The sequence below is a fragment of the Ursus maritimus genome, unplaced genomic scaffold (genome assembly GCF_017311325.1).
Source record: "Ursus maritimus isolate PB19 unplaced genomic scaffold, ASM1731132v1 scaffold_2, whole genome shotgun sequence".
Classification (NCBI taxonomy): Eukaryota; Metazoa; Chordata; class Mammalia; order Carnivora; family Ursidae; genus Ursus; species Ursus maritimus.
In genome coordinates, this window is record NW_024424452.1 from 16,809,528 (window position 1) to 16,931,876 (window position 122,349).

Genomic DNA, 122,349 nt, shown 5'->3' on the forward strand with positions numbered 1-122,349 from the left:
GCTATAGCCTCTGTGCGCAAGAGTGAGGCCTCTCTGTGCCTGAGACTGGCATCCCCTTGCGAGGACCAGCGGCCACAGAACTGTGCAGGACGAGCTCGCAACAGTGACACCATGAGGCAGAGAGATGCAACTGCAACTGGACTGACGGGGTGCCTTTGCTCTGCGCTTGGCCTCTGAAGAAGTCTTGAGGTGAATCAACCTTGGAGTTCTGGACAATTCTAGAGGAGGAAGCCTCAAGGAGGAACTGCTGGTTCCCCTACTAATGAGGCAGGCTGCTATAAAATGGACCCAGGATTTAATTTATGGGGAAGGCAGAGAGAGGTCTCTGGGTAGGCAAGCTTGAGCAAGCTCAGGATGGGATGGTTTGAATAATGCTGGCTGGCGCTGGCCTACAAGGGTGATCCTTAGCTAACTAGGGACTTAGGTCGGGGTGAGGGGAATACTGGCTGGGTGTGTGAAAGTTAGGTAAAGGAGGTGGGTGGGGATATGGGTTCAGGGTGGGCTGGTTGGCATGTGGATGGCCTGCTCACAGGCCCCTTGTTCACTATCTGCAGGAATTAGCCAGCCCGGGGAGGGGCGGTGTCTCTGGGATTCGCGAGGCCTCAAGATGTCCAAGCATCATAAGATGCAGAGAACAAAAACATTATGACTACACGGCAGAGGGGTTGTTAAGGGAAAAATTAAGAATGTTATAGCCATATTTAAACTCTGAGTTTGTCCATGCTGGTTGCTTAACCGCTTTCATGATTGTTTTGAAAGTTGGTCTGAGTGACCCTGGCCCCTCAGACCAAACGAATGCAGCAGAAAAGAAAAGTACTCACCCAAATACCCTGCTCTCGCTTCTGGTGTGAGCGGTTCATTCCCAACGAATCTATCATCCTGCAGGTCGGCCTTCAGGTCCAGAAAGCCCCCAGCCCAGTCCTTGGCTCCGACCGCCCCCACGATGCCACGGCCCTGCCCAGGGAGGAGATGAGCAGGCTTAGCCACGTGCCCATGCCATCCCCTCCCGTAGCCCCCTCCCCTGCTTCAGGCCCGCCACTCACACGGCTGAGGTCAGCGCTGATCCCACTGGACGACAGCTCCATGTTGAAGGATGTCAGGTCCTGTTTGCTTGTGCCTGAGGGGCCAGGTAAAGAGAAAGGGTGGACACTCGAGAAAGGACCGAGAAAGAAGCATGGCACCGGCCTTCGGGCCAGGTAGAAAGAGCCCACCCGACAGTCAGACTGGGCAGTGACTTGGGCTGAGTCTGACGTGAAGCTGGCCAAGATGCAGCTCTGTGGTTCTGCTCCCACTCAGGCTTCCCCCCCGCGTCACCAAATCGGGATGGTTCTATGTTCGAGATGCATCTGTCCCTTCCTCTGAAGAGTGTGTGTGCTACCGCAGGGGCCCGGCCATCCTCCTCTCTCGCCTGACAGCTGCACTCGCTTACTCATTTGGTCCCTGACTTCATTCTTCCTTTTGTGTCTTTTTTTCCACAGAGCAAGCTGGAGTAATCTTTTTTAAAAGCTGTCTATCAGACCACACATTTCCCTTCATCCCTTGCCATTGCTCTTTAGATTAAAACCCCAGCTGCTTATGAGGAACTGGAAGGCCCCTGCCTATCTCTCCCACGTTGTCTCCCTTGCTCACCACACTCCTGTCACGATGACCTTTTTTCTGTTCCTCCAGCTTGCCCGCCCTTCCCCGCCTCCGGGCCCCGCCGCTGGCTCTTCTCTGACTACGACGCTCTTTGCCCACATTCCTCACGTGGCTGTTTGATTCTCATCTTTCGTGTCTCAGCTCAAATGTCATCTCAGAGTGAATTCTACCTCCATTAAAAAATAAAGCCTCTAGAAAGGCCTTCCTTGAAAAGCCTAGCTGAAGTGGCTTCCCCCAGTGAAATGTTTCTATCCAGTTCATTCATTTTCTTTAAAGCACCTGTCATAATCTCTAATTATCCTGTTCGTTCGTTTTCTGTCTTTCTTTATCCAACCTGAATATAAGCTCCACGTTGACAATATCCCTGAGTGCCTTATTCCCAGTACCTGGTACCTGGGTAGTGCAAAGCTGAATTAATAAAATGAACATCATCCCACCAGCCTTGCAAAGCTCCTGAGAGGAATGAATTAAATGATATAGAAAAAAATGCCCGTTAAACCTGCAAGCGTTCAAGAAACACGGCAATTACTGTGCAGATTTTGTTCGTTCACTGCATAAACATTTGGAGCAATTAGACATTTGGTGCCAGGGATACAATGGTGAAAAAGCAGACACAATGCTTGTCTCGACAGACCTCCCCCCACCCCCCCTGTGGTGTAGGAGCCCCCAGATAATTTAACACAATGTAAGGCTCGGGGGCTCTGATAGGGAACATACAGCCGTTTCAGCGGCACCCGGAAAGAACCCCCCAACCTACATTTGGGTTGGCGGGAACTTGTCAGAGGAAGTGACATCTAAGATATGATCTGAAGCATGAGTAAGAGCAGGTCAGGATAGACGATCAGAGCTAGAGATAACCAGCTCTGCGATTTACAGAGGGCCTACGAGGTACCACGCACTCTGCTAAGCAGGGGTTAGGGCTTGAATTGTGTTCTCTAAAAAAAGGATTATTTTCACGACCTAAGCCCTAGACCTTGAGAATATGACCTTGTTTGGAAACAGGGTCTTTACAGTGTAATCGAGTTAGAATGAGGTCACTGGGGGGCACCTGGGTGGCTCAGTCGGTTAAGCATCTGCCAGGGTCCTGGGATCAAGCCCGGCGTTGGGCTCTCTGATCAGTGGGGAGTCTGCTTCTCTCTCTCTCTCAAATAAATAAATAAATAAATAAATAAATAAATAAATAAATAAAAATCTTTTTAAAAAAATGAGGTCACTGGGGTGGGCCTTGATCCAATACGATCCAATATTTTATAGTGTCCTTATGAAAGAGGGAAATGTGGACCCAGAGAGTCAGACATGCACAGAGGGCAGAGGACGTGAGGTCAGACATGCAGGGAGAAGACGGACAGATGACAGAAGTGATGCAGTCACAAGCCAGGGAACAGCAGGGACTGCTGCGGACCCCAGAAGTTGGAAGAGGCCAGGAAGCGTTCTCTCCTAGACCCGTGAGAAAGAGCACGCCCGGGGCCGCCCCTTGATCTCTGACTCCAGGCCTCCCAAGACAATGCATTTCTGTTGCTTTAAGCTGCTCGGTGTGTGGTACTTTGTTACAACGGCCCTAGGAAAGGAATACAACAGTCAAACCTCCCAAGGGGGTAAGATTGGTATTATTAGCCTATCAGTCCTATTAGATACACCACTTCCTTCTTCGGCTGAACCGCAGACCAAGCCCAAGTCCTAGCAGAGGGGCCTTCCCAGAGGGAATCACGTAGCTTTCCGCAGACCGGGATTCCCGGGAAAAATACCCTCCCATAGCAAGTCCTGCATTCCGACACTGCAGTCCAAAGCTTCTCTTATTCCAGGCCAAGAGGGCCTGTGGGCTCCCCGCCCACGTGTCCACCTTGTATAAGCTGAGACAAGGGAAAATGAGGGAGCTGAGTGGGGAGGTGGGGGGGAAATTCTGCTCCTTCCACAGGCCTTGGTTGACACCAGCAAGCTAGAGGTCAGTTCTGGGCCCCAGCCTGGACCCAGCTGAGCTTTATTTCAGAGGGAAACAGGGTGCTCCTCAAGCGCCTTCCCCCAAATTCCCCCAAATTCCCACCTGAGGCCCTTTTCCAGGAGAGCTCTTCGCACAGTGTCGGATACTCTGGAAGTGCCTGTTATTAGCACGCAGCGTGTCTCTAGTCTGACTGCCCAGGTGAGCTTCTGGGAACAACTTGCTGAACTCTCTCTCCCCGGGTCCGCCACTCACCCTCAATGACATAGATCTTCTTCTGCAGTTCAGTGAACAGATCTTTAAGCTTCTCGAACGTGTCCAGAATCTTTACGAAATCCTTCGCGGGTTTTGAGGCAAATTCGTGGAGCCTTTCCTGACTTTCCTTGGTCGCAAAATGCTTTCCAATCTGTGAAGGAGTAGAGAGTGGAGCGTTGGCATCCCCAGAATCGCAGGTAAGGCCCTGGCCCCAAGGAGAAAGGGGAGTAGGGCTCAGGAACGGGAGAGGGAAGGTGGGACTTGGGAAGCAGCCTGGACCCGGGGCCCATACCCCAATGATGTAGCGGATGATATCTTTGGCTGAGTCAATGTTGACATGGTCAGTGGCTTCCCCGTCAGTGATGATGATAAGCACCTTGGTGGCATCTGGCCGGGCCCCCAGGTCTTGCCGGAACACCTTTGTCCTGTGTCCAGGAAGGGGTGTGTGTGAAAGCCTCCCCCAGATCATGAGGTCTCCCCCCACTCACCCAGCTCATTAAGTCACTGTCCTGCTGATTATGCAAAAGTCCTTCTCTCATCCCCCAGGCAGGTATTCCCAGCTTTCCAAGTTCTCTTCTGAACCTCCTACCTCACCCCTGCTGCCACACCTCTCCTTCCAGACCCATGGTCTTGGATGGAATTCTGGGTGGCCAGGAGGTTGTCCCAGAGCCCAGGGGCAGTGACGGGGAAGCTTTGTGAGGAGAGACCCTGGGCTTCCTACTCTCTAGTTCAACCACATGACAGCTACCCTTTTATCAGTTAGACATGCTGGGGATCCAGGTGAGATATCAATACAGAAAATGGGCTCCACGGGTGGAGAAAATTGGGAAGTCACGCTTCCAGACCAAGCTCATCTGGCAACCGCCCCCCCCGCCACCCCCATCGCTGGGCTGCCTGTAGATCTCTGCCTACAGCAAGTCTCCTAGGGAACTGAAGTCACTGTTTCCCCGTTTCAGTTTTCCCCAAACCGTGAGTTCCTCAAGGAAGGAACATGTCTGATTTGCTGCTGTGTCTCCAGCCCCAGACGCAGAGTAGGTTCTCAGCACACGCGACATAAAGGGAAGAAGGGAGTCCCGAACACTGGACAGGCCAACGCTCCAAAGTCCCGCCTGCCCGCAGCCTCCCTCTGGAGCAAGACAGTGTGCCCCCAGCTTCTGTTGGGACAGCAGCTCTGTTTGCACCATCTGACCCTTCCCTCCCTACCCAACAGCTAACCAGAAAGGGACAATGAATCCGGAGCAGCCAGTCTACAACCCCTGACTTAAGACATGACCTGCCTTGGCAGGGGAAGCTGAAAGTCACACGGGGGGGGGCACAGCAGCAGGTGGAGGAGAAATGCGGAGAGGGGGGTCGCGGGGAAGAGGAGCTCTGATGCGGGCAGGGCCTCTGTTCCATCTTGGATGCAAATGGTTTCCCCAGCCTCTCATGGCTCCTGTTCATGGATTTCCATCCTGGTTTCAACCACAATCACCTCTCCTCTGGATTTTTCAATAGCTCCTACCTGGCCTGCCTGCTCCCGCCCTTGTCCCCTCCACGGCCTAATAGCTCCACAGCCAGAGGGATCTTTTTGTTTTGTTTTGTTTTGTTTTGTTTTTTAAGATTTTATTTATTTATTTGAGAGAGAGAGAAAGAGAGAGAGCATGAGCCGGGGGGAGGGGGGCGCGGGCAGAGGGAGAAGCAGACTCCCCACTGAGCAGGGAGCCCGACACAGGCTCGATCCCAGGACCCTGGGATTGTGACCTGAGCCGAAGGAAACGCTTCACCGACTGAGCCACCCAGACGCCCCAGAGGGATCCTTTTAAAAACAGAAATCAGAGGATCCCTCCTCTGCTCAAAACCTCCAGTGACTTCTCATCTCAGTCTGAGGAAAAGCCAAAGTCCTCACTATGGCCTCCAAGGCCCTAAGTGCTTCAGACTCCCCTGGTCTCTCTGACTTCATCTCCTACTACTTTTGCCCTTCCTTACTTCTCTCCAGTCACACTGGTGTCCTGGTTCTTCTTGGAACACCCCAAGCACGTTCTCATCTCGGGGCCTTTGCGATTCCCTCTGCCTGGAATGGCTCCTTCCTCATCTCCAACGAGTCTTTGCTCAAATGTACCCTTCCCTCATCTTCCTATGGAATGCTGCTTTTTTTTCTTTATAAAATTTACATCTTCTACTCTATTATCTAATTTACAAACTGGTCCTGTCTATTGAGTCTCTCTCCCCTGATATAATGATTAATCTCCCCTGATTAAACCTCAAGAGGGTAGAGATTTTTGTTTCATTCACTGCTATATTCCCAGAACCTAGAACATGGCAAACAGCACCCCACAGGCCAAAGCTGGCCCACAGCTTGCTTCTGTATGGTCTGTGAGCTGAAAATGGTTTTTATATTTTTGTTTTTAAATAGTTATAAAAAGACACAAAGAAAAATGCAAGAGATACAGTATGTGGCCAGAAAAGCCTAAACTTTATCATCTGACCCTTTACAGAAAAAATTAGCCCACTCCTGACCTGGACTACTGCCTAGCACACAGGTGGCCAAGAAGCATTTATAAAATATATTTTTTTTTTTGAAGATTTTATTTAATTATTTGACAGAGACAGCCAGCGAGAGAGGGAACACAAGCAGGGGGAGTGGGAGAGGAAGAAGCAGGCTCCCAGCAGAAGAGCCTGATGTGGGGCTCGATCCCAGAACGCTGGGATCACGCCCTGAGCCAAAGGCAGACGCTTAACGACTGCGCCACGCGGGCACCCCTATAAAATATATTTCTATGACTGCTCCTTTTTGCTCCCACAGTTGACACCTTTCGGGGTATCCTCCCATCCTATCGTGACCCCTTTCTCTAAGAAACTGCCCTCTTCCCACAGAGGTGGGACCCCAGAATCCATGTTTGTCCCATGTGACTTGATGCCATAAAGCAGAGCCGGGTGGACACGTGGACACCTACCCCAGGCTCAGCCAATCAGATTTCCTCTCCCGGAAGCTGGAATTCAGGTTGTTCCCCTGAAATGAGGAGCCGAGGCTGCCATTTTTTTTTCAGTGGACATGGCTTGCCACGTACCCACCAAAGCTGTCTACAGAGAGAGAGAAGAATGAACTAGACATGACAGGTCAAGTGAGCCTCAGAAGAAAAGAGCTGGGAACACTTGGGTGGAGTCTTGAGGAGATGCATTACATGCGTGTTTAACTTATGCAAATCCAGCTATACACGCTTGGCAAAGAATGAAATGAAAATGAGAAAAATCAGTGTCATAGCCCAGGAGATCCTTCCTGCTCTTTCACTCAATTTGAGTGGATGCCCACGGGGAGCATGAGATGGAAGATATAATTCTCTTATTCCCCAAGTCGTTTCCAGTTTCCATGGCCACTTTAATGTCTAAAGATAGGTGTTTTTATTTTTAAAATTGTTTTATTCTATTATTATTATTTTTTAATAATAACGTGGCACTTGAACTCATGACCTTGAGATCGAGACCTGAGCTGAGATCAAGAGTCAGACGCTTAATTGACTGAGCCACCCAGGTGCCCCATGGGTATTTTTAAAATATACAATATGGGCTCCTGGGAGTTGTAGTTCGGTCGCCTGGCAGTGGCACTGCTGAGGCTGGGCGTCGCCTTTGTCTGTCTGTGCGCACGCGCCACTGTGATGCTCAATAGCAGCCCCTGGGAGAATCCTATGAGGAGGTGGGGACTGAGCAGGCGTGGACATGACTGGATGTCCAACAGCTACCCTGCTGGACCGTCATGGAGGATAGGCCCAGAATGTAGCATTTTTCAGTGACTGTGACGACAGAAGCCCACCACAGATATGAACCCTCGGAGGCCACAGGATCCGCAGGCTGGGATTTCCAGAATTCTTTCAGAAGGGAGAAACTGGAACAAAAATCCCCAGATTCTAGGACACTACCAGAAGGTTCACCTGGAGTGAGACAGAGGGCCTATGCGTGTCAGGAATATGGAAAATCCTTCGGGCCAAAAATGTGGTCTCACTTTGCATGAGAGAATCCACCCTAGTCCGAAGCCCTTTGAGTGTACTCATTGGGGAAAAAGCTTTGGGGCCAAAGGCATTCTTCTTACACGTCAGCGAATACCCACAGGAGAGAAGCCCTATCGGGGCAAGGAGTGTGGGAAAAGCTTCAGTCAAGGAGGTAGTCTGGCCGTGCTTGAAAGACCCCATACTGGACAGAAACCCTACGAGTGTGCTCTTGGCCAAAGAAGCTTCAGGAATCAAAGCAACCTTGCTGTTCGTAGAAGAGTTCCTAGTGGTGAAAGCCCTGTAGATACGATCAGTGCAGACAAGCCTTCAGTCAGAAAGGGAGCTGCGTCAATCACGTCAGCGTCCACACAGGCCTGAAACGCTATGCCTGGAGGCAGTGCAGGGAGAGTTTTCACACCAGGGGGGAGCTGAATCCTGCAAGGCCAAGTCCACACAGGAGAGACACCCTATCTGTGTGGCCTGTGCGGGGAAAGCTTCACTCAGAGAGGGAGTCTGGCTGTGCACCAGCAAAGCTGCTCACAGACACTCACCCTTTGATCACTCTCTTCAAAGCAAGTTCTCTTTATGAAAGACAAGTACAAAATCCTCAGATCAAGCAACCTATCCAATTCTATGGACTGGATGGAGACTCTTTCAGAAAGAGCATCGTCGAGTAAGGCAAACTGATTTTTCTTCTTCCCCCCCAAATAAGTATGAAAAGTGAATGTCTTGTTTATAATCATTAACAAAAAAAAATCAAATCAAATATACAGTGTGGCCTTTCAACACAATCTAACGGCATCCATCTAGGTTTCAATTTAAACACGGCCACCTCGTTCAACTCCGGGGGAAAAACCTTCTGTAGTAGATTTAGGAAATCAGGATATGCTAGCTTCCACTGTGGGACTGGAGCATATTGAATTTGATGAACAATTCAAGGAATTCTTCAAGGAGAATTTTGACTAGTAAAGATTTTTGTTCACATGCTGACTTCAAAACCTGATCCCCATCTCATATGTGACTCGATCCTGGCTGCCATGTTCACGATCACTTTCCGAGTCTTGGCTCTAGTTCCCCATGAGGTCTGGCAATATTCCCTGTCCCAAAGGCTCATGAGCTATCCCTGCATCCTCCCAAGAATTGCCCTTGGTGATTTAGTTAGTATAAAGTAGATTTCTGTTGCTTACAATTGAAAGAACCTGGACTAGGGGCGCCTGGGTGGCTCAGTCCGTGAAGCATCTGCCTTTGGCTCTGGTCATGATCCCAGGGTCCTGGGATCGAGTCCTGCATTGGGTTCCCTGCTCAGCAGGGAGTCTGCTTCACCCTCTCCCTCTGCCCCTCCCCTTGCTCATGCTGTCTCTCTTTCTCAAATAAATAAATAAAATATTTTTAAAAAAATAAAAGAAAATTGCTGGGGCGCCTGGGTGGCACAGCAGTTAAGCGTCTGCCTTCGGCTCAGAGCGTGATCCCGGCGTTCTGGGATCAAGCCCCACGTCAGGCTCCTCCGCTGGGAGCCTGCTTCTTCCTCTCCCACTCCCCCTGCTTGTGTTCCCTCTCTCGCTGGCTGTCTCTATCTCTGTCGAATAAATAAATAAAATCTTCAAAAAAATAAAAAAAGAAAAGAAAATTGCTCCACTTGAATTCCTACAATAACCTGCCCCTTGCTGAGCCCACCTGTTGAGTTCCTATACCCTGCAGCCTGAAGAAGCCAGTGCAACTGACGGGTGGGCTGTGTCTTACAAAAGGGGACTCACGCAACATAGTTGATGGCACCAAAGGTGTTGGTCAACTGGCGCATGTGTTTTACTTTGCCCAGCAGAACATCAGGGTCCTTCGCTTGAAGATAATCCAAGAAATTAAATTCTGTTTTGCTGTCTGTGGAAAACTGAACAGCAGCAAACTAGAAAAAGAAGCAAGAAATGAAACGTCATTACATATCCCTTCCTACTTGTCTGCTCCAATCTATTTTTTTTAAGACTTTATTTTTAAGTAATCTCTATACCCAACATGGGGCTCGAACTCACAGCCCCAAGATCAAGAGTTGCGTGCTCTTCAACTGAGCCAGCCAGGCACCCCTTCCAGCCTTTTTCTTATCCGGGAGCTGGGTAACCCAGCTGCACACACCTGCCTCAAAGCATTCTTTTGAAAATGAGGTGATATATGCACAAACACAGACATAAAATTAAATAAACCTCTGATCCCTTACGTAGAGCTGTCTGCTGAGCTCCTGTCCTCTGGGTCGGCCTGCCTTCCCAGGGGGGGATGGTTCTGCTGAGTGACCCTGCTAAGCTGGATACAGCTGGTTGGGCCATAAAGGGCCACTCGGCTGAGGCTAGCCCAGTCAGAATCTGTTCTCCAAGGATTTGGAATTTGCAGAGGGAGGGGTTGGTGGAGAGGACAAAAAACCCTCCTGAAAGTTTAATAACATGTGGACTTCGGAGCTTTCCACCCACCCATGTGATCCAAAGAGGCTGAGGGAGTCAGGGTGTGGAGAGAGAAGAGGGAAGCAAAAGCCAAAAAGAAACAGAAATGAGAACTGAAGAGAATCCCAGACACTTTCTACTTCCTAGTTTTTGTCTCTTCCAGAGGTCCAGAACCTTGAGGGTCTGGAGACCCCCATACTAAATTTTTCATTCATGCCTTAAGCTAGCTCCGGTAGGCATCTATTGCCTGCAAACAGGAAAACTAATTAATATTTACCTGGTAGGAAGAGTTGCTGAGTTTCTTCATCACATCCTTCATGAAGTCCAGAATTTTCTGAAATTCATCTGGCTGCAAACTCATTGAACCATCAAACAGAAACACCAAGTCCACGTTGCCCTTTATACATTCTACCGAGGCCAGACACAAAGGGACTTGGTAAAGTGTCTCCATGGGTTGGCCTGCCCATGCTGCTTCCTTTGTATGGGCAGCTACCTGGGAGAGATTTCTACCCACTGGATCCCCAGCTCCTTACCCTGATAACCAGGGCGCCCTTGCAGCACAGGACCCCTCAGATTCTGGTGGAAAAGGTAACACAGGCCACTTAGGTAGACATTCTGGTCACACGTCCGAGACAGCCCAGGATCACATGCCTGAAGGAAGCAAAGGTTGTAAAAAGGGGTTTGGGGCTTCTTCCTGTGTGTCTTCTGGGCGTCATTAGCCAAGAACAAGAACCTTCAGAGTCACCATCCCCTGACCTCACTCCCTGCATCCAACTGGTGACCAAGACAAGGTAATTCCGCCTCCGGGTCTTATCGCCACCTCTCCATCCCTACCACCAAGGCTGCGTGCCAGGGGATACTCACTGCCTATAGGATAGAGTCTAAGCTCCTGAGTTTGGCATTCATACTGTTCGCAGTTGGACAGTCTCCGACATTTCCAGGCCTATCCCCTGCCATTCCCAATCACACCTCCTGTGTTGAAGGGTTTAAGGCAATTCACTCACTATTCCCAGAATATACAATGTTGTTTCTTTCATTAATGACCATCTTTCCGGCCAGACTGCAATTTCTTGAAAGTCGGGGCTCATGTCATCTTTGTATCTCATTCTTCTGACCCCATCGGAGCCTAGCACGTGGGCTGTCACGTAATAGTAGCTAAGTAGATGAGCTCCCAGTAAACGCTGGCTAAAGATTTCACTCAGCCAGCCTTCTATCTCTCGTATACCTGTGTCAGAAGATGCTGCTGGGATGAATGGTAAAGATCAAGGGGCTTAGAATCAAATGGGAATTTGATTCAAATCCTGGGTCTACCTCTTTAAAACCATGGGACCTTGGTCAAGCCTCTGAACCCCTTGGGTCTTGTTTCCTCGTGTGTAAAATGTGTATACTGATCCTTGTCTCCCCTGAGTGTCTTGAAGGTTAAAAGAGAGAAAGCAGTGTTTCCCAAATGTTAGGCACTTGTGTACCACTTCCCAATTTCTGCCATGTGGGCACATCATGCAGACTTTTTATTTATTTATTTATTTATTTATTTATTTATTTATTTATTTAATATTTTACTCACTTTAAATTTACTCCCAAGCAATTTGATCCAAGAAATCATGAATTTGATGTGTTGTATTTTTCCTTATAAACCATTAAATAAAAATATAACTATAAAACATTAAAAGTGTGTGTACCCCCAAATATCATCTCTGTATATCAATGGCCACATTTCATATCTGGAAAAAAACTGACATAAATAAGGTCTCACAAATAGCTGGCTCATACTCGGTTCTTAATAAACCCTGATTGAGTCTGAATCTCTCTGATGCCTGTAATCCTCTATAGGATCTTTCCGCCACTGATCCTTCCTTCTTTTCAATCTGTCTTTCTTCGCATTGACTGATATTACACTACACAAGATTCTTACCAAAAGCTTCCCGCTTGTGGAGTCTGTTGCCAAGGTCATTCCCAAGTACTTGGAGGTATCGTTGGAACCTGCAGGCACCAGGAGATTGGTCTGAAGGAACTTAGGTAACCCAGGTATGGTGGGCCCAGCCTCGACTTCCCTGGGACACCGTTCCTCCCAGGCCCCTCACCAGTTACTCACCACTCAGGCTGATAGGTAGGCAGTGGCCAGTGTTTGGCTGGCACTGATAGAGGTTTCCTGTGCTGTTCCCCTCACCTGGAGCGCCCACGACAACCCTGATGAGAAATCTCACCTGTGAGATGGAGTTGTCCCGTCTGTACCCACCCATTCCTACCCATTAGAGGGGTTCAGATCCACAAGTATCTCAAAACAGTGAAGCCAGTCCCTTTCAGGGAGGCTCTTCAGCCCCTCCCTCTTCCCTATGGAATACATCAAACTTCTAGAAAGTTAAGGATCTTTTCTATTTATAGTCTAGAAAAACTGAGATGCAGAGAATGATGTGCCAGAATGACTTATTGTGAGTTCATTCAATCAGTCATCGATTCAAAAATCATTTATGGGGGCACCTGGATGGCTCAGTCCGTTAAGCAGTTAAGCCTCTGCCTTCAGCTCAGGTCATGGTCCCGGGGTCCTCAGATTGAGTCCGGTGTTGGGCTCCCTGCTCAGTGGGGAGTCTGCTTTTCCCTCTCCCTCTGCACCTCCTCCCTGCCCGTGCTCTCACCGTCTCTCTCAAATAAATAAATAAATTAATTAATAAATAAAATATCTTTTAAAAGTCATTTATGGCCTATCTACTATGTGCTAGGCTGGGGCATGTACTAGGGATGAGGGGGGAAAAGAGAGAAACAAAATCCCTGCCATCAAGGCGCTCAGTGTCTAGTCAGCACCAGTGGGGAATCTAGAAGTGTTGCAACGCCTTTTAGGGGCTGGGATATTTCCCCTTTTATCAGGCACTCATGCGGAGATTTAACGATGGACTGTCCTCGTCCTACTCTCCGAGGGCCTCGCTCCTGTTTCCGGGAAATCCCACCACGACTCCTGCAGACAGGAAGACCCCAGGGCCCGGCGGTTCCCCGGATCTGCCCCCCACCCCCGGGGCTCGTGTCCCGGTCGCCTGTCCTGGCTCTGCGGGGCAGGGAGGGTCCGGGGTGGCAGCTCTCACCCGTCTCCAACCTGCAGGACTCGGTACCCAAAATGCCTCCCGGCGTGTGGGAAGGAGAAGTTTTGCACGTGCCGCACTTCCAAGTTGTAGCCTGAGGCCGGGGCTGGAGGAGACCAGGGGGTGAGGTCAGCCACTTCCGGCTGGCCAATCCTGGCACGTGCCCCCAGAGGCGCGAGCGCTGATTGGCCGCCGCCCACGTGCCCCAGAGGGCGGCCCACCCACAAAGACCTGGCTCCTTCCTCCTGCAGGCCGCCAGCACCCCGGAGCCCCAGGGGGACCTTCCCCCTTGGGCTTCCCCTTTCAGGGCCTTGACTCCGGGGAAATCTGGAAGCCGCGGAGCCTTACTACCCAGAGCCCGCTTGACCTCCCAGCAAGGGAAGGAAGGATGAGAAGGCGGAGGTCCGTGAGATAGAGGCAGATGGAAGGGGCCCCTCGGGCGATGCGGTTGCCCCATGGCAGGGTGCCTCCGCCTACACACCCACTTCTCCCTTGGGCCTGAGACCCAAGATAATTAGCCTCCGGCTTCTGTCCACAGACTCATGGCTTCAGGATCCCCTGCTCTCTGGGAAGCTGCTTCTCATCTAACGCTCCCTTACTGTCCACCCCACCGTGCACCGGGCTCTTCATTAGCTCTCAGGTTTCCCCGTGTCATCCCCCACCTCAAGCAGCCTCCGCATCCGCTGCCGAGTCCCTAACTGTCCTTTCTGGCTCTGCTTTCCTTCCAGGCATCAGGCTTCTTTCCGCCGCGTCCTAGGATGGCCGAGAAGCTGCCCGGCCATTTGTTGGCAGGAATGGACTGAGGCCCAGAAAGAGGAAAGGGCTGAGATGGTGGTACACGGTCGTGCCACGAAGAGGACCACACCCCAGCGACAGCTCCAGGTACCCATTAGCCATCCCACTCCGCTTCTCTGTTGCCACCTGTCTCTCGCTTCTCCGTTTTTCCCTCCAGACCTTGCCTCGACTTTGGACTCTGACTTTCTTTCTTTGCTCTCCGCCTTCTCCCTCCGAGATTCCCGAGCCTCACTTATCCTAACTTATCACCTATGGCCACCCTCCAGCAGCGGCTCGTTTACTCCAGTCCCACAAAGCCCTGCCGTTTCCCTGGCCACAGACACACGGCCCTTCCCTCCCGTCCCCTTTTCCCTTGCCTACCAAAGAGAAAAGGCCCAGATAGCAGTAGCCTCATTACGATGACGCAGGAGTTCATCTTTCCAGCGGCAGGAGGGACCTAATCCAACACTCTAGTCTCAGAGAGCGCTGGGGATTTGCTGGCAACCCAGACCGGGTGAGAGAAGGAAATGATAATGCCCCAGGGCCTCTTGCACTGGGACTTTCTCACAGAGGCACCAGGCTGGTGACACTGGGTGGGGGTGAGCCTATAGGGGTTGTGAAACCGCATGGGTTGGGAGGAAGTATAAGCAGGTTAGAGACACTTCCTGTGCCCGCTTGCATTTTCACATCATCCAGGAGCAGACAACACAGGAGGTAGATGGCTGCCTCGCCTGCCCAAGAGCTGCTCATTCCTTGTCTTTCACCAACACACGAACTGAAGACTCTGTACAGCTCAGCAGAAGACTGGTCAAACAAACTGTGGTACAGTCATAATGGAATGCCACCAAAAAAAAAAAAAAAAAAAAAAGAGCGAGAGGAAGGAAAAAAATAAGGTAGGGAAAAGAAAAGAATGCCAGAGTTTTCTCTTGACATTGGAAGATGCCCATAATACACTGAAGAAAAAGAGCAAGTTACAGACAGTATATTTAGTAACTTATTTCTCTTAGAAAAAACAGAAAAGGAATATCCACAGAATGGGAGAAAATACTTGGAAATTATGTATCTGATATGGGCTTTGTATCCAGAATATACAAAGAACTCTTGTAACTCAACAGTGAAAAGACAAATGGGCCACCTTTTCAAATGGGCAAAGAATTTAAATAAACATTTCTCCGAAGATGATCTAGAAGATTTTATTTTAGTTCTTAGAGTATGCGCACGCGCACAGGCTCGCAAGTTGGGGGAGGGGCTGAGGGACAAGCCGGACTTTCGCTGCCTGCAGAGCCTGACACAGGGCTCAACACGGACTTCATCCCAGGACACCGAGATCATGACCTGAGCCAAAACCAAGAGTCAGATACTTAACTGACTGAGCCACCCAGGCGCCCCTGAGGATGACATAAGACCAACCACTAATATAGAAAAGATGCTCAGTGTCATTAGTCCTTAGGGAAATGCAAATCAAAACCAAAATAAGGTACCACTTCACCCTCGCGGGGATGGCTAGCATAAGAAAGAAAGAAAAGAACACGTATTGAGGGTGTGGAGACATTGGAGCCCTTGTACGTTGCCAGTGGCGATGTGAAAGGGTGCTGCTGTGGGAAAGTTTGAACAGTTTCTCAAAAAAAAGTTAAACACAGCGTTACCATACGACCTAGCAATTCTAAAAGAACGGAAAATGTCGATTCATACAAAAATGTATCCATGAATACTCATAACAGCGTTATTCATATTAGCCCCAAACTGGAAACAATGCAAGTGTCTATCGACTGTTGAATAATAGATGAACAAAACATGGTCCGTCCCCACGATGGAATATTATTCAGCTGGAAAAAGGAGTGAAGCCCTGATCCATGCCACAAAGTGGATGAACCTTGAAGACATGATGCTAAGGGAAAGCAGCCAGGTGCTAAGGGACACGTACGGTGTGATTCCGTTTAAGTGAACCGTCCAGAGTAAGTAGATCTGTAGAGACAGAAAATAGATTAATGGTTGCCAGGATGGGTGGGGGGAGTGCGGAATGAGGAGTGACCGCTAATGGGTGTAGGGTTTCTTTTTGGGGTGATGAAATGTTCTGGAATTAGTGGTGATGATTGTGCAACTTTATGAATATATTAAAAACCACTGAATAGGGGGTGCCTGGCTGGCTCAGTAAGAAGAGCATGTGACTCTTGATCTTGGGGTTGTGATTTTGAGCCCCACGTGGGGTGTAGAGATTACTTAAATAAATTTTTAAAAAATCTTTAAAAACCACTGAATTGTATACTTCTTTAAAATGGCGGAGTTCGGGGCGCCTGGGTGGCTCGGTCAGTTGAGCCACTGCCTTTGGCATGATCCAGGGGTCCTGGGATCAAGCCCTGCATGGGGCTGTCTGCTCAGTGGCGAGTCTGCGTCTCCCCCTCCCTCTGTGATCTCTGTCGCTTTCGCTCTCTCTCAAACAAATAAATAAATAAATACGATCTTAATAAAAAATAAAAAATGAAGGGGCACCTGGGTGGCTCAGTCCCTTAAGTATCTGACTCTTGGTCTCGGCTCAGGTCTTGATCTCAAGGTTGTGAGTTCAAGCCCCACGCTGGGTGCGGAACCTACTTAAAAAGAGAAAAGAAAAGAAAAAAAAGGAAAAAAGGTGTTGAAGTGTGTGTGTGTGTGTGTGTGTGTGTGTGTGTGTGTGTATAAAATCCGAAAGGACACACAACCAAACTCCAAACAGTGGTTATTTCTGAAAGAATAAGGTTTTCATATTACAGTATTGTCTGAATTTTTTTTTACAGTGAGGATGTATAACTTACGTAATTTTAGAAAAATAAAAATAATTAAAAATGCAACACAGTAGAGGAACTTGTACTTGCTTCTGTGAAAGTAGGAAGGACCTTCAGATTCTCCCTGTGTTGTGAGGATCCGCGGCTCAGCCTGCCAGGCCACTGCCAGGGTCGCGGCCCCTGGAGAAGGCTTTTGCACACACAATTATCTATCACCTGGGGCTAGGCAGCTGCAACCTGACAAGTTGCCTCCTGGTACTTAGATAATATCAGATAGTCTTTTTCAAATTCAGTTAAAATCAGATAATTCAGACGGACTCCTTTGATCCTCTATGCAGCAGTTACAATTTACATCTAATCAAATTCTTCTGTTTTATTCTGAAATTACAAAAAAAATACACATTTAAAAATTCAAACATTACAGAAGCATGTAAAGTAAAAGGATAAACCCTCTCTTTTAATATCCACCCCCCCCCACATTTCTAAATCTCAAAAATAACCATTGGTAACAATTGAGAGCAGTACATTCTTCGTGACAAAAATAAATAAGTAAAATTGTTAGTTCTAGTAATTAACCGAACAGGTTGGACCTGTTTGGAAAAATTGTAATTATCTCACTACAGAATATCTAATCCAGATTTAATAGTCAAATCGGCCCTTTCTAGAGTGAAGGTTTTCCTTTAGACCGTCTTCAAAATTTAAATTCTTAAATTAGGGCTGAAGTTCATAGAAATTTCAAGTGTATCAGTCATAACACCTAGAATGGAAGGAATTCAGGAAATGATCTCAGAGTCTCCACGGCTTGGATCGTAGGTTGGGTGCATGCTTCAGTAGGCAAGCGTACTCATTTACATATTTATCAGATTCTGGGTTTCAGTTTAAAAGAAGAAAAGGATATTTTTTCCCCTTCTCTTTGAGGACTGTAAGGCTGAGGAAGCTACAAAAGTACAAGGAAGCCCCAAGGACTCTAGGGTGTCAGGCCCTCCATGTTGGAGAGAGCACGTGACTCCCCTGAAGAGCTGGGTTGCAGAGATCTCAGGCTGGGACCACGTGAGGAAGTCCTGAGGCAGGATTTTCCTTAACACACACACACACACACACACACACACACACACACACATACACACACATACACACTTCGTTAGTCACGGGCCTCCATCATATCTCAGATTGTCAGTTCTCTGAGGGCCTAATTGGGTCTCTCAATTCCATTCCATTTGTTCAAATCCCCATCAGTTCCCATGGGAACAATTTACAACCATTACAGCTCTTTCTTCTTCACTCCCCTGCCTCTAGAGAAGGTTCTACCTCATGGGGAATTCCAGCGTAACCTCGAGAAACCTGAGCATGTCTCTCTTAGGCTTTAAAACCTCGGATGATGCCCCTTTTGCATACACGAGATCACGTCTAAGTTTGTTGGCATGGCTTTCAAGGGCCTCACCGTGCCTCCATACTCCGTGGTCCAAATTTGCTAGCCAATGACTCATCAGGGTTTAAATAGACGAAGCATCTAGACAGGAGTCTATGAAACTCAGAGCATCCGCCATACTGTCACCCTTCCTGAGGAAATTAGCTTCAGAGGGTGCTTTCTGCTTGATGTTATCTCGGCTGCATCAGATGAATGGTACGAAACCGATCGTGCTGGGGCGTCCGGCTGGCTCAGTCGGTGGAGTGTGTGCAACTTTTGATCTCGGGGTTGTGAGTTTGAGCCCCATGTTGGGTGTAGAGATTATTTAAAAATAAAATCTTAGGGGCGCCTGGGTAGCGCAGTCGTTGGGCGTCTGCCTTCGGCTCAGGGCGTGATCCCGGCGTTGCTGGATCGAGCCCCACATCGGGCTCCTCGGCTGGGAGCCTGCTTCTTCCTCTCCCTCTCCCCTGCTGTGTTCCCTCTCTCGCTGGCTGTCTCTCTGTCACATACATAAATAAAATCTTTTAAAAAAATAATAAAATAAAATCTTTAAAAAAAAAAAAGAAAAGAAAAGAAGCTGATGGTGTTGGCACGGCGACAGCTGGCCGTACCCAAGATCAATGCCCAGGGCTGAGGTCGCCTCGGATAGACTCAACCCAACAGACACCAGTTCTCCTCAGGATGGCTTGGTTGTTCCACTTCCCAACTGTTCCATCGTTCCATGGAAATGGACTCAAGCACATCATCTCACAGGGGAGTGACAAATGAGAACCCCGACTGGGAAGTTCTGGGGTACCCAGAATCTCTGCATCTAAGACACACTCAGTGGCCTGGAAGGCTCAGGTCTTCTGTGTCCTTTGTAAGGTAAGATGATTCCAATTATGCCTTATTTTTCTAGGGGTTCATCTGAAAACAATGAGAGAATTTTCTCTTGCTCCACTCGAGAGAGTGAACAAGACTTTGTGTCCAGCCATTTCTCATCTTGATCACTGCTCATTACCTGGTCTGAGCCACCATTACCTCATCCCTTGACTTTGTGGCTGTCCCCTCACTGGTCTCCCTGCTTCCAACCTTGCCCCTGCTATAGTCTGTTCTCCACACAACAGCCAGAGAGATCCTTTGATAATAGAGATCAGATCATGTTACTTTCTTGCTCAAAACCCTCCAGTGGTTCTCCATTTCACTCAAAATACAAGCCAGAGTTCTCCTTGTAGCCTAGAAAGCCTTAACCTATCAGATATTTCACTCTCTCTGAAACCCAGTCCCCTTCTTGCTCACTCCTTTTCAACTATACTGCCGTCCGGCTCTTCGCTCATTCCATCACACCTCTGCCTCAGGGCCTTTGCACTTGCTGTTCTCTTGCTTGGCTTTCCCAAAAAAGCCTCACAGCTCCTTCTTGGATCATCTCCTTTGAACTTTGCTCCTTAACACTTGTAGACTTCCGCTTATGCTATCTAATTTACTTATCCCTCTGGTTTATTGTCCATCTTCACTATTACAATATAAACTCCCCCGGGACAGCATTATTATTTGTTGTTGCTATCCACTGCTATATCTCCAGTACCTAAAACAGCCTGGAGCATAGTAGGCAAATGTGTAGTCAGAAAATATTTACTGATGAGTGAATGCGTGGGGCTCCTCTTGCCCCTAAGGATAATGAAGAGGCTTTTGCTTCCCAGGGTCTAGACTCTTAGGAGCAAAAAGCTGTATTATCCAAGAAAGAGAGGTTGGGAGAGTTGACAGTGGAGGCCCAAATTAAATTATATATTTAATTTAATATGTAAAATTAAATAATAAGCTGGTGGCGGGTTAGCAATCAGTTGGATCCCTTCAAACAGAAACTGGGGGACACAGAGGGGACCAGCCAGTTCACAAGTGAGGGGAGAATGATGCAGACACAGAGAGAAATAGATGTCATGAGAGATAATTGTGAGGTCTACGCACAAGGCGTGGTGACAGCTTGGAGGGCTACCTCCGTTCCCGATGGCTTCCCTAGTTCCAGTCCACAGTCTGGCCATGCTGAACACTTTCTCTTGTGCTGCTTCCTTGAATAAAATGTTGAATAAGCAAGGGTGTGGCAGCAGGGAGCCTCCGGGCATGTTTGAGCCCCTGGCTGCTGGAGAGGGCGGCAGGAAAAGCAAGCTGGGGCCTCCCCACCCCCCACCCCCAGTCCACCAGGCCCAACTGCCTACAAACCCAGGACAAACCAGGGCAAAGTTCTCTTTTCAGATTCACACCAAAGATTTGCTGGTGCAAAGGCTGCTGGTTGCCATCAGCTGCTCCCTCCTAGCCTGGGCTCCCCACACACCACTTCCTCCTGGCTACAGTAACATAGGCCACTTTGGTCAGGATGGTTCTAACAGAAATATCTGGCTCACCACAGTGCTCTTTCCCCTTCTTCCCACCTGCCAGGAGGTTTAGAGCGAGAAACTGCCTGGGAAAGGAGGCTGGGAGGGCAGGTCATTGAGGCCCAGAGGGGCGTGGAGTTGGGGGAGGGCTCAGAAGCCACCACCCTATTCCAAGGCCCTTATGATCTCATGGCTAGGTGCACCAGGGCATTCTAACGTTCTAGAAACTCTACCTGGGATTTTCTGAGGGAGGGCTGAGCTGAATGCAGCACAGGCAGGGATTTTCTACAGATGGCATTCTTGAGTATTCGCATGCAGTCCACGGGCCCTGTTGTCACTGGGTGACCTCACTCCAGGGGCTCCACTTCCAGCCTCTCGGCATATGGTCGATTGTGTCCAAAAGAGCATATCGTTCAGGGCCAGAAGCCTGGGAACCAGTTCCAAGCAGTACTGTCTTGCTATGTCGTGCTAATACCCTCCTTCACCTCTCTGGACCTCGGTTCCCTCCTCCCTACACAGCTCGGGCTTCTGCAGGGCTCACCAGTCTGTGAGTTCAAATGGTAATTCTCCCATGTTGTTGGCTTATTACCCCCACCTGCTAGGACAAGATCTCCAGCTTCCTGCAAATTCTCTGCTATCTCAGCAAGTCTTCAGACATATTTCACTTGGGCTCCACTCCCTTGTATGCGAGCCGCTCCAGGCTTCCCATCTTGGCTGTTCTATAACCAAAACCGTAGATATAACAATTCTTGGCTATTCACCCCAAGCCCCGAAAACAACAAAGCTGTACTGGAGTCAGGAAGAGCCTCGCTGTCCGCTTGGAGTTACCCCAAGCTCCACCTGCTTGGGCTCCAGTGTGTACAAGCTGGTAAAACAACTCTTTCAACTTTTACTTATGACTCTCTGTCTCTCTGTCTCTCTGTCTCAGTCTGTCTCTGTCTCTGTCCCAATCTTTCTCTCTCTCTCACTGATTGATGTTCAGGGAGCTGAGCCAGACTGACCCGCGTAAGAGCTATATGTACAGGAAGGACCACTATCCCCCTCTGACAACCAAAATTTCACTCCTGGGTCAAGCTCATTCTAGTCTGAGCCCCCCCACCCTCAGGGCACGCCTACGCTCCCTCTTGAATAGGTCTTCTACTGGGTCACCCCATTAGTTCTCCAGACACCCCAGTTGTTCTTGTACTCCCCAAATGACCAAAACTCACATCTGGCCAACAGTGGGGATATAGGTAACCCCAGCCTATCTTATTTGTTAACACCAAGGAAAGTGAACTCCCTGCCATCGCTCCACTTCTGTGGGAAAAAGGAAAACCTTTCCTGTCTTCTGACTAGGTAGCTTGAGTCCATTTAGAAAACAAGTCAAATAGAACCCAGAAGACTTGTCATTGCATGACGTGTTTGCACTGTTCAATGAGGTGGAGTGTTTGGGGGAAGCAGTGGCTTTGTTGATTATCTGAGTGATGAGGAAGGCCTCCTCCCTGGTCTCACCACCTATCAGACTCTTCTCAACCCCTTCTGCCACTGGTCCTCCAGCTGAATGTTCCTGAAGCTCCTTCAGAAGCTGTGGACGACTCCCTTCAAAGCCTTGGGTGACTCTCTCTTGATTTAGAGGGTCTTGGCCAAATGTCATGTCGTGGCAAGTCAGAGGAACCCATCTGAGCTGATGGAAAGCAGACAAATACATCTGTCTGAAGGATATCACAAAGCCCTTAGAAGAACCCAAATACAATCAGGTCTTCCAGGTGGCTGGAAGAGGGCACCCTTCTCCACCCCTTCCACAAAGCTTGAAGAAGGTTGCCCTTCGGTGCCGACCTCAGCCCAACTTTCCATATACTCTGAATGTCCACACTCTTAGGAAAGAAAATCTGGCCCAGCTGGGTTGAAATGTTCAACCTACAGTAATCGGCTATTGCCAAGGAAACAGGGTCCTAAACACAAACCAGCATCTGGCCACCTTACCCTCCACCTCTGAAGTTCTTAATTACCTGGGGTAAAGCTCCATATTACGCCATAACTTTCTTTAGCTTCGTGCCCTCCTTTTCCCCCTTAATCTCTCACCAACCTATCCCCTTTGCCTCATCAAAACCTTCCCAGCCCTGAGGCATCGCGCCAACTTCTTTGGGCATCCTTTATGATACCTTCGGTTAGAAGTGTCGTAACAGGGTGCCTGGGTGGCCCAGTTGGTTAAGCGTCTGACTCTTGGTTTCAGCTCGGGTCATGATCTTGAAGTCATGATCTTGCTGTCATGAGATCGAGCCCTGTGTCAGGCTCCACGCTCAGCAGGGAGTGTGCTTGGGAATCTCTCTCTCTCCTGCTCCCTCTGCCCCTCCCTCCCTCCTCTCTCTCTCAATCTCTCAAGTAAGTAAGTAAATAAATAAATAAATAAATATCTTTTTTTTAAGTGTAGTGACAAAATTTCGATTTGAAAGGACTCTCAGATATCACCTAATTCAACTTTGGCCTACTGCACAAAAGTCCCTTAAATATTACTTCCTCTTAAATCTTCAACCAGGTTCTCCTTCCACACCTCCAGAGACAGGACGCTCATGACTTCCCAAGGAGATCCACTCCGTCTCCTGAAGCTCTGCTTGTAGGAACCTGCTGTCTTGTATTACATGCTAGTGACTTCCATGCTTTAGACCTGGTTCTGCCCAGCTGAAGTGCCTGGGACAAATCTGTTCTCTTTCCCATCTGGAAGCCCCTTCAGAAATGTAGACAAGGCCTACGGGTCTCTCTTCCAGGCTGAACATCCTCAATTATATTGAATATTCAATATATATGAATATATTGAATATTCATAAGACAAAGTCTCAAGTCCTCTGACCACCCCAGGAGGAACACCCGTTTCAACAATCCTCCTAAAATCTGGTGCCTTGAAATAAATACAATGAGGACATTCAAGGAAATACTTCAATTAAAAAAGGAGAAAATAAATTGATTAACAATAATAGGAAGTTGGTTATACCAGTGAAATAAGTCCATTTTATGAAATACTATCCAGCCTTTTACAAAATATGGTAGATTTACCTGTGCTAGCGTAGAAAGATTGTCATTATATGTAAGGAGAAGAAAAGCAAATTATTAGTGCGTGTTACATCTTTTTTTATTAAGATTTTATTTATTTGAGAGAGAGAGAGAGCACAGAGGGAGAGGGAAAGCAGACTCCCCACTGAGCAGAGAGCCCGATGGGGGGCTCGGACCCTGAGATCATGACCTGAGCCAAAGGCAGACGCTTAACCGACTGAGCCACCCAGGCACCCCACTACTGTGTGTTACATCTTAAACACTTCATTTTTTGGTGTATACATGAAAAAAAATTGGTGGGGAAAGAGAGCTGCCTGGTTGGCTCAGTTGGAAGAGCACATGACTCTTAATCTCTGGGTTGTGAGTTCAAGCCCCACATTGGGTGAAGAGATTACTTAAATAAGCTTAAAAAAATGGGGGGGGGAGGGTATTTACTGGACTCTATGTAGGTATTTCTAGATTCTAGAGATGTCTTGAATTATTTCTAGAGTATAAAGGATGAGGTTTTAGAGATCTTTCATTATATATATGTAGTTTTTTCTTATAAAGAGCACATTACTTTAATAATCAGAAAATAATAATAATAAAGGATTTGCAGTGCTTTGATGAACCCCAAATAACAGGATGTCAACCTCTCACCTCATTCACATTCTTTCCATTTATTCATTCAACAAATGTTCTCTAAGGCCTTCACTGCTCCAGAGCCCATGCTGGGCCTTGGGCTCCTGGAATCCAGTGAGGCATGGTTCCAGCTGTGAGGAGCTCACAGATGTTAGAGAAAATCTAGCATGATAATTGCTAAAACTAGGAAATCACAGGGTTATGGGATCACAGGCGAGGGACCTCCCGAAGTCTTGAAGATAAGAGTGTTTGTTGGGCATGAAGGGTTGTTGGGCAAGAGTGGCCAGTGCAAAGGCCCTGAGGCAGAAAGAACTATGCTATGCTCTGTTCATGCCATACCCTACTATACCCTAGTGCAAGTCACCACCATCCTCTGCCGCATCATTCCCCTCCTGTCTGTTCTTGATCTAGCAGCCAGAGTGATCTTTCAAAATCACAAATACAGCCATGCCACCTCCCTGCTTAAAACCAGTCCTGTGACTTCCTCTTTCTCTTAGGACAAAAAGTCCAAAATTCCTTCACATGGCCCATCAGATATTTTTTTTAAAAGATTTTACTTATGTATCTGAGAGAAAGAGAGAGAGTGCATGCGAGAGAGAGAGAGTGCGCGCACAAGCAGGGGAGAGGGGCAGAGGAGAGGGAGAAGCAGGCTTCCCACTGAGCAGGGAGCCCGATGTGGGGTTTGATCCCAGGACCCCGGGATCATGACCTGAGCTAAAGGCAGATGCTTAACCGACTAAGACACCCAGGCGCCCCAACCTATCAGATCTTGCATCTAATCTATCAGGAGACCTGTTGGTTCTGCTTTCAAAAAATATCCAGGATATGAGCACCTGTCATTATCTCCGATGTAACCAAGTCATCATCGTCTCTCCCCTGGGTTTTTGTAGGAGCCTCCTCACTGTCTCTGTGTATCCACTTTGCCAACTCTGTCCACCCTCACCTCAACCGGAGTGACCATGTCACTCTTCTGGTCTAAACCGTCCCGTGGCTCCTGTCTTACCCAGAGCCAAAAACAAAGGCCATCCCCTAGTCTAGGGGCCCTGCACATCCGGCCCTTCATTGCCTCTCTGGCATCACCTCCTCCTTCTCTCTCCCTCGCTCACTTGTCACCAGCCACACTGGCCTCCATCCAACACATGAGGCTTGCTTGTCTTGGGGCCTTTGCCATGGGTGCTTTTCTGCCAGGAATGCTGTTCTGGCAAGTTATCCCATGAATCCCTCCCTCAGCACATTCCCAATCACCTCCTTGCTCTTTATCTCCATCTCCAAACTTCCATTCTCTGAGTTCTGCCATCACTGAGTCTCTTTCTGTCCTATGTCTCTCAGATTCTTATGGTAAGAGGTAACTCAGTATGGCTTCTCACATTTACCCCAGATGCAAAGATGAAACTTCCTGCCCCAGAAGGTGATGGAAGATGGTTAACAGTGTGAGGGGCTGTGAACATGGGTGTCAGTTCTCAAGTTTCCCAAGGTTAGAGCCCATTGCTGGAAGCCCCACGGGGCAAACCCAGGGGAGGTGGGGACTGGGAACTGAGGCTGTGCCTGGCCTGGGTCAGGCTTGGGTTCAGGGGCCAGGGATGGGGACACTGACCTGGATGTTGGACCAGGGTGGTGGGGGCTCGGACCAATGGGGAATGTTTTGACCTTTAGGGTTTGAATGCAGAGTAAAAGCTATAGCAAAGTCAGATTACGTCAGTCCTACACTGACCTTGAAGGCCCTGTGTCCTGTGCCCTCTCCACCAACCTTGTGACGCAGCTATCTGACCTCATTTCCTTCAGCTCTCTCCACTTAATGTGCACCAGTCATCCTGGCAGCCGTGTTGCACCTAGAACGCCCCAGGTACACTCCTGCCTCAGGGCCTTTGCACTTGCCATTCTCCACCTGAAACACTCTTTCCCGGATATCTGGGAAATGCATGCTATTCTTCTCTTGACTCAGGCCTGTACTTCAAAGTCACCTTCTCAGTGAGGCCTTCCCTGGCGACAATTACACAAAGCACATCCACATACCAGACTTCCTACCCTCCTTCTCTTCAGACTTCATTTTTCCCTCTTCAATATCTAACTCTAACTAACAAATGATTGATCTTACCTATTGCTATCTCTTTCCATTAGCATGTCAGCTCCATGAGGACAGAGATTTTTGCCTGGCATTCGTTGTTATAGCTTCAGTATCTAGTGCACAAAAGTTTTCAATGAATAGGGGGCACCTGGGTGGCTCAGTTGGTTAAGCATCCAACTCTTGGTTTCCGCTCAGGTCATGATCTCAGGGTTATGGGATCGATCCCCTCCTCTGGCTCTGCACTCAGTGCAGTCGGCTTCAGATTCTTTTTCCCTCCTCCTCTGCCCCTCCCTGCTTGTGCTCTCTCTCAAATAAAAAAATAAATAAATAAATAAATAAATAAATAAATAAATAAATAAATAAATAAATAAAATCTTTGGGGAAAAAAGTTTTCAATAAATATTTATGAATGAACCCAGCAGGAGTGTTGAGCATCTATTACATGCCAGATTATTTTCATCCATTATGTTATTTCTTACTAGAAATACTTGGAATGATCTAGTTTTTGTTTTAAAAAGTTAGAAAGTACGTGCAAATACACAGAGCACACAGCTCCTCTTCGCCTGGAGGGAGTGACAGGGCGCCCCCTGGAGTCCAGTATGAGGTAGTGGCTCTCCTTACACCTTGGAGGAAAATGTCTAAAATTCACTGCTCGGCTGTTGCTAGTACTTCTCTCTGGGAGGAGGGATTTCGAGTTATTTTAACTTTCTTCCTTTTTGCTAAGCTGCATTTTGTGATTTTTCTCCAATGACACGTAATGATCTTGTAATAAGTTTTCTGGCTCAGGCAACGGAGCGTGCTACTCTTGATTTCAGGGTTTTAAGTTCGAGCCCCACCTTGGGTGTAGAGACTACTTAAAAATAAAATCTTTAAAAAATTTAAAAATAGGGGCGCCTGGGTGGCACAGCGGTTGAGCGTCTGCCTTCGGCTCAGGGCGTGATCCCGGCGTTCTGGGATCGAGCCCCACATCAGGCTCCTCCGCTATGAGCCTGCTTCTTCCTCTTCCACTCCGCCTGCTTGTGTTCCCTCTCTCATTGGCTGTCTCTCTCTCTCTGTCGAATAAATAAATAAAATCTTTTTAAAAATTTAAAAATAAAAATAAAATAAAATATTTTTTAAAAAGTGTACTAAACCAAAAAAAAAAAAAAAGTCTACTAAACCTAGGGAAGTATTTTCGGTATACTAGAAATATACCACTGAGTGTATAGTTTACCACAATTTAAAAATTCTTTAAAGTGTGCCGAACCTGGGCCGCCTGGCTGGCTGTCAGTAAAGCATACAGCTCTTGATCTTGGGGTCGTGAGTTTAAGCTCCACATTAGGGATGTAGAGTTTGCTTAAATAAATAAACTTCAAAAAATAAAAATAAAGTGTGCTGAGTCTGGGGTGCCCGGCTGGCTGGAGCGTGTAACTTTTGATCTCAGGGTTGTGGGTTTGAGCCCCACACTGGGTGTGGAGATGACTTAAAACTAAAATCTTGAAAAAATGAAAAATTGAGTGTACTGAATCTTGAAGTGTAGTGTTATAACTGGAAATTATCATAATGAGAAAAAAATACTATAGCACTAGCCCCAGTGCTTCTGTTGTATGTGAAAACCAAACGATGGGCTGGTATTCAGACCTTTTTGTTCTTTAAAACCTCTCTCTTGGGGCGCCTGGGTGGCTCAGTCGCTAAGCATCTGCCTTGGGCTCAGGGTGTGATCCCAGAGTCCTGGGATCGAGCCCCACATCAGGCTCCTCCGCTATGAGCCTGCTTCTTCCTCTCCCACTCCCCCTGCTGTGTTCCCTCTCTCGCTGGCTGTCTCTCTCTCTGTCAAATAAATAAATAAAATCTAAATAAATAAATAAATAAATAAATAAATAAAACCTCTCTCTCCTTTGCCTGCTTTCCCAGCCCCACCTCCAGGTTTTTACTCTTGCAATCTTTGACCCATAGCTTTAACCCAGGCTATAGATACGGTTCAATGGATCTCTCGGTGAAAAACAAGAATGAGATGAAAGGGATGCTTTCAAATGCTACAGTCACAAGGATCCCCCTCGAAGGACCCGTGTGGATCACCTTCACAAAGGCACATGAACTTGTTCGGAGCCGGGTGGGTTGGTCCCCGACCAAGGCAAATTCACGACTTTCTTGGCCTGAATGAACATTGCTTCCAAATAGAAGCAGCAGGGAGCTGTAGGGATGAGCCCTTCCCTCCAAACGGTCCTGCTTCCTCGAGGGGCATGATGGGAGTTGTTAGTACTCTCAAGAGGAGGGGCAAGATGAGGGATAGAGCCCCAGCCTTCAGGTCAAACAGAGCTGGGTTTGTATTCTCCCTAGGTGACCCTGTGCAGGACTCCTGACCTATTAGGGACCTCAGTTTCCTCATCTCTAAAATGGAGCTAATAATGCCAATTCCCTGGGGCTGCTATGAGCTTCAGTGAGGAGATGAGTAAGTGAAAACGCTCAGCACCATGCCTGGCCTAGCAAACCCAGTTGCATAAAATGACGTATTCATTCATCACATGTCATTGCCATGTACAATGCCAGGGGAGCCAGGGTGGACGCAACAGGGTAGCCCCTGCCCTGTGCAGCTTACAGACGAAGGGGGCAGACATTCGTGGCCTAATCACATGAATAAAGAATTACAGGGGCGCCTGGGTGGCCCAATTGGTTAAGCAGCTGCCTTAGGTCATGATCGCAGGGTCCTGGGATCGAGCCCAGCTTTGGGGCTCTCTGCTCAGCGGGGAGTCTGCTTCTCTCTCTCTCCTTCTGCCCCTCCCCTCTACTTGTGCTCTCTCTCACTCTCTCTCAAGTAAATAAAATCTTTATTTTTTAAAAGATTTTATTTATTTGACAGAGAGAGAGCACAAGAAGGGAGAGTGGCAGGCAGAGGGAGAGGGAGAAGCAGGCTCCCCACAGAGCAGGGAGAGCTGACAAATGAATGAAAATCTGACAAAATGAAAATTTTATTTACTTATTTGTCAGAGAGAGAACACAGCCACTCAGACTTCCCGATAAATAAAATCTTAAAAAAAAAAGGAGGGGGGAATGCCTGGGTGGCTCAGTCAGTTAAGCATCTGCCTTCAGCTCGGGTCATGATCTTGGGGTCCTGGGATCGAGCCCCACATGGCATGGGGCTCCCTGCTCAGCAGGGAGTCTGCTTCTCCCTCTCCCCCTGCACCTCCCCCTGCTTGTACTTTCCTTCACTCTCTCTCTCTGTAAAATAAATAAATAAAATCTTAAAAAAAAAAAAAAAACTACAAACTGTCCTAAAAGCTGAGAGGAGAAAGTCCAAAGAACAAAGAGAGCTTATAAACAGGGGCACCTGATCTTGTCACTTTTTAACCCAGGTGAGCTGACTACAGACGTGCTAGGGCGTTTTCATGTTTGCCTTAGTGACAGGAAGATCGTTCACAAGTACAGCACACTGGACATTTTGCAAAGGAACTTTCACAGTTGAGATTTTCATACGATCCTTATACCAGATCCTAAGCAGAGATGATGGCCCTCATTTCACCGAAGTGGAAACTAAGGTGTACAGAGGCGTATCACTTCTTCAAGGGCAGACAGTTCGCGGACCGTGAATCCCAAGGTCAGACAAAATCCAGAGGTCTTTTGCTTCCACATCTCTTGCTTTTTCATTATCTCGTTTTTCCTTTAGTATTTTTCATTCGGGGATTTATTTTTAATCCTTTAGTATTAATTTTAAATTCTGAAATATAGCACATTTTCTTTTCTTTTCTTTTTTTAATGTTGACACACAGCTTACAAAAAGAGAGTGGGAAAATAGATGTGTACGGTTTAAAGAACATCATGTCTCTACAGCCCAGCCCAAGGAACAGAACTTAACGTACGGGTGCCCTAGGCCCTCTTCCCCAGAAGTGATCCCTACGCTAAATTTTGTTCATCATCCACTCTCTTACTTTTAAAAACTTTTTTTTTTGTTTTGCATATCTTATCAATATATTATTGTTTTGCCTGGTGTTGAACTCTATATAAATAGCTGATGTATTCTTCTGTAACTGGCCTCTTGCTCCTAACATTTTGTTTTTGAGATTACCCGTACTGATGATGCCTAGACCTATCATTCACTTTCACAGAGACACAATATTCCATTGTGTAGTTATACCACGATTCATTTATGCATTCCCTGTTAACAGACCCATGGGTTGTTTCCAGGGTTCTGGCATTACAGTCTGCCTTTTCTTTACGAAGACAAATGGACTTGTTTTTATTTTTTTTATTTTTTATTTTTTTAAAGATTTTATTTATTTATTTGACAGAGAGAGAGACAGCCAGCGAGAGAGGGAACACAGCAGGGGGAGTGGGAGAGGAAGAAGCAGGCTCATAGCGGAGGAGCCTGATGTGGGGCTCGATCCCATAACGCCGGGACCACGCCCTGAGCCAAAGGCAGACGCCCAACCGCTGTGCCACCCAGGCGCCCTGGACTTGTTTTTATTTTTAAAAATTCCAAGATGTTCTAAGTGTTGTGAATTTAAATTCCAGCCCCTACATCCACGTTAACAGTAGTGTAGAATGCTAGGTTCTATCATTTATGTGAAGCTTACCATCAGCCAGGACCTGTGTTAGGAGCTTCACACACATTTTAAAATTTAATTCTCAGAAAAAACTCCATCTGGTGTCTATCATTACCTTCAGGTGAAAGGACTACTTTTTAGGGAGTGAGACTGGGGTTCCTAGAGGCTAGATAATTTGCCCAAGGTCATTAGGAGAGCCAAGACTGCAGCTCAGTCTAATTTTAACGTTCGAGTTTCTTCTAATTTACTCCTTAATACTTAATACTTATTGCAGAATAATAAACACCAAATGTAATGACTTGCTGTAAGAGCTATAGGTACTCCTATGTTTTTATATTTTTAATTGTGGTAAAATTTTTGATTGTGGTAACATGAAATTTACCATCTTACCTTTTTTTAGGTGGATAGTTCAGTAGTGTTAAGTACCTTCACATCGCTGTGTAATCAGTCTCCAGAGCTCCTACATTCTTGCATGTGTTTCCTGGGGCACCTTTGCAAGAGTTTCTCCAGGGCATGTTTTATTTATTTATTTTTAAGATTTTATTTATTTATTAGAGAGAGAGGCAGCGAGAGAGGGAACACAAGCAAGGGGAGTGGGAGAGGGAGAAGCAGGCTTCCCGATGCAAGGCTCGATCCCAGAACTCTGGGATGATGACTTGAGCCGAAGGCAGACGTTTAACGACTGAGCCACCCAGGCTAGGGCATGTTTTATGGGTAGAATTGCTGGGGAGTTCCACCTATGGGTGGAATGCATGGGTTTGCACATGCTTGATTCAATCAGTTAAGGCCAAACTCCTTTACAAAATGGTTACACCAATTTACAGTCCCATAGGCAGGTTGTTCTTCTTTTTTTAAAGTATGTAATACACTCAAATATTTTTTAAAAAAATTTAAGTTCCAAATGTTAAAAGAACAAAAAGACAATACAATGAAGAATCTCCCATCCCAACCACTTCATTCCCTCCCCAGAGGCAATCAATTCACCGGTTTCTGGTGATTCTCCTCCCAGAAATATCGCCATTGCATATATTTCCCCCCTTTACAACAAATAATAGTATTATATAAATACTGCTCTGAAGTTTGCTTGTTTCTCTTAACAAACATCATAGGCAATATCGCCTGGTGCTCTTTGGAACAGAATGCTTGGATTCATATCCAGCTCCTTTCTAAACTGGCTATGACCTTGAGTGGGTCATTTTATCTCTCTGTGCTTTATATTCCTTATCTGTAAAATGTGGAAAGAATCCTAATTCAAAGGTTATTGTAAGGGCTAAGTAGTTAATATACTAAAGCATTTAGAACTGTGCCTCTTAGGATTGTAACTATTATCAATATAATTACATCAACGTTTTCTCATTGTTTTAGAGTTGCTTGGGTAGTCTATTATATAAACGTACCATGATTTAGTTTATTTTTTAAAAAGATTTTATTTATTCCACGATTTATTTTAATCACAGTTCATAAACATTAAAGTTGTTTCCAGTAGGTCGATATTACAAACAGCACAGAAAAAAAATTAAAAAATAAAACAACTCTATCATTTCCCACTCACAGCTTGTGAGTACATCTGTAGGATAAAGTCCGAGAATTGGAACTGCTGAGTCAAAGATATTATGTGCAGTTATATGCTTAATAGATATTGGCAAATTGCTCTTAATGGATACATCACAGATTCTCATATATACTCACTTAAAGATATATAGAAACTTTAGAACAGAACAAGATAAGCCACTTTTTTGTCCAGATGAGTCAACTGATGCTGGGAGAGGAAAAGTGACTCACACAGTTAGTGGTGGATTTAAGAGTCTTAAAAGACTTTAAGATCTTATTCTTTAAATGTAATCTCTACCCCCAATGTGAGGCTGGAACTTACGACCGGAGATCAAGAGTCGCATACTCTTCCGACTGAGGCAGGTAGGCCCCCCCTGAGTCTTAAAATTCTTTGAAGCCCATTTTAACATTTCATGATTTGGATGCGAGGATTTGCTAGCTTAATGGTAGTAACTTAATATCTAATTTCTCATCATTCTTTCCGAATTTTTTCCCTGGGCTATTTTCCTATCCTGGATTGGTCACGAGCGCTGTCAAATGACCCTCGGACAATTCTGACCTGCATGAAATCTGCCCAGTGACCGATCTTCCTCATCTTCGAAAATGCTGCCCTTGGTAAACTGCCTCTAGGGGAGCAAAGTTCCGCCAGCCACTCCCAAGAGATCGTTTAAATCACAACTAGGGGAGCGAACCACAACACTCGCCGGTCATCTCGCCGGGACCAATTTCGCAAGCTGCTGGTTGATTTGTAATTTATCTTTTAGACGAAAGGAAGCCCGCCTCTCGGTAGCGAGGTCGTCATTGGATGGCACGGCTGTCAATCACTGGGACTATAAGTATAGGAGACCGGCGGCTCCTCCCTCAGGAAGGCCAGGAGCGCGCGGTGCGGCGGCGTGAGTCCGGTGGCGCGAGTCGTGCCGGGGAGAATCTCTACGGTAATATCTGACTGTGAGTCCGTAGTCACTGGAGTAGAGAAGAGAAGGGAGCTCGCCTCTCCTCTTTTCCCTCCCTGCCCGGCGGGCGCGATGGCGGAAGCCGCGGTGACGGGCGCCGGCGGAGAGGTGGTGGCGGCGGCGGAAGGCTCGGGCTCCGCGGGCTTGTCTCTGGGCCGGGGCTTCTCGAGCTACCGGCCCTTCGAGCCCCAGGCGCTGGGCCTCAGCCCGAGCTGGCGGCTGACGGGCTTCTCCGGCATGAAGGGCTGAGGCTGCAAGGTCCCGCAGGAGACGCTGCTCAAACTCCTGGCGGGACTGACGCGGCCAGACGTGCGGCCCCCGTTGGGCCTGGGCCTGGGCCTGGTCGGAGGCCATGAAGAGGCGGCCCAGGAAGGCGGCCTGCCGGCCGGGGCCGAACCCAACCCCACCTTTCCAGCCCTGGGCATTGGGATGGACTCCTGCGTCATACCCCTGAGACACGGGGGCCTGTCACTGGTGCAGACCACGGATTTCTTTTACCCCTTGGTGGAAGATCCCTACATGATGGGGCGCATAGCGTGTGCCAACGTGCTGAGTGACCTCTACGCCATGGGCATTACTGAATGTGACAACATGTTGATGTTACTCAGCGTCAGCCAGAGTATGACCGAGGAGGAACGAGAAAAGATAACACCACTCATGATCAAAGGCTTTCGCGATGCTGCTGAGGAAGGAGGGACTGCAGTGACTGGTGGACAGACGGTGGTAAACCCTTGGATTATCGTCGGTGGGGTTGCCACTGTGGTATGTCAGCCAAATGAATTCATCATGCCTGACAGTGCAGTTGTTGGCGATGTGCTCGTGTTAACCAAACCCTTAGGAACCCAAGTTGCTGTCAATGCCCACCAATGGCTGGATAATCCTGAGAGATGGAATAAAATAAATATGGTGGTCTCCAGAGAAGAGGTAGAGCTGGCTTATCAGGAAGCCATGTTCAATATGGCTACCCTAAACAGGACTGCTGCTGGATTAATGCACACGTTTAACGCACACGCAGCCACAGATATCACAGGCTTTGGCATTCTAGGACACTCTCAGAACCTTGCGAAACAACAAAGAAATGAGGTGTCCTTTGTGATTCATAATCTGCCAATTATTGCCAAGATGGCTGCCATCAGCAAGGCCAGTGGGCGCTTTGGGCTCCTTCAAGGAACCTCAGCGGAAACTTCTGGGGGGTTACTGATTTGTCTGCCAAGAGAACAAGCAGCTCGCTTTTGTTCTGAAATAAAATCTTCCAAGTATGGAGAGGGTCACCAAGCATGGATCGTCGGTATTGTGGAAAAGGGAAACCGGACAGCCCGGATCATTGACAAGCCTCGAGTTATTGAGGTCCTACCTCGTGGGGCCACTGCTCCTGCTCTCGCTCCTGACAGTTCCAATGCCTCCTCTGAGCCTAGTTCGTGAGATGGAATAGCAGAAGTTGTTTGGACCTTAGAGCCTTTGTACACAATCATGAACGATTCTCAGAACTTTATTTTAAGAAGAAATTTCCAAAGAAGGCTGCCTGCATAGTAGTTCCAGTGGCCCTTTCAAGGTGATTTGAATCAGCCCCTCACAGGCTGCACATTCCAAGGCCAGAAGTAACATTTTGGACTTTAGGGGCAGGTTTGTTCATCTAGTATGTGGAGGAGGAGCAGAAAAACCTCTGTTACTTCTTTCCAAGAGCAAGATGAGGCTATTCTGGTTTGAGGGATTTTTTCTTGGCACTGGGTTGATTCATGTCTGCACAGGGAGTGAGGTTATTTAATAAGAATTACACATAAAAAAAAAGGTAAATTGCAAAATGATTTAGATAAGAAGCAAATAAGTTTGGACCAATACTGTTGATAAATCTAAATTGTTCAGAGAGATCTTACATTGCATTGTCAAATTCTTTATTAGATTTTTCTGAAGTACTGGCTCTTTCCTGCTCTGGACAAGAATTGAGCAGCTTGTCCAATGACTGGGAAAGGAGGACCTGCAACCATCTGATTTGGTCTCTGTTAATGACGTCTCTCCCTCTAAACCCCTTTAAGGACTGGGAGAGGCAGAACAAACCCCAGAGCCCAAACCTTGGTGGTCATTAAGATGTTCGATCTTGTGCTGAAAATTCCTGGAGATTTAATCAATAAAGAGTAATTTCTAGTGAAATAAATAAAAAGGACTTTGTGGAAAAATTCTTCTGGCTAATGTTTGGATTCTTGGAATTCTGAATCTTTTACAGTCTTATAAAATGAATCAGTTGATACATTTTAGAGTCTGGCAGGTAGAGTGTGAGAATGTTTTCCCTGATTCTGGACCAGAGGATTTAACACCTAGATTTAGGTTTGCACCCTCCCTCTGTGTTGATAGCAAAGGACTCAAAACAAGCATAAACCCAAGGACAAGCAGGTGGGAGAGGAAATAGCAAAAGAAAGGGGTTAACACTTGGAAGATTTAAAGTAGGTGGAAGAAGGGTAACTGACTTAGCAGAATAGAGGAAGCCCAAGTAAATGCCTTTAGAATTGGGGAATACTAACAGGAAGCAAGGAGGTGTGCTCTGGAGGTACTAAGGGGTCAAGGGTGGGGATAAAAACAGACACTGTTTGAAAGCTTCTGTACAGGGTAATTACAATTAGATCTTTGAGGTTCACAAACCTCTCCCCCATGTCACATAGCCAGATGACTGCCTCTCACCTCTGTAGGTAAAGGGAGGTTTACGGTCTGGAAAATTTTTAAAACTACTGCAAAGCTGGGGACACCACAGTAAAGGACGGGGGGCCTGACCAAAAACGAGAATAAAGGCTGAAAAACGAGACTGCCCCAGCCCCCTTCCTCACCTTAACTATTAAAAACACTGTCCAGGAAGCTTATACCACCTTTGCTCCTCTGGAGAAAAAGAATACGCCCAGAAAAAAGACCTGTAAACATTTAGGGAGCCCCCAGTGAAAATCCCTGTACCAGGAAGCCTGCCAGTTGAAAAGTTTCACTCAAGCACATTCTTTTCAATGCCTCATTCTTAAATATAAGCAGTCAAGGATCACCAGACATTTGAGGTAAGCCTCTAATGTGAAAAGAAGTCAAAGAAAACAAAAAACTCAGTAAAGAGAAAACGGAGCAGAAGGAAAGAAAAAGCGGTTAAGAAGATAAAGTGTTCATAAAAAGATAATAATAGAACAAAGCATTTAGAATATAAAATATACCTAAGGTTTTTAAAATTCAGTAGAATACTTAGAAGATAAAGTTGAAGAAGTTTATCAGAAAGTAGAACAGTAACAAGATGCACAATAGGGAAAAAAAAGTATGGAAACGAGAGGTAAGCCCAGAGGTTTCACACCTAGGAGGAATTCCAAAAAGAGGTGATAAAGTAAATGGAAGAAAAAACATACATGAAATGATACAAGAAAGTTTTCTAAAATTTAAAAAGTTGTAAATATCACACATCTCTTGACTTCCCAGCATAGCAAATGAAAAACGACCTACACTAATTTTATTAAATTTTAAAATACCAGCGATAAAGTGTTGCATAGATATTAATTCACTTGAACTGCCAACAACCCCATTTTGCAAATGAGGAAGCTGAGGTGCAAAGAGATTAAGAAATTTGTCGAAAGTTGCGCAGGCCAACTGCTAGGCAGTGTGAGTCCAGAGTCCATTTTTTTTTTTTTTTTTTAGGATTTTATTTTTAAGTAATCTCTATACCCCATGTGGGGCTCAAATTTACAATGGCAAGATCAAGAGTTGCATGCTCCCCTGACTGAGCCGGCCAGATGCCCCAGAGTCCATGCTTCTAAATCATTATGCTCTCCCCAAACCTTCTGAGGGAGGGCAAGAGCGTGTAGAAAGGTCTGGCAATAAGAATGGTATCAGACTTCTCAACAGAGAATTGGAAGCTAAAAGACAATGAAGTAACGCCTTCAAATCCTGAGGGTATATGATTTTCTCTGTATAATTCTATACCTAGCCACATTTTACAAACAAGGAGAATAAAGATATTTTTCGACATGCAAAGTATCAAAGTGGATTCATCCCATGCACTCTTTCTCAAGAAACTACTGGAAGATGTGCTCTAGGAAAATAGGGGGGCAAACTGGGAAAGAGAAAAGCATGGGGTTCGGGAACCCAAGCCAGCACAGGAGAAGGTGAAGGGAGGTTTCAAGGTAACAGTTGTACAGCGGGCCTAGAAAGCCAGCAGCCTGGAACAGGCACATCACTCGGGAAGAGGAGCCTGAAGGCTCCCAGGAAAAGGAAAATGGACCTGTTTTTGAGTACTGATACATTTGATTTTGTGAAAAATTACATTGGAAGGTTAATGGAAGGTGTAAAGAGAATTAGTGATAATTATATCGAAAACTAGCAAATAAAAAAAATGAGGCAGTTATCAACTCCCACAAAAAATAAAACCTTGTGTGACAAATGCAATGTAATCATACAGTATTCAGCAATGAGTATTTACATAGTTGTAATGTACATACTATCTAACTATAACAATGAATCGATTTTAAAAATTCAACCAGCTTTACTCCTACTCAAAGCTTTTAAATCATTTTCCGTACAACCCCTGCTTAGCTATCTCCGACCTCATTTCATGCCACTCGCCCTCCCTCTCTCGCTGAACTCGAGCCCTTTAGCCTTCCTGTGGTGCTGCAAACAAACCAAGATCCTTCGTACTTGTAGTTCCCTCTATCTGGAGCCTCGCCTCCAGGCTCTCTACCTGGCAGGCTCACCCTCAACCCTGTCTCAGCCCAAATTAAACCTTGTCAAAGCCTTCTCTGACATCAGCCAGCGCCTACGGAATCTCCAACTCGTCACATCATTTATTGGCTTCATAGCTCTAACCCTAATCTGTAATTATCTGGAGAATGTGTTCGTTTACTTTGTAAGTGTCCCTTTCTGCTAGTATGTAAGCTCCAAAATGGCAGGGGATGGTCCGTATCCCCAGGACCTAGAACACTGTCGGGTCCATAGTTAGTGCTCAGAATATACTGAATAAATGAGTGAGTGAGTAGGGTACACACCGGGGACCCTAGCACCCTCAATGTCCACACTTTCCTTGCTCTTGGCGTCTCCTAGTGGTGGAGGCTGGTATCACCAATCTCTTACGACAAGGGTTTGGAGAAGAAATTCAGGCCTTGGTTCTGTTTATTCACATACACAGCTCTCTCACTGGTTGGAGCGGGCGGTACAAAGGGGGAGGGAAATGATGGGATGCGTCCCTGGCCTGTGTCCTCTTAGGTAACCTAGAACGGGTTGGGGGTTGAGAGCAAGATAGGCAACCATTTTTCCTTGGGGAGGAGCTGGGCAGCGAAACAGAGGCAGCAAGCAGGTGGTGGAAGGGCAGGGCCTCGGGTAGAAATCAGAACAGAATCACAGATACAGAGGTAAGGAAGGCGACGGAAGAAAAGAGAAAGAAAAGGAAAAGGAGAGGAAGTTGAAGACAGAGGAAGAGAAAGAAGATGAAGGGATAAGACAGAAGGACAGAAGAAAAGGGAGTCGCAAGGTGACCTCAGCACATATGAAAAATACTGAGCTGCCTCTTTTACTCCCTTGTGGGGGTAGGGAGATTTCTTCCACTTGCTGAGGAGCACTGGGGGCTGCTGGTGAGCTTCAGCATTCACCTTTCTGGGTGATCTCAGATAAGCCTCTGGGCCTCAGTTTCTTCATCTGTAAAATAGGCACAGTCATACCCACCTACCGCAGGGGAGTCATGGAGGGGATCCCATGAGACATGCTCCTATAAATTAGTATTTATTAAATCTATTCAAGTGCTAGGCCCTGGGGAGACAAAAGCCTGACACTGCTTCTGTTCTCCAGGAGACTCAATCCAAAAGGACATCAAGGACAGGGACACCCATCACCCCAAAATCAAGACGAAGAATGGTAAGTGCCATATGGACTAGAGTGGATTAAGTGCTACAGAAGGTCACATTACTTCCTTTTTGGAGGAAGTTTAGGAAGGCTTCCCAGAGGAGGTGGCTTTGAAGCAGGGCTCTGCAGAATGAGTAGAATTTGGGTTTGGATATGCAGAGAAGGGGGAATGGGCATTCCAGATATGAGCAAAATTAGGGAGGAGGAGAGTGGGGATCATCTGGCTGGATTTCAGCATGGGTGTAGGGGAATAAGGCTGGATACATAGATTGGGGAAGGACTTCTTTCTCTCTCTCTCTCTTTTTTAAAAGTAAGCTCTACACCCAGTGTGGGGCTTGAACTCATGACCCTGAGATCAGGAGTCACATGTTCTACTGACTGAGCCAGCCAGGCGCCCTAGGAAGAGTTTCCAAAGGTGTTGGGGACTCCCTGGCCTGAATGGGCTAGTCTAGAGATTTCTCAAAGCCTCTGTCATGACTCCCCCTGAAAAACTTAGTAAGAACAAACACTTTTAATTAGAACAGCATCATTTCCGCCATCCCCCAGTTCAAAACCAACAAGGTCAATGGCTCTGCCTCCAATAAGAACAGCACTGTGATACGAGCAAAATGCACACTGTCCCGGCCCTGCCAGCACACACAGGGAGGGTCCCTGGAAGCCGCCTAGGCCAGAGCCCCATTACATAGAGAGGGAAATCGTGGCTCAGAGAAAAGAAACAATCTTCCCAAGGGCATTGGTGCTTGGGTTCCTAACCACCTGACTCTTCGTTTGTCATCATACTCTATTGCCTCTAGGACCTTAGCAGCCCAGGTTCCCCTACCCCAACACCACCCACCCAGCTCATGGGTCTCTGCTACTTTGTGCTCCAATCACCACCACCTCCTCCACTCCAGGGTTTTCCAAAAGCCGTGCTGGGGCCAGTTGCACATGGTTGGCTCCAGTGGCGACGGCAGCCAAACTCTTGCGTAGCAGAAGGGCTGTGCGTGCACGCTCATGTTTGCTTGTCCCAGCCTGCCCATCTTGTCATTAAACATTTATTAGCTTACACTGGGAAAACACCTTTGGTCCAAAAGACTAGGGCACCCAGTCCCTAAAGGGATAGGCCCATAAAGGCTAATCACGAATGTGAACCAAAAGCCAAGACCAAGCACATTGAGGCCCTGACTAAAGCAGGGAGGTTGGGTTGCTAAGATGTGTCTGAGGAGAATGGAGAAAAGCGAATGGATGTGGGGGTGAGGGTACAGAAAGAGTCTGGATGAAGGGTCCAGCAGGTCTTTCCCCCCCCCCCCCCCCCACCCCGAGGGCCTTCGCCACCCCTCCAACTCTGTGCTGTGCTGGAGCTGGGTTTGCTTGGTCTTCCAAGGACAATGCCATGGAGCAAGGAACTGGGATGCTTGGCAAAAGCCTTGCAAGCTCGGTCAGAAGCTCCTAGGAGGAGGGCAGAGGCAGACCTACAAAGAGTGTCTCCTCCTTCCTGTCAATCACCAAGGACCATCTGACCTGTGAGCTCTAGAAGTCCTGGTCCCTGACTCCTCAAAAATCTGAGATGCAGAGGACTCCTAAGAAAGCTGTATTTTACATTCCAGTAAAAGACTGGATTCTTGTCTGGAGAAACTAAGCAAACATCAGGGTAGGTGCTATGGAAAGTACTTTCAGTTCCCAGATCTGTAGGCAGATCAATGTTCTGAACTTCAGACCTGGATGTCCACCTGCCTACTGGACATCATCTAGATGTTCTAGAACCATCTTAGACTCAACAGGCCCCGAACTGAATTCATTATCTTCCCTTCCACCCCAACTCCTGGGGCTTCTGTGTCCTCATTTCAGCCAATGACAAAATTATCTATCCATTTACTCAAGCCAGAAACCCAGGAGCTACCCGGGACTCCCTCTTTTCTCCCAACTCCCGTATCCAACTTCCATGCTGCCTTATCCAGCAGCAATTTCTGTGCTCTCTTCTCTTCTTACCCTGCAGCTCAGTAGTACCCAAATCAGACGTCCACTCATTTTGGAACACTTTCCTCTCTTAGCCTCTATAACACCACATTCTCGATTTTCCTGTTATCTCCCCTGCCTCTTCTCTTCTGCTCAACTGCTAAATATTGGAGTACCCCAAATCTTAGTCTTGTCTATCTAGATTCTTGTACTAGTCATTCTTCTCCAAGTCCGTGGCTTTAAGTACTGTCTAATGACTGAGATTACCAAATGTGAATCTCTAGCCCCGATCTCTTCTCTAAACCGTAGTCTCATAAATCCACCTGCCAAATTGATATGTAGCTTCAGTTAGCTTTGTTCTAAACCAAACTCCTGATACGATGTGTGTTCAATCCTCATCCCCTGATGAGTCACCACCATCCACCATGTTGCTCAACACTCAAAACCTGTAAGCCATACTTGATTCTATCCTTTCTCCCATACCTCTAATTCAAAATCAGCAAAGCCTATAGCTTACCTCCAGAAATATCTCCCCAATACATCCACTTCTCTCCATCTTCACTCACCATCAACCTGGCCCAGAGTCAGCATCATCCTTTGCTTGGACAACGGCCGTAACTCATCTCCCTGCTTCTACCCTTACCTTCCTCTAATTCATTCTTAACACAGCAGCCAGAGGGCTCATAAATACAAAATATGATCATATAACTCCCCTGCCAAAGCCCTCCAAAGGGTTTCCATAGTACTTAAAATCCAAAATAAAATAAAATAGAAAATAAAATCCACAGTTGATCAATCTGATCTTGCCTCTTGTCCAACCACTCTCCCCTTTGCTCGCTATATTCCAGCCACACTGGAATTCTTTTCGTCTTTAGAACATGCCAAGGCTTTCCTGCTTCAAGCACTGGTGCTCCTTCTACCTAGAGCTCTATTCCCTTTGATTTTTGCTCAGATTAAATGTCACTTTCTCAGAGACAAGTAACAGAAAACCCAACTAAAAGTGGTTTAACCAATAAAGGGATTTATTTTCTTATATAACCAGAGTCTTAAATTAGGACCTTTCTGGAAAATAAGTGTCCCAACAATGTTATCAAGGATCCAGGTCCTTTCTATCTTCCCATCTGCCAATCCCAGTTTGTGGGCTAGCCCTCCACATAAAGATTCCTTCACATACTAACATCTAAAGGTAGAAACATCCTGTGCTTTTTAAACAAAAGAACTGAGAAAAACAAACAACTGAGAACCCTTCCCGGAAGTCTCCAACAGACTTCCTAACTTCGCATTGTCAAGAACTAGGCCATAGGCTCACCAGTAAACCGATCGAGGACGAACACCAGAATAAAATCACGGTCGTGCAAGAATGCAGGAGGGGAAAAGGCGGTTGTGATGGCAACCAAAGGGCTTACCCCTTCTTCTCTGGACCATGCAAGCTAACGTTGCCCCCACTTTTCAAAGTGTTTAAATATTTTTTTTCCCAAGGTACTTATCATCGTTTGAGGCAATATAGTGTAGGGGTTAATAAAACAGACTCCGAAACCAAATTGCCTAGAATTGAAACCTGGCTACCACCTTATTAGCTGTTGAGTTAAACTACTCGATCTCTCCGTTTCCTTACCTGTAAAATGGGGATGACGATGATATTACCTACCTCCTAGGGTTGGTGTGAGGATTAAATATGTAAGATGCTTAGAACGGTTACCCTAGTTTCTATATCCTGGAGACATTCTTGTATCCTTGTAATAAATTTCCCTTTCTTGCTTAAAGCCTCCATTTCTGGGGTTTTCCAGGGAGCATCCCACCCCCTTCCCTGCTTCGTCATTTCTCTTTGGCGCCATCTGGCGCCCACAAACGAGGCGACGCGCCTGCGCCCTCTTCGCCCTCCGTCCATTGTGTCTTCGCGGTCGAATCTGGCCTCTATACCTTTAAGATGCTCGGCCCAGACCGAAGAATCCAAGGCCGGGGGGTAAAGGGCGGGCTGCAGTAAAGTCCACAGAAGTAATTGGTCTTTCCTGCGGCTCCGCCCCGGGAAGCAGTCGTGAACGCCTGTGATTGGTCAGGGGCCCTGGAGGCGGGTTCCGAGCTTCGCGCGGTGTTGTTCAGCGCGTCCCGACTGCTGCTTGGTGGGCGGCATGTCTCGGGCGAATGGGGACGCGCGTGGGGACATGGGGGGAGACGGCACTGCTGCTGCCAGTCCCTTCAGCTTCAGCCCGGAGCCCACGCTCGAGGACATGTAAGCCGTCCCTGCCCAACCTGGGGAGGTCGCCCCCTTACTCTCTCCTATTGGGGAGGGTCCCTCCACGTGGTCTGGAAGAAGGCTAGCAGCTATGCTGGGGTCCCAGCTCGACTGGCTGATCTCGGGCGAGTCATCTAACCTCCTTGTCTGCAAAATGGGCTTAGTGATGCACACCAGAGGCAGGGGAAATGGTGACGCCCGGTGAGTAATATTAGAACCAGCCCTGGGGAAATTGGGCTGCTACTTAAGATGCTGCTTCTGCCCGGCCTCTGCCCTCCGGGAGTGAGTGGCAGGACGGGGGCAAATGCGGTGCTGAGAGGTGGGTGATATTATTTTTGCTGGAGGAAATCAAGGAGGGCTTCTTAGGGGAAGTGTCCCTGGAGCTGCACTTTGTAAAATCGGTAGGATTTCGATATGCAGAGAGAGGAATATTCCAGGTGGAGGAAACTGCAGAAGCAGCAGTAGGAGGTGGAATAATGGAAAAGAGGGTTTTGTTAGTTTTCGATAGAGTTGAGGGTCTGTGTAGGGCGCACCCACTTTGTAGACCAGGAGTCCAAGTCCCAGAGAGAAGAAATGATTTGCTTAAGGCCATCCAAGGAATTCCTTGCAGAACCCCTGATATTTATGCCCCCATTGCATATCACCGAGATGCCCGCCTGGGCTCCGCGTCTTCTCTTGGGTTCTCTAACCCTGGGACCAGGACTTCCACCCCTTTCTTCTCTTCCAGCCGCCGCCTCCATGCTGAGTTTGCTGCTGAACGAGACTGGGGCCAATTCCACCAGCCTAGGAACCTCCTACTGGCCTTGGTGGGGGAAGTGGGGGAGCTGGCAGAGCTCTTGTGAGTAGATGAAGTCTTCTTGGAATAGTCTGTGTGTTATGGGAGCGGGGAACATTTATCTGATCATTAAATATCCTGCTGTACCTGGGGATAGAGATGGCTTTCCTGTCCCTGCCCTCTTGGGGCATCCAGTCTTCTGGGAAAAAGAAAGGTGTGAAAACAGCAGGGCAGGTCCAGGTCATAAGGGATGGTGGCAGCCTCTGGGGTGGACAGGAGGGTGTTCTTTAGAAGATCCCCCAGCGGCATTCCAGACTTGAGAATCATTTGTGAAGGTAGTGAAGTGGGAAAGGGCAAGTTAAATTCGGGGAGATTCTGAGACTCCGTCAGGGTGAGCTTTTCAAGGGAGAGCAAGGATTTTGTATCTGTGTTGTCGTCTGGCCTGTCCCATGTGTCTGGTGCCCCACAGGCAGTAGTGACCTACACAGTGAGTGATGGGGCTGTGGAAGAGAGGGGTGGCAATAGGAACCCAGAGTGACAGAGCTGGAGTTAGGAAGTGATGGAGTTTGGACAGAAGGCCTTTCTGCAGGGGGGATTGGGTCACCAAGAGACTTGGGGCAGGGGAGACCTGTGAGGAGGCTGAAGACCAGGCAAGAGGTGGTAAGGCAGGCCTAAACCAGGGCAGTCACTGTGGGGATGGAGAAATGAGAGCACAGAGATATGGGTGAGGGCAAGCCATTCACTCATTACACGTATATGAGCGTCAGCTGTGTCTAGGGCTTCTAGAAGGAAGCCCTGAACAACATAGACATGGTTCCCGGGGCGCCTCGCTGGCCCAGTCGGTAGAGCGTGCAACTCTTGATCCCAGGGTTGTGAGTTCAAGCCCCACGCTGGGTGTAGAGATGACTTAAAAATAAAAGCTTTGGGAAAAAAACCCCAAAAAACATGGTTCTTGCCTTCACAGTGCAAGGAGACTAACAATAAATAAACCAATTTTTTTTTTAAGATTTATTTATTAGAGAGAGCGAGCAGGGGAAGGGGCAGAAGGAGAGAGAATCTGAAGCAGGCTCCACGCCCAATACAGAGTTTGATGTGGGGCTCGATCTCCCAACCCTGAGATCATGACGCGAGCAGAAATCAGAGTCGACGTTTAATTGACTGAGCCACCCAGGCGCCCCTAAGCTAATTTTAAAAGATCAGGAATTGCAATAAGTTCTGTGAGGAAAATAACACAAGGTGATGAGAAAGAAAGTAACAGAAGGAGAAGGCTTTTCTGAGGAGGGGACGTCTATGCTGAGACCCGAAGAAGAGGAGAGAGCAGCCATGGGAAGGATCTGGGGGGAGCAGAGAGAAGAGCATTTAAAGCAGAGGGAGCAGTTAAGTGTAAAGGCCCTGTGATAGTTTGGCCTGTTTGCCAGACAGAACAAGCCAGAGTGGCTTTAGGCGTGGAGAGAGGGGAAGTGGGGTGGACGATGACTCCGGAAGGGGCAGGAGACAGACAGCTCATGCAGAACCTGAAGGGCATGGTCGGGAGTCTGGATATTATTCCAAGTACAGTTGGGGGATTTTTTTTTTTTTTTTTGAAGATTTTATTTATTTACTTGACAGAGACAGCGAGAGAGGGAACACCAGCAAGGGGAGTGGGAGAGGGAGAAGCAGGCTTCCCGCCAAGCAGGGAGCCGGATGCGGGGCTTGATCCCAGGACCCTGGGATCATGACCTGAGCCGAAGGCAGACACTTAACGGCTGAGCCACCCAGGCGCCCCCAGTTGGGGGAATTTTAGCAGCAGAAGGACAAAACATAATTTGTGGTTTTAAAAGATGGTACTGGGAAAGAGTAGAAGTGAGTTAACAAGCTTTCCCAGTGGTCTAGGTCTGGGGATTAATCTGGAGTCGCAGTGGCTAGGGCTGGAGAGAAGTAGAATTGGGACTTAACAAGTGAAAGGTTCTCTTGGCCAGTCCTCGGCGCATGTTGGGACACAGAGGTCTGTATGAATCATCTGCTGGGGTCTCTTCCCCACCCCGACTCTGCTGAGGGCCCAGGTGGGTTGAGTTGTCCTTGAAGGAACTTCCTAAGAGATAGGAGTGCATTGCTGCAAGGACTGGGGTGCTCCTGAGAGAGGCGGAGCCCATGGTCTATAGCTAGCATCTGTGTTTGTGCCTACCTGTGTGTTCTGCCCCCAGTCAGTGGAAGCCCGATGAAGAGCCTGGCCCCCAAGCCTGGCCCCCCAAGGAACGGGCAGCCCTTCAAGAGGAGCTTAGTGACGTCCTCATCTACCTGGTAGCGCTAGCAGCCCGATGCCGTGTGGATCTGCCCCAAGCGGTGCTCTCCAAGATGGACCTCAACCGCCAGCGCTACCCAGCACATCTGTCCCGAGGCTCTGCCCTCAAGTATACAGACTTGCCCCATGGGGCCACCTCTGAAGACCAAGCTGTGGGGCCTGCAGACCTTGACTGTGAGTCCACAGGCCAGGCCTCAACCTAGAAACATGGGCACAGGACTTGCAACTCAGCATGGCATCTGAGAAGCAAAGAGTGGCCTGGCCATGGAACTTTGTTCTAGTCCTTTCCTAACAGATCAGGGGCCTGGGGGCCCTACTTCCTAAGGTCTGAGGCCCAAGAACCTCCAGAAGACAGCCTCCTGGTATTTTTCCCTCCCAATAAAAGTTTTGGTTAGCAACTTCTAGATTCTTCCTGGAGTGACTAGGGAGGCTCTATCATAGCAGGTACTGGAGAAGGGCACCAGGGATGCCTCTGAGCCCAGCTGCCATGTTTCTCTAGTGCAACTCCCACCGACAGGGCAGGGAGATTGGATTTCTAGCAAGATCCCTGTCTGAGGTCATGCAATTCCCTTAGCCCTGCTGGACCTCTAAAGGGACTGGAGGCTCTATGTAGTGTTGGTTAAGGGCCCAGATTCCGGAGCCAGGCTATCTGGGTTCAAATGCCATCTTTGATACTTACAAGCTGGATGACGTTCATCAAATTACTTCATCTTTCTGCGCCTTGGTTTCCTCATCTAAAATGAAAATAATGGTATCTCCCTTATAGGGTTGTAAGGTTTGAGTTAGTTTAAGTAGAGTGCTTAGGGCAGTGCCTGGCACATAGGAGGGACTTTCTAAGTTTGCAGTTATCTGTTTGCTTTTTCAACTCAAGACTTTCAGGGGCCCAGAGCAGGAAATGTCCACAGTGAAGAGGGGCCTGGGCCTAAAACCCATCCTTGTCCATCAAGACCCCAACGCTGAACCCTGTGAGAGCCTAATGTCCCTCTCCCTTGGGCCCTCATCACAAATCAGGGTCAAGTGTCTGATGTGGAGAACAGAGATTCCTCTCATCTTGGAGAGGGCCTCCTGCCTCCTCCCCTGGCCTCCCAAGGCCTATTTCTACCTATACACCTAAAGACAGTGTCGGGTGTATATGATTTACCCCTCGTGTGAAGATCTCAGGCACATCACTTCCCTTTTGGGGATACCCATGGCCTGCCTCCCTCACAGTGTGGAGTAATGCTGGAAAAAAAGCCTTTGAACTACTTTTGCTGCCCCTAGGAGCCTATTTCCACATCAGTAAAATGAGGCATTTCTCTTTACTGGTCTCATTCCTTTTACTACTGACCTCACTCCCTTTTAACCAGTGACCTCTTACTTCCCACGTAAAACACAATCCGGATTAGAACTACTTCGGGTTTGTATTCCCAAACGCACCTTTCCTCTCCCTACTAGTGACAGCAGGAACCTTATCCTTATTGGTCTCTTACTGTGTATCCTCTCCATGATGAGTTATCTGCTCTCTCCTCTATATAACCAGCTTCTCTTCCTTTCTATCAGCTCTGCCACCAGCATAAAGTATAATCGCGTTTCTTCCCTATCGACAAAACAAACCCAACAAACCCCCAGCCATTCCCCTCTTGCTTTTCACAGCCAAGCCTCTGAAAGTGGGTTGTCTACACCCATCCACTGGGCTTCCTCATTCTCCTATGTTCTCGCCCACTCAAGGATGGCTTTTACCCTCACTCCTCTCACCACTTTCCCTGAGCTACACATATAGCATCTCACAGAGCTGACCACTCCCTCCACAGAACACTTTCGTTTAGATTTCCCGGACAGGAAGCTTCCGTTTTCAGCTTTGGCCGAAACAGCTCTGGCTGTTCTTTCGGACTTTGCTTGGGTACCTCTTCTAGAGGTGGTATCGTGCACTCCAGGCCTGATATCCCCAAGCCAATATTTCCAGTCACCTCTCTGACTCCTCTGCGTTTACCTTACACTCAATGTGTCCAGATTGGGTTGTAACAATTGCCACCACTTCAACTCCTGTCCTGCTCATCCTGTGCCCTCCGGACATCGCCCACAGTCATCCAAGTTAGGAAATGAAGTCAGCCCATCTCTCCTAGAAGGAAGTTCGTGTCTGTTCACCAAACAGTGCAGTGGCTGTTTGGCCAGAATGTGCTGTATTTGTGGACCCTTCCAGACCTGAAGTTACGAGGACTCCCCACACATAAAGCCAGTTCAGGGAACCCCTTTGGGCCTGTAGCCCCACTTGGCTCCATAACTCATTCAAGTTACTTAAGCCTGGGTAAAACGCCAACTTTCCTCCTTTCCCCCCACCTCACTCACAGGCACGGGTGGGGCGAGGATATAATACTTTATTCACTAACACGGGTCAAGGGGTTGTAGTGAGCGGGGAGTGGGCACTGTTTCCAGGGTTCCCAGTTAGGGGATTCTCCCTGCCTCCCAGTTCCAAGGCAGCCAGGCCTGCCATCCCACCCTTTCCCAGCCCCGGGTCGTGAGCCGGGGAGGTCCTGGTTAATGTAGCCCCAGGTGAGGGGTCCCAGCGTGTCCGCCCCCCCAAGCCGGACGCTCGCAGCCCCGCGGCGACAAGAAAGGCGGCTCAGCTGCCCTCGCACTCTGGGCAGCGCTCGGTGGCAGTGGCGGCCGTGGCGCCAGGGGGTAGCTTGAAGTCCCGGCCGCAGCCGGCGCAGATATACAGCCTGCGTCTCATGTGCGCGCGACGGTGGCGGATGAAGTGCGAACTGAGACGGAAGCGCCGGCCGCACTCGGCGCACGGGTAGGGTCGCTCGCCAGTGTGCGTGCGCGCATGCTCCGCCAGGTTGGAGCGGTGGCCGAAGCGGCGACCGCACACGGCGCAGCGGTGCGGCTTCTCGCCCGTGTGCACGCGTCGGTGCTTGGCCAGCGCCGAACTCTGCGCGAAGCGCGTGCCGCAGTCGGCGCATGCGTACGGCCTCTCGCCTGTGTGCGTGCGTCGGTGGCGCGCCAGGCACGAGCTGCCGCCGAAGGCGCGTCCGCAGTCCGGGCACGCGTACGGCTTCTCGCCCGTGTGCACGCGCAGATGCTGTGCGTAGTTGGAGCTCTGCGCGAAGCGCCGGCCGCAGTGCGCGCATGCGTACGGCTTCTCGCCCGTGTGGCGCCGCCGGTGCTGCCGCAGGTTCGAGGCGGCCGAGAAGCGCTTGTCGCACTCGGGGCACTCGTAGGGCCGCTCGCCCGTGTGCGTGCGGCCGTGTTTGGTCAGCGCCGACTTCTGCGAGAAGCGCCGGCCGCACTCGGTGCACGCGAAGGGCCGCTCGCCCGTGTGCGTGCGTGCGTGCTTGGCCAGCGTGGAGCGGCGCGCGAAGGCGCGGCCGCAGTCCGGGCACGCGTGTGGGCGCGCCGGGTCGGCCGACGGCGCTGGCGCCTCGCTCGGGACCTGCGGGGAGAGGGGGAGGGGGGACACGTCAGCCCTGACTGCCGGGCGCAGGAGCCGGGGGCCTGGGTGTCCGCAAGCTGCAGCCTCTCAGTTCCCCGCTGTACAACAGACAACGCGGCGGTGCCCGCCTCAGGGCGGTTGTGCGCTTTAAGTGAGATAGTCTGTTAACGCACGTATCACAAGGCCTAGGCTCATTCTAGCAATTCGTTATTAATTCGACATACATTTATTGAGCGCGTACAATGTGCCGGACTCTGTTTAGGCACTGGGGATTCGACATTAATTTTTTTTTTTTAATGGATAAAGAGTGCTGGTATTGGGGCGGGGATGGGGGTGCTGCACATTTAAATAGGAGTGTTTAGAAACCTTACTTATGTAACGTGAGCAAAGACCTAATGCAGGTGAGAGAGCAGGCTACAGAGGGACCAGCAAGGCCCTGCGGGGAGTTTGCCTGTTGCGTTCCAGGAATGGCCTGGAAAAGTGCCTAAGGCAGAATGCTTGAGGGGGAGAGTGATGGATGGGGTGGTCTTGCAGGGGATCTCTTGGCTTAGGGGCAAGTAATATGAACGAGATGGGGAGCCAATAGAGATGGCAGATGGTTTGGAGCAGGGATCTGAACAGATCAGACTCGTTTTAAAAGTCACGCTCAGGTTTCTGAGTTGAGAACAGGGAGGGGAGAGAGCAGAAGCAGAGCCCAGTGAGGAGGCTACTTGTACTGCAGCCATCTCCGAAGAGCAGACAGTGGCTCAGACGCAGGTGACAGGTGGAAAGTGAAGGTGGTCGGCTTCTGGATATATTTTGCAGTTTGAGACAACAGAGTGGATAATAGACTGGATAGGAGGTGTAATGAAAGAGAGGAGTCGAAATGACTCCAAGGATTTTGAGTTTGGCTGCTGCAAAGGTGGAGTGGCCGTCTGCAGAGATGAGGGCAGCGGGAGAAGCAAGGTGGTAGGTGAAATTTGGTTCCGAGCACATATGCAGTTCTCCTGGACACATCTGGAGCTGAAAGAGGCCTATGCTTCGAGATGTTCATTGGGAAGCTGTCGGCCTATTGATGGTTTTTAAAGCGGAGTCCGGAAGAAATCACCCCAGGAATGGGCAGAGAGAACCTGGGGCAGCAAGATGGGCAGCCAGCAAGAAGACTGAGCGGGAGCAGTCAGTGAGGCAGGAGATCCAGGAGGGCATGGTGTCTTAGAAGCCAGGCCGGCACCGAGTCCAGGCTCTTTAATAAACTTTTCAGAGCAAGTACCTATCATTTTTTTTAAAAGATTTTATTTATTTATTTGACAGAGAGAGACAGCCAGCGAGAGAGGGAACACAGCAGGGGGAGTGGGAGAGGAAGAAGCAGGCTCCTAGCGGAGAAGCCTGATGTGGGGCTCGATCCCAGAACGCTGGGATCACGCCCTGAGCCGAAGGCAGACGCTTAACAACTGCGCCACCCAGGCGCCCCAAGTACCTATCATTTTTTAAGTTGTGAAGAAAGCAAGGCCTGAAATGGAAAATTCTGAAAAAGAGCCGGTTTCATGAGGTCTGAGCCTCTAGAGATAAAATAAAAAAAAAAAAGAAAGAAAGAAAAGAAATGCTTTGTAAGAGGGAGGGAAGAGAAAACATTTTGTGCTAACAGCAGAGTGAAGAGGAATGTTGGGGGCACGTTGCCCACTTCTTAGAAAAGAGAACGCTCATCCCAGTAAAACGGATATACTGAGAACCTACCATGAACCAGACAGGCAAATTAATTGAAGACCAAATGAAATACCTTGCACATATTAAGGACAAGAAAGTGTTAGCTTCTCCCCATATTCAATCTCCACAAAGTAGTTACTACTATTCTCATTTTAAAAAGAAACTGTTAAGAGAGGGGAGTGACAAGGAACAGAAGGCTCTTTTCTTTCTGAAGTTGCCAGGAGGGCAACTTCAAGTCCTTCAAGATCCTTTGTAAAAAAGGCAGCTTTTAGGTAACCAACTCAGAAACTGGAAAACAAGACAGTTTGGGAAATTAGTGGCCAGCCATGGGAACTCTGGTTTAAACAGTATATATAACGATAACAGTGATAACATTACAGTGTAAGGCTTTGACAATGCTATTTTATGTACATTATCGTATTAAAGCTTCCTGTCACCCCCCTTGAATCGGGTGTTATCTTTTGATAGCTGAGAAAACAGAGGCTCATTGGGATTAGATTCACAAAGCCGGGCGGAGTTGGGACAGACACGAGAGCACTCACTCCCTACCCAGAAGGCTACACTGCTTCCCCTCACTAGAACAGCCAAGATGTGACAGAGGCTGGACTCCAAGTCCCTGGTGCTCTCCAAGAGGGATTCAAGCTTAAAATACAACTTGATACTTTAAATCAAGAAACTCCCCACAGCAAGTTTGGCACAGTCTGAATTCAAGGTCATACTTTTCGATCTTGCCTTGGTTTTGACACCTACTGGCTTTATTTCAACATGTCAGCCATTGTGGAGAGGATTTTTCTCATTACATTTACATTTTTCTGGCCCATTTTTCCTTGGCACCCTTCTGTAAAAGGGCTTGATGTGCCTGGGGCTTCCTTATATTGGGTTCACTGACTTATGAGAAAGGAATTCTTCATACGAGTAGCCTTAGTATCTCCAGCTTCAAGACAAGGGGCCTTGGATGCCCCAGGAAGAATTTAAAAAAAATTTTTTTTTTAGTAACCTCTGCACTGAACGTGGGGCTCAAACACGTGACCCTCAAACACATGAGATCAAGAGTCGCACGCTCTACCAACTAAGCCAGCCAGGAACCCACCAGGAAGAATCTTGGTAAGACAGGCAGAGTCTAGCTCGTTAAGACCCCAGGCAAGTCACTCTCTTCCTTTGCCTCCGTGTCCCAAGGAAGGCGAGGTAGGCTAGGTGAGATCAAAATTTCCCAACCTGAAGCATGCACACGCAAGATGCAAGAGGACTCTAGGTGTTACGGGGAAAGTCTCTCATTATAATCATCATGTATTTATTTTCACGGACATTAGAAAAACAACAGATCACATGAAATCCACAATCCCATCAATATCACTGTGTAGATGAAGGCGGGTTTAATTAAACAAAGCCATGTGAACCTATCTGAAGAAAAGCAGTAAATAAAAGAGCACAACAGGTGGGCGATATACACGTCACTGAAGCTTGGCAAATACCAGGCTAGGTGATCATCAAAGGCCCTTCTATGTCTTAAATTCTACAGCTAGCAGACTTAAACATTAGAACGGTATTTGCACCATAACAATAGGTACTAGGAGTTTACAATCAATGTAATAGCGTTAATAGGAAAAATCCAAATATTTGAAGTTTGTGATTTTGTCTTCCTGCTTAGTTTTTTTTTTTTAAATCAGAGCAAACATGTCTGTTTCCCCCTGGCCATTACTTTCCTTAAGAACAACAGCTACCATTCATTGAAGACTCACTATGTGCCAGGAACTGTGCTAAGTGCTTTCCACCCATGTTCTCGTGTTAAACTCTCATCACCCTTTGGGTTAGGTACTATCTGCTCCATTTTTGAGCAAGGAAATAAGGGACCCTACAGCTCATCAATGGCAGAGCCAGGGTTGGAACTGAGAGTCTGTCCTTGTCCGAAATACCTATTCTCTTAGCCGTGATACAATTCTCTCTCGTTGACAAGGTGGAGATCGCCTACACAGCTTGTCTTCCTCCCCGAGGCTCTTTTAGCAGTCAGAATCTCCCCTTTTTGGTACAAAGGATAAAATAATGACCCTATTCTCTTGCTCCTAGCTACTGGAATTGTGGTCCACAGACGAGCAATATCAGCATCGCTAGGAACTCGTTAGAAATGCAGAATCTCAAGGCTGACCCCAGACCTGCAGAAGCAAATCTTCATTTTAAGAAGATCACCAGGTGATTTGTTAAAAGTTTGTTTGAAAAGTTAAAAGTCAAGAAACCTGATCTACAAGAGACAAGAGCCTCTCCTGGAGAAAGCAGGTGGAAAAGGTGAAGAGGACTGTACAGGCTGAAAGACCACACGGGCAAAGTCTTAGAGATGAGAAAGGGTCGGGTGTGTTTGAAGTCAGGGCATGGGATGGGTACTGAGTGATTAGAGATAAGCCAGGATGTGAGGTCAGATGATGGGGAGCTTTGAATGCCAGGCTTAGGAGCTGAGACTTTATCCTGAAGGAAACAGGAAGCCATTCAAGGGTTTAAGCAAAGAGAGACAGGACTGGATGTGCATAGACCCTTCTAGAAAATCTTTTCTACTCATTAAAGAGAGACCAGATTTTGATAGGCAGTGAGAGGATACTCCAGCCCCTGAGTGCGGCATAATTAAAGCCTATTCTGGACAACGACTGGCCACAGGAGTGGGTGATAGCAAGAAGTCACAGAATATCAGCATTGGAAAGAGATTTTGAGATCACCATTTTTAGGAGCTGAGGCTCAAGGAGACCACACGGGAAGTTAATGAGCTATGCTGTGGGCACAGTGCTAAATGTTCGTAGGGTGTCTGTGTGCGATCCTCAATTCCAACCTCCTCCCCCAGACCCAGTAACCCAGATGACACTTCTCAGGCTGGCATTCGAGGACCTTAACTTTCATTACCCCTCTTTACAGATGACAAAGCCAAGGCCAGGCTGGTGAATGGTAGAATTAGGATTTGAACCGATGCTTTTCACTGCTACGTGATACCATGTAGAGTCTAGCCCTACATACCTTTGATGATTAGACATGCCCACTCTCCACTTTCTCATCCTTACCTCCACCCAGTCCAATCAGGGTTCCCAAATATCCCCTTCTCTCCATCTTTTCTCCACTGCTGTCACAACCTTAGATCAGGCTATCAGCCCTTCTGGCCTGGTCTCGCCGTAGCAGCCAATGATTCTTCTAAATAGAAAATCCAGTCATGTCCCTCCTCCGATCTGACGCTCTGTCTAAATTCCTATGCTGGCTTCCAACGCCATTTTACTCTCTGGCCTCCTGGCCTCATGTCCTCTGAGCCTCTACGTTTGCTGTTCCACCACCTGGAAGGCCCTTTCTCCTCCTCCATTTGCCAGATCACCACTTGCATCTTCAAGCACCAAGTCAACCCCCACCTCCATGAAGCCTTCACCATCGCCTTGAGTTGTCTGCCCTCAGTCCTCTGTCTAGGCCCCCAGGTTGGTTTCCCTGTTCACTCCCAGCCCCGCAGTTCAGCCCAGAAAGTTCACTGATAAAAAGGAGTTGAAAAATCTCCAGAAGGATGACCTAGTCCAAGGTCCTGAACTGTAGGGAGAAGAACGACTATCAGGAGCAAATATTTACATAGTGTTTATTAGGCACCAGACACAGTTCTATCTCTTCTCCAGCACTAACTCATTTAGTCCTCACAACCTCAAGAAGTAGATGCTGTTATGATTTCCCTTTTACAAAGAGGAAACTGAGCCACAAAGAAGTTAAGAAACTTACCCAAGGTCACACAGCTGGAAGGTGATAGGGTTGGAAGTCCATCTAAGCTCTGGAGTCTGGGTTCTTTTTTTTTTTTTAAGATTTTATTTTTTTAAGTAATCTCTACACTCACCATGGGGCTCAAACCCACAACCCCAAGATCAAGAGTCTCATGCTCTACTGACTGAGCCAGCCAAATGCCCCCAGAGTCTGGGTTCTTAGCTTATAGGACAAAGGTGGAGATCAGAAGATCCACAGAGCCAGGAGAGGCAGGCTGAGCTAGGATGACAGGCCAAGGAGGCCGGAGGAAAACGGAACTAAACAGTTATTTTGACTGGAATCGGTTGCCAAAGCAGCCGGCCCCCTCCCCCTAGGGCCCACCACACCCACTAGGGGGCAGCAGAACTGTCTTTCCCAGAGAACTGGCTCCTTGCAGGAAGAAATCAGAGGGAGCCAGAGCCCAGAAACGCGGCCCAACAGGAGTCCTCCAGACGGACTCAGGGCTCCTTTGACTGGGGGTGAGAGTTCTATAGGGTTCTGGGAAGTGGAAACATTCCTAGTGGCACTTAGGATCTCTCATAGGGAAATTTAACTCATATTCAGATCTCCTTAAAACTCCTCTCTTTAAACCCTCAAAACCCTTAGGGTAAAACCCAGAGGAGAGGTCCCACCCAGCCTGCCAACCACCTTACTCTCATCCATGCTACAACACGACGGTACCACCTGCCTTCACTTCTCCCAGTGCCCCACCCACTTCCCTGAGCAATGAATCGGGCCATTCCTTCTAAACCTCAGATCCCCAGTGGTCTCAGCTAAGCCATCCCTTTCCTAACTTTGAGACCTTGGGCTAGTCACCAAACTGTCCAGTTTCCTGGGCCTCAGTTTCCTCACCTGTAAAATGGAACAAAAACTACCTACATTACAGATCTGCAGTACTTAGAAAGTGCCTGGTGCATAGCAAATGCTACTAAGAGTCAGCTGTTACTGTTGCTGTTGCCTACCTAACCACCCCTCTGCCCAACCCGAAGTGTGCAGTTCCCAGCTCTGGGCTTCCATGCCTCTGGTGCCTGCACCCATCACCCGGGGCTGTAGCTGCATGGTTACTTGTCAGTCCAATCCCGCTAGACATTAAGCTCCATGGGGAACCGAGGCTAGCCAGCACAGTAGGTGTGACATCTGTATGATGGCAGCATGGGCAGTAAGGCAGAAGGATGGGCCACCAAGCCTGAGATGCTATGTCTAAGACTGAGAGGAAAGTAGGGGCTGGATCGCTGGTTTGTCTGAGGAAGGCTGGACCTAACCATATTTAAGGTAACCAAGCCCCCTGGTGTGGGACACGTACCTCCTTGTTGTCCATGGGGATCTTGAGTTTCACCACCTCATACTTCTCCTCACCCTCATCTTCCTCACCCTTCACCAGCAGTACCATCTCCTCTTGCATCTCTTCCTCTTCCTCCTCCTCTGTCTGCTGTTCCCCAGGCATCTTGGTGTCCTAGGGCAAGGCGCTGGGTCAAAAGCTCAGGATTCGCACCCCCTTCCACCCCTCGCCCCCCACCCCATGGCCCTGACCCCAGCAAGGCGATGTAGCCTTGGCTTCTCCCGCCCTGCGGTGCCCTCTTCCCTCCACCCCAGGCCGGCCCCAGGCCCCAGGACCAGCTCCGAAGACACTCGTTCTCCCCACTCATCCCGGCATTCAAGGCCCTGAACAGTTCGAATCTCCAGCCCCAGCAAGTCGCCACCCTCCCCACGCTGAGTCACTCCCCGGCTCCCGGGCCAGCGGTCCAGAGCACTAGGGCACGGGCTGGGGGCGGGATCGGGGCGGAGACCCTGGGGGGTGCGCACTCACCCGCCGCAGATTCGGCGCTCGCACAGCCCCTGGCCAGGGCGCCGGGCGGTTGGGCACTCTGCGAGGCCGCGGCTCCGGGGGCGGGGCGGGGCGGGGCCTCGCGAACTGCCGCTCATTGGTCAGATCACCTAACCCCGCCCCCTAGGGGGAGGGGCCCAGAGGACCCAGGCGTCCGGCCAGAACTGCCCCGGGAGGGTGGCGAGCCCACATCTGGCGCCCTCCGCTGTACCCCAACTCCCAGAGACCCCCGGGCTACCCCATTCCGGCGTCCAAGGTCCTCGCAGACCAGCTGTAACCTACCTTCAAGCCTCGTCTCCTGTGGCCGCCTCGGAGGTCTCCGCTGCGGCCAGGCGCGTCTGCTCCGCCCAAAATAGGCCACGTGCGCTCCCGCCCCGGCCTGGGCCTCTCGCTGGCGCCCCGCCTGGAGGGCGGACCCTGTTGCCTGCTCACCTCTTCCCTTCCCTCTTTTTTCCTCTCCCATTTTTTCTCCTTTCCCAGCGTCGCCTTCGCAGTGTCCTTGTCTCTGGGATGTCTTGCCCCTTTTGAATACGTAGTTTTCAAATCAACAGCCACCCCAGCTACCGCTACCACTTACTGTGTGGTGTGCCTACTACGCGCCAGCATTGTGCTAAGCGTTTTACACACCAGGGTGGGTCCATTTTACAGATGAGCTAATGGAACTTGAGGGAGATAAAAACTGATTTGCCTAAGTTATACAGTAAGGGTTGTCATGGCACCCCGGACAACCAATAGCCTAAGTGGAAAATTAGTAGCCCAAATCCAGTGGCTCAAATCCAGTCCACGAACTATCTTGTTTGGCCCTCAGGGTACTTTTACTTTTAAAAATTAGTTTTAAAAAATAGAGGTCTTTTACACGTTTAAAATTGCCAAATTTAAAAATTGGGCTATTTTGCCTAAAGATCGGTATTTCCCACTTGTCTTGAAAAAGATACCCAATTCTCCCATTTTATGAAAGAGGCACCTCAGATTCAGAAAGGAAAGAGGGGCACCTGGGTAGCGCAGTTGTTAAGCATCTGCCTTCGGCTCAGGTTGTGATCCCAGTGTTCTGGGATCGAGCCCCACATCGAGCCCCACATCGAGCCCCACATCGGGCTCCCCCGCTGGGAGCCTGCTTCTTCCTCTCCCACTCCCCCTGCTTGAGTTCCTTCTCTCACTGGCTGTCTCTATCTCTGTCAAATAAATAAATAAAATCTTTAAAAAAAAAAAAAGAAAGAAAGAAAGGAAAGAGAAATAACATTCAGTAAGTGCTTGCAGTCCTTATGTCTCTTTATAACAGCCCTGTGGGGATCAATAATATTGTCTCTCTCTGACAAATGAACCAACGCTTAGAGAATTGAAGTGATTTGCTCAAAGTCACAAAGCTGGTAAGTAGAAGATTCCAAAGCTCATGCTCTTTCTATTACACCAAACTATCTTTCAGAAATGAAATTACACGAGGAAATTTGTGGCAGAGCCAGTACTCAAACCTGAGTCTCAGCCTTCAGAGGCCAGGACAAAATTTGGATGTTAGGATTACATCAGGTCAAACTTTTGCTCTTCCTCAGAGCAAGGAAAAGGGGGCAAATGCCTGGATACTCACACTCAAGATCTCCGCTTTGGTTGTGTGGGCCCTGATACGTGCCTGGCGCCATTCTAGGCACCGGAGATGCCGTAGTGAACAGAACAGACAAAAATCTTGGCTGCTATAGCACTTTTAAGGGTGTAAAAAATGTAAACAAGTCAACAAGATAACTGCAGATAATGAAATTACTAGGGCAAGATGATGCAATAGAGTGGCCATGGTTGGGGCTTTCTCTTATTTATTTATTTATTTAAGCGGGGGGGGGGGGGGGAAGAGCAGAGGGATAGGGAGAGAGAGAATCCCAAGCAGCCTCCCTGCTGAGCATGGAGCCTGATCGATGCTGGCCTCGATTTCATGACCCTGAGATCACGATCTGAGCTGAAATCAAGAGTCGGACGCTTAACCGAGTCACCCAGGTGCCGTCTGGGGGATTCTTTCACGTGGATAGGGAGGGCATCTCAGGAAATAATACTTGGGATGAATCTTGAATGATGAGAAAGGATTAGCCATTTAAAAATCTGGAGGAAAAGTGTTCTAGACAGAACTGCAAAGGCCTAAGGTGAGAATAACTTTGGCACATTTGAGGAACAGAAAGGTTTGTTTGGCTGGAGCCAAGTGAGTTAGCAAGGGGAAGTGTAATATGAGAGATGGAGGCGAGGTAAGGAGGGGCCAGGTCATGGCTGGAACCCCACTTCTAGCAAAAGGCAAGACCTGCAATCTGTGAGGAGACTCACCTGGCAACAGTGAAAAGTCGCCACTGGAAAGGGCTCCTGCTGTGGAAGGGCTCTGGAACAGATGCTTGCAAGAGGAGGGAAAGGACTTCTGTCCATTTGCTCTACAAACATGTACTCGTATATAGCTGAACTCAGATCTAGTTTCTGTTCTTGAGAATCTCGTAGTCTAGCGAAAAAGATTGTGATAAAAAATAAATATATATAAATATATATGAATAAATATAAATATAAATATAAATAAATATAAATATAAATAAATATATATATATGAAAGGGAAAGCAGTACGTGTATAAGTGTTCTGGCAGGATAGTAAGATGAGTGAATAATAGTAACCCCCTGGGAAGGAAGCAGTTATTGGGTGCAGGCCTCGCTGAGGAGATAAATGTGAAGGACCTTCAAAGATGAGTGGGAGTTTGCAATATTGACAAGGAGGTAGCAGCTTGTGGGCCTGTAAACTCTTGCGAAGAGCACATCATGTTCCAAGGGCACTGCTCACCAAAGTATTTAGTGAGGCCTATTGTGTGCCAGGCTCCTGCTGGGACTGGGAGGTAGAAAGTTGAATTTGGAAAAGTCTTCATCGTACACCTCATTACTCTGCATTTCACTGTTTGCCTTCAGACTCACTAGAACTTTACTTCAGTTCTTCAATGCCCAAGGACTTGGGAACACAGTCTACTCTCTGCCCAGAAGACTCCAGCTCCTATACCAGCCCTCACACCTCCTTTCTCAGCTTACTCCAAGTCAGTCCTTAGGTCTCAACGTAGTTTTCACTTCTTTGGAGAGGCCTTTGAATCAGGTAGGATTCTCTTCTGTAGGCATGCTTCCTGCACAGTGCTTCCTACACTTGTAATTATTTGTCCAACCTCTGTCTTCTGCATAGAAACTGAGGGCGAAGACCTTGTTTTCTTCATCCTCCTGTCCCCCATACCCAGCACACGGTAGGTAATGCTGTTGAGTGACTTGTCATCATCAAGAAGCTCTCCATATTTCAAGTGCTCAGAAGAAGTAGATTCTAACTCAGGCTGGAGGTTCAGGGCAGGCTTCTGGGAGAAAGTAATGCTTGAAGTGTTCTGACTTGGAGAGGTTAACAAGTGGGGGGGGGTGGTCATGAGCATTCCAAGTAAACGAAGCAATATTTAAGAAGCATAGGGCTGAAACCACACAAACGGAAGACCTTGAATGCCAACCTAAATGTCAAAGAGTTACTTTTTACAGAGGCGACATATGGAGCTACGGCAGGGTTTTTAATGGGGAGCGACACAAGCAGATGGAATTTTACAAAGATCATTGCAGGCCGGCTTGGAGGCCGACTGGTAGGGAGGGGAAACACGGAAACCAGCAGGGGCGATCTTCCAAAAGCCCCCAAAGGCCTCCGTTCAGGCCTACGGGTGTGGGTGCACCTAAGGACTGAAGCGGCCAAAAACCCCAGGCCCAAACGCAACATTTCGAGTACATATAAGAACTTGGCAGAGGTGGGAAGATCCGGAGGAAGGGCGCCGCAGCCAGCTTTCGTTGGTTTCTAGGGAAGCCCGGCCGATGGTTAAGATCTCGCGAGAGTCTCCATCCAGGGACCATTCCCCCACCGAGACTAGCAGAGACGCCCAACCCGCGAAGTTGCAAAGTGGTCTTGTACTTCATTTCTTAGATGGGTGAACTGCCCTCGTCTTTTTTATCCCTGGCCAATCAGGTCAGTTCCTCTCTCCCTTCCTCCCTACTGGCGCCCTCCTCGGAAAAAGCTAGGAATTGGAGTCTTGCTCCTAATGACGCATGGGTCGCTGGGAAAATATGGTTGCTTTTTCCGGGGGATAAAAAGGCATCCCCTTTGCCCTCCCAAATGACCTCTCAACAAATAAAAAAAGGGTCTCAGGGAGGTGGGGTTTCCCAGTAGGCAGAGCCTCAGTGTCGGGGACCTCTGCGCCTGTACTAGACAGACGGCCACCTTCCCCCGCCCCCCGCCAACCTGTCGCCATAGCAACGGCGCTCACCGTCCTACGCCCACGCCCTCCCCGGCCCGTGGCGCCCCGTTTTTCCCTTTAGGGGTCGCGCTCGACTTTGTGGCGTAGGTGGCGCCTGTGGGCAGCCAGAACTCAGGTCTGGGCCATCAGCCGACAGACCCGGTGGCCGTTTTTCCAACCAGATGTCACAGCTGGAAAGCGGCTGACTATTCCAACTTCTTTATTTGACGGGCTCGAAAAGGGCAAGGGACCTTCCCAAGTGTACACATGGCTTCACCTGTGGTGAGGCTTTGACACTCCCCCCGCCCCCATCACCCTGCACACATACACAAGCAGAGTCCAAGTTTCAGACAAGAAAGTTTATTGGCGAGGAGATACACGGAGATGTGGCTGTCCTGCCTTGGAGCTTCCCTGGCCTCTCCTCACTCCAGTCCTGCCCTTCTCCCAGCCAGTTTCTCTGCTGACGTCCACCAGGACCTGGGCTTGGCATCGAGTGTATGACTGCTCCTTCTGCTGTCTCTGGTCTAGTCTGTCAGCGTCCAGGTGTCAGGGTGGGTTGGGGTTCTCCAGGGCAGATAGGTCTGGGCTGTCCAACAGCACCCTTCCTGGCTAAGACCATGTCCAGCAATCCACACAGCAGTACTCTTCCCACCAGAAGGTTCAAGATGCCCCTGCCTCTATACCACCCAAAACTGAAGTCTCACTGTCGCGGCTCATAAGGTCAAATAAACCCTGTTTGGTGCTGGCCAGGGTGCTGGTCTCCTAGGGGCAAGGTTGGGTGGGATCAATTCTTAACAGATTAAGAGGCAGCAGAATTTAGAGTTGTTTAAGGGCCCTCAGGCTAAGGCCAGTTTATTCATTAAGTATTGAGTGCCTACACTATTCAGAATACGAGGCAGTGTTCTAGAAGCTGGGGGTATAGACCACACTGTAAAGGTCCTGACTGAGCCCAGCCAGGAGTTTCCTGAGCTTCAAGGTCATTATCTCCAATTTCTATTTCTATCTATTCACTCCTTTCTCCCATTTCTTCCCCTCCTTCTCCCTCCCACCACCTCCCCGGCCCTTTATTCTCTGCTTAAGCAGCAGATACCCTCCCTTTGGTCTCCTGGGCTTCCATTTTCCCTGGACCCCATCATTCCAGTCCTGTTGGTGGCTCCTCCTTAAGGGGCCTTGCCCGACCATTCCCTGTCCCAAAGGGCCTCAGGACTAAGTGCCCACGCTGGTGCTTGATGCGGGCAGAACTGTCACCAAAACCTTTGCCACACTCTGCACACTTATATGGCTTCTCCCCAGTGTGTGTTCGCCTGTGTTTGACCAGATCTGAGCTCCGGGGGAATTCCTTCCCACAGAAGCCACACACATGGGGCTGGCTGGGTCCAGAGGGCTGCGCTCGGACTCGGGGTCGAGGGGCTGTGGGCGCTGGGCCAGGGGGGTTATGTGGCCTCAGAAGAGTGGACGGTGGTGGTGGCCGAGCCCGTTCACCCCGGTGGGTGCGGAGATGCTTGACTCGGGCAGAGCTGTCAGCGAAACCCTTGCCGCATTCAGGGCAGAGGTAGGGTTTTTCCCCTGTGTGCACGCGATGGTGTTTCACCAGGTCCGAGCTTCGGCGGAAGCCCTTGCCACACTCAGGGCACTTGTGGGGCTTGTCACCTGCCAGGGGTGGGGGTGGCTCCCCAGCCTGTGGGCCCCCGGGCTCTGGCTCCAAGCCAGGCAGGCCAAAAGGCCCATCACCCGAGTGTGAAGGGCTTCGAGGTGTCAGTGGGGGGCTCGTGCCAAGAGGAGGTGGGGGTGGGCTTGAGCTGGGGGGTGGGCTGGGGATCAGCGGGGCCAAGGGGTAGCCTGGGAAGCTGAAGTCCTGGGGCTCCATGTGAGTGAGGCGGTGGCGGAGAAGGGTGGAGCTGAGGCTGAAGGTGCGGTCACATTCTGGGCAGGCGTGAGGCCTCTCCCCGCTGTGGGTGCGGAGGTGTTTGACCCGGGCAGAGCTGTCGGCGAAGCCCTTGCCACACTCAGGGCATAGGTAGGGCTTCTCTCCCGTGTGCACCCGCAGGTGCTTCACCAGGTCTGAGCCCCGGGCAAACTCCTTTCCACACACATCACAGCCAAAAGGTTTGGGCCCCAAGTGACTGCGCTGGTGGCTCAGAAGGCTGCAGCTAAGCACGAATCTTTTGCCACAATCGGTGCAGATATATGGCTTGTCCTGGGCCTTGGGGCCCTGCGTGGCTGCCACAGCTGCTCGAGAAGGCTGCCGTCTGGGCACCACGGGCCGGGGAGGCTGCTCCCCTCGGTGTGTCCGCTGGTGCTTTATGCGAGCAGAACTGTCCCCGAAGCCCTTGCCACAGATGCCACACTTGTAGGGCTTCTCACCCGTGTGTGTCCGCTGGTGTTTCACCAGGTCAGAACTCTGCCGGAAGCTCTTGCCGCATTCGCCGCAGATAGTGGGGCGCTCGCCAGCCGGGATCCTGGACCGAGGAATCTTTGGGGGGCCTTGGGCTGGTGGGCGGGCTCTGTAGGGCTTTTCACCACTATGAGTTCGCTGGTGTTTAATACGGGCAGAGCTATCCCCAAAGCCCTTGCCGCAGACCCCACACTTGTAGGGTTTCTCCCCCGTATGGGTCCGCTGGTGTTTCACCAGATCTGACATCTGCCGAAAACTCTTGCCGCACTCACCACACACGGCAGCCCGATCGCTAGCCTGGCCCCAGCGTGGCTCTCCCAGGAGCCGGGGACCTCTGTCCCGAGCCTGAGGTTTTCCTGGGCCCTCTCTCTGGACCCATAAGTCATCCCAGGTCTGGATGCCTCCAGGTTTGAGAGAGGCATTTCCTACTTCATGACCTGGGGCCAAATGTTCCTCTTCCTTGAACCCCAAGTCATCCTCCTGTGGGTTATGTTCAAACTCATCCGGCTGAGAAATCTCCACATTCTCACTCCCTATACCTGGGGAAAGAAAAGGGAGTAGCAGACGCTGCCCTTTGGCTCAGCCCTGTCTTTGATAGCAACTTCCCCGGGAAGGCTTCCTTGACAGTCTGTGGTCACAAGGATGCTCTCCCTCTCTCTGAACTTCTGACACACTTATTATTGCTGACAAGGGTAACTTCCTTATAACAGGCCCTTAATATGTGTCAGTCACTGAACTAGGCATCACTGAATCCTTGCAAACAATGCTATGAGATAACTGCTATTATTACTCCCATTTTATACACATAAGGACTCAAAGAATTTAAGTCACTTGCTCAAGGTTATAAAGGTTAGAAAGTAGCAAAGCCACGTTTCTAACTCAGATCTGTCTGATTCCCAAGCCTGTGTTAACCACATTATACTGTCTCTATTTGGAAAACCTAGTATTTGCTATGTCTATTATATCTTCTTATATTAGCCCATTCTGTAATTTATTACTTCAGTCATCTTGCGTGTACCTGAGAGGACCCAGACGCACACCTGTCCCTTAAAATGCATAGGAGAGAGAAGATCAAGCACAAATAATTGTAACTGTGGGCTTAGAATAACTGCTGTCGCAAGACAGAAAAGAAATAAGGAGATAGGGCCAAGCTTTCACAGCAAAAGAGAAGAGTAAACCATGGAGAGGAATGGAAGGTAACGCTGGAGAGGGATGCTGGAACTAGATTAAGCATGTAAGGCCTAGATGGAACACTAGGCTTTTGATTAGTAGGCAGAAGGGAGCTAGGGAAGGTTTTTGAGAAGAGAAACAGGATTAAACCTGGACTTGGATCAGTGTGGCTGCTGAGTGCATCACTGAAGAGAAAAGGGATGAGGGGAGGCTGTTGCAATTGTCAGGATGAGATAAAACGAGGCCTGAAGTAGGGCAGAGGCAGTGAGGCCGGTGATGACTGTCGAGGAGCCGGGAGAGTCCTTGAGATGACGCGCCTCACGGCCTGACGCACAGTAGGTGCTCAGAAACGTTCGCTCCTTAACCTCGGTTTTTGCTCCCCTCCCCCCTTCCCCTGGAAGCACAGTTCACGTCCGATTTTTCTGGGTCTCGGCCAGACAGAGCCCAGCACCAGAGTCCCCACCCGGCCTTTACCTGCCCCTGGCGGCGCACCGCCCCGGCCCTCACCTGTGCGGGCGCCTCTCAGCTGCTCCCTCTCCTCTGCGCCCTGGAGATCCGGGCCCCAGGGCTCCACCGCGCGCTCCATCGCCCGCACGCCGCCCTGAGCAAGGGGACAGACACAATCCCACGGTCACACAGCCATGTGCGGCCCGCGGCGCCCTGCCGCTGCCCTCTGCCGGCCAGCGCAGGCACCGGGCAGCGGCCGGGTCCGAGGTGCGGGGCGCGGCTCCCGGTGACCCCCGCCCGCGCCGCCGCTCGCCCCTGCACCTGCTGCTCCTTCCGGCCCGCAGCGCCCCCTTCTCCTCCTGGCCGCCTCCGGCTATGTCACCCCGGCGCCCTCGCGAGCTCCTCGGCGGGGCTCCGCTACCCGAGCCGCCGGCGGCCCCGGGATGCGGGCTCCGCGCCAAATGGGGAGGGGGCTCGGACCCAGGCGTCCCGGGGGCGGCCGCCGGGGGCGGGGACGGGAAGCGGAAGCGCTGGTCCTCACCGAGCCGCTCTAGGACCTGGGAGGAGCTGCAAGCCTGTGGGGCCACCCGCGTCCTCCGGAGCTCGGTGGCCGGCGGGAGGCCGCGTGCCGCGGACAGGGCTACTCTAAGCCGAGGACAGTTGCCCGAACTCGGTGGTATTAACCGTGTACCTCCTGGGCTGGAGTAGGGTGATGAGGGCCGAAGACTCTTCTCAATTGTCGCTGTGTCGGGCCACCCGCGCCGACCTCCGGGGCTGGCCGACTGCGCCAGCCACCCCGGCCCGGAGACACAAAGAGAGATCCGAGGACTGACCCAGGGAAAGGGGTGGGGGAGAGACCCAGGCAAACAAAGGGCGGCGGAGGGCGGCGGAGACCCCAGACGGGGCGGGGGCGGGGCGCCGAGACACAGGAAACAAAGCGGGGCCGGTCCGAGAGGCCTAGGGCCGGGGGTGGGGTGGGGAGGGGGGCTGGGCTGGGGGAGACCGAGGCCGGGGCAGCAGCTAGAGGACAGAGGCAGACTCCAGAGAAATGATGGGGAGAGGCGGCCAGTTGAAATCAGGCCCGAGGCGCGGAGCGGAGACCCTGAGCCAGAGACTCACAAAGTCGTAACCTAAGAGCCCCGACTCAGAGAGGACACAAAGGCAGAGAGAGAGAGACCGAGAGACTGCGGCGGCCCAAAAATGCAGGAGCAAGAGATTGGCTGCCAGAGACAAGAGATGTAGAAACATAAGAGATAGTTAGGAAGTCATTGAAGCACACGGAGGAGCTGTAAGAAAAGGAAGGGAATCTGGAGAGAAGCAGGCCCCGAAGCAGAGGAACAAAGGACAGTGAAACAGGCCGAGACAAAGAGATAGAGACACAAAGAAAGAGCCCATGAGGAGACTAGCGGACAGGTCGACAGACCTACAAAGGCCAGACCCAGGGAGAACCTTAAACGTTAAACCCTGATTCCCAGCTCGGTACCACCATGGCTGGGTCTGTGTTCCAGTGGACCGGGGGCATGACCCCCAGGTATCTGTTCTCTGAGCAAGATTGCCTTTGGGGAAGAAGGGAGTGCCTGGAAGTGTGCCTTGATGATCTGATGATAGGGAGGGGTGACTGAGGTTTGTATATTAATTCACACTTAGTTAGCACCTTAATACTGAGCCAAGAGTTTGGGATAGAGATGAAACACATGTAAGATTTGTCCTTGAATGCTACCAGTGTACAGGGGCAAGCACACAAATCATGAAAAAGAGAGAATTGGGAGGGCATGAGAGAGTTCCACGTACCACTACAAGATAGTGTGGGAGAGCAAGAAGAATTCTAAGCTGTGGGAAGGAGTCTGCATGGTTCTGGGTGCCTGGTATGCAGGGATGTTAGACAAGGACAGAAACCAGGACCACAAAGCAATCAGCACATACGTAGGAATCACCAACCAATATCTAGACACTGTCTGGGCCCTGAAAATACAAAGGAACCCAGGGAGCTCTTGGTCCAGTAGAATATGAAGATGTGCGGGTGATGAGACGGATTCTATACCAACCTGATGAACAAGATACGATAGGAGTGTAGTGCGGAGAGAGATCCGTTGAGTTTAGTGGCTGTGGACTGTCTTCAAGGCCATTGCTGCAGTCTGATTCCTGACCTTGTCATGTACTATTGTTTGACCCCGGGGAAATGACTTCTGTTTCCTAAACTGTAAAATGGGGATGATAATAGCTAATTTGAATGGTTGCGAATTCATATGTGTTATATGGGTAAAGTGCTTAGCCAAAAGCACTTTACTCTTTTGGCTGGAGCAACCAAGAAGGAAAGTGGCATTTTTGAGCTAATCCTTTCAGAGCAGCTAAGGTTTCTGCAAAACCCAGAGCGGGCTGAAGTGGGGGCTGAATGAAGAATTCCAGGCAGAAAGAATGAAATGAACAGCTGCCTACACGCTAACTGAAAACCTACTATGTCCTAGAAGTTTGAGATCCAAAGATGGTTAAGACCTAACCTGAAAGAGGAAAACAGAATGGTTGTGTGTGTGTGTTTTAAGATTTTATTTATTCATTTGAGACAGAGAGATACAGAAAGAGAGCATGAGCTGGGGGAGAGGCTGAGGGAGAGGGAGAAGCAGACTCCCTGCTGAGCGGGGCTTGATCCCAGGACCTGGAGATCATGACCTGAGCTGAAGGCAGACACCCAACCATCTGAGCCACCCAGGCGCCTCAAAATAGTTGTGTTTTGTTGTGTCATGAGTTTACATAATAGGAAAGCAGTGGAAGCTGAAGATAGAATGGTACGTTTATTCATTTGTTCCACAAACGTTTCCTGGGGACCCACATGTGCCAGGCACTTGTGCTGGAAAACAGAGAGGTAAGAGGGTACCAAATGGCAGAGAGCTAGCCCTTCTTGGAGGAACCTTCCCCTGAAAGGTGGCCAGCCTGCACCCCCTACTCATTCACGGAGCTAACTTTGACTTTGGGAAGAGAAAGCCTGGCGTTATTAGGTCTGCAACTGAATTCAGGCCTAAAGATAGAGAAGCCCCTCCAGGGATGCCTGCTGGGGCCATAGGTAGCTATGCAGGTTTGATGGCAAGATGAAAAAGAACTACTATACACTGCCCCATAGGAATCTCAAGGTAGGATCTCCCTTTCTCTGAACAGGCCCCAAATCTTATTGCATGAATGATTAGACATAATTTGTTGGAGTAATAAGCATGTAAATGAAATATTGTGTCACCAGAAATTCATGTCATCTCTACAAGCCAAGAGCCTTTTCTGTAGGGCAACTCGTTAATATGCAAAATGCCTTAAGATGTGACTTCCTTTGACTCAGTAATTCCCCTTATAGAAGAGCCTAAGGAAATGGTTGGACAAATACACAATGATAGCGCCATAAGCATGTCCATCCCAGCTCAGCATTGGTCATCACTGAGAAAAATGGAAATCAATCTGACTACTAAACATCTATAAAAATCACAGTACAGACGGCCAACAGATACGTGAAAAGATGCTCAACATCACCAATCATCAGGGAAATGCAAATCAAAACTATAATGAGATTTCACCTCACACCTGTCAGAATGGCCAAAGTCAACTGTACAAGAAACAGGTGTCGACAAGGATGTAGAGAAGAAGGAACCCTCATGCACTGTTGGTGGGAACGCAGACTGGGGCTGCCACTGTGGAAAACAGTATTGAGTTTCCTCAAAAGGTTAAAAATAGAACCACCCTACAATCCAGCAATCGCACTACTGGGTAATTACCCAAAGAATACAAAAACATTCGTTCAAAGGAATACATGCACCCCGATGTTCATAGCATTATCTACAGTAATAGCCAAATTATGGAAGCAGCCCGTGTCCACTGATAAATGAATGGATAAAGAAGATGTAGTGTGTATATACAATGGGATATTATTCAGCCATAAAAAATGAAATCTTGCCGTTAGCAACCACATGGATGGAGCCAGAGTAGAATGCTAAGGGAATACGTCAATCAGGGAAGGACAAATACCATATGATTTCACTCATGGAGTTTAAGAAACAAAATCAAGCAAAGGGGGAAAAAAGAGACTAAGCCAAGAGACAGATTCTTGATTATAGAACAAACTGATGGTTGGGGGGGGTGACTAAATAGGTGATGGGGATTAAGGAGGGCACCTGTATTCAGCACCGGTGCTGTATAGAATTGTTGGATCATACTGTACACAATATAACACTGTAAACTGGAATTAAAATACAACTTTAATTTTTTTTAAAGATTTTATTTATTTATTTGACAGAGAGAGACAGCCAGTGAGAGAGGGAACACAAGCAGGGGAAGTGGGAGAGGGAGAAGCAGGATCCCAGAGAAGGAGGGAGCCCGATGCGGGGCTCGATCCCAGGACTCTGGGATCATGACCTGAGCCGAGGGCAGACGCCCAACGACTGAGCCACCCAGGTGCCCCTAAAATACAACTTTAAGAAAAGAAAAAGCACTCATCAAATTGTTAAATGTCATTCTCATAAAAATAAGTGAACATGTGTTAAAAATTATAATATAGATGTGTATTTATTGTAGAAAGTTGTATAGAACACATGAAGTGACAAAAATAGGATTCCAAAGTTATAGTATGATCCTAGTTTTGTAAATATGTGTATTCATATTAGTAGGGATGGGAGAAAATCTAGAAGGATAAAAATCAAAATGGGGTTATATCATGGTAGTGATATTAGATGCATATATCTCTAATCCATTTGCATTTTCTGTTTTTTTCTGTGGGAATATGTTGATTTTGCAGCAGCTAAATGATTATACATGTTCTTTTCCTAAAGGCTGTTGAATAACTCAGGGAAGACCTCATCAGTCTGAAGCCAGGACAGGTGCAAGGGGGTAGGGGGTATAGAGAGAAGGGGACCAATTTTTCTGATAGGAAGGTCTTGGAAACCAGTTGGATACACAGTTGACTCTTGAACAATGCAGGGGTTAGGGGTGCCAACCCTCACTGCAGTCAGAAATTCACGTATAACTTTTGACTGCCCAGAAACTTGACTACTAGACTAGAAGCCTCAACAACAACATACACAGTTGATTAACCCATATTTTGTATCTTACATGTATTACATACTGTGTTCTTAGAACAAAGTAATCTGGAGAAAAGAAAATGTTGTTAAGAAAATCATGAGAGATGGGGCGCCTGGGTGGCTCAGTCGTTAAGCGTCTGCCTTCGGCTCAGGGCGTGATCCCGGCGTTCTGGGATCGAGCCCCACATCAGGCTCCTCCGCTGGGCGCCTGCTTCTTCCTCTCCCACTCCCCCTGCTTGTGTTACCTCTCTCGCTGGCTGTCTCTATCTCTGTCGAATGAATAAATAAAATCTTAAAAAAAAAAAAGAAAAAAAAAAGAAAATCATGAGAGAGGGGCGCCTGGGTGGCGCAGTTGTTAAGCGTCTGCCTTCGGCTCAGGGCGTGATCCCAGGGTCCTGGGATCGAGCCCCGCATCAGGCTCCTCCGCTGGGCGCCTGCTTCTTCTTCTCCCACTCCTCCTGCTTGTGTTCCCTCTCTCACTGGCTCTCTGTCAAATAAATAAATAAAATCTTTAAAAAAAAAAAAAAAGAAAAAGGAAATGATGAGAGAGGGTTGCCTGGGTGGCTTAGCTAGTTAAGCATCTGACTTTGGCTCAGGTCATGATCTTGGGATCCTGGGATCCAATCCTGGGTTCTGCGCCCCCATCAGCCCAGAGTCGGCTTGCCCGGTTCCCTCTGCCCCTCCCCCTGCTCATTTTCTCTCTCTCTCTCTCAAATGAATAAATAAAATCTTAAAAAAAAAAAAGAAAAAGGAAATGATGAGAGAGGGTTGCCTGGGTGGCTTAGCTAGTTAAGCATCTGACTTTGGCTCAGGTCATGATCTTGGGATCCTGGGATCCAATCCTGGGTTCTGCGCCCCCATCAGCCCAGAGTCGGCTTGCCCGGTTCCCTCTGCCCCTCCCCCGCTCGTGCTCTTCTGCTCTCTCCCTCTCAAATAAATAATAAATGAAATCTTTTAAAGAATAAACAAAATTTTTAAAATAATAAATAAGTAATTAAAGAAAGAAAATCATAAGAGAAAATACCTTTATAGTACTGTATTTATTGAAAAAAATCTCCATATAAGTGTCCCCCCACCCTAACACCCCCCCTCCCTGCACAATTTAAACCCCTGTTGGTCATGGGTCAAACCTACTTGGACAGCGCAAGGGGGGAGGAGCTCAGAGTTTTAATTAAGACCTTAGGCCTGCTCAGCTTGATAAGAAATGTAGGAGGAAGGGCTGCGGTGGAGTGAGGAGGGGTATAATTATCCCTTCCCTCGGCGTCTTGAAGTCCTCTGTTTATCTCCTTGCTGCACGACATTTTTAGCACCAGTGCTCTCTGGCACACTTAACTGGTGGCTGTCTCTGTGTCCCCAGAGCGCCAAAACCCTGACTGATTCACCGTCTGGGTCCTCAGCAAGGAGCCGTCACTAGGTTTGCGAAGGTGGCACTGTCACGGCTCTCCGCTCAAGGGACTCGAGCAACAACTGGAGTTCTGTGGGAGCTCATCTCATACGCTAGATACTGAACGAAGCGCTTTATGTGTATTAGACCATGTTATCCCCATTGTGACCCTGAGAGATAGAATTAATTTAACATTTAACAGATAAAGAAATGAAGTCACAGAGAAGTAAAAGATGCCCCCCCCAAGATCACACATCTCTTAATCACGATGTCTCTATAATCCTCTGACTCTTGCCCAACTTCGGAGTCTCAGGTGGCAGGAGATTCCAATGCCATTTGATAGATAAAGAAAGTAAAGCCCAGAGAGGTCCTGGACTTCAGGTCCAAGGTTACGTGAAGGGGACAGTTATAGAAATGAGTTTGAGTAATGACAAGATATACACGGGGCCACATAGAGGGATCTTAAAACGAGTGCTGAACGGGGCGCCCAGCAGGCTCAGTCAGAGGAGCGTGCCGCACTTGATTTCACAGTCATGGGTTCGAGCCCCACGTTGGGGGTATAGATTATTTTTTTTTAAGCTTTTTATAAGTTTTTTAAATTTAAATTTAAATTTTTTAAAGATTTTATTTATTTATTTGTGTGTGAGAGAGAGAGAGTGCACAAGCAGGGGGAGCGGCAGACAGAGGGAGAAGCAGACTCTGCTGAGCCTGGAGCCGGATACAGGACCCCATCCCAGGACCCGGGGGTCATGACCTGAGCTGAAGACGGATGCTTAACCGCTTAACCGACTGAGCCCCCAGGGCGTTCCCAAAAAAGTTTTTAAGAAACAGAAGCTGGATGAAAAAGTTAACAAATATATGTTCAAATATATATAACCATTTGTTTAAACATGCCCTGTATGCTACACATTTTCCAAAATGTGTACAAACCAAAAAATTACATACAAAGCACATTACGGTGGTCGCCTGAGGGGTGGGGGATGGGAGTGAGCTACGAGGCTGTACTAGTCTGCTCCGGCTGCAGTAACAAAATTCCACAGGCTGGGGGCGCCTGGGTGGCACAGCGGTTAAGCGTCTGCCTTCGGCTCAGGGCGTGATCCCGGCGTTGTGGGATCGAGCCCCACATCAGGCTGTTCCGCTATGAGCCTGCTTCTTCCTCTCCCACTCCCCCTGCTTGTGTTCCCTCTCTCGCTGGCTGTCTCTCTCTCTGTCAAATAAATAAATAAAATCTTTAAAAAAAAAAACTTCCACAGGCTGGGAGTCTTGAACAATAGACATTGATTTTCTCATAGTTCTGGAGACTGGAAGTCCAAGCTCACGGTGCCAGCAGGGTTGGTTTCCAGACTCCTTGGGTCGCAGACAGCCACCTTCTCGCTGTGTCCTCATGGGATCACATGGCCTTTCCTCTGGGCCTGTGCAGAGATCACAGGTGTCCCTTCACACCAGACTATTGGATCAGAGTTCCACCCTTATGACTTCCTTTCACCTCAGTTACCTTCTTAAGGGCCCTATTTCCAAATACAGTCACATGGACGGTTAGAGCTCCAGTGCATGAATTTTGGCGGGGAGGCGGGGGGAATACAGTTGAGTCCACAACAGGGGCTAACAGGGCAATAATAAATAGAACCACAAGGAGTGGAGAAAGAAAACGAGGATGGAGTGATTCAGTTCATACAGGCTAAAGCCAGGGTTTGTGTATACGGCTGCTTGACTGCAAAGGTCATTTCATCTGAAACGACTCGGAGTCCTGATAATCAAGTGGAAATGTGTGTATTTCATTTTACCATGAGGAAAGTGGAGTTTAGAGAGGTCAAATGACTCGCCCAAGGTCCCGTAGTAAGTGGGAGAACTGAGGTTTGCAGAGCTTTCTGCTTTTTTTTTTTTAAGATTTTATTTATTTATTGGACAGAGAGACAGACAGCCAGCGAGAGAGGGAACACAGCAGGGGGAGTGGGAGAGGAAGAAGCAGGCTCCCAGCAGAGGAGCCTGATGTGGGGCTCGATCCCAGAACGCCAGGATCACGCCCTGAGCCGAAGGCAGACGCCCAACCACTGTGCCACCCAGGCGCCCCAGCTTTCTGCTTTAAAGCAAGGCTCCTTTCACGTGTTCTGCTAGCCTTGGGCCCTGACCAACTTCATTCACTCATCACGTCATGCTCACATTCATCTAGCATATTATTGATTGGCCCCTGCTTTGTGGCAGGCCCTGGGCAAGACGCTGAGGATATAGAAATGAAGAGGACGTGGTCCATGACCTCAGATCAGCCAGTAGAAAAGATGGACAGATAGACAAATGCAAACATTGGGGAGAGATCTGTGGAAGGTGTTAGAGAGTTTGGAGGAGGGAAAATGACGGTGCCTGGGGTCGTTGGGCAAGATTTCCTAGAGGAGAAAGAAGAGATCTTTGAATCAAACCCTTGAAGGATCTGGAAGAACAGAAGGAAAAGCTCAATGTGGGCAGAGTGAAGGATGTGGGCACTCTCCAAGGATGAGTGAGGGATGGGTGATGAGGCCAGATGTGGAAGGCTCTGGCTGCCAGGCCAGAACTCAGACTTAATTCTGAAGTTACTGGGAAGCCCCTGAAGGGGCTAGAGCAGGGGACTGCCTTGGTCAGGATTCTTTTTTTTTTTTTTAAAGATTTTATTTATTTATTTGACAGAGAGATAGCCAGCGAGAGAGGGAACACAAGCAGGGGAAGTGGGAGAGGAAGAAGTAGGCTCCCAGCAGGACAGGGAGCCCGATGTGGGACTCGATCCCAGAACTCCAGGATCACGCCCTGAGCTGAAGGCAGATGCTTAACGACTGAGCCACCCAGGTGCCCTCTGGTCAGGATTCTAAAGGAAGTTCTCACTGACAGTGGTGTCCAAAGACTTGAAGTCCTTTTAAGAATCAATTGCATGTAGGGACGTCTGGGTGGCTCAGTTGTTTAAGCATCTACCTACAGCTCAGGTCATGATCTTTGGGTCCTGGGATCGAGCCCCAAGGTGGGCTCCCTGATCAGCTGGGAGTCTGCTTCTCTCTCTCCCTCTACCCCTCCATTTCCCCCCTCCTCCCCTACTCATGTGCTGAGCGAATGTGCTCACTCTCTCTCCCAAATGAACAAATAAAATCCTAAAAAAAAAAAAGAATTAATTGCATGACAAAAAGAAAAAGAATCAGTTGCATGAGCTGGTAAGGAAAATTGATGGCCCTTTCCACCCCTAATCCTATTATGACTTGTGGTCCACTTAGACCCTGGGAACTTTTTTTTTTTTTAAACCATCCCAGTCAAAGCCTTCATTTCACTTGCAAGAGACACCAATCTGCTTCCTTTCTCTCTGCCTACACCCCATCTCCCACCAGGGTGATGGGGCTACAGTGGGGGCTTGGAATAAAGGTGTGCAGAGGGGCGCCTGGGTCACGCAGTTGTTAAGCGTCTGCCTTCGGCTCAGGGCGTGATCCTAGCGTTCCGGGATCAAGTCCCACATCAGGCTCCTCCGCTGGGAGCCTCCTTCTTCCTCTCCCACTCCCCTGCTGTGTTCCCTCTCTCGCTGGCTGTCTCTCTGTCACATAAATAAATAAAATCTTAAAAAAAAAAAAAAGGTGTGCAGAGAACTGAGGTGTTGAAGCTTCCCATGGGGGGGATAGCCAAAGGGATCCAGGAAGTGAGAACTCCAGGTATTCTTGGTCTTGGTTTTCCCCACCAGTTCGAGCATCTCAGCTTCCTACATTGCCCGCCCCCTTATTTGCCACACTCAACTTCCTGTCCCACCAGAGGAAGTGGGTAGAGACAGCAGGTGCAGCGACAGCTAGCAGGGCCATGGTGAGTTCTTCTGCCCCAGAACACAGGCGTCTCTGTCCTCAGCCCCCAACCCCCAGAGTAGCCAGGCCCAGGTCGACCCACAGTAGGCTGACTTCCCCTCGCCCACACGGTCAGGTTATCTTGGGGGCCCTGCCTCCTGCTCCCAGCGGCCTCATACTGTCTGCCCCCCACCAACAGGACAAGGAGTATGTGGGTTTCGCCGCCCTCCCCAACCAGCTGCACCGCAAGTCCGTCAAGAAGGGCTTTGACTTCACACTCATGGTCGCAGGTCTGATGGGTTTTGGACAGGGGACTGGTTGGAGGGGGAGGCTTCCTCCAGAGACCCTGGCTGTCTCCTCACCTGACCAGGTGGGGTGGGTCTGTCCTGTCTACAGGGGAGTCAGGCCTGGGAAAATCTACCCTCATCAACAGCCTGTTCCTCACCAATCTCTATGAGGACCGGCAACTGCCAGAGGCCAGTGGTGAGACCCTCCTGTCCTCTCCAGGGACTCTGTCTCTCCCATCCCCACACTGCACTCTTTTCTTTTCATCTGGGTCTCTCCTGACTTTCTGGGGGACTTTCTGGGCAGCTCACTGTTTTCCTCTGAGACTCCCCTGAAAAATGGGTGGGGGCAACTGTGATTCTGAGAAGCAAATAGTCCTGGCTCAGACCCCTACTCAGCTCCCTGACCTCTCCCCGTCCCCACAGCTCGCTTGACACAAACGCTGACCATTGAGCGCCGGGGCGTGGAGATCGAGGAGGGGGGCATTAAGGTGAAGCTGACCCTGGTGGACACACCTGGCTTTGGGGACTCCGTGGATTGCTCGGACTGGTGAGGAGCAGGGGAAGGAGCGGGGACTAAGCTTCCCGATGTGGCTACTCTGTGAAGACTGAGGGGTCAGCTCCAGGGCTGGTCTTCTCTGCCCCTGCCCTGCCCAGAAGGTGGGACCCATTTCTGGTGGCCATGTGGCCCAGCGTGCCCCGTGCTTTCCAACACCTGACCAACACCCTGCCAATCGCCTTTGATGACTTTGGTGGGAGCCCCAGAAACTAGTTCCCATGCCCACAGTCCTGGTTAGCCTTGGCCCCTCCCCCGCCCTGTGGCCCCTCATCTCTGACCCTACTCTCTTGCCCCGCGCCCCAGCTGGCTGCCCGTGGTGCGTTTCATTGAGGAGCAATTTGAGCAGTATCTCAGGGATGAGAGTGGCCTGAACCGGAAGAACATTCAGGATTCCCGTGTCCACTGCTGCCTCTACTTCATCTCCCCCTTCGGCCGAGGGTCTGGGGGACTCCCTGGGGGGTGGGGGTCTTTGAGGAGGGGTGGGGAGGGTTTCTGTGGCCTCAGGCTGAGCCCTGACCTAGCACTCCGTGCAGGCTCCGGCCCCTAGATGTGGCCTTCCTCCGGGCAGTGCACGAAAAAGTCAACATCATCCCAGTCATTGGCAAAGCAGACGCCCTGATGCCTAAGGAAACCCAGGCCCTCAAGCAGAAGGTATGTCTGGTGACCTCTGATCTTTGGTCCTACATGAAGCCAGAAGTCGGTATCAAACCTGAACTCAGCTTTGACTTCTTTGATCCTGGGATCGCCTTTCGGAAGCATAATGTGTCAAGCTACACTGTGGGAGAAAGTTTCCGAGGAAGGTGGGCAGTAAGCTGGCCGAAGGAGCCATGTCCCCGGAGGCTCGGAATAAAATCCCTGGACTGGATGCTTGGCTAAGGCCTGTCTGAGGGTGGTGGCAAAGACATGATGACTCTTGATATCCCTGCAGCCCCAGGATAATGACCCGTCTGGTAACCTCAGAGGCTTCTCCTACTGTTTCTGCTTAGGTTTTCCTCTCCTGGGCCTTTGGTTTCTGCCTCATCTTACTATCTTTCCAGGCCTTGGCCGTCCCTGTTAGGGTGTCTTTGTCTCTTTTTTACCATCTATATCTCTCTCATTGTCAGAGATATTTTTAAGAAGATTTTATTTTTATTTATTTATTTTTAATTTCTATTTATTTTTTTAAAGATTTCATTTATTTATTTGACAGAGAGAGAGACAGCAAGAGAGGGAACACAAGCGGGGGAGTGGGAGGGAGAAGCAGGCTCCCCGCTGAGCAGGGAGCTGGATGTGGGACTCGATCCCAGGACCCTGGGATCATGACCTGAGCCAAAGGCAGACGCTTACCAACTGAGCCACCCAAGTGCCCCAAATTTTTATTTATTTTTTAAGTAGGCTCCACACCCAGCTCGGAGTCCAACAAGGGGCTTGAACTCATGATCCTGAAATCAAGATGTGAGCTGAAATCAAGTTGAATGCTAAATCCACTGAGCCACCCAGGTGCCCCAGGGTTTTAAGTAATCTTACACCCAATGTGGGGCTCAAACTCACAACCCCCAGATCAAGAGTCACATGCTCTACTGATTGAGCCAGCCAGGCGCCCCTCTGAGATTTTGGTTTGGGGCCTCCTGTATGTTACCATCTCTGTCTTTCACCTCTTCCTTTTTGTCTCTGGCCACCTGGAACCTGCATCTCACTGTGTCCAGCCACGCGATGTCTGCTACTCACAGCCTCTGTGTTTCTCTCCCTCTGTGCATGTCTGTTCCCAGATCCGCGAGCAGTTGAAAGAGGAGGAAATCAACATCTACCAGTTCCCCGACTGTGACTCTGATGAAGATGAAGACTTCAAGAGGCAGGATGCGGAGATGAAGGTGCAGAGGCGAAGGAGGAAGGGGCAAAGAAGCAGGGGAGGCGGATGTGGAGGGGGAGGCTGAGGAGGAGGTTTCTGCCAAGGGGGGTCCAATGGTGATCCCTGACTCCTGTCCTCCAGGAAAGCATCCCTTTCGCAGTCGTTGGTTCCTGCGAGGTCGTGAGGGATGGCGGGACCCGTCCCGTGAGGGGACGCCGCTACTCCTGGGGTACCGTGGAGGGTGAGTAAGTTGGGCACGCGTTCTGAGGCCAACAGGGAGCCCAGAACGCCTCTGAGTCAACCGCACCCAATATATGAAATCAGGGCGATCTCTGGTCCCGGGGGTCCTAAGGGCCAAAAGAGGGGTCCTTGGACTGCAGACCCTCACCTAAAGCGGGGGCAGGACTCCGGGCAGACCCGAGCTGGCCGGTAGGGCTGGACCCAAAGCTCCCTGACGCTCGCCGGTACGCCCCTCAGTGGAGAACCCACATCACTGCGACTTCCTGAACCTGCGACGGATGCTGGTGCAGACACACCTGCAGGACCTGAAGGAGGTGACCCACGATCTGCTCTACGAGGGCTACCGGGCGCGCTGCCTACAGAGCCTGGCCCGCCCTGGGGCTCGTGATCGAGCCAGCCGCAGGTGAGAGCCCGACCTGAGTCCCAGGGGCTCCCAAGGCCGGACCCTCACTGTCCCGACCCGGCCTTCACTATCCAGACCACTCTCCCAGAATCTTTCCCCATCCACTTTGCTTATGGCATTGAAAGGACATGGCCCTGCCTGCTAGACCCCAGCCTCGCCCCACGCCCTGCTCCGCTTCTGCGACCCACAACCGAGGGTCCCGCCCTTGATTCCTGTCCCTCTTCCCCCGCCTCCTAGTAAGCTCTCCCGCCAGAGCGCCACAGAGATCCCGCTGCCCATGCTGCCTCTGGCCGAGACCGAGAAGTTGATCCGCGAGAAAGATGAAGAGGTGAGCCACTGCCTCGCTCCTCGTCCTCCCCACAAAGCCCCAAGTCCTCTTCGAAGTCCCTCTCTGGCCTCCCCGATCCCACGCCTACAATCTTGTCCCTTACAGCTGCGCCGCATGCAAGAGATGCTGGAGAAGATGCAGGCCCAGATGCAGCAGAGCCAGACTCAGGGAGAGCAGTCGGAAGCTCTCTGAGGACCCCGCCTCGCCCTGCTTTACTTCGGCTCCGCCTTCAGTCGGTCTCCTGTCCAATCCTGGAGCCCCAGCCTGAGAGGTCCGCCCCGCAAGGGCTCAGGGGCTCACAGGTTCTCCCAGTCCCCAGTCTGTAGCCCCGCCTTCGGCCCCGCCCCACCCCGGCCCCGCCCCAGCCTCCAGCCCCGCCCCCTGCCCCCACCCCGCCGCTCTTCACCCAAGTTGTGACTTCAATAAAAACAGTTCCAGAGCTCCTAGGTGGCTCAGTCGGTTACAGTGTGGGACTCTTGATTTCGGCGCAGGTCACGATCTCAGGGTTTGGGATCTAGCGGCCTTGGGCTGCCTGCTCAGCGGGGAGTCCGCTAGAGATTTTCTCTCTCCCCCTCCCTCTGTCCCTCTCCTTGCTCGCGCGCTCTCTCAAATAAATAAATGGGTAAATCTTTAATAATAATAATAATAATAATAATAATAATAATAATAAACAGTTTTCCTGAGGGCACGCGAGTCTTCCTTTCCCAGCGGGAATAAGTGGGGGGTGTAGCGGGTGGAACGGAACCGCCCCACCCAGACCTTCGGTCATTAATTACTCACTCATTTGTTGGGCGCTGGCTTCCTGCCAGCCAGCGCTTCGGCCCCGCGTCCCACCTAAGTACCCCTCCCACAAACGCACTGAAGGTGCCACCGCTAAGAAACAAAGACCAGTTTAATTTTATTAGAGTCGGGGTGGGGGTCGGACTGGCAGCAAGGCGTTGGCCAGCAGAGGCCTAAGAGGGTCCCTTACTCCTGGTCCTTGGCGTCGCCATGCGTGATGACGTAGCAGATGTTCTTGTAGTCTACGTTGCCTCCCACGTCAGGGGGGAAGGCTGCCCACATGTTCCTGATCTGGGGAAAGATTCAGGGGCGTCTCCTACAGGTTCACTATGCTCCCCTGCCCCCTCCCTCTGCTTCTCCCAGACCTTCCCCCGCTCACCTCTTCCTGGGAGAAGCGGTCACACTGCGTGGTAAGCAGCTCCTCCAGGCTGGAGAGAGGTGACATATGGGGAGTTGAGATTGGGCTTCGTGGTTCCTTTCCACTCCCTCCCACCTCATCCTGGTTGCCATTCCTAGTATCAACTTGAAAACCGAAGTCACTCTAGATCCCTCACTGGTCGCCCAAACAGTCTGGCCTCCCCGCTTTTGCTCTTCCCCTCCCATATGTGCTGTGAAAATGTAATCCTATCGCCCATTTCCACAGTCCCAATTTTTCCCTTATCCCCTCCCTTATACCTAAGCTTTGGTAAGAATTTAAGGAGGCTTGGGGACCAGGGTTAAGTCGGTTAATCAGCCGCCTTCGGCCCAAGTCATGATCCCGGGGTCCTGGGATTGAGCCCCGCATCGGGCTCCCTGTTCAGTGGGGAGGCTGCTTCTCCCTTTCCCTCTGTCCGCCCCCAAAATAAAATCTTAAAAAAAAAAACACAAAACTTAAAAAAAGAAGAATTTAAGGAGGCTTTCTGCATGTGAGCAGCTGGAGAGGGTCACTTACAACTGCTTCTTGATGGTGCCCTTCCCCTCAGGGTCCAGGACCTTGAAGGCTCCAGTGATCACGTCCTCAGGGTCGGCACCTGGAAGATCAGAAGGCCGGTGAAGCTGAAGGATCCCTGAAGGGTCTGTCCCTGAAAGGTCTGGGGAAGGGCAGCTGGGGGCTTAGACCCAGGACACTTCATTCACCTTTGAGCTTCTCTCCAAACATGGTCAGGAAGACGGTGAAGTTGATGGGACCGCTGGCTTCCTTCATCATGGCATCTAGCTCCTCATTCTTCACATTGAGACGCCCTAGAGTAGGGTGGGGGAAGCTGGAGTGGGGTCCTGTGGCCAAGGGTGGATCCTTCCCATAAATTCAGATCCTCCCACCCATTTGTTGTCGGGGCGGACTGAGGCCCAGGGTGGAGCCAACAGGGCTGAAACCCAAGGCTTCTGAATTCCCAGTACTCTGCAGCCTTGAATCTTTATGGGTGGGATAAGGGGCTCACCCATGGCTGCGAAGGTGTCCCGCAGATCTTCCTTGTCGATAATGCCATCACGGTTCTGGTCAATGACGGTGAAGGCCTGTGGAAGGCAGGGGCAGGGAGGGGTTGGGTCCCCCATGGCCAGGCTTCATCATCCCTACCCCAGCAGATCAGATTCTGGCCCCCAGCCAGCTGTTCTCTTGCATGCCAAATGGGGAGGGGAGCAAGGAGTTCTAAGCCCTTCCCCTCCCCCCAAACAGGTGCACATTCCAGGGAGGGGGTGTTGGGGGGAAGGGCGGCAGGGGGGTGCCTTTGGTCAGTCTTCAGTCTCCCTTCTCCCCTTACTCACCTCCTTGAACTCCTGGATCTGAGTCTGGTCAAACATGGAGAAGACATTGGAGCTTCCGCCCTCTGCCACTGCCCTTCTCTTGGCCTTCTTGGGTGCCTGGGGGGAGGGAGGAGGAGGGATGGGCAAAGGGGTCCATGGGCCAATCCCTCCTCCACTCTGGAGGCAATTGATTAGATTCAGGGTCTTTTGAGTCATTTTTCTAAAGCAACTCTTCTGGTTCTAGGCTTTTCCCTCCTTATAACCTCTTTGCTGGGGGGCCTTGCTTTGGTTGCATCCCCAAATTTCTATCCTCCATCCTTCCCAACAAGTGGGACTCCTCAACAAGTCCCTTTCTCAGTGCCCAGAGCTTGCCTCTTCTGAGTCCCAGACTTGCAGTGGGACCCTGATCTACTCATTCACCCTATCTGAACCTCTGCTTTCTTGTTTATAAAATGGGAGTTGGAATCCTTGCCTGACTGGTCCCAGAGGGTTTTAGGAAGAGGGAGTGCAGGAAGGTATGGAGCATGCTTTGAGAGGGATGGGTCTCCTGCGAGTGGAGAGTCTGGGCAGATGATCCTTGGTTGGGTCATTTAGGCCATCGTTCTGTACGCTCCTCATTAGCAATGCCATGAAAAGGAGGATTCATCTGTTTACTCTTACTGGACTGGGAATCAGCTACTTTCTTTTAAAAAGTGAGTCTGCTTTGAGGTCTGAGGGATCTGGGTAGGGGCTGGGGGATTCCCACTCACCATGTCTTCAGTCTCCTGGGGGCAAGCAGTGGCTCTGGCTGGAAAGGAGCAGAGTCAGCCTGTGGCGGTCCCTCTGGGGTTATATAGTCCTGCCCCAGGGAGCCCTCAACATACCAGGGTAACCTTAGCCCTGTGGGGGCCCACCCCAGATACCAAAATAGCCCGGCTCAGGGCCTCTCCTTTCTTGGAGGGCCAGCAGCAGCTGGAGCCCAGGGAGGGAGGAGGGAGTGGGTCTTGGGATGCATGTCTCACTAGGACCTGGGCAGGAAGGGATGTTCTCTTTCCCGAAAGGGGGTTCGAATGTGCCAGAGTTCAGAGAGGACCCAAACAGAGGCATAGTACTGGGAAAAAAATTAACCAGGCCCCTGTACCCCTAAGTGGGGTGGGTCCAGATTTAGTTATTTATATAAAACACATCCCTTATTATTTTTTTTTTATTATTTATCTATTCGACAGAGACAGAGACAGCCAGCGAGAGAGGGAACACAAACAGGGGGAGTGGGAGAGGAAGAAGCAGGCTCATAGCGGAGGAGCCTGATGTGGGGCTCGATCCCACAACGCCGGGATCACGCCCTGAGCCGAAGGCAGACGCTTAACCGCTGTGCCACCCAGGCGCCCCTAAAACACATCCCTTATTTTGAAATTAACATTTTTATGTTTCTATTTATTTGTATTTTTTTAAAAAGATTTTTTTATTTTTAAGTAATCTCTACACCCAACGTGGGGCTCAAACTTACAACCCAGAAATCAAGAACTGCAGGCTCTACCAACTAAGCCAGCCAGGCGCCCCTCCAGATTTAAAGCCAGTAAAATGACTGAGCACTTAAGTATGCCAGGCACTGGGCTATGCTTCATGGGTGTCCCTTGGCAAGCACAGTCCCCCACTCCTATTGTGAAGTTCACAGTCAAGTGTATGTATGCGTGTGGGGTGGTGGCAGAGTTGAAAGGGAGACAGACAGCTGTCTAGGGAAGCCGAAGAATCAAGAAGGTCTTCTCCATCCCCTTTGGTGGGGGCAGGGAGGAGGTTTCAAGAAAAGATGCCAAGGATGGAATGACCAGGTAGAAAGAGGCTAGACAGCCTGGAGCAGATCTTGGGCTGTGTGCTTCAACTCCCTGGGACTTGTTTTCCCCATCCCACAAAACTTGTGGATATGAACACTATTTGGAAACAGTTTAGTGAAATATAATCACTACAATTAATATTTATGCCTTGCCTTGGTGGACTTACAGCTTAGCTGTGGAGACAAGATAAAGGCAGGAAATGACATAACAGCTGATCAAGAGCGCAAAAGTAGAGGGGCGCCTGGGTAGCGCAGTCGTTAGGCGGCTGCCTTCGGCTCAGGGCCTGATCCTGGCGTTCCAGGATCGAGTCCCACATCGGGCTCCTCCGCTGGGAGCCTGCTTCTTCCTCTCCCACACCCCCTGCTTGTGTTCCCTCTCTCGCTGGCTGTCTCTCTCTGTCAAAATAAATAAATAAAATCTTTAAAAAAAAAAAAAGAGCGCAAAAGTAGAGGGCATAGCAGCCCCGTGTGGGGGTATGGAGATGACTTTATGAAGGCCAGGAGAAGTGAGTCTGGTGAAAGTGGAGGGGCAGGCATGCTGTTCAGAGAGCACAGATGGACAAAGTCCTGGAGAAGTAAAAAATCGGGTTGCCAGAATGGTGATGGGGCTGGAGCAGAGGGTGCAGGCCGGAGACCAGAGATTGGAGGGTCTTGCAATCTTGGTATCAAAGCACCAAGGGGGACGCTAGTGGGTCACCTCCTCCCAGGTGGATGAGATGGTGCCAGTGGCCCCTTTTTCCATTCTGGGCAAGAACCAGCTTGGCTGACTGTGTGATTTTGAGGTACCCTCTCCTGGGGAAATAGTGGCTGAGGAAGCCCCAGGAGGCCAAGGTTGGCAAGGACACCCATCTCCTCCTTCTCTTGCTCCCTCTAGGACCCGGTGTCCTGAGGAAGGTGCCTCCTCCTTTTGCCCTCCTCCAGCCTCATGCCAAAGCCTCTAAGACATTTTCTTTTCTGGGCACTGGGGCCCAGCCACCTGTTGTCTCTAAGAAGAGAGAAGGAGCCACCCTAAACTTAGCAGCTGCCCTTGGCCTCCTACACTGGCCCCTCCCTGCCTCAATCGACAGCTGTCTCACCTTATACGGTTACCATGGGGGTCTAGGCCCAGGGAGGAGCCCACTTAATCCTGGGTTCTGGGAGGGGAGAAAAACTCCAAAGAGGGGAAGGGGGAAAGTGCTCAGATAGCTTGGGTCAAATGGAAAGTGGGGAAATCGAGGAGAAGGAGCTGTAGCTGTAACTCGGACACAGGATCTGGGTCTGAGCTGGGAGCCAGTAGCCTAAGAGAACTCAGAAACCAAGGAGGACCTGGGACATTGGGAGCTAGGCCTGACTGAAACTTCAGGATGGTGGACTCTGTATGGAAGTTGGGGGGCCTCTAACCCTGAGGCCCAAAGGGACGGGGGTCAGAGAGAGGAGGGACTCCTAAAATCAGGATTTTGTGTTTGTGATCTGTGGTAGCCTGGGGGCTCATGAGATTGGGGTCTGCTTTCTTAGCAGAAAATGAGGAGTACAGAGAGGTGTGGCTGTGATGGGAGAGGAGTTGATGGGACAGGTCCCGGGTCCCCCAAAGAATAAGAACACAGATATGGGAGTTTGTGCTACTGGGAATTCATGGTTTGGGGTCTAGGATACCCACTAGAATGGGGGAGGCACTCAGGGGATGAGAATTAGATCCTGGATTCTGGGGAGGAGCTGGGATATATAGAGGGGAGAGGGGCTGAGGAAAGGGACTTAGGGCTTGGGATTCCCATCGGAAATGGAAGATCCAGGGAGATGGGTCCCTTAGATGATTTGGGGGCTCTGGTTATAGTCGTCTGGGCTTTGAGTGTTGAGGTTGGTTGCAAGCTGAGATGAAAATTAGAGACAGAGTGGAGGTTGAGAGTACTTGATCAGGGCACTGGATCTGTGATGGGGTCCCACAGACCATCAGAGTGAGGCGGCTCTGGATGGAGAATGGGAGACCAGGGGGCGCTTCGCTGGTTTAGTCGGTAGGGCATGCGGCTCTCCATCTCAGGGTCGTGAGTTCAAGCCCCACCTTGGCTGTGGAGCCTACTTAAGGTGGGGGAGAGAGAGAGAATGGCAGCCCAAAAAGGACTCAAGCAAAGCAGCGCGGCGCTCTTATTGGCTAAGGGCTGCTTTAATGTCCCTGGCCCCCGCCCCCTCTCGGCGCTGTCCCCAACTGTCACCCCCTCCTGCGCTTGTCTCCGGTTGTCACCGATATCCCTGGGCTGGCACCGCCTACTGGCAGNNNCCAGCCAGCTGTCATTCCTTCTTGACCTTCTTGGGAGACCTAAAGAATTCCTCAGCTCTTCCTATTGACTGCGGATGCTGTCTGTCACTGCCCAAAGAGACACCGCTGTCTGTCAACTTGACCTCCGCCTACTCCCCCTTTTCATTGGCTCCCTTTTTACTGTTTCCATTGGCCAGGCTCGCCTCTTCTCGCGCAGAACCCGCCTCCTTCCGTGGTCATTCACTCTCCAGCCATTTTTATTGGCCAGGAGGTTCAGCTTCCCGCTTTTCTATTAGTTATCTCTTTCGTTCCACCTCCTCCTGCCTTCACTCGCCCTCTCATTGGGGCGCCTCCGCCTTCTCCATTTCCTCTTTCCAAATTACCCAGCCCCTTCCCACCTCCAACTCCACCCACCCTTCCAACGATTGGCAGAAACCCAGTTCCCTCTCTCCTATTATTCGTCCAAACACTCTGACGAGGCGGGAGAAAAAAGGAGCGCGATGGGACTGCCCGCGCGCAGGCGTGAAACGCCGAAACGCTGGCCGCTTAGCCGGCGCTGGGGCATGTGCGCAGGCGCGAGGTCGGCCGCTCGCCTGAAGCAGGAGGGAGGGGGCGGCGGCGAGAGAGCGCCAGGGGTGAGAGGGCGCAAGGGGGACCCCCGCTCCTGGCGCCCCGGGATTCCTGCCACGCCTCCGCGCGCCGGGCAGCTGCCCGCGCGCCGCCCCCGTCCCCGACGCGCGCCAGGCCGCGCCCTTAGCCTTCTCCCCTTCCTTGGCGGGCGGCGCGGAGCGGCCTGAGGGGCGGCGCCTTCTGCGGCCGCCCCGGCGGGGGGATGTGAGGGGAGGCCCGCGGCCATGGAGACGGGCCCGGCGCCCCTGGTGGCCCCGCCGCGCCGTCATGGCGCCCCCGCGGCCCCCTCGCCGCCGCCCCGCGGCTCCAGGGCCGGACCCGTCGTGGTGGTGGCTCCGGGGCCGCCAGTGACCACGGCCACATCGGCCCCGGTCACCCTGGTGGCCCCCGGGGAGGCGCTGCCCGCCTGGGTACCGGGGCTCGCCCAGACCTCGGCCCCGGCCGCGGCCCCAGCCTCGACCGTCACGAGCAGCACAGTGGTGGTGCTGACGCTGGAGGCCTCACCCGAAGCCGCGAGGGCGCAGGTCTCTCCTGGCTCAGAACCCCCGGTGCCCGGGGCAGTGGCAGGAGCCGAGATGTCCATGGCTTTGGGCCCCGGGGCAGACTCTCCGAAGACGGAGGAGGCTAGAACCTCCCCCGCTCCTGGACCAGGTACCCCCACCGGGACCCCCACCAGGACCCCTTCCAGAACAGCTCCTGGGGCTCTGACCGCCAAACCCCCGCTTGCCCCCAAGCCGGGAACCACAGTTGCCTCAGGAGTGACTGCGCGGGTTGCAGCAGTGACAGCAGGACAGGTGACAAGTGGACATGGAGCTGCAGCGGCAACATCAGCATCAACTGCACAGGCTCCCGAGGACCCCTCAGGGCCTGGCCCGGGCCCTTCAGGGACATGTGAGGCTCTGGTAGCTGTCGTGACGGTCACCCCAGCTCCGGAGCCTGCTGAAAACTCTCAGGACCTAGGCTCCACGTCTAGCCTGGGACCGGGCATCTCTGGGCCTCGAGGGCAGGCCCCGGACACTCTGAGCTACTTGGACTCCGTAAGCCTCATGTCTGGGACCTTGGAGTCCTTGGCAGATGATGTGAGCTCCATGGGCTCAGACTCAGAGATAAATGGGCTGGCCCTGCGCAAGACGGACAAGTATGGCTTCCTTGGGGGCAGCCAGTATTCGGGCAGTCTGTGAGTACCCAGTGGGCACCCAGTGGCACTGCTTCAGGGAAGCAGAGGTTGGGGAGGAGGAAATGATACACCTTGCCCAGACTCCGGCAGCCCAGCCTCCTCTGAGGCTCCAGGGGAGTGGCTCCAGCAGGAGTGAGATTCTTGGTGATCCCTGTGGTGCTTAGAGCATCCTGAGGTTTTGATGGCACTTTCATGTTAGAGTTTCAGACCAGGTGTCAGGAGTTGTGGGTCTGAGCTTTGCTTTTAGTGTGTTGTGTGCCCTTGAGCTTTCTTCCCTATTTCCGTGCCTCAGTTTCCTTCTCTATAAAGTGAAAGTTTGAATGACATGATACCTAAGGTCGTCCCAGGTCCTTGATGTGAAACTCCAGCTATGGGCCAGATATTCTGGAGACCTGGCGGGGCAGGCATTCTGGTAGAGTTCATTGGTCCCTGAAGTGGAAGGAGTCTGGGAGGGATGGAGGCGTCTCCCCTCCCCCGTAGCCCTAGGTCTGATGGGGCGGTGAGAGGGGGAAGTCTGGTTGATGGAGGGGAGACCCTGAAGCCAAGGCTCCTCTGCAAAACAGAGAAGGGCAGTCTTGTGTTCTTACTGAAGGAAAGGGGTTGGGGGAGGCCTCTTCCCCATTTCCTCATCTCCCCAGCCCGGCTTACTCTTTCCTAGTTCCCTCCAGGGGCCTGAGTCACTCCTGATGTAGGAGTGCGATTGCCTCTGACTTCTTCCTTCCCTCTCTCTGGATCCTGCGCAATATTCCTGTACCCTTTTAACCTGCTGGTCAGTTCAACCTACAGCATCACCTGAGCACCCAGGTGCCAGACCTTGCCCTGGGTACTAGGGATAAAATAGTTGTTTCAAGGCGCCCATCATCTAGAGGGAGAAACAAATACTTTAAGAGTTGGTTTCGATATATGTAAGGTTTAGCCTTGAGATCATCACAGGATTTTGTGAGCACCTAGGAAAGGTGTCTTTTGCCCACTCCGAAGTCAGCTGAGGCTGGTCCGAATGCTGAAGAATGGGTAGGATTTAATTGTGTATGTGTGTGTTGGGTGGGGGGCACCTGCCTGGGGTTGGGGGGGACACTTGGGAGGATGTTCTAAGCATGTTTTATAATCTAACAAAAAAAACAGAGAACCTTTGATTAAGCACCAACATTCATGGTCTTAGGAAGGCATCTGAAGTTTGACCTTGGTATTTTCCCATGCACGGAGGAGGCATTGTCGTACCCAATTTATAGGTGAAGAAACAGGATTGAGGCAGTTGAGCGAATTGCCCCACTCACATCTGGATCTGTGTGACCAACTTTCTCCTCAGTACCACACCGCCCTAAGGAACTTGGATTGAGTTGGATTTTAGTGAGCCCCTCTTGTGTGCCAGGCACCGTGCTGGTTGCTACTTCTATGCTTTGTAATTTTGTCCCTCTAAAATCTATCTTCTGTGTTGGATACTTCTGAGGCAAGACTAACTGAGGCACATGTTACGTTAAAAGCTTGTAGTGGCTCCCCACTGGCCACAGGATAAAGTCTCAAATGCTTTATTCTGCAGATAGGCTCCTTAGTATCTGGCTTTGCCAGTCTTTCTGGTCTTCTGTCTCACCACTCCTCGCCGTGCACTTAGTACTGTGGTCCTGTTGAACGGATTGTAGTCTTTCCCCCTTTATACTCCCACCTGCCAGGAATGCCTTTCTCCCCCTTCTTGTCTCAGTGTGTTCTGTTCAGTCCTTCATGGCTTATAACTCAGATGTCTCCTCCTCCAGGAAGCCTTTTCTGATATCCACTGCCCCTACTCCAGTCAGTGCCTCTTCTGTGCATTTTTATCATTGCATTTCCCATACCACATTGCAATTATCTCCCCTGCAAGCTTGTGACCTTCTTGAGGGCAGGAAAGATATTATCTTATTCTTCCTGATCCTTAGTAGAGTTTGGAACTGACTTATGCTAGAAATTAATGAGAGGTGTTTAAGGGGCTTCTAAGACAAAAGAAACTAGTATTTAATGAGACCTTCCATTTACCAGTCCTTATGTGGTTTCTCAATAGCCCTCTCATAACTTTGTGATGTAGGTGGTGACATCCCTTTTTTATAGAAAAGGAAGAGAGTCAGGTTATCACTTGCCAAGATCCCCCAGCTTCTAATGGGTGGAACTGGGATTTGAGCTCAGGTCTGTCTGGAAACTCAAGCTCTTTCTTCCATTCCACTCACCTCCTGGTACTAGCTCCTACAAGTAACTGTTTAAAGACTCATGGGGCATCTTGAGTGTGAGGCTGTGACAGAACAATGGGCAAACAGTGCAAGGAAGACTTCATTTGCTTGGGAATCTAGGGTGATTTCAGGGAGAAGGAGGTGGAGGGGATTGCAGATGGCCTGGGAGATCTCAAGAGTCTGATAGGAGGAAACTCCGTTCCTTCTAGGGAGGCAGAGAGATATATTGGTTCTGTGTTTCATTTTATGGGTAATACTTGCCATTACTGAGCACTTGCCATTTGTTATCTCCTGTAACTTCTCCGTCTTACGAATGCGGAAATTGAGGCTAGAGGAATTCAGTGACTTGCCCAAGGTCACACAATGAATAAGTGGTAAAGCTAGAACTTGGACCCAGGTCTAATGCGAAGTGGGGTTTTTAAATATTCTGTACCCTCTCCCCAAACTTGTATGTGCCATAAGCAGGATTTGAACACACCCAACATGTATAGAGATCCAACATGAGAACACCAGAGATTCCTTCCAAAGAGAAGTCCTTTCAGTGTGATGAGCTAGGCACTTGGATGGCTAAGTGGCCAGATGTCCTGATATTTGGTAGCTCACAAAATGCTTTTACGTCCAGTCTCTCATTTTGAAACGGGGGGGGGGTGGCCTGCTTCAGTTCCACCAGCAATCCATGTTGTACACTACCGCTACTGACCCCTTCCATACTCCCTTCATCCTGCAGAGAGAGCTCCATTCCTGTAGATGTGGCTCGGCAGCGGGAGCTCAAATGGCTGGAGATGTTCAGTAACTGGGATAAGTGGCTGTCACGGCGTTTCCAGAAGGTTTGGAAGGCTGAGTGGTGGGCAGGGCGATGGACAGGTTGGGAAGGGGGCAGGGAGGGCTCATGTGCTCCAGGGAAGCCATGTTAGTATTTGCTCTCTAGACCACATTGGGGGCAGGCGGTACTTGGGCCTAGGGGGAGGAGTAGCTTTAAAGATAGAAGGCCAGGCCAGGTCCAGTGGAGTCAAGCCAATGGGATGTGTGAGGGGTGTGCCAGGAAGCCTGAGGACTGCTGGGGAAAGCCTGGAGGCTCTGCCAGCCCCTGAAGCTGCTGGCCTGCCTGCCATTCTGTCTTAGGTGAAGCTGCGCTGCCGGAAGGGGATCCCCTCTTCCCTCAGAGCCAAGGCCTGGCAGTACCTGTCCAATAGCAAGGAACTCCTGGAGCAGAACCCTGGCAAGTTTGAGGTATGTCCAGGGTATGGGGTTGTGACATGGTGTGAAGGGTATCATCAGTCCCCCCAGATCCTGAGATAATCCCTGCTGTCCCGCTGCAGGAGCTGGAACGGGCGCCTGGGGACCCCAAGTGGCTGGATGTGATTGAGAAGGACCTGCACCGCCAGTTCCCTTTCCATGAGATGTTTGCTGCTCGAGGGGGGCATGGGTAAGATGGCCTGACCACATGGGTCAGGCAGCAAACATTGGTAGAAGGCTCCAAGTGGATACAGGGCTGGGTTGAAAGCAGTTCTTGCTCTCCAGGGCTTCTAGGAGAGTGGTCTTTAATGGATTGAGTGTCAAGCCATATTGAAGGAAGCGTCCTGGGAGGGAGATTCTGACTTGGGGCTGGGGGGCTGCTGCAGGGGGGATGGGAGGCCCTACGACTTATTGAAGAGGTCGCATTTGAACTGGGTTTTGAAGGATAGACGGGAGCAGAGCAGGAGGCAGGTTTTTCCTGGCCAGTGTTATGTAAGTTCTGTCTGGGATGTGCGGTTGGGTAGAGCTGAGGCTGGAAAAGCAGTTTAGGGCCAGGTCACCAAGGTCCTTTAAAAACTGTTCCAAGGCATTTGTACTTTTGTTCTATATACCCGGCTTCCCTGAGATGTGTATCTGTCAGTCCTTAGTAGTATGCAAGATGGTATTAGGTGGCTCTCAGGTGGACTTTTTTTCATCAGTTGGTTCATCTTTTCAGCAAATACTTAATACCTGCTATCTGCCAGGCACTGGTCTAGCCAAAGATGACAGCAGTTAACAAGAGACAAAAATTCCTGCCCTTATGGGGCTTATTACATTTTAGTGGGGATAGACAATACATAAATAAGACAAAGAAGGAAAAGTATGTTGCCTGTGAAATGGTGGTAAGTATGAAAGAGGAGTTTAAAGCAAGAAAGGGGAGTAGAGAGTGAGAATGGAGATGGGGCTACAAGTGATCTGATCTGATTTGTGTTTTAAAAGGGTCATTCTGGCTGCTGTGCTGAGAATAGACTATAAGGAGACAAGGACAGAAGCAGAGAGACCTGTGAGGAGACCATTTCCATAATCTAGGAGAGAGACCATGATAGATAAACCAGAATGGTAGCCGTGGAACTATGGGGAGAAGTGGTTGGGTTCTGGGTATTTCTGAAGGTAGAGTCAAAAGGATTTGCCAACGGATTAGATGTGGAGTGTGTGAGAGAGAGGGAGAAGGAGTGAGCGAGAGTAAGAGTGCAATTAAGGCTGACTCTTAAGGTTTTGGGCCTGAGAAACTAGAAAAATGGAATTGTTATGTACTGATGTGGATGGGGAAAATGGGAAAAAGGAAGTTAGAGGGGTACATCAGGAGCTCAGTTTTGGAATGTGAGGTTTGAAATACTAATTAGATGTCCAGATGAAGATGTCAGATAAGTTGGATGTATGCTATATGCAAGTCTGGAATTTGGGGAGAAGTTTAAAGTGAAGGTAAGCTGGAGATTGAGCATTGTCAGCCTCTAGGTGGGACTAAATCTCACCCATGGGACTGGGTGAGGTCATCAAAGCAGCAAGGTCAAAGATTGAGCAGCTCCAGCGTTTCAAGAATGGAAAGATGAGAACGAACCTGCAAGGGAGACTAGAAGCAGAAGCTGGAGAGGTAGAAGGGAAACCAGGGCAGTGTGATTTCTGGAAGCAAATTGAAGAGGGGTTTCAGGACCAGCTGTATGAAATAACTGCTGGTGGGTCAAGTAAAGTCAAGTCTGCAGATTGACCTCGGGACTCAGCGCAGTGGAGGTCATTGGTGACCTTGATGAGGGCAGTTTTGCACGGGGCAGTGGGTTAAAGCCTGACTGCAGAATGGAAGAGCTTGATGACAGCGAGCCTGTACCCTGAAGTTTTGCTGAGTAGGTAAGGAGAGAAATGGTGTGGTGTTTGGAGGGGGAAGGGTGGTGGTCAAGAGACTATTTTTTTAAGCAAGAGGAAAGAACAGATGTTGGTATGCCAATGGGAATGATCTAGTAGGGAGAGAAAAACTGATGATGCAGGAGAGGTGGGAGGCTTGCTGGGGTGATGGCCCGTGAGGTGAGAGTGGATGGGGTGCCGTGCCCAAGTGGAAAGGTTGTGTTTGGCAAGGACCACAGACATTTCACCCACAGCAACGGGGGAGGAAGCAGGGACACATGCATGTAGGTAGGTGAATGAAGCATGGGAGCTTGTGGGAATTACCTGTCTACTTTAATACGTATTGGGTAAAATAACTAGTGCATCCAACCTGACAGTTCATGGATGCTGTTGCAAAGTGGAGAAAAAATACTAAGTGAAAAAAAGCGGGGAGGTATGCAGATAAAGCACAAGTGCAGATCACACTTCAGTGACTGCATTTTCAGATAGAGGGGGTCATTTTTTACTTTTTTCTGGGTAAGAAATGAAGGTCTGAGCTACGGAATGGCTGTGGAGGCAGAGAAAAGGAACAGGCCTGAATGAAATTCAAGAGGTAGTGTTGAGAAGATGTGGTGATTAGCCATGGGGAGTGATGAAGAGCTCTCTTTTCCAATGTGGGGCTGACTGAATGGAATTCCCAGACATGGGGCAGCCTCCAGAAAGAGGTGCAGTTCTAGGGCAGAGCTTTTATTCTTTTGGATGCAGAGACAGAAAGGTTTGAGGCACAGCTGGCTTCCCCAGCCTTCACCAAGAACCAGGGCCCACCAAGAACCAGGGCCCAGGACATGGTGGCGGGGACCTGATTCAATCCAGTGAGGCAGATGAGGCGGGCCCTGCCCCGGGAGAGCCCCTGCTCCGGGGCGCTAAAAGCATTCAGACAGTGCGACAGGAGGGCTGTTGCTGCGGGCAGTGAAAGCTTCCGGAAGAAGGTGACCTTGAAGGATATGGCATGGTGGCAGATGAAGGAGGGAGAGAGAACACAGCCGGTGTGGGGGAACGGGTAGGAAGCATGTGGAGTGTGCAGGCAAGGGTGGAAGGCTGAGCCTGGAATGCTTTGGCTATGGTTGGAGTCTGTCGCTTCACCCTGATGGGCAGCACCAGGAACTTCAGTGGAGGTGTGTGGTGGTGAAGCTCTGAGGTTAATCTGGAACTGGATCTAGGAGGGGTCTGGAAGGGGGTTGGTTAGGGGGAGCAGGCTTAGTTTGGGGCAGAGAGCCCTCAGCTCCTGTGATTGCCCTCATGATCTTGTCCAATACCCACAGGCAACAGGACCTGTACCGAATCCTGAAGGCCTACACGATCTACCGGCCTGATGAGGGCTACTGCCAGGCCCAGGCCCCAGTGGCTGCCGTGCTGCTCATGCACATGCCTGCTGAGGTCCGCATACCCCGGTCCTGGTTGGGGAGGGCCTGGGAGGACCTTGGCCTGCCGTGGTGATGGGGGAGCGCTCTGCTCCCTGTTTCTCAGGTCCCATCCCTCCCCCGTTGTTCTTGCCCTCCTCAGCAAGCTTTTTGGTGCCTGGTGCAGATCTGCGACAAGTACCTCCCCGGTTACTACAGTGCAGGGCTGGTGAGTGTCTGAAGGCTGGGTGCACCCAAGGCTGCAGGGAGGTCCTTGTCCTGTCCCACCTGCTGCCCTTTTGTCCCTGTGCTCTGGGCCTCTCCCACCGAGGTGAGGATCCCCTCCTAGGGACAGTGCTACCCCAAGGGGGTCACCAAAGGCCTCTTCTCACTGCTTCTCCCACCTGCAGGAGGCCATTCAGTTGGACGGAGAAATCTTCTTCGCGCTCTTGCGCCGGGCCTCCCCACTGGCACACCGGCACCTGCGGCGGCAGCGCATTGACCCCGTGCTCTACATGACCGAGTGGTTCATGTGCATCTTCGCCCGCACCCTGCCCTGGGCGTCAGTGCTGCGTGTCTGGGATATGTTCTTCTGTGAAGGTACTTCTGGAGCCATTCAGGCCATGAGGGGTCTGGGGTTTCCACGGTGGCTGCCACAGAGGGGGCTGCTGCCAGAAGGTACGTCTGGGGCCTAGGCTTCCCTGTATGCAGTCCGGGGGCTGGAGAAACTGGGGCCTGGTCTTGGCTCTGCCATCAACCTGGCGCCTACGCTCCCTCCCAGGAACCTGAAACCCATGGCAGCTCATCTCCGTGGGGCCTCCGTTTCCTCATCTGTGAGGATGGCAGTAAGACAGGGATAGGGCCTGTGAGGCCCTTCTACATGGGACGGGCTGCGATCCCAGCCCTGATCGCCCATGCTGTCATTTCTCTGCCCTTGCAGGCGTCAAGATCATCTTCCGGGTGGCGCTGGTGCTGCTGCGGCACACGCTGGGCTCGGTGGAGAAGCTGCGCTCCTGCCAGGGCATGTACGAGACCATGGAGCAGCTGCGCAACCTGCCCCAGCAGTGCATGCAGGAGGACTTCCTGGTGCATGAGGTAGGCCGCGGCCGGAGTCCACCCGCACCTGCTTCAGCCCGTCCCACCCTGCCCTTCACCCTCCCCTTCATTCTGCTACCCATTCCTTCTTGGTCTAGGTGACCACCCTCCCGGTGACAGAAGCACTGATTGAGCGAGAGAACGCGGCCCAGCTCAAGAAGTGGCGGGAAACCCGGGGGGAGCTGCAGAGGAGCGGCGGCGGCAGCAGCCACCCCTGGGCCCCTCCTCCAGCCTTCTTAGCCTCCCTGGCCTCAAGAGCCGAGGTTCCCGGGCAGCTGGGGGGGCCCCCTCTCCACCCCCTCCTGCCCGCAGGGCCAGTGCTGGGCCTGCCCCAGGGCCTGTGGTCACCGCTGAGGGACTGCATCCATCCCTTCCTTCGCCTACTGGCAACAGCACCCCGCTGGGTTCCAGCAAGGAGACTCGAAGGCAGGAGAAGGAGCGGCAGAAACAGGAAAAGGAACGTGAGAAGGAGCGGCAGAAACAGGAGAAAGAACGGGAAAAGCAAGAGAAGGAGCGGCAGAAGTGGGAAAAAGAGCAGGAGAAGGAGCAACAGAAGCAGGAGAAGGAACGACAGAAGCAGGAAAAGAAGGCCCAAGGCAGGAAGCTCTCGCTGCGTCGAAAGGCCGATGGGCCCCCAGCCCCCCAGGATGGTGGGGACAGGTCCTCGGCATCTGAGGCCCGGCAGGATGCTTACTTCTGACCTCTGTCTCGGGGCTGGACTGCATGGCCTCCCTCTTTTTTCCTCAGTCAAGAGCAGGCCTGGCCTGGGGTGCTGCCCCAAGCTTCTTGGGCAGGCTGTCACTCTTTCTGGGGAAAGCGGTTTGGCTCCCCAACTCCTTGCCAGCTGCTGATCCCTACACAGCTGGGACAGTGAGTGCACGGGGCAGCTGCCTTTCCTCGGGGCAGCCGTGAACAAGTCTGGAGCCCCTCACCTCCAGTTAGGCCCAGCTGGGGTCTCTGTCACTCCTGCCCCAATTCCCTCTGGGGTCCTGCCCAGGTGCAGTCCTGATTGGCCTTTTGTCACCTCAGGGGTGACTTGGCGATGGGAATCAGCAGTTTTCAGATTCTTACACCAGTTGCTCCCCTTATCCATGAGTGGAGCTGGGTTCCTTTTTCCCTTCTTCAGCTCTGCCGGTCTCCCCCTCTTCCTGCCTGGGGGCCAAGGCTCTCCTCGCTCTACTTCTGGACATCTCTGTGTTGTAATTATGTACAGAGGACCTGGTGGGTCCAGGGTGGGGGTGTTCGCTCTATCTTCTTTCCTTTAGTTTTCCTTCCACAATGTTCTTGCACTCTTTTATTTAAGGGGACATGCACTGGAACAGGGAATGTCCCCCCTCTCCCCACCTGCCATCCTCCTTGCTGTCTTTCCTCTTCACCCACCTTCCTGTGTATTCTCAGGCTTCTACTGCTTTGTCTCCACCAGGGTCCCCATCTTTCACCTTGTTTCCCCTCCGGCCCCTATCTGGGGAAGGGGTCTTCCCTTGAGCTCCAGGAGGTGGAACCCAATGTTTACATTCTCTTCTGTCTCTATTCCCACCCTGTGCGGCGCTTTGAAGAATCAGAAAAGAACCTGCTGTTGTACCTGGGCCTGTCTCCTGCTTTGTTATTTGATGATGGGGGTTAGAATAAGGACTGGGCAGGGGGTGGGAAACAATGGAGCAGGCCGGCATCTGGGTGTCTACTGAAGCAGCTGGCTGGTCTTGGCAGGAAGGTACCTCTTGGCCTTTGGTCCGTCTTTCAGTCACTCATCAACAACTGCCGAGCTCCTGCTCCTCCTCTGCCGGGGATCTGCTGCTTCCACTGTCACTGGCCTGGGGCCTTCTACGTACCACCTGCAGCACCCGGATCTCCTTCCCAAAGTGCTCGTGCAACTCCTGGAAGCTGGAGGGGGTACTGAGGGCAGCTAGGAAGCCACCGACCTCTGGGGGCGAGCTGGGCTCTTGGCCAGCTGCCTGGCACAGCTCCCGGTACTGGGCCTCCAGGGGGGGTAGTAGCACCACCAGCCGCCTCCAGCTCGCCCCAGCCAGCGCCCACAGCCAGGCTTCCAGCTCTTCCTGGTTTTCTGCTGCCAGCTTGTAGGCACGCCCACCTGTGCCCTCAACCCTGGAGGTCAGGATGGTAAAGGCATAGGGTTCTGTGGCCCCAAGGCGTGGCTCCACCTGACAGTTTTCCAAGAGAATGATGCCCAGGGGTGTGTGGTCTGCCTGGTTCTCCAGGTAGAAGAGGAGGTTTCCCCGGAGGATGAACCAGCGGCGTTGATAGCTGGTATTTCGGGCTCCCTTCTTTAGCAAGATGCCCTCCCGGTCTGGAGCCTGTGTTCTGCATCCACGGAAGAAACTGAGCACGGATTTTTGGTGCAGTTTCATGGTAGTCCAATCTAGGAGCAAACCCTGGGGGCAGGAGAGAGGAGGGATGGTCCTAGTCCAGTGGGATTTAAGACACTGTCCTCAAGAGGTAGAGGTCTTGCCCCCACAGCACTGGGACCCACACCTCCCACCACCAGCTCTGCCCCTTGTGCCAGTTTACAGACCCAGGGCAGGGACCGCCGGCCTGGGCTCCTATTTGCCTGCGGCTGTGGTTCGAGAGAGGCACTGTTTTCCTTTTCCAGGCCTACCTGATATCAGGGCACAAGAGACTTCTGGCCTGGGTACTGGGCACAGGTATCACCGTCACCTTTCCGGTGATGGCTCTTGCCACCTCAGAAACCAGGAACTAGCCCAGGGGTTAGGCGTGGGGTAGGTGACTTCCCCTGGGTCCTAAAGAGAGCTGGGTTCGGTGAACGCCTCCAGAGCCCTCCGCGGCCTCCAGGCGGGCCATCAGAACCGGGCCTCTCCTCGGAGGGGAAGAGCAAGGCCGCACCTAGAAGTGGACAGAACTGGACCCTGAGTGGAAAGGCAGGATTCCCAAGGAGATGGTGAGGGGCAAAAAGCTCTTGGCCAATCCTGGGGAAGGGTGACTCAACCCTGGAAAGGGAAACAGGCCGAAACCCACTGTCCCACTTTGGTCCTCCATCACGGTCCTGGGCTTCCCTTTAAGTAGACTGCGCTCCACGTTCTCCCCAGAGCCTCTAACTGCTATACGAGGGAGTCGAAACCGCATCCGGCCAACCCTCTCGTCTGATCAGGGTCTAGGTGTTCATACGTCTCCTGTTCTCGCCATTGTCGCCCCACACTGCTCACGTCATTCTGGCAAGGGCGGGGTGGTCTTCCCCGCTCAGTGCGCACTTCCGCCCGTTTCTCCACTTAGTCCTCTAACTCGAGTGAAGCCACTTCCGGCTTTCTCTGGCGCCTTCCGCAGTTCTCTTCCGGGTGATGGCGGCCGGTGCCCCGGACGTAGCCCTGGTGAAAACCTCTCTCTTTTTCTTTCCTCTCCGCCTCCTGTGGATCCTTAGGTGAGCGCGCGCGGGTGGGGCCCCTCGAACCCTCGCGGTTCTGCCGCCCGTCTGATTTGTACACTTAGCCCAAGACAGTTGGGGGTTACCCCGCAGAGTTGGGAGTTCGGCGCGAGGAGGAGAGGGGCGGCCCGGAGGCCAGGTCCTGGGTCCGCCCGGGCCCCGCGGGCTCTGAGGGAGCTGGGGGTGTAGGAGCGGGTGTCAAACCGCGGAGCCCCGTCGCACCCAGGACTGCGGGGGCCAGGAATGGGGGGTGCCTGTGGGGGGAACCTGTCTCCTTTCGTCAAGGGTGGGGGTTGCCCGTGGGAAGCCCCTCCGCGCGTCCGCCTCTCCGGCCGGTCTCCAGCAACTCTTTTGGACCATACCAAGTCCCGGGGGCCTCCTGGCTGCCAACTTTCCTTTCGGCCCCTGATTCTGTGCTCCCTCTCCTCCCAAGCTGGATCTAGTGCGTACCAGGTGATTATTTGTTGTGTTGGGGGCCCTTCGGCGGTGAGTAGCCTCGCCCAGTTCCTTTAACGAGCACCCTTTCACCTCGGCTCAGCTTGGGGAAGGCCCCTCTGTGCAGTCATGCCAAAGAGGAAAGTGACTTTCCAAGGCGTGGGAGATGAGGATGATGAGGATGAAATCAGTGTCCCCAAGAAGAAGGTGAGGGGGTCAGACTCCTGCATTGTGGGGAGGAGTGAGGGGAGGGAAAGGGAACTAGAAGTTAGAAGAGAAAGAAAACTGGTGGGGACAAAGAACGGGTAAAAGGGCTAGCTTTTCCATGTTCTCTGGGAAATGGGTTTGGAGAATTTTCAGTCAGAGAAGGCTTTGAAGAAAAACCTACCTAAGGTACTTTGAGGAATAGATAGTAACCTGTCTCTCTCAACTTGCTGGCTCCTCCTCGCAGCTGGTGGATCCTGTGACTGGGGCAGGGGGTCCTGGGAGCCGCTTCAAAGGCAAACACTCTTTGGACAGCGATGAGGAGGACGATGATGATGAGGGGTCCAGCAAATATGACATCCTGGCCTCAGAGGATGTGGAAGGTGAGCTAAACCCAAGAACTGATGCTGCTGGAGGAACAGATAGAGCTTTGGGGGATGTGGGGCAAGGAAGGCTTTTGTCTCTTTTCGCTTGCTCAGTGTGGGACACCTGTGTCTTTGGTGCAGGTCAGGAAGCAGCCACACTCCCCAGTGAGGGAGGTGTGCGGATCACACCCTTCAACCTGCAGGAGGAGATGGAGGAAGGCCACTTTGATGCCGATGGCAACTACTTCCTGAACCGGGATGCTCAGATCCGAGACAGCTGGCTGGACAACATTGACTGGGTGTGGCCCACGGGTTGACAGGGCCGGGGGCCCGGAGGCAGCAAGTGCTGGGCTTGGGCCCTGTTCACAGTTTGTTGGAGATAACACCCCCCTGTTTTCATATCATAGGTGAAGATCAGGGAGCGGCCACCTGATCAGCGCCCGCCGTCAGACTCAGAGGAAGAGGACAGCCTGGGCCAGACCCCAATGAGTGCCCAAGCTCTCCTGGAGGGCCTTCTGGAGCTGCTGTTGCCAAGAGAGACAGTGGCTGGGGCACTGAGGCGTCTGGGGGCCCGAGGAGGAGGTGGCAAAGGGGGCAGCAAGGGGGCTGGGCGGCCTAGTTCCCCCCAGCGGTTAGATCGGCTCTCCGGGTTGGCTGACCAGATGGTGGCCCGGGGCAACCTTGGTGTATATCAGGAGACAAGGGAACGGTTAGCCATGCGGCTGAAGGGGTTGGGGTCCCGGACCCAGGGACCCCCTGAACCCACGCCCCCACCCTCTCTGGACATGTTTGCTGAGGAAGTGGCAGAGGGGGAGCTGGAGACTCCAACCCCTACCCAGAGGGGAGGTAAGATTGGAAGGCAGAGGAGGGGTGAGGGGGGCAGGGCACTTGAGGCCCAGATGGCTTTGCCTGTTGTTTTAGAAGCAGAGTTGCCGGGAGATGGTCTGGTGGACGTGATGTGGGAGTATAAGTGGGAGAACACGGGGGATGCTGAGCTGTACGGGCCCTTCACCAGCACCCAGATGCAGGTAAGCCCCTTCCTCCTTCCTTCTCCTGTGCCCCCCACCCCCCATATCAGTCCTTTCCCAGCTCTGCTCTCTCTTCTTGCAGACCTGGGTGAACGAAGGCTACTTCGCAGATGGTGTTTATTGCCGGAAGCTGGACCCTCCCGGTGGACAGTTCTACAACTCCAAACGCATTGACTTTGACCTCTACACCTGAGCCTGCCGAGGGCCCAGTTTGGTGTCCCCTTCTTTCTTGGACTCTCTGGAGGAGGCCCCAGCTGCCTCAGGCAGTGAGGATTTTGGGGGCCATTTTTCAGTCAATTTTCCTTTCCCAATAAAAGCCTTTAGTTGTATATCAGGGCCTTGGCTGTGCTGATGGCCAGAAGCCAAGGCCCTTCGGAGCCCCTTTGGACTCGCCTCATGAGTGTTTCCTCATGAAGTTCTTTCTTGGGATTTTCTGATCTCTTGAACCACCTCACCTTCGTGTACCATTCCTGGGGCAGAGCCAGGGCTCCCAGGTGGCCTGTGGCGGCCCCACCTTCACTGTGCGCACCGTGTAAAAAATCCCTTTGCTCACGTGCTGTTCTCCAGTATTCTGGGAGCAGGCTTCCTGTTTTGCTGTTCTTAGGTCTTCGGCTTTTAGAACCCCAGCGTCTATCTTTGCGGCCAGTAAAAGATAGAGCACCAGAAGTGGAGATTTTAGGCCTTGAAGGGCTAGGACGTCTGTCGGGGGTGAGTAGGAAGCCTGGTATCCATTGGCTCCCCAGGGGTCTCAGGCTCCTTAGGGGAAAGGCAAACTCAAGGCCCTTCAAGGCCACCTGAGCCAACCATTGAACGGACACAAAGAGGGGCAGTGCCTCCCTGGAGCTTGCACAGCGAAGCAGAGGGCTGGCCCAGACCCAAGGGGCTTCTTTCCCAGACCTTTCTTGGTACCTTTGAGGCCCTGAAGCTTCCATTTCCTGGGCTCCCCCAGTGTGCCTGGTATGGGGCTAGTACCTTGAAGGAACTGAGTGTTAACTAGGGGGCTGATCCCTTTCCAGGAATTGAGATTCTGGGGAGTGGGGTTGGGAGGGAGACAGGCAGGTATAATTGGACCTAACACCTCCCACCTCTCCCCAGGGCTGCCTTATGCCTCTTCTCTCTTGTACCAAATGAGGTGGAGCCCTCCACTTTTCTACCTCGGCTGGACATTGGAGTCTCGGGGGAGCTGTAAAATGACTCCTCGGATTCTAAATGAATTGGTCTAAGTAGCGGCTTGGTGGCTGGGGCTTCTGAAAGCTCCCAGGTGATTCCAGTGTGCGGACAGGTGGAGAACCACACCGGGCATGACTGCTGTGACTCGGGTGTGCCTGGAACAAGGGGCCACTCCCCGGATGCCGCGGCAGTGGCAGAGCTGAGCCCGTGTGGCCAGGGCTCTGCTGGAGTTTGGTGCGGGCTTGCTGAGCACCAGAGCCCTGGGTGGAAGGAGCCAGGCTGGGAAGCAGGAAGACGAGGACAGGCCAGGGATACTTGGTGCCCCAGTGAGGGCTCCAGCTTCTGTAATAATCGGGTCCGTGCTAGTGCCAGCCCAGACTTGGTGTTCATTGCCTCTTAACAAGTCTTTTCTATGTCCTTAAGAAAGAAACCCTTGCCAATTACATTTACAAGATGTCATTGATTAAAAGGTGCACCCTGATTCCAGAGACGTTCAGAAGTGAGAAGCAACACAGCGGTCCCCTTTAGAGCCCCAGTGACTGATGGGGGAGGTGCTTAGTGTTTGGTGAATAGATGAAGGCCAAGGCCACCTCAGGCTCCACCTATCCAGAGCCGACCCTATCTTCCCCTCACAGCGTCCTCCTGTGTTCACCATTTTGTTTTTGTTTTTTCCAAATTTTTGAGAGAGCTGGGCAGGGAGGGACGAAGGGAGGAGAGAGAATCTTAAGCAGGCTCCACACCCAGTATGGAGCCTGATGCAGAGCCCGACGTGGGGCTTGATCTCGGCGCCCTGAGCTTATGACCTGAACTGAAATGAAGAGTCAGATGCTTAACCCACTGAGCCACCCAGGCGCCCCAACCTCCCCAATGACACTGTAGGCAGAATAATGGTCCCCCAAAGCTGTCCATATCCTCAACAGAATTTGTGAATATGGGACCTTATGTGGCAAAAGAGACTTTGCAGGTGTGATTAAATCAACGAGTTGGAGGGGTGGTTCTGGATTGTTAGGGTGGGTGGTCCTACAAAGTGTCATCACAAGGGCCCTACAAGGTGAAGGCAGTCAGGAGGGTCAAGGAGAGGGAGGTGACGGTGTTACACAGAGCTGCTGGCTTTGAAGATGGAAGACGGGCCCATATGCCAAGGAATGCAGTGGCCCGTGGAAGCTGGGGAAGGCAAGAAAACAGTCTTCTCAGAGCCCCGACCAAAGGCAGCCCTACTGGGGATTTGAACCCAGTGAAAACCAGTGTGGACTTCTGACCTCTAGAATCCTGACAAAGTCTGTGTTTTCAAGCCACTAAATTTGTGGTTGTTACAGCCCCAGCAGGAAGCTCACAAACCCCGTAGAGCCATTCAGCCTGTCCCCCTGTGGCCTTGTCCCTATTTCACGCCCCATCAGCGCTTAACTCCCCTGCCTTTCCTAAAACAGCACGTGTACATCTGTGTGTACATACGTACGTATGTAATTTTTCTTAAGCCTTTTCTATTTTACAGTTGTTTTGTGGATTTACAGAAAGTGTACCAAGCAGTACAGCGAGCTCGCCAGTTTCACGTACTAACGGCGCTCAGTGGTACCTTCCTTACAACTAATGCACCAACATGACCGTTTTTACCAGCCGCTTTATGGAGATGTAACGCACCCTTCTGAAGTGTACAGTTCAGTGGCGGTGTTTTAGTATATTCATAGCGTTGTGCAGCCATCATCACAATCCAATTTTAGAACATCTTTGTGTACCCTAGAAGAAACCCCACCCGCCAGCAGTCCCTCCCCACCCTCCTCATCCTCCAGCCCCTGGCAACTGCTAATCTACTTCCTGTCTCTATGTAGAGTTGCCTATTCTGGCCATTTCGTACAAATGGACTCCTGAACATGTGGTCTCTTGTGTCTCCCATGTCTACTTCTACTTAGCTAGTTTTCGAGAATCATCCATGTAACACATAACAGAGTACTTTATGCTTTTTTATTGTTAAATAATATTCCACTGTATGATATATGCTTTATTACCATTAACTAAACCTCACACTTTCTTTGGGTTTTACTCATTTTTCCCCAATGTCCCTTGTCTGTTCTAGAATCTCTTCTGGGATTCCCCTTCACATACAATTGTCATGTCTCCTTAACCTCTGGTCTGACAGTCTCTCAGACGTGTTTCTGCTGACTTGGACAGTTTTGGAAAAGAGTATTGACTAGATATTTTGTAAAATATTCCTCAAATGTGGCCTTTTTCTGTCTGGTATTTTTCTCATGCTTTGATGTGGGTTATCGGGGTTTTGGGGAGGAAGATCATGGAGGCCAAGTCCCTTCCCTTTTACTGAAAATGTTTAATGGCCCCATTTCCCTCAAGATGAATTTCAACACTTGAAGCTGGTGAGAAGGTCGCCATGGCCTGGCTCCAGCCCCTCCAGCTCCACGTTGCCTTTGCTTTCTTTCTCCCTTCTCTCCCCTGACTCCAGGCTCCAGCCTCCTCCCAGAACAGGGCACTTTCATTTCTCCAGGCCTGGACAGTGATGCCTTTCTCTCTTCTCTATCTGGGAAAGACTGATTAATAGATGCGTGTCGTACTTGGGTCCGAAGCCCCCTTTTCCTACAAGGCTTCCCAACCCACTCCCCATCCCCCAGGTTGGTCAGCATTTCTTCCACTGTGCCCAATGGCACAGAAGCCTGACGCCATACCCAGAGCAGTTTTTCCTGGTCTGTCGCCACCAGTTAGCCTGAGACTGGGGATCAGGGTTGATGAATGAATAGGGAATGAGCTAAGTCTTTCCTAGTCGTGTGTGGGACACTCCCCTCTTAAGCAGGACCAGAAACTTGGGGCTGGTGGGGCTATTTGCTGCCCCAGAAGGGGTACCTGGAAGTGTACAGGTGTCTAGATCCAAGAGCCTCAGGGAGCAGGGCCGAGGGGTCGGTAGGGTCATTCTTACTGGGGTGTCCCTGGGGCCATGGGCAAATTTCCAGGGGGGGCTCGAGTTCAAAGCTGCAGATGTCATCACTGTATCGAGGACATGAGAACCTCTGAAATGCAGCCTTTTGTCTTTGGTAGGCCATTTTCCAGAAGACTAGCAGGAGTGGGAGAAGGTGAGTCTGGGCTTAGGGTGTCACAGTCTGTCCTGAGGATCTGTGGGGTTTTGGGGGAGACAAAGACCATGGAGGACGGCAAAAAGGAATTAAAAGAAGCAAAGAGTCAGGCTCCACAAAGCCCATGGAGTTGAGGGGTGGGGCTTAATGCCTTTGAGACATCTGTCATCCCTTCCAGACCCACCTAGCGGGCTCCATCCCTCCTTTGCAGGTGGGGTCACTGAACGCCAGGCTCCCAGTCAGTTTGCCTTCCATTCTGCTCCCAGCTCAAACCAAGCTGAAGCCCTGGAGATGCCCAGCCCTTCTGGACACTCACACCCAGAGGAATGTCTTTCAAGGGTGGATTTGGAAGGAGATGTTTTACACGAGGCCTAAGGGTAGGTGATGTTCCTTTCGGTCAGTAGCCACTTCTGAACTGCGCGTGGAGGCCAGGCTTGCCCCTTGGTCCTTTTCGGCCACTCCCCAGGTTCAAGGGTATGCTTTTCTGTGGCAGGTTCAGCGGCCCCCAGATGGCTTTAGCCCCCTCCAAGGGACCATCGCAGTGCACATCTCCCTCGGACCTGGTGGGGGCTGCTGCTACCCTGTCTCCACCAGGCCCCCTGTTCTCCAGAAGGCTGGCGTGGGCCAGCCTGCCCTATAGGTAAGACCCCTCCTACCTGTGTAAACATGGCATGTGACAAGCCTGTGCAACCCCTACTGCAGACGCTCGTGCTGCCTGAGATTTGCTTGGGCAGCCTCTGGTTTTCCTGTTCTGATGCTATTGTTCTTGCTTTCGGTTTCCGGTCTCCACCGACTACCCCACGTATCTCTGCTCTGCAGCCCCAGGGGCGGCAGCTCCAGTGCCCTGTTTTGGACACGTTTCTCTGTCTCAACCTCTTTGTCTTGCTTAATCACAATGTCGGCTTTTCCCAGGCTTGAAATGAGATAACTCAACCTACCTGTATTTGAAAGGGAAGAAAAGGGCATCTGGCATTTCTTAAGTATCTAAATAAGTTAGGAATAGTATGTTTAATCTTCTCGACTCTCCACTATTTAGTTACAAGTTCCCTCCATTTGCTGATGAGAAAAACGAGGCTCATAGAGGTGAAGTGAATGGACCTATCTAACGTCACACAGCCTGAAAGTGGCAAAGCCAGCATTTGAACCCGGGTCTGTGGGATCCCAAAGTCCAGCCAGAATATTTGGCGAAATGTCCGTTCCAATTCTTTTTTTTTAAGATTTTATTTTTAAGTAATCTCTACACCCAACGTGGGGCTCAAACTCACAACCCTGAGATCGAGAGTCACATGTTTGAGCCAGCCAAGCACCCCGTTCCTATTTTTTTGTCTATTATAAAATTGTGTTGTTTGTTTTATTATTATTGAGTTTGTAGCAGTTATATACATTTCAGGTACAAGGCCTTTGTCAGATACGTATTTTGCACATATTTCTTTGCCTATGGCTTGTCTTTTAACTTCTTTTTAGTCAGTGTCTTTTGGAGGGTGAAAGTTTTCAATTTCGATGAAGTTTAATTTTTGATTTTTTCCCCTTATAATTGTGCCCTTTTGTGTCCTATTGAAGAAATCTTTATCAAACTCAGGGTCCCAAACATTTTCTGTTTCTTCTGTAAGTCTTATAGTTTCAGCTCTAACATTTAGATCTATGATTCATTTGTGTTGACTTTTGTACACACGTTTTTTTTGCTTATGGCTAGCCAGTTATGTCAGCACCCTTTGTAGAGAAGATTATTCTCTCTCCTGTTGAAAAATTGCCTTGCCACCTTTTCAAAGCATCAGTTAACCACATACATGTTCATCTATTTCTGAATTACAGATTTTATTCCATTGATTGGAATCTTTTTTTTTTTTTTTAAGATTTTATTTATTTATTTGACAGAGAGAACACAAGCGGGGATGGAGGAGTAGAGAGAGAGAGGGAAAAGCAGACTCCCTGCTGAGCAGGGAGCCTGATGTGGGACTCGATCCCGGAACGCCGGGATCACGCCCTGAGCCGAAGGCAGACGCTTAACGACTGCGCTACCCAGGCGCCCCGGAATCTTTTTTTTTTTTAAGATTTTATTTATTTATTTGAGAGAGAGAACACAAGCGGGGATGGAGGAGTAGAGAGAGAGAGGGAAAAGCAGACTCCCTGCTGAGCAGGGAGCCTGACATGGGACGCGATCCCAGGACCCCGGGATTATGACCCAAGCTGAAGGCAGATATTTAACTGACTGAGCCACCCAGGTGCTCTTTTTCTCTCTCTCTCTCTTTTAAAATAGGCTCCATACACGGGGCTTGAACTCATGACCCTGAGATCAAGACCTGAACTGAGATCAAGAGTCAGACACTCAGCTGACTGAGCCACCCAAGCACCCCTATTCCATTGACTTCTATGGTTATCTCTATATGAATACCATAGTGTCTTTTTTTTTTCTTTATTTTTTAAAAAGTAATCTCTAAGTCCAACATGGGGCTCAAACTCATGACCCTGAGATCAAGAATTGCGTGTTCTACTGCCTGAGCCAGCCAGGTGCCCCCCATACCATACTGTCTTGATAACTGTAGCTTTATAGTGAGTGTATCAAGTAGTGAACATCCTCTAACTTTTTTCTTTTTAAAAATTGTTTTGGCTAGTCTAGGTCCTTGGTATTTCTATGCAAATTTTAGACTCAGCTTGTCAATTTCTCAAAAAACCTTGTTGGGGTTTGATGGAAATAATGTTTAATCTATGTAGAATTACTACTATGTAGAATTACTACATTTACCAATGGAGCCATTTGTACCTGGAATTTTCTTTGCAGGAATTTTTTTCCCCTGAATATTTCTATTTATTATCTCCAGTATATGGGAAATGTGAATGAACTGAATTGGTTTTATTAAGTTCACCAGCAAAGCAATGATGAGAAACCTGAGAGCGAATCCTTTCTGCTTCCAAATATTTTGAAAGTTGGCTCATGTAAAACAACAATAAAAAAACATTGTATGATGAAAGACTATTTCCGGGAATGAAAGAGAAAAACCTTTCCTCTCAGTGCCTAGAGGTCTGTACTGGTTCCAGAAATAATGCTTTTATTTTAGGCACGGAGCTCCAATTAATTTTATGGGAAGATTTAACTACAAATTCAATTTCCTTCTTTATATGTGGGGCTATTTAAGTTTTCTATTTCTTCTTGAGTTGAGTTTGGCAATTTGCTATTTTTAAGGCATTTGTCCATTTCATCTATGTGATTGAATTTTACTGGCGCAAAGTTGTTCGTGGAGTTACTTTCTTAATTTCATTTTTGGCTTGTTGCACTTTGGCTGTGCCATTCTACTGACTTCTGGCCTCCGTTGTTTCAGATGAGAAGTTTGTGTAGATCAGTGTCGATGCTTCTTCCCACACGACGAGTCTTTTTCATTGCTGCTCTTTATTATTTTCTCTTTTGATGGTTTGGCTATGATGTGTCTGACTGTGAATCTCTTTATATTGACTTTACATGGCATTCATTGAGCTTCTTGGATGTGTAGATTATTTTTTCATCAAATTTGGAAAGTTTTTGGCCATTGTTTCTCTTTTTTCCCTTTTCCCTGATAAAGTACTCTATGAGTTCTTGTGGTGACATCTACTGTGACAAAATGGTTAAGAGTTTAGTTTCCCAGTCACAGAGTCCCATCTTTCAATTCCATCTCTGCCACTTACTAGTTGTGTGAACCCGGACAAGTCACTACATTGCTCTAAGTCTTAATTTATGTTTCCCACTTTATTATAAAGGTTATTATAAAGAATACAGATAACCAGATGAACAGCCAGATGAAGAAGTACATAGGGTGGGGTCTGGAAAGTTTCCAAGCTCAGGAGATTCTGCTCCCATGAAAATGGGGTGTGCCACCATCCTGGTCTGTGGAACTCTGGTGGAACTCAGCTTGGAAGCTCTGCAATTTTTTCCTCAAGTGTTTTTTCTGCTCTCTCTTTTCCTTTCCTAGTGGGACTCCTGTTATGTTTATGTTGGTATATCTGATGTTGCTCCACAGATCTCTGAGTAAGGACTCATCTTTTCTTGCCTTTCCCCCCCTTCAGGTTGGATAATTTCTATTGACCCATCTTCATGTTCATTGATTCTGTCATCTGTTGCCTCAAATCTGTTGTTGAGCCCCTGTAGTGAATTTTTTTAAAGATTTTGTTTTTAAGTAATCTCTACACCCAACTTGGGCCTCAAACATACAACCCCAAGTTCAAGAGTTGCTTGCTTTACCAACTGATCCAGTCAGGTGCCCCTCTAGTGAATTTTAACTTTCAGTTATTACTGTACTTTTCAACTCTGGAATTTATTTATTTATTTATTTATTTATTTATTTATTTATTGCCATTTTAACAATTAAAAAAAAAAAGGTTTTATTTTTCAGTAACCTCTACATCCATCGTGGGGCTTGATCTTACAACCCTGAGATCAGGAGTTGTACACTCCAACAACTGAGCCAGCCAGGCGCCCTGCCATTTTAACCATTTTTAAGTGTGAAATTCAATAATGTTAAGTACATCTACTATTTATTTCTCAACAAAAACTCTGTACCTATTAAACAACCTCCCACCCTTCCCTTCCCCCAGCTCCTGATAACCCCTGTTTTTTTCTGTCTCTATGTATGAATTTGTGTATTCTAGGTACCTCATATAAGTGGAGTCATACTATATTTTTCCTTTTGGGGGCACCTGGGTGGCTCAATCAGTCAAATGGCCCACTCTTGATTTTGGATCAGGTCATGATCTCAGGGTCATGAGATCGAGCCCCATGTCAGGCTCCACACCTGCTTAATATTCTCTCTCTCCCTCTCCCTCTGCCCCTCCCCTCCATCTCTAAAACAAACAAACAAACAAACAAAACCAAAAAACCAAAACCCCAATATTTTCCTTATGTGTCCAGATTCTTTCAATTAGCATAATGTTTTGAAGGCTCATCCATGATGTAGCACGTACTAGCACTGCATTCCTTAAAAAAAAAAAAGAAATTCTTGGGCGGCTGGGTGGCTCAGTTGGTTAAGCGACCACCTCCTGATTTCAGCTCAGGTCATGATCTCAGTTAGGGTTGTGAGCTCGAGCCCTGCCTTGGGCTCCCTGCACATTGGGAGTCTGCTTGTTTCCCTCTCCCTCTGCTCCTCCCCCATTCTCTCTCTCAAAACCATTTTCTCTATCCCTTTATCAAGATGATTTGTTTTGTTGTCGTACTTTCCTTTGAGTCTTTTTATTTTCGTTCTTTGAACGTATTTATAATAGCTGCTTCAAAGTCTTCCTCTGCTCAATGCAGCCCCTGCAGACACTCCGAGACTGCTTCTACTGATGACTCCTGTTTCCCGAGTTTGGACTGGATTCTGATGCCCTCTACAGGTTGTTGTTGTCATTGGCTTTTGTTTGTTTCTTCGTTTAATAATTTGTCTAGGCCAAACTTGTGAAATCTGCTTCCCCCGTGGTGGAACCGCTGATGTCTCTGCCCCATTGAAAATAATTCTTGTTTTTATTTTTTATTTTATTTTTATTTTTTTAAAAGATTTTATTTATTTATTCGACAGAGATAGAGATAGCCAGTGAGAGAGGGAACACAAGCAGGGGGAGTGGGAGAGGAAGAAGCAGGCTCATAGCGGAGGAGCCTGATGTGGGGCTCGATCCCAGAACGCCGGGATCACGCCCTGAGCCGAAGGCAGATGCTTAACTGCTGTGCCACCCAGGCGCCCCTTGTTTTTATTTTTAAGCTTGGATTCCTAGGAATGCCCCTGTGTCTGTGTAGTGTAATGGTCAGTTCATTATTTTCTTTTAAAGATTTTATTTATTTATTTGAGAAAGAGAGAGAGCACAAGCAGGGGGAGCAGCAGTGAGAGAGGGAGAAGCAGACTCCCCGCTGAACAGGAAGCCCGACATGGGGCTCGATCCCAGGACCTTGGTATCATGACCTGACCTAAAGGCAGACGCATAACCGACTGAGCCACCCAGGCTCCCCTATGGTCAGCTAATTATTGAACAGAGGTCGTACTGTCACCTTGAGCCAGGGAGAATTCTGTCCTCTACCAATGGATCTCTGTGTGGGTAGGAGAGTACAGAGTTCAGGCCATTTTCAAGATGACCCCTGCTTTCCTTTCTCCCGCGCTCGCTCGCAGCCCCAGGGTTAGCCAAGAGTGTATGGATAGGATCACGTGAGCTCTCTCCGCAGCAAGCACCCACAGCCTCAGCAGGGGGTATGCTTGCCTCAAGCACAACTACAACATCAGGCTAATAGAGCCTTGGCCCTCCACACTCACTTGCCTCTGATCTGGCCGCTTCCTCCAGCAACATCCGGGGCATGGCCATCGTCCATGTGTCCAAATCAAATAAACCCCTTTCAGCAGTGAAGCTGCCAATCTTCAGGCCCACCCCACCTTGGTAGAACCTCTGTACCTCCCAGGCTGGGAAGGGGGAGAGATGGAGGAGCCCCAAGAGAGAACGCCCTTGACTCCCTTTGTTCTAACTCAAAATTGAGTGGGTTTCCAGACCCTACACTTCTCAGATCGTAGTCGGCCTTTGGCGGCTCTCAGAGCCCTCAAGTGGCTGTTTCGCTTATCTTGTGTAGCTTTGCAGTGGCTTCTGGGGAGAGGATTTCCTGACCTCCTCACTCAACCAGAGGTGAAAATCTCCTCCTTTGAACTCTGTTCTGTAAATGGTTCTGTTACTCGTCCAAAAAGTTTGCAGGGTCTTAATGCCTTGGAAACAGTTGGATCCTTTCAAGGCTTTGCCTTTACACGTCAGGCGGGACCGGAAGAGCCTTCCGTCTAGGGTTAATATGGCCGCACTGCTGAGGCAATGCCCTCCCGAGTCCTCTACTAGACTGGGCGGTTTGGTGATCTTTTCACTCTGGTGGGCGGGTGCGAGCCCTGGGGGTTGTTTACCCCGCGGGTGTGTGGCAACCTCTGCCGGGGTCTAGAGTTCTCTCTCCGCCCTGGGGAGTCTCCCTGTGGAACTCTGTCTCCTCACCCCAGGGAGACTGCTGGAGTCCGTTTCCGTCCCCTCTTCCTGTGTGACAGCCTGGAAATTCTCTCCAGCAAGTAAGCCAGGGAAGCCAGAGGGCTCTCCATCCTGCATTGCCTGTTGTCCAGTGACCGAAAGTTCTTTTTTCTTGTTTAAGATAAGCAGGTATTGATGTTTGGGAGTGAATGGTCAAGAAATAATTCTTGAGGTGTTTTGGTGCAAAGAGGGTGGTTTTATTAAAGCTTGGGGACAGGACCCGTGGGCAGAAAGAGCTGCACTGAGGTTGTGAGGAGTGACTGACTATATACTTTCAGGTTGGGAGGGGGTTAGGGATAGCGAAAGTATCTAAGGAATTTGAAAGCAAGGCTTCCAGAACCTTGAGGGGCTAGCTGTTCTTAGGAAAAGGTCATTTACTACTGCCTAGTAAAACCTTAGTCATGAGACCCCTCAAATGTATATCGGTGGGTCATAGACTTGGAAGTTTCCAAAGGAATTTTTATATGTTAAAAGAGACTTACAGGATCCTGGGGGTTGGGCTAATGTCAAGCTAATGTTGCCTTTTGCCCTTAGCAAGGTATTAACATTGAGAAAGTTGAGTTCCTAGAAGGTCAGTCCTTGTCTTGAAGACTTGTCAATGGGCTGTAGGTTGTAAGGAAATTTAATTTTTTTCTTTTGCCTTTGTTCTCCAGGTATATCTGGCCCCTGTTTCTTCGTTCTGGTCAGAAGCCCCAGTCTAGCTTTTTAATTACACTATGCTGTCCCCCAACCCAACCCCATCTTGTACCCAATAGACAGTAGAGACAGTAGTGGGCCGCTTCTCGTTTTCCACCAATGTACCTGAAGTTCTCTATAGAGGTCAGCAGAGGGCACTATTCTCCGTGTTCATGAGCACTTGAGCCATGTGGGCGAGAGGCAGGCAAGGGAGAGCAGGATGGAGGAAAGAGCCTGGCTATTTAATATCCCGGCCATGGGCTCCCTGTGATCCTAGGGCTGCCAGCTAATCCGGGATCCATGAGGAGGCTGGATACGTGACACCTACCTGGCGTCCACTGGAGAAGTCCAAACTTCCAAATTTATTAAGCACTAATAATGTGCACGTAGACTCTAGGCTGTTTTACATACATGATGTATACGCGATATACATGTTAATTACCTGATAGCATAGGGTGTTATGCGTTACACATATGGGCGTGTATATACACGATATACATGTTACATACATGACAACACGGGGTGAGGGGTACTAGTGTTATCCAGGTATAAACCTGTCACTACCTGGAAAGTGGGGCTTTCTGGAGTTCCCTTTTTATTTTATTTTATTTTTTTTAAGATTTTCTTTTTAAGGAATCTACACCCAACATGGGGCTTGAACTCACAACCCTGAGATCAAGAGTCACGTGCTCCACTGACAGGTCCAGGCAGGTGCCCCAAGGAGTTTCCTAAAGGAGTGGCCAGTGTGACTGGCATGGGGGTTACTGGAGGGATGTCTTGGGCCAGCGTACTCTAAATCCCCAAGCCCTCTTTCACCCATCTGCCCCCACCTCTCCTCTGGTGACCGTCAGTTTGTTCTCTGTAGTTAAGAGTCTGTTTTTCTGTTTGTCTCTTTCTTTTCTTTGTTCATTTATTTTGTTTCTTAAATTCCACATAGGAGTGAAATCATATAGTATTTGTCTTTCTCTTATGATTTATTTCACTTGGCATAATATACTCTAGATCCATCCATGTGGTTGCAAATAGCAAGATTTCATTCTTTTTGATGGCTGAGTAATATTTCGTTGTCTTTTTTTTTTTAACCACATCTTTTTTTTTTTTTAAGATTTTATTTATTTATCCGACAGAGATAGAGATAGCCAGCGAGAGAGGGAACACAAGCAGGGGGAGTGGGAGAGGAAGAAGCAGGCTCATAGCGGAGGAGCCTGATGTGGGGCTCGATCCCATAACGCCGGGATCATGCCCTGAGCCGAAGGCAGACGCTTAACCGCTGTGCCACCCAGGCGCCCCTTACCACATCTTCTTTATCCATTCATCTATCAGTGGACATTTGGGTTGTTTCCCTATCTTGGCTATTGTAAATAATGCTGCAGTAAACATAGGGGTGTATAGATCTTTTTGATTTTGTGTTTTCATTTTCTTTGGGTAAATACCCGGGGGTGGAATTATTGGATCATATGGTAATTCTATTTTTAATTTATCGAGGAACCCCCATGCTGTTTTCCAAACTAACTTCCTAAAGTAGTTTTTTTTTAAAAAGATTTTATTTATTTATTTGACAGAGAGAGAGGCATCGAGAGAGGGAACACAAGCAGGGGGAGTGGGAGAGGAAGAAGCAGGCTTCCTGCCAAGCAGGGAGCCTCATGCAGGTCTCGATCCCAGAACCCTGGGATCATGACCTGAGCCGAAGGCAGACGCTTAACGGCTGAGCCACCCAGGTGCCCCAGGAAACTCCTCTTTTTAAAAGTCATTTTTATTTTAAAATTATGGGGTTTTTTTTTCCTATCAAAATAATACTGCACATAGTTTTAAGAATTCAAAAGCTTGGGGCGCTTGGGTGGCTCAGTCGTTAAACGTCTGCCTTCGGCCCAGGGTGTGATCCCAGAGTCCTGGGATCGAGTCCCCCATCAGGCTCCTCCGCTGGGAGCCTGTTTCTTCCTCTCCCGCTCCCCCTGCTTGTGTTCCTTCTCTTACTGGCTGCCTCTCTCTCTGTCAAATAAATAAATAAATAAATAAAATCTTTAAAAAAAAAATGAATTCAAATAGCTTTCCAAGGCTTATATTGAAAAAGCAGGGGTGCCTGAGTGGCTCAGTCGGTTAAGCATCTGCCTTTGGCTGGGGTCATGATCCAAGGGTCCTGGGATCAAGCCCCGAGTCAGCCTCCCCTGAATTTGCTTCTCCCTCTGCCCCTTCCCCTGCTCGTGCTCTCTCTCTTTCTCTTTCTCTCTCAAATAAATAATTAAAATCTTAAAAAAGAAAGGAAAAGAAAAAGCAATTCCCAGGCGCCTGGCTGGCTCAGTCGGGTAAGCGCCTGACTCTTGGTTTTGGCCCAGGCTCTGATCTCAGGGTCTGATGATCGAGTGCTGCGTTGGACTCGGCTCAGTGCAGAGTCTGCTTGTCCCTCTCCCTCTGCTCCTCCCCACTTTGTGCTCTCTCTCTCTCTGTCAAATGAATAAATAACATCTTTAAAAAAAACAAAAACGATTCTAGAGACTTTACTCTGAGGACTTCGTGTAGAGGTGGGGTTGGTTGAAAGAACCTACAAGGAATGTGCACGCGCTCAGGGGCTAATGACAGGGAGGGCGGCTGCGGTCCCTGGACTGTCCGGGGAGGGGAGGGAATGATGTCCCTGAAACTAGGGGAAGCTGGAGATACAGAGGACGGGGTAAAATCCTGATCACCAATTCCAGTGTGTGTGCCTGCGTGCGTGTGTGTGTGCGTGTGCCTGCGTGCGTGCGTGTGTGTGCGCGCACACGCGTGTGTGCGTGTGCCTGCGTGTGTGTGTGTGTGTGTGCGTGTGTGTGTGTGTGTTTGATGTGGGGAACTGTGCCAGACACAGGGACGAAGACCAAATATATAGTTCTTATTATGAGTCCCGATATCACAGGGGGCCACCTGACAGATGCTAGACGTGGCTATGCAGACAAAGCCCCTGCCAGAGCTGTGACCCAGATTAGGAAGGGAGCAGGGAAAAAATGTCCTGTCTTCACTCGACCTCTGCCTCTGATCCCCAATCCATCCTACCTTTAGCCAAACCCGAGTGGAAGCCAGAGTACAAAGGATCCTTTAAGGCGTGGAGCAGAGCAGAGGATCTGGGGGGTGGAAGGTAGATCACAACCAGCCCAGGGCAGCAAGCCCCAAAGCTTCGATCCCTTACACACACAGCTGTGTGTCCTTAGGCAAGAGACTTAACCTCTCTGAGCCCCTATGGTCTTCCCTGTAATGGGAGCAGTACCCATCTCACATGTCAATGCTGGGCCTCTTCTCTTAACACTTACTCTTGCGGTGAACCTGTCTAGACTCATGGCTTTAAACACCATCCAGGGACACCTGGGTGGCTTAGTCGCTGAGCGTCTGCCTTCGGCTCAGGTCAGGATCTCAGGGTCCTGGGATCGAGTCCCGCATCAGGCTCCCTGCTCAGCGGGGAGCCTGTTGCCTGGCCTGCCTGCTGTTCCCCCTGCTTGTGCTCTCTCTCTCTGACAAATAAATAAAATCTTAAAAACACACACACCACCCAAATGTTGATGTCCCCCAAATCTATGAGCCTCAGAACTGCTCACTTGATGCCGCCACGTGGGTGTCTAATAGGCTTCCCAAACTTAACATGTCCCCAGATAAACTCTTTATCTTCTCCCCCAAACCCGCTCCACCCCAGCCTTCCCATATCAGAAAATGCAATTCCATTCTTACAGTTTGTCAGGCCGAAACCTTGGTGTTGTCCTCGAGCCTCTCTCTTGCACCCCCAAATCCAATACAGGAAACTTCCAATATATTCAACAATCCGATATATGTATACATCCGTATAATATATGTCGGTTCTACCTCAAAAGCTGTCTGGCAACTGACCACTTCTCTCCACGTCTCCCATCGTCCTGTTTCAGACCCAGTGGGCTCTGTCCTGGCCAGGTGCAAGAGCTTCCTCCCTGCTTCCCCCCAGCCCCTCATTGTCCCCCCACATTCCCTGCAGCAGCCAGAAGGGGCCTTTTCAAAGACAGAGCCCCTCAACAGCTGTCCTTTGCCTCAGAGCAAAAGCCCTTAAGATCACATCACAGGATACGGCCCTGTTTCCTCTCTGACCTCCCCTCCCCCCCTCTACCTGTGGTGTGTTCCCCTCAAGCCACTGGCCTCCTTGGGGTTCTCAAAGGACAGCAAACATGACCCAGTTTTAAAAAGGGCCTTGGGGCACTTGGGTGGCTCAGTCAGTTAAGTGTCCGACTCTTGATTTTGGCTCAGGTCATGATCTCAGGGTCCTGGGATCGAGCCGTCAGGCTCCGTGCTCAGTGGGGAGCCTCCTTGAGATTCTCTCCCTCCCTCTCCCTCTGCCCCTCCCCCCACCCTCTAAAATAAATAAACCTTTAAAAAATAAATAAAAAGGAACTTTGGAAAAAAATAAATAAAAAATAAAAAGGGTCTTTGACTTGGCTTTGCTCTCCCCTGGAATTCCCTTCCGCAGGGATCACATGGTTGGGTCCCTCACTTCCCACAGGTATCTGCCCAATGTCACCTTCTCTAAAGGCCTTCCTATAGAAATGTGCAATTCCTGTCACCCCTTTCCTGCTTTATGATCCTCCACAATACTTAACATCATGTATTTTTCTAGAGTCTGTCTCACCTCCGGGAAGACAGAGGAGTGATATTTGCCTTGGTTCATTACTATATCCTACGCCTGACACATGGTTAGCGTTCAGTAAATATTTGTGGAATAAATGAACAAATTAAATAACATGGTGACATAGAGCCTTTATTTCCATTTAAAAGGGAAGGAAGGGGCGCCCGGGTGGCTCAGTCGATTAAGCGTCTGACCCTTGATTTTGGCTCAGGTCATGATCTCAGGGTCGTGAGATGGAGCCCCGAGTCGGGCTCTGAGCTGGGTGTGGAGCCTGCTTGGGAATCTCTCTCTCTCTCCCTCAGCCTCTGCCCCTCCCCACTTCCACATTCTCTCTGAGAAAAGGAGGGGGCAGGAAAACTGAGACCCTGAAGTGAAATGTGCCCAGGCGCACATCTTCAAGCTAGTTTGTGTGACCCCAAGCCCCAGGCCCTCCCTCATGACGGATGCCTTGTCTATCCGCCATTACATCCACGACATCAACTGGCATGAGGTATGTTCTCACATGAAAACTAATTTTAGAAGTGAGTTCCGGACTCCTCAGAGGAACTAACTACCGTGTTTCCTCCTTTTTGACTAAGGGATCTCATCATGTAAATCGTCCCTTCCAGGGTTAGCCCCAGGAAGCTCCAAGTCAAATGTGAAGTTGGTCCCTCTCTTAGCCCTTTATTGGGCTCGGATTTTCTTTCTCTCATTTTTATTTTACCTCATCATCTATGTTCTTTGTTGTTTTTTTTTAATAGAGACACAATCGACATACAATATTATATTAGTTTGAGGTGTACAGCCTAATGTATTTGTATCAATATAGCATATCAATATTTGCATACATCGAGAAACGATCACAATAACCTACTTAACATATATTGTGACGCAGTTACAAACGTTCTTCTAGTAGCTACTCTCCAACCAACTTTCAAATAAACAAAAAGCAGTGTGAATTATAGTCCTCAAACTGTATATTACATCCCAGGACTTACTTATTTTATACCTGGAAGCTTATACCTTTTGACCCCCTTCACCCATTTTGCCCAACTCCCTCCTCCCTTCCCCTCTGGCCCACACCAATTTGTTCTCTGTATTGATGAATTCATTTTTTTGTTTTGTTTTGTTCTGTTTTAGAGTCCACAGATAAATGAGCCCAATACAATATTTGTCTTTCTCTCTCTGACTTATTTCACTTGGCATAATGCCCTCAGGGTCCATCCATGTCGTCACAAATGGCAAGATTTCCTTCTTTTTTTTTTTTTTAAAGATTTTATTTATTTATTCGACAGAGATAGAGACAGCCAGCGAGAGAGGGAACACAAGCAGGGGGAGTGGGAGAGGAAGAAGCAGGCTCACAGCAGAGGAGCCTGACGTGGGGCTCGATCCCATAACGCCGGGATCACGCCCTGAGCTGAAGGCAGACGCTTAACCGCTGTGCCACCCAGGCGCCCCAAGATTTCCTTCTTTTTTATGGCTGAATAATATTCCAGTGTGTGTGTGGGTCTGAGTGTGTGTGTGTGTATACCATATATATATATATACCATATTTTCTTTTTCTGTTCACCCATTGATGGACACTTAGACTGCTGCCATGTCTTGCCTACTGTAAATAATGCTACAATAAACATGGCAGGGCAGATATCTTTCAGATTAGTGTCTTCATTTCCTTCAGATAAAAACCAGAAGTAGAGTTGCTGAATCACGTGATACTTCTATTTTTACACTTTCGAGAAATCTCCATACTGTTTTCCATAGTGGTGTCACCCATTTACATTCCCACCAATGGCACACAGCATTTCCTGTTCTGCGCGTCCTTATCAACACCTATTTCTTGTTGTTGTTGTGTTTTTCTTGACAATAGCCATTCTAACAGGTGTACGGTGATATCTCATATATCTCGTGTGGTTTGATGATGAGTGATGTTGAGCACTTTTTCATGAAACTGTTTGTTATCTGTATGTCTTTTTCAGAAAAATGTCTATTCAGATCCTCTGCCCATTTTTTTAAGTTGTTCCACACCCAACATGGGGCTCAAACTCACGACCCTGAGATCAAGAGTTGCATGCTCTACTGACTGAGCCAGCCAGGCACCCCTCCTCTGCCCATTTTTTAAAAAGATTTTATTTATTTATTTGAGAGAGAGAGAGCGAGTGAGCATGAGCAGGGGGAGAGGGAGAAGCAGGCTCCCCACTGAGCAGAGACCCCAGGATCATGACCTGAGTCGAAGGCAGACGCTTAACTGACTGAGCCACCCACGTGCCCCACCTCTGCCCATTTTTAATTGAATTGTTTTTGTTTCGTTTTAGCTATTGAGTTGTATGAGTTCTTTATATATTTTGGATATTAATCCTTTATCAAATATGTGATTTGCAAAAATTTCCTCCCACTGGGTAGGTTGCCTTTTCATTTTGCCAATGGTTCCCTCGCTGTGCAGAAGCTTCTTAGGTTCTGCTTTTTGATGTAGTCCCACTTGTTTATTTTTGCTTCTGTTGTCAAATCCAAAAAATCTTCACCAAGACCCATGTCAAGGAGTTTACCCTCTATGTTTTCTTCTAAGAGTTTTATGATTTCAGGTCTTAACGTTCAAATCTTTCATCCATTTTGAGTTGATTTTTGTGTATGGTGTAAGAGCGGGGTCTGTTTTCTTTCTTTTTAACGTGCTGTCCAGTTTTCCCTATACCATTTATTGAGGAGACTAGCATTTCCTCATTTGTATACTCTGGCTTCTCGGTCATGAGTTAACTGGCCATATATGTGTGTGGGTTTACTTCTAGGCTCTCTATTCTGTTCAGTTGGTCTATGTGTCTGTTTTTTTTTTTTTTAAGATTGTATTTATTTATTAAAGAGAGTGAATGAGAGAGAGAGAACACAAGCAGGGGGAGCAGCAGGGGGAGAGGGAGAACCCAGCTCCCTGCTGAGCAGGGAGCCTGATGCGGGACTCGATTCCAGGACCCTGGGATCATGACCTGAGCCAAAGGCAGACGCTTAACCGACTGAGCCACCCAGGCGCCCCTATGTGTCTGTTTTTATACTAATATCGTACTATTTTGATTACTACAGCTTCATAATATTGTTTGAAATCAGGAACCATGATGTGATGCCTCCAGCTTTGTTCTTTCTCCAGATTGCTTTGGCTCTTTGGGGTCTTTTGCGGTTCCATACAAATTTAGGGATTGTTTGGTCTATTTGGGATTGCTGATCTACTTCTGTGAAAAAGGCCATTGGAACTTTTCAATGTGATTATTGAGTCTGTGGATTGTGTTGGGTAGTAGGGACACTTGAACAATATTAATTCTAACAATCCATGAGCATGTATTTGTGTCACCTTCAATTTCTTTCATCAGTGTCTTATAGTTTTCAGTGTAGAGGTCTTTCATCTACTGGTTAAATTAATTCCTATGTATTTTATTCTTTTTGATGCAATTGTAAATGGGATTGTTTTCTTAATTTCCCATCCTGATAATTCACTGTTAGTGTATAGAAACACAATTGATTTTTGCATATTGATTTTGTATCCTGCAAATTTACTGAATTCACTTATTAGTTCTAACGGCTTTTCGGTGGTCTTTAGTATCCTCTACATATAATATCATTTCATCTGCAAATAGAAACAGTTTTATCTCTTCCTTTCCAATTTGGATGCGTTTTATTTATTTTTCTTGCCTAATTGCTCTGTCTAGAATTTCCAATAGTATGTTAAATAAAAGTGGTGAGAATGGGCTTTCTTACCTTGTTCCTGATCTTAGAGGAAAAGCTTTCAGCTTTTCACCATTGAGTATGATGTAAGCTGTGGACTTGTCATATATGGCCTTTATTATGTTGAGATATTATGGTCTGTATTCACTTTGTTGAGAGTTTGTTTGTTTTTTTTAAAAGATTTTATTTACTTATTCGACAGAGATAGAGACAGCCAGCGAGAGAGGGAACACAAGCAGGGGGAGTGCGAGAGGAAGAAGCAGGCTCATAGCGGAAGAGCCTGATGTGGGGCTTGATCCCATAACGCCGGGATCACGCCCTGAGTCGAAGGCAGACGTCGACGTCCAACCGCTGTGCCACCCAGGCGCCCCTGTTGAGAGTTTTTTAAAATCATAAATGGATGTTGAATTTTATCAAATGCTTTTTCTGCATTTATTGAGATGATCATATAATTTTCACCCTTCATTTTTTTTAATGTGGTATCATGTTGGTTGATTTGTGGGTGTTGAACCATCCTTGCATCTCTAGAATAAATCCCACTTCATGATGGCATATGAACCTCTTAATGTATTGTTGAATTTGGTTTGCTAATATTTTGTTGTGAATCTTTGTGTCTATGTTCATCAGGGATATTGGCCTATAATTTTTTCTTGTAGTCTCCTTGTCTGATTTTGGTATAAGGGTGATGCTGTTCTTGTAAAATGAGTTTGGAAGTATTCTGTCCTCTTTTTTTTTTTTTTGGAAGAGTTTGGGAACCATTGGTATTAATTCTTCTTAAACTGTTTGGTAGAATTCATGAGTGAAGGCATCTGGTCCAGGACATTTGTTTGTTGGGAGATTTGTGATTACTGATTCAATCTCTTTCTGGTGACCAGTCTGTCAGGTATTTTTATTTCTTCACAGTTCAGTCTTGGTAGTTTGTACGTTTCTAGGAATTTATCCCCTTCATCTAGGTCGTCCAGTTTGTTGGCATGTAATTGTTCATAGTAGTCTCTCAAGAGCCTTCGTAGTTCTGTATTGTCATTTGTAATGTCCACTTTTTCATTTCGGATTTCATCCATGTTTTTTGGACTCAGTTGCCTTCTACTCCTTAGGAAAGAGGTCAGTCATAAGTGCCATCTTTGGGATAATGAAGCATCTGGGCACGAGTCTTCTTCTATTGGGCAGGTGTTTCAATCTGTATCAAAAAGAACAAATTGTATAAAAAAATAAACTAAAATACACAGGAAGGGGCAACTGGCTGGCTCAGTCAGTTAAACGTCCAACTCTTGATTTTGACTCAGGTCGAGATCTTGGGGTCATGAGATTGAGCCCTGAGTTGGGCTCAGCACTGTTTGTGGAGCCTGCTTCAAGATTCTCTCTTTCCCTCTCCCCCTGCCCCTCTGCATGCACTCTCTCTCTCTCTCAAATAAATAAATAAATAAATAAATAAATAAATAAAT

The 122,349-nt window shown here is 49.7% G+C and overlaps 10 protein-coding genes and 1 long non-coding RNA gene across 14 annotated transcripts in view; 6 read left to right on the top strand and 5 right to left on the bottom strand.

The window, feature by feature from the left end:
• ITGAL (integrin subunit alpha L) overlaps positions 1 to 16,188 on the bottom strand; it is a 45,994-nt gene extending 29,806 nt beyond the window's left edge. For both annotated transcript variants that reach the window (XM_040635079.1, XM_040635078.1), the window contains exons 1-11: positions 14,441 to 16,188; positions 13,289 to 13,391; positions 12,307 to 12,401; positions 12,127 to 12,194; positions 10,748 to 10,865; positions 10,492 to 10,622; positions 9,546 to 9,691; positions 4,122 to 4,254; positions 3,830 to 3,980; positions 1,044 to 1,117; positions 822 to 954 (exon numbers count right to left, since the gene is read on the bottom strand). In XM_040635079.1, the coding sequence (XP_040491013.1) occupies positions 822 to 954; positions 1,044 to 1,117; positions 3,830 to 3,980; positions 4,122 to 4,254; positions 9,546 to 9,691; positions 10,492 to 10,622; positions 10,748 to 10,865; positions 12,127 to 12,194; positions 12,307 to 12,401; positions 13,289 to 13,391; positions 14,441 to 14,495 (1,207 nt within the window). In that variant the 5' untranslated portion in view covers positions 14,496 to 16,188. The remainder of the gene's footprint in view (positions 1 to 821; positions 955 to 1,043; positions 1,118 to 3,829; positions 3,981 to 4,121; positions 4,255 to 9,545; positions 9,692 to 10,491; positions 10,623 to 10,747; positions 10,866 to 12,126; positions 12,195 to 12,306; positions 12,402 to 13,288; positions 13,392 to 14,440) is intronic.
• LOC103657864 lies at positions 13,410 to 14,836 on the top strand. Its single transcript, XR_005835997.1, has 2 exons — positions 13,410 to 13,687; positions 14,014 to 14,836. It is a non-coding gene; the product is annotated as an uncharacterized LOC103657864 (long non-coding RNA).
• Positions 16,189 to 33,205: 17,017 nt separating the features above from the next.
• Positions 33,206 to 35,487, top strand: SEPHS2 (selenophosphate synthetase 2). Its single transcript, XM_008685302.2, has one exon. The coding sequence runs from the start codon at positions 33,384 to 33,386 to the stop codon at positions 34,731 to 34,733; it is 1,350 nt and encodes a 449-aa protein (XP_008683524.2). The 5' UTR covers positions 33,206 to 33,383; the 3' UTR covers positions 34,734 to 35,487.
• Positions 35,488 to 43,146: 7,659 nt separating this feature from the next.
• On the top strand, positions 43,147 to 46,777 carry DCTPP1 (dCTP pyrophosphatase 1). The gene is made up of 3 exons (XM_008685300.2): positions 43,147 to 43,320; positions 44,051 to 44,161; positions 46,282 to 46,777. The coding sequence occupies exons 1-3, from the start codon at positions 43,220 to 43,222 to the stop codon at positions 46,580 to 46,582; spliced, it is 513 nt and encodes a 170-aa protein (XP_008683522.1). The 5' UTR covers positions 43,147 to 43,219; the 3' UTR covers positions 46,583 to 46,777.
• A 1,936-nt stretch (positions 46,778 to 48,713) lies between these two features.
• ZNF771 (zinc finger protein 771) lies at positions 48,714 to 58,071 on the bottom strand. 2 transcript variants are annotated; one of them, XM_040635081.1, is made up of 3 exons: positions 57,326 to 58,071; positions 56,522 to 56,671; positions 48,714 to 49,791 (listed from the first exon to the last, which is right to left on the bottom strand). In XM_040635081.1, exons 2-3 carry the CDS (start codon positions 56,660 to 56,662, stop codon positions 48,979 to 48,981), a joined length of 954 nt encoding a protein of 317 aa, XP_040491015.1. In that variant the 5' UTR covers positions 56,663 to 56,671; positions 57,326 to 58,071; the 3' UTR covers positions 48,714 to 48,978. The 2 variants fall into 2 exon arrangements, with proteins under 2 accessions (XP_040491015.1, XP_040491016.1); XM_040635082.1 differs by lacking the exon at positions 57,326 to 58,071 and adding an exon at positions 57,026 to 57,097.
• A 3,575-nt stretch (positions 58,072 to 61,646) lies between these two features.
• ZNF48 (zinc finger protein 48) lies at positions 61,647 to 65,734 on the bottom strand. The gene is made up of 3 exons (XM_040635084.1): positions 65,631 to 65,734; positions 65,370 to 65,463; positions 61,647 to 64,231 (listed from the first exon to the last, which is right to left on the bottom strand). The coding sequence occupies exons 2-3, from the start codon at positions 65,446 to 65,448 to the stop codon at positions 62,430 to 62,432; spliced, it is 1,881 nt and encodes a 626-aa protein (XP_040491018.1). The 5' UTR covers positions 65,449 to 65,463; positions 65,631 to 65,734; the 3' UTR covers positions 61,647 to 62,429.
• SEPTIN1 (septin 1) lies at positions 65,685 to 79,628 on the top strand. Its single transcript, XM_040636557.1, has 12 exons — positions 65,685 to 66,013; positions 75,371 to 75,545; positions 75,723 to 75,813; positions 75,920 to 76,006; positions 76,234 to 76,357; positions 76,670 to 76,804; positions 76,900 to 77,017; positions 78,115 to 78,216; positions 78,336 to 78,435; positions 78,672 to 78,837; positions 79,075 to 79,165; positions 79,271 to 79,628. Exons 1-12 carry the CDS (start codon positions 65,685 to 65,687, stop codon positions 79,355 to 79,357), a joined length of 1,605 nt encoding a protein of 534 aa, XP_040492491.1. The 3' UTR covers positions 79,358 to 79,628.
• Positions 79,629 to 80,042: 414 nt separating this feature from the next.
• MYLPF (myosin light chain, phosphorylatable, fast skeletal muscle) lies at positions 80,043 to 85,838 on the bottom strand. The gene is made up of 8 exons (XM_008685297.2): positions 85,755 to 85,838; positions 82,417 to 82,454; positions 81,689 to 81,784; positions 81,364 to 81,439; positions 81,062 to 81,166; positions 80,877 to 80,955; positions 80,325 to 80,373; positions 80,043 to 80,236 (listed from the first exon to the last, which is right to left on the bottom strand). The coding sequence occupies exons 2-8, from the start codon at positions 82,417 to 82,419 to the stop codon at positions 80,132 to 80,134; spliced, it is 513 nt and encodes a 170-aa protein (XP_008683519.1). The 5' UTR covers positions 82,420 to 82,454; positions 85,755 to 85,838; the 3' UTR covers positions 80,043 to 80,131.
• Positions 85,839 to 86,561: 723 nt separating this feature from the next.
• Positions 86,562 to 96,141, top strand: TBC1D10B (TBC1 domain family member 10B). Its single transcript, XM_008685377.2, is given in 10 exon segments — positions 86,562 to 87,514; positions 90,434 to 90,533; positions 90,829 to 90,936; positions 91,026 to 91,132; positions 94,119 to 94,233; positions 94,360 to 94,425; positions 94,607 to 94,796; positions 95,137 to 95,291; positions 95,390 to 95,474; positions 95,477 to 96,141. Coding segments are annotated over 10 exon segments (2,394 nt in total). The 3' UTR covers positions 95,992 to 96,141.
• A 726-nt stretch (positions 96,142 to 96,867) lies between these two features.
• Positions 96,868 to 98,462, bottom strand: LOC103657855 (sesquipedalian-1-like). The gene is made up of 2 exons (XM_008685295.2): positions 97,906 to 98,462; positions 96,868 to 97,681 (listed from the first exon to the last, which is right to left on the bottom strand). Exon 2 carries the CDS (start codon positions 97,655 to 97,657, stop codon positions 97,040 to 97,042), a length of 618 nt encoding a protein of 205 aa, XP_008683517.1. The 5' UTR covers positions 97,658 to 97,681; positions 97,906 to 98,462; the 3' UTR covers positions 96,868 to 97,039.
• A 109-nt stretch (positions 98,463 to 98,571) lies between these two features.
• CD2BP2 (CD2 cytoplasmic tail binding protein 2) lies at positions 98,572 to 101,046 on the top strand. Of its 2 annotated transcripts, XM_008685294.2 has the most exons (8): positions 98,583 to 98,682; positions 99,119 to 99,138; positions 99,224 to 99,327; positions 99,572 to 99,707; positions 99,831 to 99,988; positions 100,097 to 100,535; positions 100,611 to 100,717; positions 100,800 to 101,046. In XM_008685294.2, the coding sequence occupies exons 3-8, from the start codon at positions 99,250 to 99,252 to the stop codon at positions 100,908 to 100,910; spliced, it is 1,029 nt and encodes a 342-aa protein (XP_008683516.2). In that variant the 5' UTR covers positions 98,583 to 98,682; positions 99,119 to 99,138; positions 99,224 to 99,249; the 3' UTR covers positions 100,911 to 101,046. The 2 variants fall into 2 exon arrangements, with proteins under 2 accessions (XP_008683515.2, XP_008683516.2); XM_008685293.2 differs by lacking the exon at positions 99,119 to 99,138 and having other exon boundaries at positions 98,572 to 98,682.
• The last annotated feature ends 21,303 nt before the right edge of the window (positions 101,047 to 122,349 follow it).

What these genes read in the sequence shown, in the direction of transcription:
- ZNF48 (XM_040635084.1), bottom strand. Translation starts at nt 65,448, where the DNA reads ATGGAGCGCGCGGTGGAGCCCTGGGGCCCGGATCTCCAGGGCGCAGAG. An exon ending in GCTGAGAGGCGCCCGCACAG is followed by an intron (nt 64,232 to 65,369) that starts GTGAGGGCCGGG and finishes TTCTTTCCCCAG; the next exon opens with GTATAGGGAGTGAGAATGTG.
- DCTPP1 (XM_008685300.2), top strand. Translation starts at nt 43,220, where the DNA reads ATGTCTCGGGCGAATGGGGACGCGCGTGGGGACATGGGGGGAGACGGC. An exon ending in GAGCCCACGCTCGAGGACAT is followed by an intron (nt 43,321 to 44,050) that starts GTAAGCCGTCCC and finishes CTTCTCTTCCAG; the next exon opens with CCGCCGCCTCCATGCTGAGT. An exon ending in GGGGAGCTGGCAGAGCTCTT is followed by an intron (nt 44,162 to 46,281) that starts GTGAGTAGATGA and finishes TTCTGCCCCCAG; the next exon opens with TCAGTGGAAGCCCGATGAAG.
- MYLPF (XM_008685297.2), bottom strand. An exon ending in GTTTGGAGAGAAGCTCAAAG is followed by an intron (nt 80,956 to 81,061) that starts GTGAATGAAGTG and finishes CTGATCTTCCAG; the next exon opens with GTGCCGACCCTGAGGACGTG. An exon ending in ACCGCTTCTCCCAGGAAGAG is followed by an intron (nt 80,237 to 80,324) that starts GTGAGCGGGGGA and finishes ATCTTTCCCCAG; the next exon opens with ATCAGGAACATGTGGGCAGC.
- CD2BP2 (XM_008685293.2), top strand. Translation starts at nt 99,250, where the DNA reads ATGCCAAAGAGGAAAGTGACTTTCCAAGGCGTGGGAGATGAGGATGAT. An exon ending in GGCCTCAGAGGATGTGGAAG is followed by an intron (nt 99,708 to 99,830) that starts GTGAGCTAAACC and finishes TCTTTGGTGCAG; the next exon opens with GTCAGGAAGCAGCCACACTC. An exon ending in GGCTGGACAACATTGACTGG is followed by an intron (nt 99,989 to 100,096) that starts GTGTGGCCCACG and finishes TTCATATCATAG; the next exon opens with GTGAAGATCAGGGAGCGGCC.
- SEPTIN1 (XM_040636557.1), top strand. Translation starts at nt 65,685, where the DNA reads ATGTCACCCCGGCGCCCTCGCGAGCTCCTCGGCGGGGCTCCGCTACCC. An exon ending in CGTGTACCTCCTGGGCTGGA is followed by an intron (nt 66,014 to 75,370) that starts GTAGGGTGATGA and finishes TGGGGGGGATAG; the next exon opens with CCAAAGGGATCCAGGAAGTG. An exon ending in GCAACTGCCAGAGGCCAGTG is followed by an intron (nt 76,007 to 76,233) that starts GTGAGACCCTCC and finishes CCGTCCCCACAG; the next exon opens with CTCGCTTGACACAAACGCTG.
- ZNF771 (XM_040635081.1), bottom strand. Translation starts at nt 56,662, where the DNA reads ATGCCTGGGGAACAGCAGACAGAGGAGGAGGAAGAGGAAGAGATGCAA. An exon ending in TCCCCATGGACAACAAGGAG is followed by an intron (nt 49,792 to 56,521) that starts GTACGTGTCCCA and finishes CTCTCCCCGCAG; the next exon opens with GTCCCGAGCGAGGCGCCAGC.
- LOC103657855 (XM_008685295.2), bottom strand. Translation starts at nt 97,657, where the DNA reads ATGAAACTGCACCAAAAATCCGTGCTCAGTTTCTTCCGTGGATGCAGA.